The sequence below is a fragment of the Chelonia mydas genome, chromosome 18, assembly GCF_015237465.2.
Source record: "Chelonia mydas isolate rCheMyd1 chromosome 18, rCheMyd1.pri.v2, whole genome shotgun sequence".
NCBI lineage: Eukaryota > Metazoa > Chordata > Testudines > Cheloniidae > Chelonia > Chelonia mydas.
The window spans coordinates 14,818,125-14,933,835 of record NC_051258.2 but is presented as its reverse complement, the minus strand read 5'-3'; the positions used below and the strand labels follow the sequence as shown (position 1 = coordinate 14,933,835).

At 49.0% G+C, this 115,711-nt stretch overlaps 1 protein-coding gene across 4 annotated transcripts; it reads right to left on the bottom strand.

Moving 5' to 3' along the window:
* Nucleotides 1-28,589: 28,589 nt before the first annotated feature.
* Nucleotides 28,590-112,782, bottom strand: LOC102934807 (tyrosine-protein phosphatase non-receptor type 11). Of its 4 annotated transcripts, none has more exons than XM_027832388.3 (16): nucleotides 112,652-112,782; nucleotides 59,218-59,340; nucleotides 45,064-45,258; nucleotides 41,912-42,104; nucleotides 41,614-41,733; nucleotides 40,847-40,960; nucleotides 40,363-40,459; nucleotides 39,598-39,677; nucleotides 38,304-38,459; nucleotides 35,756-35,887; nucleotides 34,996-35,150; nucleotides 34,480-34,547; nucleotides 33,530-33,681; nucleotides 32,645-32,742; nucleotides 30,672-30,795; nucleotides 28,590-30,079 (listed from the first exon to the last, which is right to left on the bottom strand). In XM_027832388.3, the coding sequence occupies exons 1-15, from the start codon at nucleotides 112,663-112,665 to the stop codon at nucleotides 30,708-30,710; spliced, it is 1,785 nt and encodes a 594-aa protein (XP_027688189.1). In that variant the 5' UTR covers nucleotides 112,666-112,782; the 3' UTR covers nucleotides 28,590-30,079; nucleotides 30,672-30,707. The 4 variants fall into 4 exon arrangements, with proteins under 4 accessions (XP_027688189.1, XP_027688190.1, XP_037736990.1 ...); XM_027832389.3 differs by lacking the exon at nucleotides 112,652-112,782 and adding an exon at nucleotides 86,101-86,349 and having other exon boundaries at nucleotides 29,725-30,079; XM_037881062.2 differs by lacking the exon at nucleotides 112,652-112,782 and adding an exon at nucleotides 84,923-84,942 and having other exon boundaries at nucleotides 29,725-30,079.
* Between the last annotated feature and the right edge of the window lie 2,929 nt (nucleotides 112,783-115,711).

Below are 115,711 nucleotides of genomic sequence, written 5' to 3'. Positions count from 1 at the left end.
CTTGAAGGAAGGTCACGTGCTTGGCAGTAGTGTTTATTTCTTGGGGGCCGGTAAGAGCTTGTTTTGACACACTCTACTATCTCCTTTCCCCTTCCTTTTCTGATACACCATGTAGTTTCCGTAATTGTCTTATCTGGCTGAACAGTCATAATAAAGCGTTATGTGAAGTCAAGTTCAAAGTGTCTACTATATCATCCTGTATACTATTTCATTTTAAGGATACCAATAAAGAGCCGATTGATGTCAGAAATGCCAATAAACTTCGCTTTCACTGTATGGATTTCTTCCTTGTAACTGGTTTATAAGTGGGAGCAAACTGTTTTTATTATGTAAACAGACATCACCAGCACCCCTCCTCCCCACTTTACAGACCTGAAATCTGAGGTTATTTTATAACAAACACCAGAGAAGAAACACTAGCTGATATACACCAGGCACGTATGTACCAGAGCACAGGTGGAAGGGCTGTTTCAGTGTTTATGGTGAGCTATTGTAAGCAATATTTATGCTATACAGTCCTGATGACTTGAAAATAAGCTGCATTTGGCTCTTCTGCATATGGATGAACTGGCTGTATTTACATTTGATTTTGGTCTGGACACAAATCCATGTCCAGGAACGCACTTAAACGCTCTCCTGAATTGGGGCCTATAATGCTTTGGGCCAGATCCTCAGCCTAGCTCCGCTGTCTTCACAGAGAATTCTCTGTGATTCTACACGTTTACAGAGCCATCCATCCTGCTCTCAAGATCTCTTATGTGGCAGGCATCTCAGTGGAGCAAATTCCTCCTCCTTCTCCTCAGGCAGAAGCACACCACAGCTGCTGCTTTCAGAGCTATGGGGCAGGATTTGCCTTTGTCTCTGTGATGGAGATAAGAGTGTACAATTGCTTGTGAAAGCAATCCCCAAAGAGACTGAATTACTACTGTGGCTGTCTGACAAGTTCACTTTGAAGTGTGGTTACAGCTGTGATGCAGTTCTCTATTTATTCTCTCCCTGTGACTCCAGATCAAATTAACCTAGTTTACAAGTCAGAAGATGAGATTTCAACTTATTACCCCATACCCTGGCTCGGTCGGGCCACCCAACTATGGCTGAGGGCACCTGGGTAACGAAGACTCTGCAATTGCCTTTTAGCTGACAATTTGAACGCAGCAGCCCAGAATCACTGTCCCACCATGATACTGGCTCTGCTGAGCCTACAGAGCAGATAACAGCTTGGTTTTGTCAGCCAAATGAAATGACACAAATGCCCTGGAGCAGATTTGTTGAGCAAGAAGCTGTCATTTATCTCTAGCTGCCCATGGATGACGTTTGGTGGCTTTTTTTATTTTATTTTGTAAAGCTCTTTGTTAACCAGTCATGGAATGACTGAAGTTCAAGATGGGAGACATTTGGGGAACTGAAATCCCCTGTCCCCATACAACACTGTTCCCGACACAAAGGTGCTTTAGCCAGAATTACAAAGACACAGCTTCCCTTTGAAAGCAGACCACTCCTGTTTTACTGTAGCATCTGTTGACCCAAAGGAGCTCAGTGCCCAGTGGCAGCATTGCTGAACCAGCGTACCCAAGCGCAAGTGAGCTGCATTCTCATCTGGCTGGCAGGTTGAGCCTGTGGTATCCAAATTCAGTTAGTTCTAATCAACCAAACCCCTCATCGCCAGCAATGGAGAGAAGTTTTCTTGCGGGTAGGAAGCAGAAGGTAGCATGATTCAGGGAGAACGGGTACAGCCTGCAATTGTGGCAGTGAGAATGGCTGACAAAATTGCAAGAAAGTTAAATATTACTGAACCTCATGCGCATCAGATGATACTGCTTATTGCCTACGCCTTATCTAAAGAACCAGCCAGAGCAGGAGAGCTACGGGATTCTATCACAGCTATCTAGCACGACTGTTATTGCTCGCGCCATAAAGGCAAACAGCTTCCTTGGTATAAGGGTGTGACACTGGATAGTAGGTAAGAGATTAATCTTTATATCCTGTCCCCAGTCATATGACCCCTGTCACATGGCAGTGGTCATTGTCCATTGGCCAATGTCATCCAGTATTTTGTTTTCTCGCTCATACTGCTCAATACATTTTGGGACATCATCCACATTCAGATGCCTTTTCAGCTTGGTATGAGTTGTAGTTGAAGCTTCTGAGGTTTTTGATGTCATGGGTCTGTCTTTCCCCTCCAGATCAGCGCTTTGGAAAAACCAGGAATGCAGCTATATTTTATACTGAGCTTGTGCGTGCTTAGCTAGGACTTGAAGAGTTTACTGTGGCTACCCGGGTTGTGTAGAGATGATCACTCAGGCTCTGGTTATTCACTCTAAGGCTGGGATTGTCAAAAGAGCCTAAAGGAATTAGGAACCCAAGTTATTTGATTTAGGGAGCTTCCAGCACCTTGGCAGATAGAAGGGCTTCGGGCTCCACCCACAGCTTAGTTCTCAAGGTTTGATAGGGTCCTCCTAGTCAGAGCTGGGCTCCGCTTCCCAGAACCACAACTCTTAGTGAGTGGATGGGGGATGATTGACAGCTCAGTTCAGGAGAGGTCCAGGACTGGACAAGCAAGGCTGAGGAAGACGTAGTGGCAGCTCTGCGAATAGAAAATGTACAAAGCACTAATTTCGGTCTCACACAAATGGTTGCTAGGCCATTATCTCACATGGACATGGGCTCTGTCAACCATGAAGAATCTCACTCGGGGCCAGTGTTGCAAAAGCACAGAAAGAACAGTGGAAATATTTGTTGGCCAAAACCAGGGGACAGAAGGATTTCAACAGATAGAGAAATAAGGTTTAGAATGACTTTTCCTTAGTTCTCTATGATAATCCTTAGCTCTTCTATGGCACTTTTCACCTTTAGATCTCCAAGTGCTTTATGAAGAACGTTACAAGCCCTGAGTGACAGTCAGTATCGTTACCATGTCTGTGCACAATCAATCTGAAATGTATTCACGCACTGGCCGGTCTACCACCACATAATCTCCTGCAGCACCCAGACGATAAGATGCCTAATGCCAAACCCTGTAGGCTAGAGTCAGGCAAAACACCCCATGAGCCATACCTGCAGCCTCAACTCAGTCTCGTCACTATCGCAGCAGGTGAGCCTGTCCATGCGCAGACAGCTAGCGACCGGTGTGCTAAGACGACATGATGCAGAAACCCAGTGTGCTGAATATGGCATAGACTTGCCTAAACCCATGAAGTCGCAGTACTCTATACCTCTGTCAGTCTGTAGCCTGCCACATAGCAAATCCCACATTGTGGGGCTCTGGTCAGTGCTTCTGAAAACAAACAGCGTGCTGTTGTGACCTGGATACCTACACCCATGGGCGTGCTGGCTAAGGTTCCTCCCCACCCCATATCTACACCCCATTTTAAGAAGGGGCATTCAAATAAAGGGTCTGGCTCTAGTATGAGTCCATGTGACCCCCCCATACGGATAGAAAATATTTGGTGTAACCTGTGCAGCCAAAGAGCCTGATCCAAAGCCCATCGAAGTCAATGGAGCATCAACTTCTGATTGGGTTTTTGGATCAGCCCCTAAGAGAAATGATATTTGCTCAATATCCCTATAAGTGGCCCTGAGATCCTGAAGGCCTCTTGGTGGACTGGCCTCCTTCTCATGGAACATTAACCTGTAGTATTTTTGCTTTTTTATTTTAATGAGTCACGTTTCTTTTCTCCTAGTTGTTTTTCTCTTGTAATAAGATTGCTGGAGGGGGGGAGCTTGTCCGTATTGTCTGTATCTGTGTCCCGCTGCCCTCTGCTGCATGAAACTGGAACTGTTCAGCTGCGTGTCATAGGCCATGTTCTGCAGGACAGCTTCTCCAGTGGTTTGGGCTTTTGGAACAGAAGGGCAATCATACAGTATCACGTAGCCACAGTGTGCAGTGTAGGGAAAAGGGTAAAGCTCTAGGTGGCAGACTGCGGTTTTGTTGCACTGTCTGTGCGGTGCTCTGGTGTCTAGATGTGTTTTTAACCACCTGATCTAAAGCCTGTTGACATCAAGGGAGGCGTTTCCATTGTCTTCAGAGGACTGTGGATCCAACCCTAAGCTTGTCTGTGTAGGCACTTATGTTGAATGTGCAAATTGATGTCCCGTTGGTAGCAAAGCACTTGCTGAAAAAAGAAAAGGTGGGGCGGGGGGAGTAAATAAAAGGATATCCCCTGAGGGTTTGAAACACAGTTTTTTGCAACTGCGCTTCCAGCCTGTGGTGCATGCAGGTGGGGTTGCAAATGTCAGACTGCTCTGAGGTAGTGTTGGGGACAGTCTCACGACAGGATCATGCTTCCTCCAAATAATGCAGCTCATCTCCCTAGTAGGGCATTTTGGCTGAATTAGTTCTTGGCTTTAAAGCTGTTGCCAATTGCCATTATAGGTGAGAGCCTGGAGTCAAGTGTGATTTGCACAAAGGCTCCAGGCTCATTTCTAATCCCAGGCAGGCACATGCTGCTGTTTTGAAAACCCATCCAAACCCTGTTTACCTAGAATAACTACATTGATGGGCACCACCAACACAGCCACATCCAGCATCTGATGAAGTGGGTTCCAGCCCGTGAAAGCTTATGCCCAAACAAATTTGTTAGTCTCTAAGGTGCCACAAGGACTCTTCGTTGTTTTCACATTGACTCTGGAAGGGTTTCCAGGCTGTCTCCACCGTTCCTCTATTGCCTTAAAGATGTAGGCTTGGGAAGATGGTCTCATTCTAGTGAAAACTTTGGATCCAGGTCTAGTGTCTGGATTTCCGCTTTGGGGCTCATCTCCTTAAGAAAACTGTGGGCTATAGCGAATAATGATTTTGCGGCTGGTGTGAGTGTAGGTTTGACCCATTAAAACTGACAACAAACCTCTGTGCTTAGATGACTATATTCAGCGGCGGAGCTGACAGGACTGGAGCATGGACAAAGGAATTGAGAGGGAAGTACTTTCCCTTGCAAAATATACAACTATATAGTTTAGATAAGCCATTTTCCTCCACGCTGCATTGAAATGGGGGTGAGCAGAGAAGGAATATACCTCATTCTAGCCAGGTGGGAGCCTGTCTAATTAAGCACCTCACTTTCATCTAAGGGACTGACTGATGGCAGCGGTGAGGCTAGGATATTAAAGACAAAGATAAAAGCGCTCCGTAATTAAAAAGCCCTTGGCTGCTTTGTGTGGGCGTCCTGGATTTGGCCTCTAGCCAATTTCGATGCAGGTGGCAGGCTCTGGGTTACTCTGGTGTTCCTCCAACAGGCCCGGGATCTACGTCATGGCCTCCTGCACCTGGAGAATTCAGGCGCAGCGCTGCACTGGGGGTTCTGCCGGTCTCGGAACCAGGCCTTTATGCACTAGAGAAATCTACAGCCTGCATCTACCCACTGTTGCGACTCGAGGGCTGGGAAGGGGTTAGTGGTGTCTTTTAGCTCTAGGTCACCAGTTCAAATCTGACCTAGACAGCGCTGCTCATGCTGTCTCTACGCTGTAGCTAGTGAGACTGTAAGTCTCCATGGCCTGCCAATCATTCCGGCACCGTTCAGCAGTGCTAACTGAATAGCTGTAGTTAATTATTATTCATCAATTTCCGAGGCGAACAGCACGCATGGTAACTAAGTGATTGTGTGACAGATTAAGGCAAGCGCTGAACTGTTCTCAGTATTTGACAACCTCCTACAGCAGTGGAAAATTAGCCTTTTGTTTCCTCCTCCTTTTTTATTACACAAAATCAAACAAGGAAATTAAATACCTCACCACCACTGTTGGAATAGTATTTGCAACTACAAGCCACGGAAATCAAAGTCCAGGTTGATGCTCCAGCCTTACAAATGCACTCTTGGGGCTTTAAGGCAAGAGAGAGATTGCAAAGGGGTTTTTCCTTTGATATTATCTGGAAGATGAGCGAAAACTCTGTTGTCATTATAACCTTCCTGGATCATTTATTAATCAGCATTGGTGGGGGCAGGGGCAAGCTCGGGGGAGAGGGGCAATATTCCCTCTAATTTTTGACAGGCCCTGTGTGCAAAAAATTTCTTCTGTGCAAATTTTTGACAGGCTGTGTGCTCAAATTTCAGAGTAACAGCCGTGTTAGTCTGTATTCACAAAAAGAAAAGGAGGACTTGTGGCACCTTAGAGACTAACCAGTTTATTTGAGCATGAGCTTTCGTGAGCTACAGCTAGTGAGCTGTAGCTCACGAAAGCTCATGCTCAAATAAACTGGTTAGTCTCTAAGGTGCCACAAGTCCTCCTTTTCTTTGTGTGCTCAAAAACTTTCTTCCGTGCACATTGTTGTCCTTCTGTGCAAATTTTTGACAGGCTGTGTGTGCAAAAACTTTCTTCCGTGAACATTGTTGTCCTTCTGTGCAAATTTTTGAGGGCACCGTGTTTCGCCATGTGCGCGGGGCTTCGGATCTGTGGGTTCACACGCACAGCCTAGCGGGACCAGTGGCTGGGGCAACAGTTATGAGGAAATGTCAAGAAAAATGACACTTGGTTTCTGAGTAGCAGCCGGGTTAGTCTGTATCCTCAAAAAGAACAGGAGGACTTGTGGCACCTTAGAGACTAACACATTTATTTGAGCATAAGCTTTTGTGAGCTAAAATCCACTTCATTGGAGGCATTTATTCTTAGTGGAAAACAATGGCTGAGTGATGTTACCCTCCAAGCCATGTATGCAACTGAGGGGCCTGATAAAGACTGAATTGTATCTTGGTATGAACATCCTGAATGTATCACTGAGGCCTAGTTGGTGCCATACCCCCATCCCAGCTCAGGGCTGCGTCTAAGTGCACCCCGCCCCCCACTCCGAGAGAAAGCAAGTGCATGGCCTTCAGTCCTGTGTGCATAGACCAGCAGTCCCCAAACTTTTGATGGTCGACTCCCCCCGCATCTGCAGGCTCCATTGTGGGGGTGGGGGAGGGAATGCTGGATGGGGTAAGGAGGCTGCGGCTGGGGCTGTAGCTGTGAGTGGGTCTGGGTCTGGGAGCAGGGCTGTGGCCTGGGGCTAGGGATGCCAACTTTCTAATTGCAGAAAACCAAACGCTCTTGCCCCACCCCCCTCATGCCATGTCGCTCCCCCACGCATGCACTCACTCATTTTCACTGGGCTGGGGCAGGGAGTTGAGGGGGGGCGGTGAAGGCTCCAGTTGGGGGTGTGGGCTATGAGATGAGGGGCTTGGGTGGGCAGGAGGGGGCTCCAAGCTCGGGGGGGGGCAGGCGGGTTTGGAGTGTGGGTGGGAGCTCCGGGGAGGGGTTGGGGAGGGGAAACAGGCACTGGGGTGGAGCCAGAACTGTGGGGTTCAGGCTGTGGGAGGGGGCTCTGGGCTGGGGCAGGGGTGCAGGAGGAGGTGCAGGGTGTGGGTTCTGGGCAGCATTGACCTCAGGTGGCCCTGGCATTTCCTGGAATGGAGGAGGCAGCAGCATGTCTCTCCAGCTCCTAGGTGGAGGGGCAGCCAGGGGGCTCCTCATGCTGCCCCCCACCAGCAGGCATCGCCCCTGCATCTCCCATTGGCCATGGTTCCCGGCCAATGGGCGCTGCAGAGCTGGAGGGACATGGCAGTCACATCCCAGGAGCTGGGCATGCTGCAGCCAACTGGACTTTAGCAGCCCGGTCAGCTGTGTTGACCGGAGCCTCCAGGGTCCCTTTTTGACAGGGCATTCTGGTTGAAGACCAAATGCCTGGCATCCTTCCCTGGGGCCACAGCTGGGAGTGGGACTGGAGCAGAGATGGGAGGGGGTGGGTGGCTGGCCCTGGCCCCACTGCGCCTCCCCTGGACAGTCCTCCACACCCCTCGCAGGGGGAAGGTCCCCACACTTTGGGGACCTCTGGCATAGCCCTAAGGTGCAGTAGAAGGACAGTTTAGTGGTTAGGGTGCTAACGTGGGCTGCTCAGCCACAGGCTTCTGCCGGGACCTTGGGTAACCAATTTAACCTCCTTGAGCCTCTGTCCCTACAGTGGGGTTCATAGCACTGCCCCGGCGCACAGGGGTGGTGTGAGGAGGAATACATTCAAGATTGCGAGGTGCTCAGATATTACGGGGCTAGAGCCCTGCAGAGATACAAACTTCATAGCCGCGGCTGCAGCTATCTGCGGAGTTGCGGCACGGCTCTAGCGAGCATGAGTGAGACCACCAGGGCCAGGGACCAGGCCAGGAACCGCAGCGGCGAAAGCAGCAGCATGTCCGGCCTCTACCAGTAGGAGCCAATGCCCAGCCTCTGCATCTCCTCTGGGGTGGACATGCTGCTGCCCCACCCTGCCTACTGGAGCAGGCCCCAGGCTTGCAGCTGTCCCTGGTCACAGTAGCGAGTGGCTCACCTGCTTCCAGCCAGGAGCCGCACACCACGGGGTGGAAGTTTCCATGCCCATAATGCTGCTATTTAAATGCAAAGCACAAGATGAGCCATAAAGTACAAGCTGGTTCTCTATTGCGCTGCAGTGTATCAAACGCCTCAAAGCACCATGCTCTATTGTTGGTTCTTTACCCCTTTTCGATGTTTCTGCTGTTTAATTAATAACGATACCATCCACTTCAGTCTAGCAGCAAAGCCCAGACATGTCTCCCTTCAATTACACACCACAGAAACACTGATTAATTTACAATTTACTAAGGTCAGCCAGCAGGCCTGTGGGCAGACCCAGAAATACAAGCCAGGTCGTCTGAGGCCCAGTCCAGTGCTCTAGACGCTGCCTCCGCAACCATGTTGTCAGAGTTTTGGAAAGCACTAAATCCACCTGCTTCGGGCTATACGCCGACTGTAACGACCTGTGTTATACAAGCAGTCAGACTAGATGAGCTAATGGTCCCTCGGGCCTTAAAAAAAAAACCCTATGAAACTAATGGGGATTAGGCGGACCCATTTTCTCCGAGGGCAGGTTAACCCATAATCCACTGCAGGGTTTCTTGCACCTACCCTGAAGCAGCTGCTACCAGCCATTGTTGGCCACAGGCTAATGAGCCAGCTGGCCCTCAGGGCTGATCTAGCCTGACAGTTCCTGCATTCCAAAAAGAAGCGTCTCCATTTTGTCTTTTGTTAGACCTTACCCCTGAACTTTGTCTGTGCTGTGCTTGGCCCGTGCCCAGGTACGGGTGGGGGGAAGAGGGGTGGTGGGAAGTCACACGCAGCTATGTCAGGGGTTGTGGTCTATTTTTTTTCTAGTGGGACTAGCATCTTAGCAGGCCAATGACAGCGCCCCTCCCCTCCCGGTCACTCTGTGCAGACCTCCCGCTCCTGGGTGTATCAACGTCCTTCTGCCAAACACAGCCATCGCTCACCTAGGCACAGAACCCAACCAGCTTTAATGCCAGCACAGCTGCTTTTAATTGCAGCTCAACAGCTACCTTCGCCTTTCTACGGCAAGCGCGGCTCCAGCTTTGTATTTAGAACTGACCCTCGGCCACGAGCTAGCTGGGGCTAGACCAGGCCTGAATGTACTTAGCCACGGTGGTATGAGCGGTCTTTTTATCTCTGATGGCAGGTGCGCTGGGTTTCCCTGAGATAGGCGATGCGCTGGTGCACAGTAACTGTGCGCTCGATTTGCTGCTTGAGGAGAGTTATTGTCAGGAACCAGTGATAAAGGGGCCCCGTGCTTGGGTAAATATTGCCTTATGCTGATGTAGATAAAGACCAGGACTCAGTTTAGCACCTTAAGGGCAGGATTTTCTGAGCTGAGTATTTATGTCAGCGGTGGCTCATCTCTCACTGTGCACAGGGCCAAAGGTTCTGTGCTAATCCCTCGGATTCCTGCACAGTGAAAGCTCAAGGCACTACCCCCATGGCCCTTTTTGAAGGGGGGTGGGTGCAATAGGTGAGAGTGGAGATAAACATTCAACAACGTCAGTGCTTCCAAAATGCCAGCCGGGGTCAGTTTATGGGCCAGCGAATCGCCCCCAAATTCAGCCACATGCCAGGACCGAAAGAGAGGATAAAGCTGGTTACTGAATGGGTTTTAAGGAGGATGTTTAGAAAAGGCATCTTAGCTGTTGCTTGGGGCTTTATCTGAAGGGCAAAGGATGGTTAAAGCACCTTTTAATCCAGCTGTGCCCTGGAGCTAACCCTCTCATTTGAAAGCCCAGGGGCGAGTGACAGAATCTTGCTTGCTCCTGGGCCAGCTGCAGTCCAGGAGTTCTGCACACTCCATCCATACACACAGGTGGGGGAAGAAACACAGAATGGTGGCTTCATGCTTTTGCAGACCTGCTAGTCGTACCCTAACTGTGCCTCAGGGACTGCAGCGCTTTTGTGCTGGCTCCCTGCACCCCCCCATCCCCTCACCAGCCCCCATGCAGCAGTACACCACCCCTGCCAGCTGCAACTCCCATGCCTGCTGGCTTCTACAATCTGCCCCTTAGTAATGCCCGAGCCAGGGATTACAGAGTCCCCATTGTCTGTTTTTTCCCTCCATGAGCATTTGCTGCCTAGAACAAGTGGCTTATTGCTTCCGCACGAGGTGAACTTTCCCATATGACTAATCAGGGCCCACAAAGGCTGAGGCTTATGCTGGTTTGAGGGTTTTCCACTGTCTAGGGGCATGGCTTGCTGGCCTCTGACCTGGAATGTGAGACGCGGCACTCGTACGTGCTTGTGTGATGCAGTTCCCCCCCACATCGTTCAGGCCTGTGTGATTATTCTGGTGTTTACCAAAATCCCAGTAAAGACTGTTGGAAGAGACGGTATACCCTGATGCGCCATGTGCTGCATGCCCTGCAGCGAGCCAAGCCATTGATTTATGGTTCTGTGACACAAAGTGCAGGAAGCTGGCCTTCGGGTAGCACCCACTCTCCCCTTAGGAATTTCACCAGTAAATCACTGACCTTTCTGTCAATAATTCCTGCATTTTTAGTAAGTCAAAGAGTGGCACCCAGTTCTTGCTGCTTCACGCACTGTCCAGCAGCGGCATGAGGGGAGGAGGGGGAGAAGGAGGTATGAAATCCTCTGGGGCTGGCTGTTACTATTACCTCTAAAATGTCTAATAATACCCAGCTCTTAGCAGTAGATCTGAAAGCACTTTACCAAGGTGATCAGTAACATTGTTCCCATTTTACAGGTGGGGAAACAGAGACACAGGGCAGTGAAGTGACTTGCCTAAGGTCACACAGCAGGCCAGTGGCAGAGTTGTAAATAAAATGCAGGGCTCCTGAGTCCAACGCCAGTGCTCTACCTCTTAGGGCGCATTGCTTTTTATAGGACAGCCTTAAAGAACAAAATAGTGGAATCCTGCTCTGAGGCTACTTAAAGGGGCCTGATTTTCACACCATCCTAAGCACCTGCCCTCTGAAAAGGGGACTCGTTTTAAAACATTTCAAATCTGGCTCCCACAAACACTGGCTAATTTAAAAAACTCTGAGAGCAGGCATAAAATGGACCCTGCAGCCAACTCTCACAACACATTAAGTGTTACTTAAAGCCCCGGTTCCTCAAGATAAGTAATTACACGAGCATCTCGGCCTCCGTTTTGGAAAAAGGTAGGTTTCTCGCCCTTGCAGATGCAGATAAAAGGTTGGAAATGTGAACCAAGTGGCACCATAATAGCTCCAAAACCAGGAGGCAAAGGAAGAGAATGCCAAATTCATCATCAGCTTGCGATTTTTAAATTACAGGTTTCAGAGTAGCAGCCGTGTTAGTCTGTATCCGCAAAAAGAAAAGGAGGACGTGTGGCAATTTGTTAGTCTCTAAGGTGCCACACGTCCTCCTTTTCTTCTTGAGAGTCAAGTTACAGTGCTCTGAATTCCCAAGTGCCTAATCACTTGGGGCTCAGAGCAGAGGGCCACGAGCCTCAAAGCAGCTGTCGCTTATGCTCCACTTAAAGAAAAACGATCAGGTTTGAGGATCTAAATCAGTTTGCAAACAAGTTTACAGTGAACACCCAGGAATGAGCCTATCAGAGATACCCAGCGCTGGTTACATTTTAAAAAAAATTATATAAACTGCACCAGTTCCCAAGTCGATTTGCTTCAACAGCGAAGGTTTGAACTGATAAGAATGTTCTTTACAACCCTTGAGTTATACAGGTAAACACAAAGCCAGCCACTTCCAGCACAGAAACAAGAAAATCTGCCACGCTACAGCGAAATCCTGTTCTAGCTAGAACTGTGATTCTCCATCTATGAGGGCAACATACCTGGAAGGTAGGAAAGAGAGTGCACGTATATAGGTGCAAATCAGACCAAAGGGAGGGGGTAGCATGGAGGTCAGATCTTCAGTCTGCTCAGCTGCCCTATGACACTAACAACAGGCGTATAAGAATATAATTATTACTAGTAGGACACGGACATTTGAAATGATGTCATTCGCACGCTAAATTGTTAGTTATTGGGCTTGATTTAAAAATGAGGTGTTGCCAGGCTCTCAGAAACCATACCAAGGGAAAGGCATTGGACACGGCCCGAGGCAGTCCATATCCCAGCATCTCCGTGACTGTAGCTCAATGAAGTAGCGTTTCATCACATGTGCGATTGTCCCCTGTCAGTACTATCCCCTCTTGCTTACATACCCCCGCCGCCAGCAGCTGGAGGGTTGCAGCGAAAGGGAATTGGTTAAAGGGAGAATAAAAACTAAACCCTGTTTCAGAGCTGCAGAATCCAGACTGGCCTCTCAGCAGCAGGGCAGGAACCAGCTAAGCTCTCCTGGCAACTTGTGCCTTGCTATCCTTTCCAGGTATTTAGGGTGGAGTGCAAGCAACACATAGGGGTACCAGATAGCAACTGTGAAAAAACAGGACAGGCGCTTATATAAGAAAAACTCTCAAAAAATGGGACTGTCCCTTTAAAAATGGGACATCTGGACATCCTAGCAATACAGTGGATCACTCCCCACTTGCTGGCAAGCAGGGCAGGGCTAGCACGTGGTTGGGTGTTTTCATTTTGCTCTAGACCTCGCCCTCAGTGAGGTTTCACTCCTTTTCTGTAGAGGGGTGAGGGAGAGGGGGTGTCAATCTCTTCCAGGCTCTCCTGGTTAAAAATCCATCTTCGGACAAAGCCCTGTAGGTTGAGAGCAGGGGGAGTTTCTCCCCAGGGAATTCTACTTTGCGCAGTTATGTTTCTGTGTTACCCATTGCCACCCCAGCTGGAGCAATATGGCAGATGGATGAAAACAGCTTTTTTCTCACAAGATCTCTACTGTAGCTGCACAGACTTTAAGGGTGCATCTGCACTAGGAAAAAAGGGGCATTATTCACCTGTGTGTGCAAACACATGGAAACGAACATGGGGGCAGAACATACCTTACCTAGTGAAGACAATGAGGGTCTTGAGAGCTGAGCCAAGGTCTAAAACTTTAACTGCCTAGCAGTAGCGAGCCTCGGGAGCCCAACAGTGTCCTTGTAAGCGAAGGCCTCTTGTAATGGATGTATTTTTAAATGCAAAAGGCAGTGGAAGCACCGTATTCTGTAATATGGAAGGATGTGAGTGTGTGTGTTTAAAGAATGCAAAGGATGCTATGGGGTTTTTTTAAAAGCTTCTGATAATACTGTTGGCATTGGAATATATGTTACACCCAAAACACCACATTAAAAGAACGTTATTGAGGTTGCAAAGTTAAGCACTCAAACATTAGGCAATGCCAGAGTTAAGGTTGCCTGTGCAACCTTAATTCAGCCCTCTTGTCCGTACGCATTATGGCGCAGTCTTTAGTTACATGATCACATACTGTTATTTCTATCCACTGGCCTTTCCAGGGTTTTATAATAGAAAGTATAGGGCAACCTTCATTATAGCCAGTGCTGCCTCTAATCTACATTATAATTAGAACTCAGGGTTACTCAGTGGAATGCAGCTGGCAGGGCAGGTGGAAGGTGAAGGATTTAGGACTTTGTATGGCACCTTTCACCTTAGGATCTCAAAGCTTCCAAAGCTGGGTTATTATCCCCATTTGACAGAGAGGGAGACTTCACAGAGATGAAGGGACTTGTGCAGATGGGAATAGAGCCCAGCCCTTCTGACTGCCTGGTCCCAGTTCAGCAACGCACTCGGGCCCAGGCTGAAGTGCTTTGCGGAGCAGGAACATCCAGGTTCAATTCTGCAAAGCTCCGAGCACTTCTGGGAGGTGCTGAGTGCCCGCAATGCCCACGGGCTTCAGACCGAAGTGAGAGTGCTTAACTCCTCCCTAGAGTTAATGCCAGTGGAGTCTCCAGAGAAAAGATGGGGAGTGGCGCTTTATTCCACATGCAGAGCAGGGCTGCCCAACCCTCCCTCTCTTCTAGTGTCTAACAAGGCTGCTTTTCTAGTTCTGCAACTGGTGTCCACCCTGCGTCTGTGTTGGAGGCCTGCTGCAGTATTTACATGCGGGAAGAAAAGAGCCTGTTCCGTGGGACAAAGCATGCATTGTGGCGGCTGCACAAAGAGGCTTCTCAATGGCTCAAGGAACGTTGAATGCCCCAGAGCAGTTCCTCATGGCACTTCCATGGAAACCAGAGGCGCCAGGCCTAATGGGTGCCACTTACCCGACAATCCTCTGTTGCAGACAAAAACCTCCTTGGAATGTAAGGTTCTAATACCAGGATAACACCCCACCTTCGTATCGAATCCTTCTGACCACTGCCTTCAGGGAGTTCCCTGACACAAAGGGAGTCGAGTGAGATGTGCTTTCCCAATCCTGCATCAGCGCTGCATTGAGTCCAAAATGGAACCCTTCATCTGAAACGCCCCTCCTCTCCCACCTTGCAGGGGTTCAGATGAAATGGGTAGGGCTCTCGAGAGCCACTGGTAGAAATTCAGCCAGTTGATGTCATTTCCCGTATCCACAGAGAGCGCCCCCACTCCCTGGCTATGGCTCAAAATGTTTTGCCAGGGATACCCTGGGGGATCATATAACATCTGCAAGCTCTTATTTTTCCCATTTGGGATGGCGTTTTCCCAGGGAAGGATACACCGTCCTCTGAGTCCACCTGCCAGGTTGTCACCCATCTATCGCCGCACATTGTACACTCCCGACATACTCCAGTAACATGGTCAAGAGGCACAAAATACAGACTTCCCCAGTAAAAGGCATTTAGCAGGAGTTTGCTGCACAGTGTCACCTCCCTTCACATTTATTAATATTTGCATTACAGCAGTGGCTAGGGGCGACAAGAAGATACACATTTTTGGTTGAAATTACACACACACACACACACATAAAATTTCTTGCAAATTCCAAATTTGCTGTCAAAGTTTCATGGTAATTTTTACCCACTTTTGGATGAAATTTAGTTTTGGACTAAACACTCCTGTTGTGTTGAAGCAATGTGACTGACTTCAATGGAGCTGCAGGTGTGTTTCAAGAGAATGTGGCCAGTTTGCATGGCAGGCTGCTCCTTACATAAGCAATTGTAACTGGAGCTACATGGAGCATCACCAAAAATCCTTACTCCTCAGCCCTGGCACCACATTCCATTTCCCAAGCTCAGACTGTGACCACATGGGTCAGGGGCGTGAGTAACACTGAAGGAAGCTGGTCTCTCAAAGAACAGCCACGAGGGCAATTGAAAATAGCACTGTGGTAATTGATTGGTATTGTTCTAAGTCTTGCTTTCATTGTCAGCACCACACCTTGCCCTATTAGTCCTGCTGTTAACCTCTGCTCATGAAAGGGATTATGACTGTAGCTGCTGCAGGGTTTATTCTATTGCTGTCACTAATGACAGCCGTCTTGCTCGTTCATGACTGAGAACATTCTGATCATTCCTTGGTAATTATTTTGGTTCCCATGTGCCGAACAGGTGTTATGTCCCATGTTCAGTTGGAATCACTTATGAATGGTAAATCACAACTAAAGTAACACCAACCAAAGCAGAAGTTAGTCTCTTTGCGCTTCGTAATCGCCAGAGCCCCAGTCCAGCTCTTCGTTTGGAGCTGGATCAGGCCCAGGATGTCTCCAGCATCGGCAGAAGCTTCGTCCTTAGCTCCTGGCACGGTTTGTTTCACAGTCTGGGACTGGCCCCTTGAGAAGGCTCTGTCTCCTGAATAGACGAGGAGAAAGAACCATTGTGCCAGAGGAGCAGAGCTGTTGACCACAGTACTCATCCTGGAGCTTTAGGTGATCTTTCAGATAGCCTGAGTGTCTTGAAGAAAAAGACCATGATCTTGAACTTGACTTGATATTCTATGGGAAGCCAGTTTAGAGAGCAAACGATAGGGCTGATGTGCTCTGTTGATCCTGGGGGCTGACCCATTAGGGCCTTTGTGAACATTTAAAAGCTAAGCAATGTACCTAGTACTACTAGCAGGAACAATTTCAGGTTTGCCTGTATCAAAGGTGTTGGGGGCAAGTGCCGGTCCCAGAATCGGTGTTCTTCATGGCAGACATTCCAGCGAACTGCGCACCCACACAATCCCCCATCTTTCCGGGATCTTGGTGGCATTGCTGAACTTTAGTAATACTTGATCATGAAGGCCCCTTCTTACCTTAAAGTCTGTAAGTCCATAAAGCCAAGCAGTGTCAGCAACTGAACAATATAAAGGTGGACTGAAGAAGTCCAAAGCAGTAGAAATGTGGCTTGAAGCCATTTTAAGGACTGAAATCTACCAGGTTTCAGAGTAGCAGCCGTGTTAGTCTGTCTCCGCAAAAAGAAAAGGAGGACTTGTGGCACCTTAGAGACTAACCAATTTATTTGAGCATAAGCTTTCGTGAGCTACAGCTCACTTCGTCAGATGCATGCAGTGGAAAATACAGTGGGGAGATTGAAGTGAGCTGTAGCCCATGAAAGCTTATGCTCAAACAAATTGGTAAGTCTCTAAGGTGCCACAAGTCCTCCTTTTCTTTTTGCGAAATCTACCAGTACATCAAGGGCCTAAATGTTCACCATAGCTGGAAGAGGCTTGCAGGAATGACAGAAGCTCTAGGACATTGCCTCCTGACCAGTAATTGGCTGGGAAAAAGGCTTGACATTAACTCCAGGAGAATGGTTGCTATTCCTACTATTTGTGAATGACACCATGACCGGCTGATGAGTCATGTAGCCATTGAACTGTAGCAGAGTAATAATCACATGGGTATGACGCCGGATCCTCACCGCCTAGCACTTCATTATTGTTATATAATCGCCGGCCTTCCTCATTTCCTGTAGTGAGGCGTAATAGTGCAGAGTAGGCACAATAGCTAGGGGCACTGTTTGATTGTGCTAAACGCCGTAGCTGGGGGGTTCCACAGCTTTGATTTGGCCTGCAATAACTCAGAGGAATTCTGAGCTGGAGTGTCAAGGGGTGGCACATTGGGTCTAGATCCAGCACTGTAAAGAGTAAAAGGTTCTCTCTAATTTCTGTCAAACTACACTACTGGGCATGTTAGTTCTTTGGGATACCCCTTAAAATACTTGGTTAAACTTGGATTATTGCTGTGCACATTGTAAGATGAGCTGTTGCCAGCAGGAGAATGAGTTTGTGTGCGTGGTTTTTGGAAGGGGTGTGTGGGGGGGGGGGGGTGAGAAAACCTGGATTAGTGCTGGAGGTGACCTACCTTGATTATCATGCGCATTATAAAGAGGGGTTTCAAAGGGGGATGGGCTGTTGCCAGCAGGAGAGTGAGTTTGTGTGTGTGGGGGGGGGGGGGGGGAAGGGTGAGAAAACCTGGATTTGTGCTGGAAATGGCTCTACTTGATGATCACTTTAGATAAGCTGTTGCCAGCGGGGGAGTGGGGTGGGAGGAAGTTTTGTTTCATGGTCTCTGTGTGTATATAATGTCTTCTGCAGTTTCCACGATATGCTATGCATCCGATGAAGTGAGCTGTAGCTCACGAAAGCTCATGCTCAAATAAACTGGTTAGTCTCTAAGGTGCCGCAAGTACTCCTTTTCCTTAAAATACTGTACGGGCCTGGGCCCCAGCCCTTAGCACAGTAGAGTAGCCTTCACTTTACAAAGTATTGGTTCAAAATGCCTAAACTATGGAAAAGAATAACAGCTGATTGAATCACCTCCTTGTCTCTGCCTTGTTTATTGCTGCCTTTTACCCCCATTTCTTCTCCCTGTTTCCCTGTGGCTTTTTTTTTTTTTTTTTCTTGTTCTCTTTCCCTCCACCATTGTCCTCCCATTGCTCGGCTGAGCATGCCATCACTGGGAAAAGCCTATAGGTGTGTCCTATCCCTGTACAGGTGATATTCACGAGAGCAATCTTCTGTGAGGCTGCCCAAGCTTTCTGCACTCCATGAAGTCTCCCCATCTGTAAAATGGGCTAACAACATCCCTGCTAAACAGGGCAGTTGGGAAACTTCATTCATTGCTGCTGGCAAAGTGTTTGGAGATCCTTTGACGGAAAGAGCTAGAAACGGACAAAGTGAGGTTATTCTAGAGAGGACCCCCATGAGTTCCTATCCAGTTTATCTGATGACTCATGGAACCTCTCTTTCCTGGCTGTAGATTAGATCTGAACATTTAAATTCCTCAGCAGACCTTGTCCTGGGTGCAAACTGCTGCAGCGATTATAAATCTTTAAACTGAGCACATGGCTGAGGCCAGGCTACATGAGTTAACACAGGAAAAACAATCCTTAGAACACCTGTTGTGTAAACAGGATCATTAAATCGCAGACAGCATAAGGCCTCGACGCTACAAAAGGCAGCCCAGCATCAAAGAGTGACTTTAGCCTAGGGCCGGGGGAGGATTTTTTGCCACAAAAACTCACTCTAGACTGTACCTCAGTCCAGGGAAGCCTAATTAACAGATGAGAGAGAGGCACAGAGAACTGGGCTGCTGACATGGGGTCTGTGCCAAAGCTCATTGAAGCCAGTGGTAGTATTTCCACTAACTTTGAATGGGCTCTGGGTCAGGAACTTGAACATCGGTGGAAAAATTATAATCTAGGCAATCTCTCTCCACTGCATGCAATTAACGCCCTTTGGACTTTCCGTTCTATTTTGAGCATGGGGGCAGCTTTGGCCGGGCTTGTTAAAAATCGGTTCAGCTGGCCGCAGCACTGAACGGATTATTCTTGGGCATGAAATAAGATGCCACATTAGGAAGCCAGCAAAGAGGTTTGTAGTAGGCAGGGATAACATCCAAATGGCATGGGGTGTTGCCCTTGGGGTGGGGGAAGTGTCTTGGCTGAAGTGGTTGGGGTTAATGCTTTGAATTTCGATAGCATCTCCTACCTGCGGATCTCAGAGCACTTTGCAAGCATTAATGCAGGTGGGAAAGCGTTCTAAAGACAGCCCAGCTTTGCTGTGACTCAGGACCCCTAGTTTTCCCATCACTTTGGGCTGCAACCCAACAAGCCATAGCACAAGCTACAAAAAAGATCCCCAAAACATAACCAAGAGAGAGGCGACCCTGTCGTGCAACCTAGCACTTGCTCCCCAGAAACCTGCTAGCATGGATGCAGGAGAGATCAAAATAAGCCCTTTGACCTGCTGCTTTATGTATTTATTTCCCATGCCACATTTTATTTCTTTGGCCTCCTCAGTTCAATTTGTGCACAGTGATGGGAAAAGTGAAAGAAGCAGTTTGCTGGCCCAGCCCTGGAAAGCAGTCTGTTACAGCAGTCGATCAACAGTTCTTTCAGTTTTATTATTATTTACTTTATTTTAGAGCAAAGGAGGTTGGCCGGTTTCACGTTAAGTCACTTTTCACGCTTCCCCAGGCAGTGTTTGCTGGGGAACGAGGCTGCCTGGCAGCTGTTAAGAATAATTTCTGCGGCTTCTGTCATCATTGGTTTTTCAGAGCTGTGGAGCCAGCGGTCACCTAAGAAGTTAGCACTTTCCCCACAGTGCTATCGGAGAGACCGCAGATAATTGAATAGGGAAAGGCCCATCGTGATGCTGGGCATTCCAGAGTAACTGGAAGAGCAAGGCCCCAAGGGGCTCGGCCCTTCACAAAACACATAGTAATAGGCAATCTCTGCCCCACGTGTCTTGTAAATAGATGAGATGGACAAAGCATAAGGGAGAAGGAAGGATAGTTCTCTCCCTCCCCTGTTTTTTAAACATATTGGGAATTGAGGCCCAGAAGATTAAGGGATTTGTCCAAGGTCACAAAGGGATCATGTGTGGCAAAGTCAGGGATTATTCCCAGATCTCCTGAGTGCCAGTCCAGTGTTGGAAGCACATGACCACACTTCCTCAACTGCATGGCAAAAGTAATCGGACAGCAAAGAGGTCTCGCTGGGTGTGCGTGCCCACAGTGGTTTCCCCTAAAAACTTGTTCATTGCTTTAGACCAGCGGTTCCCAAACTTGTTCCAATCGCTTGTGCGGGGAAAGCCCCTGGCGGGCCGGGCCGGTTTGTTTACCTGCCGCGTCCACAGGTTCGGCCGATCGCGGCTCCCGGTGGCCGCGGTTCGCTGCTCCAGGCCAATGGGAGCTGCTGGAAGCAGCGCGGGCCGAGGGACACGCTGGCCGCCACTTCCAGCAGCTCCCATTGGGCTGGAGCAGCGAACTGGAGCCACCGGGAGCCACGATGGGCCGAACCTGTGGACGCGGCAGGTAAACAAACCGGCCCGGCCCGCCAGGGGCTTTCGCTGCACAAGCGATTGGAACAAGTTTGGGAACCGCTGCTTTCGACAGCTCAAGTATTTGTAGTTGTGTCTATTCTGTACCTGAAGAACAAGGGAATAGCACAACTGTCTGTATTTAATTTAGATACAGCTGGCCAAGTTCTAAGGCACAACATCATAAAATACATCCTCCTGTAGCAGGTTTATAAAGATCTTCTGGGCTTTAAGCAAACAGCACCTGATCATGACGTTCTCATTGTATTTCCCCCGAGACAAAAATAACAGACAGACAACCTCCCGCTCACCTTTGGAAGCTGAAGTCCTGATGTCAAATGCCAGAACGGTGATCAGTCTGGGCGCATTCAGTGTATTGAGGATCTAGCGTGCCCTCGCTGGGGAGGTGTGCGTGGGCATGTGTGAGTCAGACACAATCCCCCCAGGCAAGCAGCCACTGGAGATGAGTCAATCTGTTCCACACGTGTCAGTCACCCTGGGGCTGGTGGGGAAACCAAGGTAAACAAAGCAACGCTTGAAAAAGCCAGCTGTGTACAACGGTTGGCAATGGCTGGGTTGGGTTAAAATCTTCCTGGCTTGTTTTCCTCTCAAAAGTCTTCATCAGATAAAGGCTTAGAATATTTGAAGGTTTACTTTCCTTCAAAGATGGCAAAAGGGCCAGAGCCTCACCTGGTGTAAGTTGATGTTGCTCTATTGTCTTCAGTAAAGAGATGCCAATTTACACCTGCCAATGATCTGGCCCTGAGCTAAGCAGCATCTGTTGCTTGGGTATTTCAGGGGATGCATCGTGGTGGGCACCGGCACTAAGCTATTCATTTTGTTCCCACTTCAGCAGAGCTCTTATACACGGGCTTAAGCCATTTGGAGTTTTTTTTAATTGACTAAAAATTACAATCGGACCTAAATACCTTTAATAAGCATCTCTGCTTTGTCTAAGATACACACTGGCTGCTCCCTGACATGGCTGATGTCTGAAAAGTACTATGGACACAAACATTATACACAAATCTCTGGCTGCTATTGTTCATGGCTCCTACTGCATAGTTCGGATGCCCCAAGGCAGGAGAGGAGTTGTATATCTGCTAAGTGGCTTATCTGTTCAGTCCTCCTTCCTCCATGTCAGGTCTCCTGCTTTTAGTGTCATCTGTACATTCGACATAAGCAAAATCTCAAGTTAAACCTTAAAAAAAAAAAATGATCGCAGGTTGACTTTAGGAGCTGTATATTAGGCCAGATAAAAAGCACCTACGGAAGAATGACGTAACTCCAGGTTTAACCCAAAAAACAATTAAACCCCACATTTCTTATTCCTAAAATCCACCCTTCTGGCCTTAGAGACGTATAGAATTTAACAAGGATGAGGGAAGGGGTTGATTTTCAAAGGCACAAATTGAGTTAGGTGCCCAATTCCTACTGAAAGTCACTGGGCGTTAGCCAGCTCATGTGCCCCCAAACTGAGAAGACACTATAGCACTCCACAGCAGTTAGTGCAAAACCCTATAATGCTTGATGGAGAATGAGATTCTTTCGAAAGGATTATTTTGAGCTATCCTATAGAATTATCTAGCAAGCATATGCATTTTATAGGACAGTTCAGTGAACCTACGGAGAGCTTATCACGCTCCGTTAACTTCTAGCAGGGCACGTCCATTAAAACAAAAGCACTTTTTCAACCAGGATCGAGGCGGGTGAATCCCATCTCTCACTGGAACTCTGGGGACAGCCCCTTTCTTTCTACAGATCCAACATGATTTCAAGTAATTTGTCCTGAATGAAGAATCAGGAGAAAAATAATTCCCCTTCCTAAAATTGCTGGACTTGCTAACACAGAGAATATTTGTTTCATAAGGTCTATTATCCTCTGTGGTGGAATTGTAAGCCAAGACATATTTAACATGAACGACTTAAAACTAGACTAGACCAGACTCGACAAAGCACTGGACAAACATACTAGAGAGGGGACAGGCTTGCACAGACACAGTGGAGAAGATAAGCAAATCGGTGTTTCCCATAGTCTGATTCTATAAACAGCAAACTACTACATACAGTAAATGAGCAGGTATTGCTGTAACCCTATTTCTCACCAATGACCTTCCAACCTGCTTTGTCTGTCAAAAGAGAAACCGCCCCCTAGTGGAAATGTACTTGCAGTCAATGGAATGATTCACTTATAATTGGGAAAGCCAGGTGATACAGGTAAGTCACCTCCAGACAGGAAGGTATAAAAGACACCTGAATAACAGAGGCAGGACACTCACACATACACTGGGAGCAGCTGGAGATCATTCACCCTACCAGATCAACCTCACCTGGAAGCTTATCCACAAACTAGCAGGAGACTTGGATATCAGAAGACAAGCAGAGACGACTTATGAATAAAAAGAGCTGAGACTAAACACATCCTCTGAGGAGGAGAGACATCAGGGATAGAAATCAAGAGACATAACATGCTTTTCACCTGCTAAACTGCACTCCGTACAGGTAATTATAGACTTTAATCTCAGTTATATAGCTCTTAACTCTGCATTCGGTTGCTTGGAGTTAAAGGTGGCGCTGGGGAATTGGATTACACAGCATTAGTGGCCACTGTGTTTTCTTTGTCTTAGTTTTATGGTCAAGAAGGAAATTTAAGAGCTTTGCTTGGAAGTAAAACTACTTAATGCTTTTTGCAACAGCCTGAAATAAGTGAGTGATTTTGAATTTGATGAGTTACTGTGTCTTCTTTCATGGTTCACTTATTTACTGAAGTGGAAAAGGCTTGTGGAAAACTTTGAATGATATTCTGGGGCAAATCGGCATTGCTTTGTTAAAGCATGTGGGGTGATGCCAGTTTAATTAACTACCAGGAGTGTCCAGGTTTTTACTGATTCTGCAATGACTTATGGAGCACTAGTAAAAATTCTTTACCAAACTTTTTAGGCTTCAGGCCGTATTAAGTCATGCAGAACTCAGCGATTTCATCGCTGAGGCTGGTGCAAACATCCTTCTTCATCGTCTGTCTATGTGGGTTCTCAATCCTTGTGCCCCAAACTCTGAAAGTGAAACTCAGGTGAAATGGCCGTGTTTTACTGGATGGAGTTTTGAGAAACCGCAAAGTGTGTGTGATTTTGATTAAAAGCTAGGAAATCTGCCCCAAGTTCTCTCCAAACTGGGCCCGGGTTTGTGAATGGTTTGAAAAGGGTTGTGATGGAACTAGAAACCAGGCCAGCTTCAAGTTCCGTTGTCCCCCCCGCAAAAAAAAAAATTAAAATGATGCTAGGATTTGCTGAAGAGCCTTGGCAGATGTTAACAAGAGCCACCAGGTGACCTGTCGAATCAAGGATTTACTAGGTAACCCTACAATTAAAAAGTGGTGGTGCACACAGGTGGGGGGGTGGGGTGGGAGAGAGAAAGGGTGCTGCCACTGATGAGCTAAATTATCCTCATTAAGTGACCAGGTTTTGTCTCCTAGATGTATAATCTGGATACCTAAAATTAAGTCTTGCAAGACTAGCTGTAACAGAGCAGTACTTTATTTCCGGCATGATGGGGAGAGGGAAACATGCACACGCTTACTTATGTACATGGAGGAACAAGGCAGGATTTTAATACCTTAAAAGTTAGCTCCTGAGTCACTCTAGGGGTAATTCACCAGCCTCGGGCAAGGATCTCCTCATCTTAAGCAATGCAAGAGGCTATCAGGGTTGTGCTATGAACACCCCTGGCACGTCATCCATATGCCACCTGGTTTTCAAAGCCAAGCAAACAGGCTCGCCCAGTTCAGCGCATAGTCAGAAACGAATGCTGCCCTGGCATTTACGCGGGAATCCTCCAATTAAATCCAGTCTACGCTCCAGGACAAACTTTTAAATGCCCCATAAGACAGGTTAGCTAGCTGCCACGTTGTCATGGAGACAATAGCCTCCAACAGGGAGGCCAGGTTTACACACACAAACTGGAGTGACTCCGGAGGAGGTTGGGAATTAACTCGCTGCCAGGGTGGCAACATTAGCGCTCTCTACCAGAGCTCCCACTCGCTCTCAGATGTCCCTGGGGACAGAAAGCCCTGTGGCACCACGTAGCTACAGGCAGGCTGGCACTTTCAGTCAGAGCGGATGAGAGCACAGAAGCAGCTTCCTTATGAGGTAGCAATAGGACAACAAGGAAATAGCTCGGGGGGGAAATTCTCCCCACGTGGGATCCTGAGGGAATTTCCTTAGGCAACTTTTTTGCCATGTCATGGTTACAAGGCAGGTAAGATTTCCTGCCCCCCCGTTGGGGTCGAGAGAGCAGAGGACAGACCTGATCTTGCAAAGTGCCTGGGTGCCCTCAACTCCCATGAGGGCATGCTGGAGAGGACACTCAGGCAAGCGTGAAGGCACCCGGTTGGTGGCGCTGACCATCAGCTGGAGGGGATGTTTTATCAGCCCACGGGGGCGATGTATCAGTGAATACAATTTATCTATTTATCTTAGGCTTTTGCACGGGTGCCCACCACCGTAATACCTGAGCGCCTCCCAGGCTAATAGATTGGCATAGCAAAGTCCCTAGTTGACTTCATGGAGTCTTCTGCTCTTCTCCTCCCTTCTCAGATTATGGGAAGCGGCACTTGGGGTATGTGTTTTGGTTTTTGTTGGCAAGGGGAGGTTTGTGGGGGAGACGGCAGTCGTAAACTCTCTCCCCGTGGCTGTGGTGAAAAAGTTTTGGCCTGATGCTGGCTTAGCCTGTTGTCTGCTGGTGGCTTGTCTCTGTTCCAACACACACTTTTTCTGGATGAGGACTGCGGGCTTGGGGGGAAGAGGTGTCTTATTTTCATATCTACCAACTGCAATTTCAGCTCTGCTAGAATTGCAGCTCTCAAGGGAGCCATGCCCACGCCTACATAGGACTAGTCTCTCTTTAAGGTCTTGGGGAAACGTAACAAAAATTAAAGTGTTCCACCCCCTTTATCTAGCTTCTGACACTACTTTGTCTGTCTCCTCAGGGTCGGTCATGTCGTGCTTCCCCCAAATGCGGCGCACCGAGACGCCAGATTCCCCCACCAGCCCCGTTCCTGCCTCTCTGGATGAAATCCCCATTCCTATTAGCCCCATCATAGTCACCTCCCCCACTGACAGCAGGAAGCTCAGCTCCCCGACGTCCAGCCTTGCCTCCCCCAAACCGACCTCCCCGATCGAGTGCTCCATCTGCTTCAACACCTACGACAACAGCTTCAAGACACCCAAGCTGCTCCAGTGCTCACACGTCTTCTGTCTGGAGTGCGTGGCCCGCTTGACCTCGGCCCTGCCCCAGCCCCGTGTCGAGGACCAGCTACCCTGCCCCCTCTGCAGGCAGCTCACGGAGATTCCCCTTGAGGGCCCTCCGGCTCTCCAGACCAGCCAGGAGCTCCTGTCCACCCTGCCCCCCGAGTACCAACGGGAGAAGGTGGTGTGGATGGAAGGCAGCAAGCTGTGCTGCAGGCAGTCATCCCAGGACCCAGAAGATCCCGACGCATGCATCTGCCTTGACGTGGCCATGAGCAAGCCCAATCCCCCCATGACGCCAACAGAGGGCATGGCTGGGAGGCTGTCCCGCTGTGCCATGTGCGACGACTGGAAACGCATCGTCCTCCTCTCGGCCCTGGTCATCATTCTGCTGTGCATCATTCTGTGGCCGGTGCAGTGTGCCCTGAAAACTGGGAACCTCCGCTGCTTCCCAAGGACGGTTACTTTCAGCAAGCCAAACCCTGTTTCGTTTACACATACAACCCCGCCAGTGCCTGGGACCAGCCCGCCCTCTCGCTAGCGCCTCCACCCCACTGAGCTAGGTCAAGCTGCTGCCTACTGGATTTCACCAACGTACCTCACTGCCAAGCTGTAGCAGCCCCTGTTCTCGGCCTACACACGGCTCCACCTCTGCACTGGGAATGTCACCTGAACCTACACGGTTAATCCAGCCCCTCGCTTTCACACAGCTCTGCCAATGCAAAGGCTGGGGGGGGGTGGGAGAGAGAGAGAAGAGATTCGTGCATAGCCGTATATTGAGCCACTGCTTCACCTAAATCTCTAGCCCTCCAAAACGCTGCACAGATAACGGAGCCTTGAAGACTTGCACAAGGGCACGTTTCTACAACTGCTGCTTCCCGGGAAAGGTGCACGTGCCTCAAACTGCGGGGCTGTTGCCGTCAGGACACAGCTGTGAATGGGCTCGGCCCTTTCAACTCACTGATGGAAAGGAAGGGCTAATGGAAGGGTTGTTTTCTTGGAAACCGACAACGCTGAAAACGGGTCTGGATGTGATTATTTCTCAGGGAGAGAAATCCATGTGCCCTTGGAAAGAAGCATGCTAAAGCTGTCTGTACCTATAAAGTGACAATATTTAATTTTATACAATGTGCTTTATTAAACATTTCAACTGTATATTGGTTAGTGTTAAACCTATTGCTGGGAGGTGTTATTTACCTGCCTCTGCTTGATATTTGGGTTAGTACTAGCTTTTTACTCTCCTCAGCAAAACAAGACTCAGCTCCGAGAAGACCCTGCTCTCCTGACTAGGCACTTGTGCTTTAAAGTTCTTAGTAATTTTTTTTGTGGAATTGCCCACAAATGAGGTTCTTAGAAAAACAGAAATTTCTGCATGTTTTTATTGCAAAGCCCTCTCTGCTTAATATTCAGCTGGACCACTTTTTTTTAATTCAAAACCAAACAGGGGACAGGAGGGAGTAGTTTATTTCTCTAACATGCAAAAACCCTAGCCCTCTCAGGGGTTACCATTTCAGAGGGAATTTTGCACAGCTCAATTTAAAATGTAGTAGCCGACGTACAAGAGAAAAATTAGATCATTCTCCCAGATGTCGCAAAAATGTCAGTCTAGCTCCATAACTTTAATACCGACACCTTTTAAAACCACTAGGGTATGACACAGGGCAGCTGCTCCAACTAGGTGTTTAATGGGATGACTTCTGCATTGCTCAGACGTGAGGGGCTCAGTGAACAATAAGCCATTGTTAGAGTAAAGGGACCTGATAATGCAGTTTAAGAGAACGATTTAACATAGCCAGCATTAGATGCAAGTGCTGTAATGGTGTTAGATGCTTTGTACATTTTACATAGGTGTCACTGGCTGCAGAAGTTAACCCCATGACTTTGCTCCTTCTTCTAGGTGCTCTTTAGGGGTGTTAAGCTTAAAATCCAGATCAGATGCAAATTGCATTTCCACAAATTCTGCATCAATACAGCACTCAGTGCCCAGCTGGATATAATAAGCCAAGATAGAGGCTCAGAAGTGCTCTAAAGTAATAAGTGTTTACACTGATCATCAACTTGCAACTACACTCCCCCACCCTCAGTGGCCCTGCTGCAGTCTCTCTCTGGTCATATTATTGCAGCCACCTGAATGGAGGGAGAAAGTTCATTTTGTGGGCTGGCCATCCTTTCCCTCTCTCCAGATGGAAAAAACAAAGCCAGATCCCCTGCTCATCTCTCCTCTTGCCATCAAAGCTGTAAAGCGGGATTGGAATAGGATACCATGCTGCAGCCAGGGGTGGCATGGGAGCTTTGCCAGGCAGGATTTCAGCAGGGTCCTGGCTGCTGCAACAGATTCAATATGTTGACAATTTATAGCAAGCTTTAAAAGACGGGTATTGTCCAGCCCAGTTCCCTTGCCACTGGACCCAGGGCTTTTAACGCAGTGTCAGTCAGAACCATTTGGGTTGCCAGGGACTCTTGGGTGATCTTGTCCATCCCCCCAGCAGACTACCACTGAAGTCTCAGCAGTAGAGGCCAGATGACAAATGCCTGCATAGCATCAGAGGAGAAGGAATGTGACGGGGGCCAGCCGTCCTTTGTCACTGTACAAACATCTGACTGCCATATGCTCCCCATACTTCCCTCTCCAAACAATGGCCCAGGTGGAGCCTGTCAACCTGCCAGAATCACATCCATTCCCACTGATTTACCTCATTGACTACAGTATCCACACATGTCCATCCCACGTGCAGCCCTTTAATACCCCTCACGTCCCCGCTTGCTGCCACATTTTACGCTGGAGGGTCGGGACTCTCACTCTGAAGCTGCTGGTTCAGAGCTAGCCCAAAACTGTTTGGGCCACTTGAGAGGGACTCTGATCGGGGTCTAAGAGGAGCAGGTTTTTTGGGTAAGAGGCCTGGCACCCACTGGCATCATACCCCCCTTCAAATGCCCATCGGTCACTTTCACAAGCATTTCAAACTTAAATAGAAAAAAAAAAACCTTTAGAATAGTCAACATTTATTAAAAGTGCAATAAAAATAAACTGTTTTCTTGTCCCTGTGACAAACGACTGAAGACGCCGGCCGGTAAACACAGCCCCGTTCCATCGGTGTTCTCTTTGTTCAACCCCTGCAGTGCTGGGAGAGCAGCTACTCCAGCACTGCAAGCTAAAGCCACTGCCCAGCACATCCCTTATCCCCCACAGCCAAGGAAGAACGTTTCTTTTTTCCATTATCAGCTGCCCAAGACAGGCTCTCCTGGTTTCAGCCCTGACATTCAGACCCTGGGCAATGTCACGTAGCAAGGAGTCCGGCAGAAAAGGAGATTCTTTGGCAGAGCGGTTTGCCGGCCCAGGGCTGCAAGAGCAGGAAGTGCTGTCAGTGAAAATTGAGGTGCGCGAACAGAGCCGGAATATTAACATTCCAAAGCGTGCTCTCTCTTTTCTTCTTCGCGGTGCTGTACAAATATTAATCATTGCCCACAGCTCCCCTATTTCGTATGCATAGCATTAGGCTCAGCAGACAAACATGGGGAAACTAACACAGGGCATCCAGCAAGACAGCAACAGAGTCAGGAAGAGAACTCAGCAGAGCTCTAAGCCCTAATGTGCTGATGGTACATGGGATGTTGCCCTCTGGTTGCCGAGTGCACAGATAAGTTACCTCCCTACTGCTTTTACCACCAGCTACAGGAGATCTATTTTAGCTCCCGCGGCAGAGGCCTGCGTTGGTAGAGATGAGGGTTCTCACGCTGGCTCCTCACTCACGTGCGTGTCAGAAACCGTGCAGCATGGGGATTTTGCTACCAGACAGACAAGTCCACTGCTCCACACTGCTTCTCTGCATGCTGCAATAGCAGGGGTTGCTCCAGGGCCAGGAGCTAGGCGCTTTGGCAGATTGCATAAGTGCCCAAGCCTAGCACAGCAGAAAGGAGGTGCATTTTCTAAAGGAATGAGGGCATTTACACAGCGGCTATTTGCACTATACCTAGGTCCAGTCCACATGCCCAGTCCATCTCTTCCATGGCAGTGGAGTTAACCCAAGACTCAGTTTAAACACCTCTAGCTGAGAAACGACCGACCTCATGAAGCCGTGAAGTGTAGCAACACCCCGGTGATTGTGCAGAGCAGACAAAGCTCCTAAACACGTTGTCATTTTATTTTAACTTTTTACAAAACCAATTTCTTTAAAAATTAAATTAATTTCTTTTAAACAAAAAAAAAAATAAAACTGAGCTTTTACGCCCTACAAACATCCGGAGGCACTTGCACATAAATATCGGCCTACGTGAAAAAGGGACCGGGAAAGGTCGCTCCTGTGAATAAGTTAGATTGAGGCGTGTTCCCGAGGCGAGGACTCTGCCCTGCTCAGATGCTTTCGGCATTTTGGTTCCTCGCTGGATCCAAGGTGCTTGAGGGGGTGCGGGGGCGCAAGGGTAGAGGGAGGCAGCGATGACAGAACTTGGCAAGTGTGGACGTAAACACTGTAAATCCTAAGATCCAAAAGGAGAGGAGAGAGGTGGTGTCAGCTATTATGTATAACGGAGTGAGACGCACACAGGAGAAAGACGATGCTCCCAGTACCCATGTGTATGTCTCTCTCACTGCGGGATGCAATCAGAGGGGTGACTGCAGCTCAAGCAGACATACCTGCATTAGCAGGACTAAAACCAGCAATATAGATGTGGTGGCACGGCTTTCAGCAACACAAGTAGGTACCCAGGGTTCTGGATGCCTGCGCTGAAGTCCATGTCTACTCACGCTGCAATCCCACCAGGCTGCAGTGTAGACAAGCCCTTAGAGTCTACACTAGGAAAACAACCTCAGCTCGTATTGTGGGTCTCATTCTAAGGCAGTTTTCAAAAAATATTTTTTTTTCAAGTCTTGCCCCATTTCTCCCCAGCCCATCACCAGCTGGGCACTGCCCAGGAGCTGCACAAACATTTTTAAGGTCTGTTAAACTGACTCAGAACATAGCTGGTTTTCCCTGGGTAGATGGGGCCATGCACTTCATGATGTCGAACAGGGACTAGAGCCAACAGAACCCTGGTGGGGTTTAGTGCCAACCTCAGAGAATGAACGTACCTGTGCAGCCTCCATCCAGCTCCCCTTCCGGCCCATTTATCTCCCTGCATTATTCATCCCTGAAACCTTTGAGCTTTTGATGTTCAGGTTCTCGTAGACTGTGGCTGAGTCATCATCATCAACCCTGGAAAGATGCACAAAGCCTTGCCATGAGTAACCTTCTTACTCTTGATTCCTTCCTCAGAGCAGGTTGCCTGGAGGTGCTTGAACAGAATTCCAAGCCTTCCCCCCCACAGCCTGGTAGACGGCAAGACCGGGAATTACCCCAATGCCCGTTTACACCCACACACTTCATGCCTGCCGTCCCTCAGACATTTAATGTACACACAAACTGGGCCCTGAACATTCATCCAAGATGCGAGCCTTTATATATGCATCCAACACTGGGACGTGATCGGAGTGAGAATATCACCCATACTTCCTATAGGTCTAAAGACAGGGCTGAGCGAAAACGATGGACTTTCTGGAGGGGGGAGGTGGATAGGAACCTGGATCCAGATCTGATTTTTGCAAACCAACCTTTTTTGGTTTGAATGGGTCCAACCAAAATCCCAGATCCAAGTAACCCCGAACTTCACTTGAAATCCAGCCCAGACTTTGTGAAACAATACACGATACGCAATATTCAGGAAGGAGGGAATAGTTTTCTTTGGCTTTGTCCCACCTGTGATCCCTCCCGACCTTCACCTTGAGATTCATTTAGAGTTTCAGATTCAAACGCAGCCAAGAGCTCCAAGTGAAACTGCCAAGATTTTGAATATTTAGACAGGTGCCCTCGGCCCAGCAGGGTCCATCTTGGATGAGTGAGTGGAGATACTCAAACCCTGCCCCTCCCATTCAGAAATTCCAAGACCAGAAGGAACCACTGTGACCCTCTCGTCTGACCTTCTGCATAGCACAGGTCAGAGAACTGCCCCAAAGTCATTCCTTTTAAACTAGAAAATCTCTTTACAAATGGTGGTTTTCAACCTGCAGTCCATGGACCCCTGGGAGTCCACAGACTATGTCTAAGATTTCCAAAGGGGTCGGCACCTGTGTTTGGAATTTTTTTTAGGCGTCCGCAAATGAAAAAAAAAAAAAAAAAAAAAAGATCGAAAAACCACGGCTTTAAAACAAAAAAAGTTACCAGTGGTGGCAAATCCATTGCTTATATGGGACACTCTCCCTGCTCATCACTCTCTTATCTAAAAGAAGAGAGATCAGTGTAGAACTTCTACTGTCCACAAAGGGCCTCAGCAGCACTGGATGAAGTGTATCCACCTAATGCTTTTTCACATGAAAAATGCAAACTCGGCAACCGCGAAAAATTTGGCAAATTCCCATTTGTTTCGCCAAATTGCTTTGGTGGAAAAAGACTAAATAAATAAATGAAAATTGAAATGTTTCATTTGGACATTTTCCAAACAAATAGCCTTGGTTTTTCAATTGGAACACCTGAGATTTTGTTTTTAAAATTCAACGTTAATAAAACGCTTGAAATCCAGTGTTTTGGGTGCCCCCAAATGAATTTTTATTTTATTGTTCAGAGTTCCCAGTGAACTGAAAAGTATATTATTCGCTCAGCCCTCTGCTTCTCCGGGCTCACACTCACCTCTCCCCGCAACTCATCCTGCCTACATGCCCGCTCTCTCTTTCTTGCGCTCTGTTCTATATTATTGCTACTCTTCTCCCCTCCTTCCTCTCTCCTGCGGCTCATGGGACATTTCCAAGAAAAAGAGCTTAAGTAATTGCCGACTGAACATCCCTACGGTAGCTGCAAAAATGGGATAGACCAGCAGGCCAGGGCATTGCTATGTTTGATAAATATTTACATGGCCAGTTATAGCCATTCTCCTCCCGCTAGTGCGCTTAGAAGTGGTCCCAGGTGGAAGGAAGCAGCTGCGTGAAAGATGGCGGCCACTGGGGGCTATGGTCATTCAGACCCATCTGCTCCCTGTCCAGTCAGTAATCTCCCTCCCTCCAAGCAAACTTACACAGAGACACGTGGTGGGGGCGGCTGCCCTTTGGCTCTGGCTTTATCCATAGGAGGGTGCCGGATATTCAGGTAGTCTCGCTCTTTCCTCTTATTCCTCTGAAAGAGAGAGAAAGCAAGGAGATGAAATTTCCACCAGAGGCAAGAATGGAGGCACTGTCTGCAGAGCAGATCTTCTGCCCTACAGGCAGGTAGCAAGAGGGGTGAGTTAGAGGTGTGGAAGAGGTTTTCCCACAGAGACATTTCCACAGCACTGGGGAAGAGCCCAGCTTCCCAAGTCTGAGATCCTGAAGAGAAGAGCGGAGGTGAACACAGCTGGAAGGAGGCATGATCCTGAGCCCCAGTCCCCTAGCCTCTCTTCGTAAGAGCATCACCTGGCATTTCCTCTTGCTACAGAGGAGGATGTGTTTGGAAACTACAGGGGCTACTCCAGGTGCACAGCAGACCCCAGACCTAACAGGGAGGGCTCGTGGTTCCATGGACGAGAGAACACTTGAGGCTCACGAAATCACTATGTCTTTATAGTAAGATTTCTCCCAATTTCACTATTAACCAGAGCTGGGCCCAAACCCATCCTCCCTGGTTCACACCTGGGAGCTGGATTTGGATCCAAGTTCATTGCTGGGAACTGTGTCAATCCACACACAAGTTCAGCAGCTTGGAGAAGGCTGGGCTCTGACCTGGATTTCTAGCGCTTGGGTTCAGCGTGTCCAGGTCCAGGATTTGGAGTCATCCCATGACAGAGAGAAGCGGCTCCATTCAGATCTGCTGTTCTGACCGGGGAGGATTGGTTCAGACCATATTCTGCCATTGAGCCAATTCCCACCGATAGGCCCAACATCACTGGGCATTCCAGCCATGCCTCTTGGGCAGGAACGGGACCCACCTGCTCTTCTTCTAGTCTCTTCTGCTCGGTCTCAATGTACTGCTGAACAGCCATGTAAACGAACTTGTACTGCGCCTCTGTCTGCACCATGCCAGATCGCTGCCTGCGCACCATCTGGATGGTTTTGGGGATGTCGATGTCACAGTCCAAACCTGCTCGAGAGGGAGAAGCAAAGAATCAGGAATTGAGTGAGATTTCGGGGAGGTGGGGGGAAGACAGTCCCTCCCTCTCCCCCGGATCACCAAACACAGACCCACCTCCTTGGAGCGGCTTGGATGCCATGAAATTAACCCTTCTGCAAGACTCCGGTAGGGTTTAACAGGGAAGGACGACCTATCTGCAGGTGTCTGGAACTCTCCTGTAGAGCACGATGGAGAAGTCTATCCTTGCTATATTGCTCTGGAGGATGACTCGCAGAGCTTCTGGAAAGGAGATTCTTCTCCATTACCTCCTAGAGGCTGGTGGAATGATTTCTGGTGAGGCTGGTGGGCGTGAGCCACACCTTTCCATAAGGAAAGAGGGCTTTAAGAAGGCACTCTTGGAGAACTGGCCCCTCTGAAGCCAATGGCAGAACTCCCAGTGAGGCCAGGAGCTCACCCTCCATTTCAACCAGAGCTTGCTGGGGCCGTTTGGGCCAACTTGCCTGTTTCGGGAGGCAGTGGATTTCTTCCCCATGAGGCAGAGCGCTATTGCCCCTTTGCCTGCCAGCCCAGAAGTGGAAACGTTACATTCCAGTGGGGTAAGAGGCCTTTCCCCAGCCCTTTTGGTATGGGCTTTGATCTGAAAGTATCTAGAGACGTACAGCCGAGCTGAGCCCATTGGCCAGAGATCTTCAAACTCATTGCACTTGTAGGGGGATTAGGTTAGACTATACTGCCATTCTGCAACCAAAGGGAACGCCCTGGGGACAAGGGGGAAGCTAATACCATGGGACAGATCAGTTGCCATACCTTGCCTGTGAATAGTATCCACCAGGATATCAATCACTATGATCGTGCCTGTGCGTCCTATTCCAGCGCTGGGGAGAGAAGACAAGGAGGGATCAGTGTGCGAAAAGCCACAATGCCTCCCCAGACCCTACATAACTAGCCAGTTCAGTGCATGCCCTTCATCGGCACATCAAGCCCATCGAAGCCGGTGTCTGGAATATTTGCTATAAAGACGTGCCAAAGCAGAGTCCTCAGAGAAGCATAGTCCAGTGGTCTGGGGAGAGAACTGGGAACTCAAACCTCCCCAGTTCTAATCCTGGCTGTGCCACAGACTGCCTCCATTTCTCCATCTGTAACAGCCCTAGAGAAGTGCTAAGTATCGGCACTACACTAGGGGACGAGGGAGGCTCATTTCAAGGCCTTGACGCAACAGATTTCACCTCTGGTCATTATTGGCTCACATGAGCAACAGCCCCCTCCATCCACACAGGGACATTTTCACCACTGGCCACCGACACAACCCCACCGGGTGCATACCTGCAGTGCACGACAATCGGCCCAGAGTCCGGAATGCTTCGCTGTGCTCGGTTGACTTGGTCCAGAAAGCTGAGAACCCCTCCTGGCTCGTTGGGGACCCCGTGGTCTGGCCAGCTGAAATACTGATAGTGCTTTACCTGTCTGGGGTGCTCCTCCTATAGGACAGATAGCCCGGTCGCTTGGTTAGAACACCCCATGTGCCACAGACACTACAGTGCACGCACACACGCCCCCCCAGAAGAAGATGGTCCCTGCCCCACGGCGCTTACAATCCAAGTGTAAAATGAGAGAAAACTGATCGGTACAACCTAGAGATGGGGCAGAGGGACTATTCGGCTAGGATAGAGCCCATCTGCGTAGCCACCCAAGTGAATAGGAGGGTGCTGACAAATGCAAGGGATGGATGCTTTTCCTGGGGAGGTCAGGGAAGTTCTGCCCCCATGCCGATTGCACCGATCCTTGTTTGGGAAACTCTCTCACAAAGCCAGCAGAACGCCAGTGCAAAGGCCCGGTAGGACAAGCAGCATTCCTGGCAATGCGTAGCTCCAGAAGCATGCACACAACCAGAACCCGACGGGTCTAAAGGGTAAATGAATACAAGAGCTGCAACCACTGGGGCGATACCAGGAGGAACCACATCGATAAGATAAATATTTCTACAACGGTGCAAAGCTACAGGCTGGCTGCCTCTCCCCCGCCACAGCTCTCTGGGAGAGTCCTGTCCCAGCAAAAGGAGCAGGAGAAATGAGAGGCCTCTCACCCGGTCTGTCCGCGTGATCTCCAGCTCCCGGAGGTAGTAGCCCTGCGCCTCGCGCTCGCTCACGATCCGCACGCAGATGTGGCCGTACTCCTTGGTGCAGTTCTTATCAGGCCAGTAGCGGAAACATTTATTCTGAAGGGACAGGGGAAAATGCCATTAAGGGGCTCTGCTCATCATTCAGGACCGGGGAGCTGGACGGGAACCCCCTTAGAGCTCAGCAAACTGAGCCTGCTGTACCGGGACCGCGAGAGCTTGTTGAACTCCATGCCGGTGGCTGGGTCAGCAGCAGCAGGGACATCCGGCTCTAAAAGCGTGAGCTGCTGCTGCTTGACCTCGAGGACCAAGTTCTCTGAGCCAAGGCTGCAGAATATTCCTCAACCTCAGCGTGTGACCCAGCCTCCGCTAGCAGGGGACAAAGCGCCACCCTGAGCAGGTGTGGGTTACACCAGCACTTCCATCGTACACAACTAACATTAAGGGGAACCCTCACCACAGATGAATAGCACCTTCCCCGCCCAGAAATCCCACTGACTGCAATGGGGTTCCTCGTGCAGTCACACACTGAGCAGGGCCAAGTACTATCCCCATTTTACAAACGTGAAGGCAGGGAGATCCACAGCACTGATGGGATAAGTGACTTGCCCAAGGTCACACCATGAGGCAGTGGCTGAGCCAGGAAGAGACCCCAGCAGCACTGACCCCCACTCCACAACCCCTCCTGCAAGAAATCGACTGATGGTTCCTGCAAGGAGGCAGCGGCTTGCAGGAGGTTAAAGAATCCAGAGTTTGATTGGGGTGGAGATCCCCACGCCCTAGCCACATTGCCCCCATGGACCCTCCAGGGGAAGGTTTCTTTGGCCTGCAGGACAAATTCCTAAAGAAGGCTAATCTCACAGAAGGTCCCTTTCCCCCTAGAGATCACATCTATTCTACCCCTGGCCGCTCGCAGTCCTGTGTGCGCACAGCTCTGCCAATCCATTTCAGTCCTGACCTGCAGCACCCCCTGCTGTCCCAGGTGCAGTTACATGGGTCACTCCATCACTCCAGAGCCATCCCAATGCACTATGCTGCTTGCCAACATCCCATTCTCTTCTAACCCATTAAAAACCCCTCCAATCTCCTATTTTTGTACTGTATTAAGGCCTTGCCTATACTAGAAAGGGTTTGCTGGTATAGCTGTTGACTAATATATGGTGGGCTAGCACATATCAGTCACAGTACCAATCTGTATTATCCGCACTGTACATAGATCAGCACACATTAAGCACATAGTAGTTATATAGCCTGAACTGACCTATGCTTCTTATACAACCCTGCTCACTTATGCTAAATATCCCATAACACCTTGCATTTGCTGAAGCAAGCATTTGGCACAAGCAGATAGGAAACTTGTCAAAAATCAAGACACATTCGTTCTAGGTGTTAGTACAAGCTAGGGAAGTACTTCCATGGACCAGCTTCTGAAATGCCAGGATCCAAAACAAAGGAAGGAAGGAAGGAACAGAACAACATAGGGAAGTGGGACAAATTGAGGGGTTGGAGTTTAGTGACAGTAAACTTGTGACTTGTTAAATCATCGTATAAATAATACCAGCTGAAATGTGTAACTTTGGGATCACTCCTGCGTAAGGTGAATGTAACAACGCTGCACGAGGCAGCTTCCCGGAGACTGGCCCCGTACAGAACCTCTTCCTGTGCTAGATTATTATTGGCTTGTAGCAACAAACATGCTTGGTCTCTTGAATATATTTCTAACACACCAACGTGCAGTCAAGCAATTGACTAAACAATTTATCAACCAGCTATAGTGGGAAAGTCTTCTAGTTCAGACACAGCTGATACCAGCACAAGAGTGCTTTCGTTGTAATAGTCTCTACCACTTTCCTTAATAAAATAAGCTATTTTGGGAAAAGCACTTTGCCAATATGACTGGATCGGCACTAGGGCTTTTACTGTATACATTTTAAAACAAAACAAGACACAAAACAAAACAAAAAACCCACCACCCTAAGTGGCATTGATATACCAGCAAAAGTTTCTAGTGCAGACATAGCCTTGGTAACCCCTCCTTAGCAGTGGAGCCAGTTCTGGTTAGCGGCCCTAGTGTCACGTTCTTCAGGCCTTCCCCACCTCTGAATGCAGACAGAGCATAGACAAGTTGTACAATTCTAACTCACCACAGGGACGTGCTGGCCGCCGCTTCCCGCAGCTCCCATTGGCTGGGAACAGAGAACCGCGGCCACTGGGCACTGCTGGGGGGGCGGTGCCTGCTGATGGTCAATGCCAGCAAAATGTCTCGCAGCCCACAATCAGATTACCCTGATCTGGTAATGGGCCGCAGGTTGCCCACCACTGCCGTAGCTGCACTAGACCTGCTTTTGACTATTGCCATTAGTTGGTTATCCTGAAGGCACCAGGTTGAGGCTCCACAAGTCAGAAGTTTTCCCCACCCAAAATTGTCTGGCCAACAGGAGGGATGAAATGCACCTGGAGGGCAAGAGGTTCCACAGACAATGCACGGCCAACAACCTGCAAACCAAGTACCCACCCTGCCCCTCTCCACTTCCTTGGTCGTCATGACTATGACATGGGTGTTTTCTTGGTACACCATGGCCCAGAAGTCGTTCACCGTCGTCTGCAGGCAGCCTTGGGTGGCAATGTAGACTTTGCAATGCTCCGAGCTCCTTCCATCTTCGGGTATGCTCTGGGTGTGGCAAGGAAATAGGAGTGAGGGACCAAGGACTGCCCCAGTGCAGCCCTGAGCTGGGAAGACAGGGGGAGTCCTACAAGACATGGCTGCCTGGCACTGCATGAGCTCTCCCGTGGAACATCTGCCACCTGATGCTAACAGGCTTTCCTCTAGGGATCAAGCTACAGCAGACCCCCGGACACAGAAATCGTTCTGCTTGCAGTTTCTAGATACCCCCTCAATGAGGCACCCTCTGCCAGCTGTGACCTCTGTAGGGCCTTATTACCATTTGCTCAGTGCTAGGTGCAGGTCACAAGACAGCTGCAGAAGTTCTGGTTGTATCAGACAGAAAAATAAGTGACCCCATCGCGTGGCGAAGGCTAGGGGCTTAAACACCTGAGCTGTTCCTGGCTAGAAATCTCGCTCCAAATTGGTTTCAGCTCCCAGCCGAAAATGAGTTTGACCCAGCAGACAACCTTGTGCAACACAGCCATGTTGGCAGCCCCCGCTCAGGGAAGGCCAGGGTTGGGCATTGAGACTGGAGTCGCTGTGCAGGGGCGGCCAGGACACGGCACCCACCAGCAATAAGGTCTGGAAGCACACACGCAGTTCACAATAAAGCCAAGCGACCCTCCTTCCCGCCCCCCGGATGCACTGGAGCACTCCTGCTCTCTGCACCAAAGCCCGGCTGCTATTTCTGGCCACCCAGAACGACAGCGGGCCTGGGCGCTAATTATGTGGCTCTTGGACCTCCCTTGAGGCAACCTGACAAAGAGACAGTTCCATAGCTCCAGAGAGGCCCACAGGGCATTAGGCTTCTGAAGAAAGGGCTACTAAAAGCAGCAGCTTCTCCTGCCAGATACAGACTGGAAGAGTCTCTCTGGCTGCCGAGAGCAGCCCATAGGCGCCTCTTACCCTGCCAAAGAGGCAGCTGGCTAAAGAACTGGTGGGGGAGTATCAGGAAACTGCTTAGGGTGCAGGAGGATTCTCAGCAGAGATGGCATCTGGCCTGTGATCAGCAAAATACAGGGATTCGCGCCGGGCTTCCCCTTGTGGCAGTATCATTCTTGGCGCCGCTGCACCCGCTCACGGGCAGCGAGAGGCAGCCTTGGGCCGCCCCACCCGCGAGAGCCACCTTTCCCTCCTGACGTACCTTGATGTAGTTGGCGTTGATGTAGTCTGACCCTGGCAAGCTCTCGTCAACGTCTCGGAGCGCAACCCGCGTGGTATCGACTGCGTGGGAAGAGAAGCCACATTCGAGCCACGCGCAGAAGCATCACTGCGCGGCACGCCGGGCCCCAACCGTTTACCCGCAGCAGCTCCCAGCAATCCATTAGATCATTCACACGTGACCAGCTGGTTATTTCAGGGCTGGGGCTAATTGGGTCCCACTCCAAAGTGGAGAGAGAAGTTCCCCTAGTGAGGCATCCAGGCAGCCCATTCTGCCTGGGGTACGCCACAAACCCATAACGAAGGCCAGACGCCGGGGAGGTGCTCCGATGCTACCTGATGGACACAATGGTACAACCCTCGAGCGGGTCTGATTTCCCCGGGGCTTAGCTCTGGCTTCATGCGATTTTTGGCCAACGCCAGCGAGGCTCAACTGAGCTCTGGGCTCATTTGATCTCTGGGTACAAAGTAACAAAGGTGAAGGAGGAAAAACCATTTGCCACAGTCCCTGGGATGCGGAAGTGCGGAGTTCAGGAAAGTGAGAGAAAGGGCGCTGAACTAACCAGACCCCAGCTTGGATTCGACAGGCAAAGCCCATGTTCCTTAGCCAACGGGCAACGATTCACTGGTATGTGACTATTAGGCCAGGACCTCTAAATGCCATGCAATCCCAGCCCTCAACAACACAGGTCAACTGTCCCCAGAGAAGCTCGGCGGCTAGAAGACATGACAGCCAGCGTCTCCTTACAGGGGAGGATGTTCTTGTAGCGATTCTTCGCTTTGTTCTCCACTCGCTGCCCTTCCTTCCTGGGGTAGAGGAGCTTACACTCCTGCTGCTGCAGCATCTGAGGAGAAGGGGACACGCGAGTGAACAGGGACACAGGAACAAGGGGCTCTCAGATACCAGAGAGGGATTGTGGGGTGGGGGGGGTTCCTCCAACATGGTATTGAAGAGCCAGGGAGCCAGGAGGGGGCTCCTCAAGAAACAAGGAATGGAGAAGTGGAGGGTAGGACGAGGAGAGGGATCCCACAAACACGGCATGGGTGGGAGGAGGTGCGGGGAACTCCCTCAGATAGGGCAGGGCAGCCAGTTTGGGGGGGGGGGGGTGGCGTGGCGCCTCCCCTCATGCTCACACACTGGGCAAGCCTGATATTTCAATGCTGAATTCACATCCTCTGCGGGGAGGGGGAGGGGAAGGGGAAGGGGAAGGGTAACAGCCGCACTCCTGTACCTCGAACTCTTCCCAGAACCCTTGCTTGGCCTTCTCGCTGTGATCCGCCATTTTGTTCAGCTCCTTCACTCGGTTTTCGATGTTGGCGGCGTTGATGCGCGTGGCGTTAAAGGGCTGAAAGGCAGGGCAGGGTCAGAACACAGAGAGAGACGCCCCGTGACACTGGGACTCCGCTCTTACAGGGGGCCCCTGCTCCCTCTGCCCCCCAACTCGCTAGAGGATGCGCTTCCAAGCCCCCCCGCCCCCCCCCCACACACACACATACTCCCGCCTCTTCTGCTTGATCCTGCAGTTGTAGTGCTGGGCTAATGGCAGAGTCACATGATGTGCTCGAGTAGGGCAGTGGGGGCTGGGGTGGAACCCGCTATCTGCTACCCCAGGCAGAAAACCAGGTGCTGCAGTTCAAAGACTGTAGCAGACAAAACTCCGCCTGTGGACTAGCCACGAGATGGTGACAAAAGCATGGTGTCACCAAGGGTCACTAATACAGCAAGGCTCAGGCCAGAGGCATGTCATGGCATAACGTAAGAGGTTCCAGGCTCAAACCCCCGAACTCTTGCACTTCCTAAAGCCTTTGCACTGTTTGAGTGGGAGAAGCCAGGCTGGGAAGCAGAGACGTCTTATGGGAAGCGGCTACATGGACACCAGAGGGAATGCAAACAATGATCCAGTGGTAAAAACAGGGGATTGGACGGAGCACCCCGTGACGTGTTCTTGGGAGGGTTAGTTAGTTCATGTGTACCAAGTCCACGCTTATTATTAGTCACCTGTTTCAGATGAACCACAGCTCCAGATTTCTCCACCATGGGGTTTTTCTTGTAGTGCTCCACCAGGTCCGTGAGAGTGTCGAACCTCTCGCCTCCTCCAACATCATACTTCCCATCTGGCTGCGGGAGGAAGTGGCGAGTTATTAGCGTGATCAGAGCATGCGCCGTGTGCCTGATCCAACGCTCACTGGTGTCAGTGGGACTTTTCCCACTGGACTCCGGGGGGAGCTGGACGGGGCCCGAGGAGAGCAAAGATAACCAAATTCCCCATCCTAACAGCCAGTTCAGGGTTTCCTACCTGGTAACGGATCATCACATGAGTCACCCGTGGCTTCCGGTCTCCAGTCTCCATCTTGTCTTCATTCGTCAGCACTGATAAGACAAAGTCCCCTGGTTTGCTTTGGCTCTCCCGCACCAGAAAGCTCCCTGGCTTGCCTTTCTCCGTCAAGAGCTTCTCTGCCTCTTTGCCAGTCAGGTGCCCATGGTACCACCTGGGAGAATGGAGAAGGCAATCAAGGTGGAGGCGAGACACACAGATATAGCAGCACTCGAAGAGAAAAGATTTGCCTCCCTAGAGACAGGTGGTGGTTCAGATGCCACGAAGACTGGGCCAAAAACTTTTATAATGCTACCTAGCTTCAGCTTTTATTGCAAACCCCAGGCTCGAACCAGAGAAGACAGAGCAAAGAGTTGGGAACCTCTCTACCTAAACCCAGAAAGAGTGCTCCCATGAGCTCCTGCAAAGCGGGCATGCTAAGTTTATACAACTATCCTTGCCACTCACGAGACACTGCTTTTACAGCTCTCATCCCCACTGCCTGCCGAACTGGGGAAAGTCCCCAGCTTGGAATAGTTTAGGAATAAAACCCCAGGGACATTGCTGCTATATGGTGCAATGGCACGTCAATACTTCACCCGGCTGAGAGGATGCAAACATCAGGACTTTTATTTGCCCCACAGGACAAATACAAAAACAGCAGTAGCTTAAGATAACACATTGGCTTAATATACTAATTTATCCCTCTGGGATCAGCTCCTCATTACTTTACAAGTGACATCCGTCTAGCAGATCTCATTAGGGAACATCTATATTTAAAGAGACACACAGCAGGACACTCATAACTAGCAGTCTTTGGTCAGCAAAAGACCCACAAGTGGAATAGCAGAGGTTGCTGCAGCTCAGGAGTGAGATGCATTGGTAGAGTGCACCCTGCGGGTCTGGGCATGATTTGCACAATAAGCCCACTAGCTCCAGTTAGCACCGTTCAGCCACTCACTTTCCTGAGCACCAAATTCACCTGGAGATTTAAGAAAACTGGAGACAAATCACTGATGAGCCTTCTGCTTTCTGCTGCGCTGAGAGTTTGGGAAAACAGCAGGATTTGATCCGCTCCAGGAAACGAAAACACCTCTCTCACCTTGCACAGAATTACCTTCCTCCGTGTCACCCTGCTTTTAAAATGCAAGCCCCTGATTGCTCCATACCTCCTCCACTAGATGGCAGCTCTAACATGCTCCGGGCAGAGGGACACAAGCGCTAGCTAAGTAAGAGCACCTGCTGAAATCGCACTTTGCATCTGAGAGCCCAGCACTTCACAGAAGTGGCCATTTCCCGCACAGCGGTTACGTTACTGCCACCTCGTGAGTCCGAAGTTAGGCTGGCCGAGCACAGAACACCATTCCTCCCAGCCCTACGCCTCGACTGGAACATGCTGCTTTCATTCCTGGACTCATTTGTTCACTCAGGTCCAGCAGCCTTGTTAGTTTAGCCTTGATCACGGCAGGATGGTCCAGTGGTTAGAGCACTAGCCTAGCACTTGGAGACCCACGGTGTGTTTCCTGATCTACCTCACACTTCCAGCGTGACTTCGGGCAAGTGTCCACATGCCAGTGCTCCCACCGTAACCCTCCTCCTTTTCTCCCAGTCTGTCTCATCTGCTTATATTTACTCTCTTCAGTGCGGATGCTGTCTTACTGCGTGCGTACAAAGCCCAGCACAATCCGGCCTCTCATCACTTCTCTGCCTCGGGGCATCTGGTGCCCAAGCTCAAAACAACAACTGGACAGTGTCTCCGGGCAGATGCCACTTGGTTCCCAGTTTGATGAGGTTGGCTCCTGGCCTGCAAGCCAGGCTGCCAGGAATTCAAAGTGGCCCAAAATATCTTCCAGGGACGATGCAACGGCATCACGTCATGTCTCGGCAACTTTGTCCCAGAGGACAACGGTTATGGAGTGGGAGCTAGCGAGGCCGATCCTTCGGAGCAGGCTGTGATGACAGCGATTTCAGCCACGGGCTGTGGGGCACCTGGAGAGCAAATCACTTCACACCGGTTTGAGACTGTATTAGGATTACACGTATGGGTGAATTTTATTGCTGCTGAAAGTGATAGAATGACAGGACTTTGCTAGAGCGAGCCAGGCACTGCGCACGCTTCCCACACGCTGCTCTGCAAATGTGCCTCAATCCCCGTTCCCAGCACCCTCTGCTATTCCAGAACCAGATCCCCATCCACATCTGCAGCCCCCGCCCCCCCCTTGTATTGCTGGACCTGGGACCCATTTTCCTTAACGCTGGAGACGCATAGTGCTGGCAAGGAGCGGACACCCTTTAAAAAAAAAAAAAAAAAAAAAAAACTTTCACCATGCCAGAGTTTCTTTGGAGGGAATCAATACGAGGGGGGTTTCCACTTCTCCAGGGCTTCTGCTAGCGTTTGCTGCTTCTCATGCTGCAGGATGGAATGAGCAACTAACCCATCTTAGCAACCAGGCAGCACAGGAACCGGAGGGACTTCCCAGCCCCTCAGCCGGGGCAGCTCACATGATAGCGCACGGGGAGTGGAGCTGCCATTTCAGGAAGTGAGACTGTCCCGCCGCCTGACTGGGGCTGCTAAAGTTAGAGTAATTAGGGGCCATAAGTGGCATCTCCGCCTGCCTGCCCATGCATTTCCCTTTCTGGTCCAGGCAGGCCAGCTCTTTGGGGGCATGTGACACTGGGGGAAACTCAGGAGCGGAAATCAGAGCGTGATGGTCATGGGGGCGGGGGCACTAATCTGGGACTCATGGGAAAGTCTGAGGTTACTGGAGACAAGTTTGCAATTCTACAGAAGTCAAAGGGATTCCCAGTGTTACAGGTTCTCGGTCTGGTTCTAGCAACTATCACAAGGGGCGGCGGGGGTTGGGGGGGGGGGGAGGGGGAGCCAACACCATTCTGTCCTTGCCGCACTGCTAAACAGGAGGGGGAAGGGATCACGAGGGTCTATGTGGGCAGCTTTCAGGCTATGAAACCCAAATGTACCCAGTTTGGGGCTCCATTCCAAACCCAGCCCGGGTGCATGGTTAGCCTCAGAGCAAACCTCCCCGAGCACCACAGTGAGTGATGCTTGGGGATTTGCCCGGCAGGTTCATTGAGAGGTGCCCCGGCCGGGTGGCAGGCAGAGAGCAGCAGCTCACCTCTCGGAGGTGGGGTCCTGGCAGTTCAGAGGGTATTTCAGCTCAATGACGTTGCTGTTTTTCTCCCGCAGCAGCCCCTGCTGCTCAGTATAGTACTGAACCAGCTCGGCCAGGGTGGCAAACTTCTCCCCTCCATAGAGGTCGTAGTAGTCTCCGGTGTTCTGGATCTTAATGTGGGTCACCTCATCATTTCTCCTGGTGGGGGAGAAGACAGGACATTGTATCAGTGCGAGAGGGACCACAGCACACACGGGCAGTGAGCTTTGGAGTCCAGGGGCCCCGGTAGAATTCAAACCTGAGGTAATCGTAACAAACCGCTCTTATCTAGCGCTCTTCATCAGCAGATCTCAAGAGGCTTTACAAAGGAGGCTGGTACCCCCATTATGCCCATTTTACAGACAGGCAAGCAACTCCCTCCCCGTGCCTCAGTTTCCCAAGTCAGTCAGCAGGCCAGTGACAGAGCTGGAAATGGAACCCAGGTCTCCCAAGTCCCAGGCCAGAGTCCTGCCCACTAAGCAACACTACCTCTGCTGATACACCCACATTAATAGGCATCCACATCACCAGGAGTCAAATCGCACAAACCTCACATCAGATAATCAGTATTCTTTTCCCCAGCAATGCTCCCATATAAAAGCACCTCGGGGCCTGATTTTCAGAGGAGCTGGGCATTTGCTTCTCCCATCAACTTGGGCCCTACAGATGCTGAAGAGCCCCAGAGGCTTCTGTACTTGGTTCAGATTACGTTTTCTCCTTTCTAACTCCAGTTCCAAGATCTACTGCTCCCTCCCCCAGTTAGTGCATCTTGGCGACCGCTGCTAAGGGACGCTGGTGCACGTGTGTGACCTACCAACCCCAGGTTCAGAATCTGGCACCTCGGGACAGAGCGAGGATGATTGCTTCCTAGCACCCGAAGGACATTTATTCAGGACACAAGACACAACTTGTGCACAAATTCTGCATGCTTGCTCCAGGACTGAATGAGCAGGGTGTTACTAGATGCAAGTGCAACCCACACACCTCCTGGGTGTGGTGTTCTGTCCCATCTAGTTGCACTGAGACCACTTCGAGTTAAACGAGTCTGCTCTACAGCCTTAGCTTTTAGCTCATGCAGTGGAGGCTCACACACTGAGCTCCCGGAGGTCCCAGGTTCAATCCTGCCTGCTGACGACCGGGCTCTGTCAGCGTTACACAAGCAGGACCGAAGTGCAACAGCATTGTTGCACAGGACCCAGGACTAGATGCAGGCCAGGATTCAGGTCCGCTGGCAGAGCTGCACAGGCTCCATCTTCACAGCCCACGGCGGCAAGCAGGCTCCGAGCCCAGATGGACAGGCTCGTGTGCCAATGCTAAAAATAGCCCTCCCCTCTGCCGAGGCTTCAGAGAGCAAGTTACAACTCCAAAGCACTGTTGACACAGCTGTTCTCAGGGTGGTAGCACAACCCGAGTTGGTCGACACAGGCTGGGAGGCTCGCCTCCATGGGCTGTGCCAGAGGCCCTCTCGCCCAGCGCAGGAGGAGAAAGAAGCGGATGCTGCAGAGCGTGGCTGGTGCCCATTGCTGGACGTGGGAGGGGAGCCTACGACAGGAAGAGCAGGATTCAGATCCCATGCACTGGCTGTGACTTGGGGAGAAAGCTTCCAGCCCAGGTGTGACCTGTCTTGGAAAGGAAAGCGACGACCCGGCCTTGGCTAGAGTCCAGGTCCCCACCACTCCTCAGCATTAAAAGTCTAATACAGGAGCTCCTCACTTAACGTTGTAGTTATGTTCCTGAAAAATGCAACTTTAAGCGAAACGATGTTAAGCGAATCCAATTTCCCCGTAAGACTTCTGGTACACAGTGATGATGATTCTGAAGCTTGGTTGAGGTGGAGGAGTCGGAGGGTGGGATATTTCCCAGGGAATGCCTTACTGCTGAATGATGAACTGGCAATTGGCTGAGCCCTCAAGGGTTAACTCTCCCACTCTACAAGGCAGCTGGAAAGGAGGGAAGGCAGACAGAGACACACACACCCTGTGTGTGTTTGAGAGATAGAGATGCGCATTTCCCCTTTTAAGTATGAAGAGTGGGGTCAGAAGTACACTGCCTTGTTAATTAGATCAGCAAGCTGAGACCAGACGCTGCTCCCTCAGTCTGTGTGTCCCCCCTGCTCTATGGAAGATGGGGTAAGCGGGGTGCAGGAGCAGGGGGTAGGAGGACACCCTGACATTAGTCCCCCTCTTCTTCCCCTCCCCGCAGGCAGCTTGGGGAGCAGCTCCAAGGCAGAGGGCAGGAGCAGCACATGGCAGTGGGGGAGGGACAGCTGAACTGCCAGCAATTGAGAGCCTGACCAGCTCCACCAGGACGCTCTTCCTGCAAGCCGTGGACAAACGACATTAGAAGGGACCATTGCACAATTTTAAACGAGCATGTTCCCTAATTGATCAGCAATGTAACAACAAAACAACGTTAACGGGATGACTTTAAGCAACGAGTTCCTGTAGATAAAAGCAAATAAGCAGCAGAACGTGGACAGAGCTAGATTTCATTCTCTCCTTCCCCGCCTCCCCCATCCCAACCTCCAAAGCCATCGAGCCAGTTGGCCACTCCCGACTTTGCCACTTGCTGTGCCCTGGTGTCTGAGCCCCAAGTGCAGGTGTTTACTGGCTTCTTCCAAGGGCCCCCTCAGCCCTTGTAAAACCCAGCCAGCTCCTGCCACAGCTCTTGCTGCCCTTTCCGAGAGGCAGGCTAATTGCATTTTAAATGCACTTAGCAGCAGCCCTGCTGAGCTCATCCCTGGTGGCTGGGAGCCTGTCGCTGAGAGAGAGAGAGAGAGAGAGAGAGAGAGGACAAGTGGCTCCTGGCCTCTATTTGTTGCCAAAGCAACTGCTCCAGCAAGAGGGAGGAGACCTGGGAGGTGCAAGGGGTGGGCTAGGTCATGCAGAAGAGAATCACCGGCTTCAGAGAACACAGAATTACAAGGGCACGACGTATTCGTATTCTGCGCGGGGTCGAACGGAACGAGGAGCCATATCCAAAGCCCACGGACCAAACGCGAGTCCTTCCCTTGGTGTCGAACAGTCCCTGGGCAAGACTGCTTTCAACAGGTCACCCCAGAAGGGGGCTGCGTGTCTAGGAGTGAAGTTGCAAGAGGAGTGGTTGCGGGTTGTGCACTGGAATAGCTATATAAACGCTGATACTGCACCAGGGCAAACTCCCAGGCTAGAGGCACCGCACTTCTGCGAGATGGGGCTGGTACCAGTGCGGCTTAGCCACGTAACTCACTCGGACAGCCGCATTAGTACAGGCCCAGTTCTGCACCAGGCCTACAACGAGACTTTGCAGCAGTGTCTTCCATCAATTTAGCTGCTTCCGTGCCAATTCCTCTAATCTAGACAAGCCCTTGCAGGCTGAGTTTTCTTCGAGGGGCTACTTCCAGTTCTTTTGAGTGAGGAAGAAAGCATCCATCACTGTGTAGACGGGCTGCGGGGGAGTCAGAGGATGCAGGGTACAGCAGGTTGATCTACACTACTGTGAGCCTGTGCAAGCGTGCACACGATGGCCTGCGGTGTCTCCAGCCAGCAATGGAATGGAATGAGCGCCAATGGAGTGAAGTCAGTTTGCATCACTGGATGATCTAGCCCCATTTTGCTGGCCGTTTTTTGGCCTAGACTTGGTCCTCGGATGGGCTTCCAGCCTAGAGTCACTCCATCCATGGACAGCACAATCATTTCTGCATCTAGGGACTGTGATATCAAAAGGGAGGCTTGGGACATGGCTGCGGCTGGAATCAGAGGCGGAAAGGAGGGCGAACTCGTTACACCAAATACATGTCATTTAATCATCATCATCAGCAACAGAGGAATGACGTGACTGTCAAAGCCAATGGATTTTGTGAAAGAGCATCTCTTATTCAGGTCCCACTCAGCGGGCAAGTCCCTTTTGAATGCACATAGCTGCATTCTTTTAGATCAATAAAGCTATTCAAGAAGTGCAGATGAGTTTTAAGTGCCATCAGCGTTGCTGAACCCTCGGTGACTGACTTCCAGAAACGCGGCAGTAGCCACATGTTCTCTAGCCGCTCCGCTTCCTCGAAGATTCGTCAGCTGCCCGCATTAGGCCAGATCCTCCACTGGCGTAAACCAGCGTAAGCTCCACCGGCAAATTCCACATTCATTGTGGAGCTGTGCCCATGAGCTGGGGAGCTCGGGCCGTTTAACTTCGATTTTGCCACAGGAGGAGACGTTTCTTAAGCTAGGAAGAATGCTGCCATGAGCGGACCAGTTGAAAAATCCACCCTACGCGCCTGTAGAATTTTTGGCCCAACAATACATAAAACCCACCTCTGGAGAGGCCGGCACTGGATGCCTACTCCCGATACATCACACACAGTGAACAGAGGCTCACAATGGCGAGTGGTGAATTTTAGTCTGACCTCCTATCATCTTTCACCCAGAAACCCCATATACCAAGCACAATAGCACTAGTTAGACCACAGCATTTCAGTCCTCAAGAAACTAAACGGCCGGGTGCCAAGGGCAGAGCAGGAGAGACCGTTTTGAAAGGCCTGGTGTTTTGATGGAGTTACTGGGACGTGCTTAACACCGGTCTGTAACTATGGCTTGAATCGGACCTGTTCGGAGTCTGTTCTAGTTGTTCTATAGACAGAGCCTTAAAAGTTTGGGAGCATTTGGATCTAGAGTTTAAGTTCAGTCCATTATAAGAAAAGAGAAGCCCGCTGTTAAACTCCGCTCCGCTCGGTGCAGATGACAAACCCCGCTCTCAGAAGAGCCGGGCTGTTCCGACGCTCAGGTAAATTGCTGCTGTGGACATGCTCGGGAAGGGTTTCCAAGGTGATTCAGGGCCAGCTTTTCAAGAGAGATGGAAAGTCTTTTCAAAGTCTGTCGCCAACTGTGGTTACTCAGCCCTTCAAAAACACCCTGACCATAATCAGAGATGGTAATCGTCACCACACGCGCTGGAAACATCTTTAGTGAGAGAGGCAGAGAGTGAGCGTGGGTTAAAATCAGACCTTATCAACCCTTATGCAAAGCGAGTTTGTGCGTATAAAGGCATCAAGGGGGGGGGGGGGGATCTCTAGGCTACGCTTCCCAATGTGACAGCATAGCCAGGCAAAAGTTTTGTTCTAAATTGGGCAGCATCATTACTGATCCAATCACAGCCGGCAGATGAAGCTCGCCAGCCGTTTCATGCCTGAGGCTGGACGTGAAGAGCCTTTGCTCAGCACAGAACACACCGGATGGAAGCCACATCTTTGCCATTTGGCCAGACGCTCTGAAGTTTCCTTCATTCCACTGCTCCCTCCCCACAACCCAAGCCCACTAAAAACCTACAAAGCCCCCGTTCACTGAAATCCTCCCCCCACCCCGGTCAAAAGGCTGCTCGCACTGCATGGATGCAAAGGGAAAATGGACAATTGGGGCCCTTTATCCAGGCAGCCCTCAAGGTCATGCTTAGCACAAAGGGCATTGAGGGATTTCATCCCCCTGCCCCTCCTTTTGCAACTTTAAAAGTCTCACTGAGCAGCTTCAAACTGGGCCACAGACCCCTGATCCCAGAACAACATCCTCACCAATGCAAAGACCTGGCCTGACGAGAGAGAGAGAGCAAAGCCGAGATACGCGGCTCACCCAGTGGCATCGCTACTGATGGACAAAGTGGACATTGTTCTAGCACTCGGACGCAGCACTGTTTGCTAGCAGAATCCAACTTCTCTGGAGATCTAAGAGTCAGCAAGTTCAAAACTCTGAGCCAAATGGTGCGTCCATGCCAAACTTCTCTCATGAGAAACCCTGATAATCTGTATTACAATGGCATATCTAGAGACCCTGTTAGAGATCAGGGCACCACCATGCTAGGCATCGCATAAACAGAGACTCTCAGTCCCTGCCCTGAAGGCTTTGCAATCTACTTAGACATAAAAGGAGAGAGATATTTTTGCATTTTTACTTCTATTCTACAGGTGAAGAACTGCAGCACAAGGAGATAAGGGGACTTGTGTAAGGTCACAAGAAATGGGTGCCCGAGCCAGGATTCAAAACAAGATCTCCTGAATCTGGCCACCCTTCCTTGCATAACCTTCACATCAGCAGCAGCTTCTCACATGTAGGACGAGCAGCAATGCCTGGAAGAGCCCTACCAGGGAAAATAATTCTGTCTTACGTGTTCTGCTAATGAAGTGGGGATGCAGCCACCCACCAGTATTCAGAACAACTGGGTGAAACTCACTGTGGGTGGTCAAAATGTTTTGCGTGAGCTAAGAGCTCACCCAAACCCTCCCCACGGTCCCAGAGTGACCCACAACCCCTTTTTTAAATGGCTGAAAATATTTGGGATTTTCTTTATAAATTAGATTTCCTCCTTGGGAGAAGTCGCTCTCCGTGCGGTTTCTTAATTGGGCCAACGGAGAACAGCCTCCAGGCTTCCAGAACAGCCTCATTAGGTGTCCAGGCAGATTTCTAGACCAAAGACGCTCAGATTGGCGGGCTCCTGAATCGGATAATTTTTGGCACCAAAGGCAGAAGAACTGGTCTACGAGTCAAAACATGAGCCACACTTGGCTGCTGTCCCCCCAAAGTATTTTTGGTCACGTGTTTCATCGGGCAGAGCCACAAAGGCAGCCTAAAACTTATCAGGCAACGTGTGACCCCACTTGCAAAAACACCAAAATGTTGCCTATGCAAAGCAGGAAGAGCCTCCCACGTATTTTAGAAACTTGGTTGAAAACTTGGCCCTGCTCAGACAGTAGTTTGGGTTCTCAGCAAAATGCTCAGTTCTCTACCATTGCATCATGCCGAAGAGAGCCGAACGTTATTCTCTTGCCTTTTGGGAGGCACGTCCAACTGGAGAGAGAGAAGTCAGAGAATTAAATGGCTCCGGAATGGACTTGAGCGTTGTCATCCAGGCGGTTAATGGTTCCAATCCAGGTCGGGTGCGTGAAGGCTAGAACTCACCACCCCCCAATGTCCCAGGGGCCGATGTGAAATCGGTTGATGTTCTCAGCCCTCCTTCCCCACTGGATAGGTGTCCACAGTACAGCAATTTAGCAGAGAGGCCAAGGATCAAAAGGGCGTGGAGAGTGGAGGAGTCTCTCCCCCGAGAATCGGTCTCTCCCGCTGAGGTTCAAAGCACACGTGAGCCTGCGCCGTGGCTGCACCTGCTTGTTTACTCAGAAAGACCCTCTGGCGTCTTTCACCAGCACTAGATTCGCTTGTGGGGGGCCGGAACCTTTGGTGATCCATGCTATAGAGAAATCCCAGCGTTGAAGCACTTCCCTTCTTTACAGGCCCATCCAGACCACAGGTGCCCCTCAGCCACACTGAATTAGCTCCCTCTCAGCCTCATCTGTTTCTCAGTTCACCAGGCCCCAAACCAATATCCACAGTCACGTGGACCTGATGCGATCTCCTCCTTCCCACCAGCTAGCATGAGGCAAGGTGGGATGGCTTCACGCAATAGCCTAACTTGGATGGGCACTTCTCCTGCAGTCACGACATGGGGTAATTATGGAATGGGTGCAGATGGTTCAATCAATGCAGGCTTCAATGGGGGCGGCAGGAGGGTAGCGGAGAGTTCTCCCATCCCGCTACCCACCATTCCCAAGATTTCTCTGCAATGGACAGAAGAGAGTATCCCAGGCAGAACAAATGTAAGGCAATTAGTGAGCTCATAAGTGGACAGTGGTTTCTCCATGGGGTTTGTGCTGCATAGATTCTAGGCTTTTGTTTTCTGCTCCCATCCAAGCTTTCCATACAGAACAAGCTCCCTGCCTCCAAAGTAACACTTCCCCCACTTTGCTGGTCAAGCCAGATTTGGGAAAACAAAATTCATGATTCAGAGGAGGCATTTCCAGGATGTACCAAGGTATCAGGCAAACCACAGCCCCAAGTCAAACTTGTAAAACAAGAAATAGTAGCAAAAAGAAAAAAAAAAAAAAAAAAGAAAAAGCATTTAGGCCAAACTCTCTGCTGGTGACACTCCACTGAGTTCCTTGCAGTTACATCCACAGAGAGTTTGGCCCTTTATAAGACAAAACAGGATTTTTATCTACTTTTCATCAGGTGAGAAACCCAGCCCTCGAGAAAGATAGTCTTGCAATTAAGGCACTTGACTGAGACTCGGAACAGCTGGTTTCTAATCCCAGCTCTGACACAGACCTCGTTTGTGACCTTGGGCGAGTCTCTCCGTTCCCTATCTGTAAAATGAAAACAACACTCTTTGTCTGGCCTATTCAGACTGTAAACTCTCTGAAGCTGGGACTGGGTCTTACCAAGCATACATATATTGTGTTCTCGGATGGGACCTTTAGGTGCTAACATACTAAGCTGCCATGACAATTGCTTTTTTAGATGTTTTCTCAAGATTTCTTGAATTCCTCTTTCAGCCCCTTCTTTCCTCCTCATTCTATCTATACTCTTGCAAACAAACAGTATCTCCTCCGTGACAGAGCTTGATTTGAACCCTGCAGTGTGTATATGTAATTCATATGACAGAATCCTAAATTCTGTCTCTTTGGTGATAGATTTAATCAGTCAAATACCAGGTGGAGAGTACTTTTACAGCTTTTTGCAGGGAGGAAGGGGAAACAACCTATAAAATCCAGTGTCTAGCTAACAATAACAGTGTCCTACAGAAGTGTTAATAGGGACATCACTATGGGAGAGAGATGCACTCTAGCAAGATTTTATTACCCAGAAGCATTTTCTATTGCATGCAGCAAACCTAGATAAGATCTGTTCCCATAAAATGTGACCTATTTACCAAGTTAATAGGGTCTCTATTAGGTGCTTTTAACAGATGTGTGTTACCGCTGTGGCCCAAGGCCAGCTGCATCTCAGGAAACTTTCAAAATACTGTTTCCCCTTGTTTAAAGTTATTTACAGAGAGCTGACTGATTCTGTAAATGGATCCTTGCTTTTCTCAGAAGTGATTCTAAATATTTGGATGCTTCAAAAGGCCAGAGACACGGCTCTAAGCACGCACCACAGTTCCCACATGAGAACAGAGGAGGCCTAGCACAGCCCGGGGTCTCTCCGACTTGCCAAGTAGCTTCCATCACATCACGCCTGATATAAGAGGCTAGTTCTGTTAAGAGCCATTATTGAGCTTTAGAAGATTGGGTAGCAAAACCCTAATTAGCATCCAGTCCTTCCTTTGAACCAATAAGACAGAGTTGTGATTAAGCGTGAGGTGAAAACAGGGCTAGCTTTTATGGTATTTTTAGAACATCTTTTAATCGGGACTGCAATATGCAAATATCCTCTATGCAAATCAACACTAAGATGACTGGCTGAGCAACTTCTGATGTCACCATTCCACACCTCCCACCCTAACATTTTCTATAACTGTCCTTCAACTCAAATTAAGTTTTACAAACCTGTGAAAGTTTAATAAACAAAATCTTTCCCAAAGTGCCCCATTGTTCCCCAAGACGCTGGTCTCTACTGGCTTTCTGTGCAACTGTCATAAAATAGGAACGCTTGGCTTGTTGCCAGGTCCCTGTGAAAAGGCTCCACTTCCCATAACCCACACGAGCCAGTCCCTGAAAGGGTAATTCAGCACTAAGTAACCCACGGATGTGTGCACAGTCACCTTGTCATCTGTATTCCCCTAGCACCTAGATACCCTAACAGAGATCAGGATCACACTGGGCAAAACACCATACAGACCCAGAATAAGATAACTCATGAGAAACTTGTATATTATCTCCTCCTTAATCCGAGTATGAGGGTCACTGCTCCATTTCTTCAGCTAAAGTTGCAAGACCCTTTCCGTTCTATGCTGAATCAAATATTTATGTATAGCTATTATTAAATGTATTCTGTTAGCACTGCTGAAGTACACAGAGCTTGAGACAGCCTCAGTTAATAAAAGGTTCAGTACTAACAGATCCATGTCAAAAATAAAGACTGCTCAAGAAAACAAACTTCTCCTGATACTGGAAGAAGAGGGGCTTGCAATATCCCAAGTGTGGCAACATGTTATACTGACTAGCTGAAAACGATCCTAAGAGAGGGGCGGAAGGAAAAGAACCGAGATGGGGCCATGGAAGATTCTTTTTGTATTTGTCTCCATTCAGATTTTTCACTGATTTGGAAAGAACTAACCTGACTCACTCAGAAGTTACCGGATTTCCCAAATAAGTACAAAGAAGATAAAGAGGGTATCACTCCATTTCCAGCCCGACACAGAGTAATTGCTGCAGGGACAGAAGCAAATAATCCAGGCTGCATAGAGTGAGAGGAAAACGTGGGAAGAGACATTCAAGGGATGGGGACAGAGGCTGCTGCATCTTTTGTGGGAGGGCTTCTGAGGAAGAGACTTACCTGGAGATCCATGAACATGTGGATCACTCAGTCTGGGGGCTGGTCAGCCAGAGCTACAGCTAACCTCTCTCCTCGGCCCACGTCCCCTCTCTCACGAAGGGAGCTTCCTTTTCCCATATTCTTGGAGAAGCTGAAGGTGGAAGGCTAGCTTGCTGTTTGAAGAGGTACTTTCTGCTCCTGACCTTTCAGACACGTTTGGTTCTTTGAAGAACAAGGTGGGCAACATGACTGGTTGGAATTCAGATAACCTAATGCTACTCATTCTGTCCACTGATCTATGCTTTATAGTTCCAATTCCGGAAAACACAGACTTGCATGGCGTCAGTTTCAATGGGACACGAGCACGTCCAGAACTGCTTTCCTGACTCATGAAATGTGTGCAAGAGATGATACCATACATCGTGCTCATGGCCCCATGTGTGTGACAAAGGCAGCATTTGAACGCAGTCACTAGAAATGAGAAGGGGGCTCAGGCGGGAAGATTTTAGATGATAGTACATTGTCAAAGGTAAGATAATCAGGGAGAAAGATTTTTTTCCATCGCTTAAGCATCTGAAGCTTCAGATAGGACACCTGGCTTGCAAAAATCAAATGCACAAACTTAGAGGCACTTTCTTGGAAACATTTAAGCGTCACAGGCTTTGCTGATTGCATACTTTGTGTGCGAGGTTGGTTCAGAATTTCCACTGAATCAAAATGTGTCAGTGGGTTGTGGCCACACAATTGATAAATATTAAGACTTCAAGGCAAACTTCGTGTTCTGTGCTTGACACACATCTCGCCGACTGTGGGCGAGGGACATTGGACTTGGATTGAGCTACCCACAATTTGTTTTTTTAATTCAATATTTATCTTGTGGTCACACCTACCGACCACCCAGCTCAAGACTCCATTGGGCTACAAATAGTAACCAACCATCCCAGTTCCCAAAAAGTAGTGGGAAAGCACCTGTACCCTTAGCACATACAGTAACTGCCTCCCCAATGTCAAGTCATCATGGATCAGGCTAAATGGCAACACAAGGGTCTTCTTCCTTTAGAAAAATGTTCCAGGTACTCCCCTGAAATCCCAAATCACCCCTCCCCTGAAATCCCAGATCACCTCCCTTTGCTGCCTCCCTCCCCACACACCTGCAAGAACAAGGGACATATAGACTTCCTTATACAGGAGATCTGGGAAGCTTTGGCTAGCAGTGGCTATTTTGGAGGAGGTCACTGGCGTTTTAACCATTCCATCATAGCATGTGCCAGGAGCAGAACAGAAGGGGTTGCAGATTTAAGGGCAGTTTGCATCATCATCAGTGGTCGTGTTGCTCAGGGTAGTGCCGAATGGCCAGCTAAGAATGGAGCCCCGGCGAGGCACTGGAATGGCAGACGTGTGTGGGCAGAGTGCTGGAAAGGAAAGCTTGTGCAGGCAGATGCTGCTTCTCACACACTATACCTGACTCTACCGAGATGCCGTCAGCGGCTCACTTTGAAAACGGACAAAAACATTGACTCAAAAAAATAAATTAAAAGAAAAAAGGCATTAACACCACACAGACAAACCCAGTCTTATGCTTCTTCTCTCCCAGTGATCAGCTTGTTCAAGGCAGCTCTGTGTGACTAACTCTATTTTCCATTCTAATTAGAAAGACTTCCTGTCTCTTATTAACCCAACAGCTTCTGATTGCAAAGATTACCTGCAGCATAAGCAATTAAAGTCTGATGCTGAAACTGTCTACCCTGCTGAAAAGTTAACCACATTCCTTCCCATGACCCCCCACATTACTGCCCAGCTTGTTGTAGATCAGCATGAATGGGGATATTTTGGGTTCTAGCATCAGAGAGAGGAATCGGGGGGGGGGGGGGGGGGGGGGGGGGAAGGGGGGAGGGAGGAAGGGCGCTGGAGCGAGATTATATTTTTGGGAAACAAGAAGTGTGAAAACTCACTTGAAATATTCAAAACACTATTAAAACCTGCAAGTGGCTACCAAGAGTCAGGGCATTGGGGGAGGGGATACAGTACCTCCAACAAACAAGTTACGCTCACATCCTGTAACACAGCAATACCTTGCCAGATGGGGAAAAAAATATCTAACCAATATATTGCAGCATAAGGTTACTTTAAACCAAGTATATGGTAATGACTTGTAAACCTAAATTAACAGCCACTGAAAAAACTACAAACGACTAAAATAACCTCAGAGAAGATGCCTGCCTGGGGGCAGGGACACTGTTTTATTCTCGGTAAGGCTCCAGGTAGGTATGGCACAGGAGGGGTTAAAGCTACCCCTGGAACACACAAACTGCCCCTTTTAACCTCATGGACTCAGGGGGTCAACTTTATTCTTTGCATTAACGGATAGCTAATAAGACAGAAAATATCACAATGCCACTATGTGAATCCATAGTACGGTCACACCTTGAATACTGCATGCATTTCTGGTCACCTCGCAGAGAAGGGCAACAAAAATTATTAAAGGTATGGAACAGCTTCCATGTGAGCAGAGATTAAAAACCAGAGACTATTCAGCTTGGAAAAGAGATGACTAAGGGGGGGGGGGAATATTATAGAAGTCTATAAAATCATGCATGGTGTGGAGAAAGCGAAGAAGAAGAAGTGTTATTTCACATAACACAAGAAACAGGGGGTCACCGAATGATTATTAATAGGCAGCAGGTTTAAAACAAAAAGGAAGTACTTCACAGAATGCAGTCAACCTGTGGAATGTCGTGAAGGTCAAAACTATAACTGGATTAAAAAAAGAATTCGATAAATTCATGCAGGACTGGTCCACCGATGGCTATTAGCCAAGATGGTAAGAGACGGAATCCCGTGCTCTCAGTGTCTCTAGGCCTCTGACTGCCAGATGCTGGGACTGCATCACTTGATGATTGCCCTCTGCTGGTCATTCCCTTTGAAGCATTTGGCACTGGCCACTGTCAGAAGACACGAGACTGGGCTAGATGGACCTCTGGTGTGACCCAGTAGGGCCGTTCTTATGTTTATCTTCATTGTAACTTTTACATCAGTGGAGTCCCACCAGGCACAAATGGAACGTGATCCACTGTTTCCTGGAAGGCCACATTCCAAAGCCAAATCACCATACTCATACGCTTCGTTTCTGTAATGGCTTTGGGCCCAAAGGTCCCCAAAGCACTTAAGGTTATGTACACATGATTGTGCAGAAACACAGCCAACACTAGGGTTGAGGGGGTCTGCACGTCAGACAATGAGAGACACTGACCCAGTTTTCAAGGGCAAAGCCCTATTTTTAATGGAAGTTGCCTTGGGATCTTGTCCATGCAGAGCAGACAGCACCTGGGCTTTCGCAGGTCTCATTCAAAAGGCCTACACAACATGAATGTTACTCAAGTTTATCCTGGAACAATGAAGGGATCAATCAGTCCTGCCAGGATTGAATGCGGTGCTGCTCGGGTGCTGAGGGATTCAAAGCGGACACTCAGAGGACTAGCTTGTCTCTTGCACTTCAAGCCCTCAATGATCAGCATTTCCACCTGAACACAGAACCCTGCCGGTGCTCTATTAAGTATGCTCAACAGCGATCAACAAGTTGGGGGTTGTGCGCACACAGGGCCTATGATCCAAAGCTTGTGGAAGTCGGTGGAAAGACTCCCATTGGCTTGAACAAGATTGGGATCAGGCCCACGTACAGATACCTGTATGCAGCAGACAGCTGCCCCTCCCCCTCTCCCTCGCCCATTTGCATAAGCATTCATCAGGGATTTGCCCACTTAATCAAGTGTTTGCAAGAGTGCATGCCTCAAAATTAGGCCAATGCCTATAGTTGCCCAGGTGCAACCATCGCCTGCCCCCATTTTCATACCTGACGGAGAGAGTGAAGTCTCCTGGATTGCTTTTACTAGGCCGGGCCAGAAAACTCCCATGGACACCTCTCGTCAGGAGCAACTTCTCTGCTTCTATTCCATTGATGTTGGGGTGAAACCACCTACAACAAAAACGTGGGGTGTGAAAACAAATATACATTAGGTACCATCCAGTCATCAACATCTCCTCCACTGGGGTGTTCATATTGGCTTCTGTTCACTGACTCGGCCAGGTGGGAGAACTTGGGACCCACTTGAAAGTGGTGGGTCTTTCCATCCCACTCGGTTACAATTCTCACATATACAAGCTTCCCCGCCACCATCCTAGGGCCCAAGAACAGTCCTTTGCAGACATTTGCATTTCAGCAGCTCTGCCCGAACTCTTCTCCCCTCAATTAGTTTGGGTGGGATCTCAGCACGGCAGTTCCCATCCCTCTCCTCTCCCTGGAAATATATGGGTTAGTGGGGGGACGGACGGTGTTATTTGGAAGTTAGAAAGACCTAAAAAAGCATCTCTACCGTCAATAACCAGCAGGAAGCTGAAGGAAATGAACCCAAGTGCTTAGAAGAGGATAGTAGGGTTCTGAAGATTGCCCCCCTCCCCCCCCAGCCACACACACACGCTCTACCCCAGGGTGGGCCAAGCTGGGGCTCCAGAGCCCCATGCGGCTCTTCAGAAGTTAATATGCGGCTCCTTGTACAGGCACCGACTCCGGGGCTGGAGCTACAGGCTCCAACTTTCCAATGTGCCGGGGGGTGCTCACTGCTCAACCCCCGGCTCTGCCACAGGCCCTGCCCCCACTCCACCCCCGCCCCTGAGCCTGCCGTGCCCTCGCTCCTTCCCCCTCCCCTCTCCCCCCCCCCCCCAGAGCCTCCTGCATGCCATGAAACAGCTGATCGGGAGGGAGGGGGAAGGCGCTGAATGGCAGGGCTGCCGGTGGGCGGGAGGTGCTGGGAGGCTGCTGACATATTCCAGTGGCTCTTTGGCAATGTACATTGGTAAATTCTGGCTCCTTCTCAAGCGCAGGTTGGCCACCCCTTCTCTATACACTTATACCAATAGCAAGTGAAAAATTAAAACCACACTCCTATGCCACTCCCCCAGCAACAAGAGGGATTTTTCTCTTTTCCATCAGCACAAGCTGCTGTAAACGGTTCTAGGTTTAGTCCTAACTCACGGGGGCCCTATGAAAGCAATTAACAAGCAGGCCAAAAAGACTATTGCCTTCAGTCAGTTTGGCCCAACGTATGACACAGGCCCGTTTGTGGTATTTATTTAAGGGTTTGTGTGGGTGTCTTTTAAGACGGAAAAAAAAAAAAAAAAGGCAAAAAAAAAACCCCAAACCAAAATAGCACAAAGAGACCAAAAGCTCTAATGCTACCTCATAGCCATGGGTCTTAAGTCTGAAGCCCAGGATTGCACCTTCAGAGTTTTCTACTCTGATTCTGCTGCCCAAGTGGTAGCGCTTTGAGAGAGGGTAGGACCCTCCCCATCTGGGTCTGCTGCCTGATCAGGGCAGGAGGAGAGGGGGACTCTCCTGTGATTTACTAAGGCTGCACAGAGCCCTCATGAAAGAAGGGGATTTTTAAAGGAAAAAAGGCTAGTGCTAACTAGGCCAACGAGTAGGGTTGCCCCCATTGATCCCTGTTTTGAGAGAGCTGTCCCAGATGAAATGGCTGAGCGGTCCCAGCTGTTTGCACCCCAGATTCAGCAACCCTACCCGTGAGCCTAGTCTAGGCCCTGGCCAGTGAGGCGCTGTGTTTATGAACAGCATTAACCACGTGGTGGGTGGACACAAGTCACATTTAGGCCTGGGTTGGACACAAGTTTTGTCAGAGCTGCAGCGGGGACAGTGAACCCAATTTTCCAGGCCACAATAACAGTCTGATACTCTCTAGGTACAGGTGTAACTCAAGAGGCACAATTCGTGTTACAGCTGCTGTCAGGGACTGAACAGGCCAAGGAGACAGAGCTACTGTTACACCACGAGGTGGTTCCTCCAGGCCAGGGTTGAGACACATTGGCAGGACATTATGGGTGAAGCTTGTCCTGCCATCGCCTGTGCTAGGGAGCCACCGAGGGCCTAATTTTAAACACCCCTTTTAAAAAAAGTGTGAGTGTAACCCATTGGCAAGTGTGTCCCCCGCGAGGCACAACCCCCAGAGGATACTGGTTTGTTAAAGCAGCCACTTGGGAGTCTTGATTTTTAGCTCAAGCTATAGCTACTCATAATTTCAGCTCTGGAGTTCCCTGGTTCAACCCCGGGGGTATTGGCCAAGATGACAGCCATCCCACGAGCATTGCCAAGATGACAGCCATCCCACGAGCATTGCTTTAAAAAAACAAAAACAAAAACAAAAACTTAAAAAGCATGGAGAAACTAGCCGAATCCTCAGCATCAGATTATAAAGAAAGCCGAGAACACAGCAAGATCAGGGAAGCTGCTTTGATTGCTATTCTGTAATACCACCGCTGTTAGTGTATGTAGATCATAGGGAGTACCAGTGAAGAAGGGTTGGTAAAAAGGAGACTACTTACGCATAGGGGACAATGTTTCGTCATCATTTAGATTAATTTTAATTTCATCTCAGGATCAGAGTGTCAAGTCATCTACTGACCTCAATTCATGGTATCAGTCAGTACCAAAATCCCTTGATGGAGCTACAAGACACTGGTGCTTCCCCCAGCCCAGCACAAGTTAAAGCCTTGTCTATGCTAGGGCAAAGATTTTTCCGGAAGTGACCGTTTTTGGGTGCTCGGTTTGACACTCCTTAAGTGGGGCTTGATTTTCTGAACGCACCGAACCTGCTTTCTGAAAAATGAGGCCCCTTTAAAAGCATCTGAAACACATCTAAAAACTGAAGCACCCAAAATCATTGGTCGCTTTTTAATAGCTTGACCTAGAGTATTAGTACGTTAGTTAAAAGGTCTTCGTTAGCAAGCGCTAATACACCTTTAAGCAGGCAATCTGCTATAATATTCCTTGCATTCATCTTAAATAACAGCTAACTGCATAGTAATGTGAAGTGGTATTCTTTAAGGGCTTGCTGTCGCAATAGACAACAAGAGCAAATACAGAGTTAGGAACTGACCAGTCAATCACACACCTCATTTGGAACCAGAAGTACACAATCAGGCAGCAGAGACAAAAAAGCAAATACTATACACAGCACAGTACTGTGTTAAACGTAAACTAGCAAAAAAATAAAGGAAAAGTTAAAAAAAAGATTTGACAAGTTAAGGAAACGGTTTCTGTGCTTGTTTTGTTTAAATTAAGATGGTTAAAAGCAGCATTTTTCTTCTGCATAGTAACGTTTCACAGCTGTATTAAGTCAATGTTCAGTTGTAAACTTTTCAAAGAACCAGAAGGGTTTGTTCAGAGTTAAAAACGTTCCAGAGTTACAAACAATCTCCGTTCCCAAGGTGTTTATAACTCTAAAATTCTACTGCACGGCACTCAGACTCCCCTTCCAAGGACTGTGGACAATCTTGGAAGAGACCTCACTTGGGCGGAGAGATTTGCACTACTACTCTGAACAAAGTGACTCCAAAAGGCAAGACCTCATTCTCAAAATCAACCATTTAAAGTGAAATTGGGGTCTTCACAAGAGGAGCAAACCTGGGGACATTTAATAAGTTAGCGCCCTACATATAAATGAAGCCAGATAAACCTCACAAACCTCCTGTCTGGCAAGAAATCATCATCATCATCTCCACTTCACAGATGGGAAAAGTGAAGGACAGAGAAATGTCTTGCCCCATGTTTGTGTGCAAGAGACTCTCATACACAAACAAGAGAAAATTAAAATAAATGTAGCATTTGCTCTACGATTAGGGCTATTCCCCCCCCGGACTGAAACGCTCTTTTGGAAGGGGGGGGGGGAGTTATATCGTAACTGGTCCAAAAACGCAATTTGAGAACAGGACGTGGAGGGCAGAATCTGAACAGTTTTAGAACCTCGTACTTCTGCGACCGCAAGCAGCGACTCCCCTTGTGCAGAAACCAAATACTTAGTATTCTAAAAAGCTGCTACAGCCGGAACAACAAATGGCTCTAATGGAGTTTAATGGAGCTCGGGGACAAGGCAAAGTTGCGAAATGTCATGGATAATGTTTTAGCTGAGTGCTTAATGACAAAGATGGGCTGTGAGCGTTGGGCGTGAGTTTTCTTCTGTCTAGCTAAATGCATCACAGGCTACACGTCTTTACATGCATTAAACAATCCCTACCAGGGCAGACACCCATGCACCTCAATGTGTTCTGAGACCATCCTGGTATCCAGGAGATCAGCACTTCAGGGAATGCGGAGGTCAGCATTGGGATACGCGTGTGATGTGTGGTCACACTGCCAGCTTCTCATGTTTCATGAGCACACACATGCCTACAAAGGTCTCCATCCCACGATTAATATTGAAATGCTAGCAGACTCTTGGCTACAGCCATATTTTTGGCGTCACAAACCAGGGCAGCTGCATTAAGGTGGCCACTGATGGCAGGAGGAACAGTGGTGCTGCACTTGGGAATGTTCACGTGCTGGGAGTGGAGGGGGAGCTGGGAAGGGGTCTCATTGTTATGGGGGAATGACAGGATGGTGGCTCAGGGGCAGAGAGATGCCCAGTCTCCTCTAGTTTTCCAGTCTCTTCCTCCACCCCGTATCTCCTTAGCTTCCCTGGGCCCAATGCAATGCTCATTAGCATCTGTTTCTTTGGCTACTGATTCTCACTGCACTATGGCAAAGAAATGTGGGCCTTCCCATGCAGCACCCTGACCCTTGCTCACCCAAAATTTGAACAAGGCAGTCAGGAACAGCGGACGAGGCGGCACCTCAGGGGGTCAGGTTTTGGGCTTCTCAACTTGGGTGACATCTCTCAAAAGTTAAGCAGAGCCTAAAAGCCAAAATGCTTCCCTAGTCACTCCTACTGCTTGGAAAGAAGTCAATACAAACATCCATGCACACACCCTGCTGTGTTTAGTGAGCACGAAGCATGAAAACCTAGGTGGTCCTCATAAATAGAGGCAGGAAAGGCCAACTTCCGAGTTCAGTAGTGGAAGAATCTCTTCCAAACATTACTAGGTTTACAGACCCTCACTGGGTGCTAAGAGAAAAAACAAAGCCTCCCCCGCAGGTCTCTCCTTCTGAAGGCTACATGCAGAAGGGAACGACTTGCCAAGAACTGCCTTGGGATAGGTCTCTGGCCCAGAAACGCGGCAACTGGAGACTCACAGCACGAAAGCGACTGTTTCAAGTACAGATGGTTACCACAAGGGTATCCCCACTCGGTAGTTCCCTTTCCTGAATGCAAAATCTTTGTGAAGGACTCTCTGAGCATGTATGAATAGCTGTGCAAAAACTGAGGGCTCACTGGTTCAGTTCAAATGCACATTCCAAACCAAACCTTTGACAGGGCTGAAACAAATGCAGGTGACTTAATTCCCAGCTATCCACTTTTTTTTTTTTTTTGGCGGGGGGGGGGGGGGGGGCGCTTGTTTTTAATTTTCGGGTTCAAGGTTGGCCCAAGAAGAATTTGAAAGAAGTCTTGAAAGAAAGATGCTTCTAGGGAGATCCCCAGCTTAATCTGACAACACGAGAAGTTATTTTTGGGAAAAGAAACACACGCACACACACACAGATTTGCGATCCTTTGGGAAGCAATGCACAAGATAGAAGTATGACTTGCATAACATTCTTCAAGTAGGTCCATTTCTTTAATGAACACGAATTGCATAAGTGTCCCACTGTAAAATAAAACATGCGATGTAATAAATTGTTTTCACTTTTCTGGAATAGCCTTAAAAGAGACTTACTTTAAATGAAGACAGAGAGATCTAACTAACTAATCATCATTTTCGTATTTGGAGCTGAAATCTACTCCAGGCAAGCCTGCTTTTCTACAAAGAAATGGAAGATTTCCTCCATGGTTCACTGAAACCAAAAATATAAATTAAAATAAAAATAAAAATTAAGAAAAAAAACCCAAGCACTTTTCAGGAACCCAAAGATCAACAATAGAAACTGCCCCAGGAAATTTGTAAAACAAGACAGGAAATGAGACAAGTTAAACACAGCACAAGAGCCAGACTCACAGAAGGAAGTTACTCAGGCCCCTCTGGAGGGAAGAGGGCTATGAAAGCCTGATTCAGTTTGGACAGGAATTGACAGCAAGGCAGAGCTAATGCAGCGAAAGATGCTCTCTGTTTAAATGTAAAGCCAGGCTGACTAATGCTCCAGCCCTCAGTCAAAAGGAGAAAGAGGTTTGACAACCACAAAAATGCCAGAAAGCCCTCTGTGAAAACCTGGAATGACTAACCACCTGGTGAAGATGAGACAACCCAGACAACCCACATGACATATGCAACACTTTCCCTTGAGGCAACACAGCTGAGTCTCAACTGCTCTTGTGACGTCAGGATCTTACTAGCTCTTCCTCCTCCCTCGGCTGCGTCTACACTAGCCTTTTTCCTGAGGCCTTCTTCGCACTTGGGACTAGCCCCAATTCAGCTAGCCGTGGACGGCAACCTATGTAGCTGCACACGGTCTGAGCCTGAGTCTAGACAAGGGCAAACTGGAGCTTGCAAAACTGAACTAGTTGGGGCTCACCCCAGTTACAGGTAGGAGCAAGCCTTAAATTGGTACAACCCTCAGGATTTACCCTCCTCATAAATGAGGATAAACCCCAGTTAGTTCTATTGCTTCAAACCGGGGCTTAGCCTCACCGACACTAGAAATGCTACAGTGGCACCAATTGAAGACCCTGAGGCCAGGTCTATACTACAAAGTTAGATTGACATAAGCCGCCTTGTGTTCATCTATTTGGTGCACGTGTTTACACTTAAAATGTGACTCCCACTGACACAAGTTCTCCATTATGCCAACATAGTAAGCCCACCTGCCTGAGCGGCGTCCAGCCTGGTCAATGCACTGAGGTTGACCCGGCATAAATGCAGACACTGCGTTCTCTCTCTCGACCCTATCAGTCCTCCAGCAGCTGCCCCATAATGCCCAACGCTGACTGCTGTGGTCACAATTGTGAACTCCACTGCTCCGCGGTCACAGAAACCCCCAGGTGTTGCAAAGAATAGTTTTCCCCCTTTCCAAGACACCTAGTGCAGAACATTTCTTGCACCCCTAGCGATGGAAAGCAGAAGTGCTAAGACCAAGGCTGCCAGGAACAAAAAAAAAAAAAAAAAAAAAAAAACACCAAAACAACAACAACAACAAAAATGAAATTTACGTCTTGCTCAGAAGGGAAATCTGCCAGCTATATATGCTGGTTCAGCCATGCATGCACATAGCCCTCCCTTGCACACACAATCCTCCCTCAATGCACCAATCATAACATCTACCCCCATGACAGCTAGGATCACAAGCAGAAAGCTGGTAGTCATTGATAAGGGGTTGAGGAAAAAGCATCACGTTTTTTACTTCATGCTCATGAGATTCACCACAATGCATAGGAACCGGCATCACGGTTTGTGCCCCACTTAAGCCCCCGGGGTTAAAGCCTGTAGATAGGCTGCTGCTTGGCTGAATTTGAATTACACAGTTTCAGGAAGTTATGGAGGGGCCAGACAAAAGGGGGGAGGAGGGGGAGAAGAGGTCAGAAATCAGACCGTTAATTCCTAACAGCAGATGTTGAAATTCGAGACATCAATGCTCTATAACCGTTAAAACACAAGTTGTCTATTTTGACATGTGATGTTGACAAAATGGATATCCTTAAATCAAACTAAGTTCGCAAACAGCATTTTTATATTTTATTTTTTACTTCGCCTAACTGTAAATTTCAATTATAGATGGAAATATTTTGTCAGCTTGTATGTGGTGAAATCCACATTTACCAGTAAAAATCTACTCCTTCCAAGCCTACCTACAGGGAAATTTGGGGTTGAACGTAAGCTGCTAACAAGTTAAAAGCAGAGTTGCCATGTTTTCACAGGTTAGCTGACTCAAGTTAAAATAACTAAGTTAAAAACATACATTATGTCTTTGCTGAAAAAAAATACGAATTCTGGCGCTAACAAAAGACCGAAAAACTTATATATTATTGCCACAACACAGCTCAATAAAAGTAAGTTTTAAGTCAGCAAGCGCTCATCTGGAGGGAGGAGAAAAAACCGGTCAACCCTTGTTTCAAAAAGTTTAAAAGACTACACCGGCCATAAAAACACCTCCCAGACCATTTTCAAATTTCCTGAAACTAAATCATCAAAAACCACATCATCCACAAACAGACTGAGGCTCAAGAATTAGTTTTCATCTCTATATTATAAACTGAGTGAATCTGGACATTGGACCTGGAACTTTGTGGGATGAGCCAAAGACAAACTTCACCCGAAAATAATTGAGGGGTGGGTGTTTGGATTGGACCCTGCTTTAAAAACAAAAAAAACAAACTGACAAAGCTTTTTATTTATTTATTTATTTTAAAATAGCCCTGTTAATGTCTGGAGACCATGGTGGAATAGCTGGATATTCTAAACGGTTTCCAAGAACCAATGTTATTTAAAAATCTATTTTGCAAAAAAAGTGAACTTGGAAAACAGTATGTATCCAGGTTGAAGTCTCCAAAGCTGCTCAAGGGGGTTTAGATGCCCATTTCCCATTAAAACGGAATTTAAAATCCCACTCTTCTATTTGAACTTGCCTACAAATGGTGGTGTTTGCAGTTTTGTTGCAGCTGTTTGGGTCCCAGGCCATGACAGAAACAAGGTGAGTGAGGGAACATTTTATTCGATCAACTTATTCTGGTGCAAGCAACAAGCTTTTGAGCTTCGAAGAGCAGTTCCTCAGGTCCGGAGAAGGTCACCAAAGTGTCCAAGCTAAACACAAGGTGGGACAGATTATTAAGCATAAGGGATTCACACGTGCTGTAGGAGACCACTTAAAATGAAGCGTGGATTAAGGGTTAGCAGGCAGGAGGGTGTGTTACAAATTGTAATGAGCCATAAAAACAGCATCTGCCCACTTCATTTCACATGGTTTTACCTCACACGGCCTTGTCTCTCACACAAGGCCTACACATGGCTTACACTCAGAACAGAGTTTAAGAGGGACAAACTTTGTGTGCACCCTTCCAGACGTGATTTGCACTAAGATAAGAAGTTCCCTCTGGGTCTCCCAGTGTAAGTGCTGTCTTGTCGGGCCTGTTCCTTTGAGGAACTAAGCGCATCCTGTAAAGGGCTGAGCACCCTCAGTTTCTGTTGACCTCAACTGGGCAATGAAGGCACTCTTTTGCAGGGCTTGTCTACATCTGAAAGTGAATGTGGATTATGGTAGAGTGTGAATTTAAAGCTCGATAGCTGTTCCTAATAACTCCACATGTGGACACTTATTCCAGAAGAAAAATGCCTTGGCCCCACTGGGTTAAGCTTACTGGGAACAAAGCACTCGTTAGGCAATTCTACATATAGAAAAGCCTTTAGGCCTTGTCTAGGCAGAGAAGTTGAACCATTAGAGTCTCGTTTACACGCAAGTTAGGTCAGAGCTATGTTAAAAAAACAAAAACAAAAAACAAAAAAAAAAAATCACACCCCAACCAAGGTAGCTATGCTGGCCTAACCCACAGTACAGATGCAGCTATATTGACAGAAGAATGCTTCTGTCAACCTAGCTACCATTGCTCAGGGAGGTGAAGTTCCCACACCAACAGAAAAACCCCTTCCCTCGGCGGAGGCTGCATCTACATTTCAGGGTTATGCCAGCATAGCTATACAACACTGCTAAGATGGCAGAGTCTCTGGAGCGCACACGTACTCTACAACCTTCCTTAAGTCAGTGGGAATTCTATTATGCCCACATGCGTGCATACACATGTCTTTCCCATCAAATTTCCACCAGGTCAGTATAGTGCCCAAAATCGCTGGTACTTTCCAAATGAGAAAATAAAATTAATATCCCACAGACCTCAAGTTACCAGCAACTGCCCATCTCCGAAAAGCCACCAAGTTGGAAAGGGAAGAACAGAGTTTCAAGAAATCATTCAGGAACCAGCTAAAAGCCAAAGGCAGGAGTGGAAGCATTGAGAACTCCAGTATTGTCAGCCCCAAGTATTCAAAGATTTGTGAGTTGGGCCCCAATAATCAATCATGGGGGTTTTTAAACAATAAATGCTGGGTTCTTTTTATTTCCTCCCTGTGTTTTGAGTCTTTAGGTCACATTTTCTATCTTTTTTCCACAACTACAAGGGCTTGAAACTTCCCCGCTCCACACACACAATGAAAGCAGAGATTCTCAAGTAATCGACTCCAGCAGCTGGGGCTTTAATATCAAATATTGCAAGACAAGGGATTAAAAAAAAATCCCCATCACGTCAGGTGGCAACACTAATCAGTGTGGGAGAGCAAATAAGCAAGATGTTCGGGAAACAGAAGTCATCGTGAGTCCACAACGCAGAGCCGCATGGAGGTCGTGTGTCATAGTTTGGTGTTTAAGACCTCTTGCAAAAAGATTTGTTGATACGGAGATGGAAATAAGCAAACAGTTTAATTCAGTATCATTTAGGAAGGCGTGTGATGTGTGGGTGTCACACTGTTTTAGTATATTAAAGCTTAGTGTTTTAACAAAGCTGGGCATTGACTGTACAGTAAATGCTGCGTTTGCTTTGAGATGTTTCCGTATATGTAGATTAGTTGTTTCTCTTAATAGTACGGTAATAGCGGTTCTACATAAAAGCATGCATGAATATAAAACATTTCCTAAACCTGATAAGACAACCTGCCTCCTTTGCTCTTTCTAGTCTGGTTCAATTCAAATCCCTGTCAGGAGAATAATTATACCAACCCTTAAAGGGAATGTGTGAAATAAAAGCATCCAGCAAATAGAGTCAGTTTTACATACAGGTAAATATTTTCATTTTCCCAAAGCAATCAGCATCCAGACAGCTAACCATTCCACTGCACATCACTTAAAGCATCCTTTAGGGAACAAGTCTTACAGAACTTAAGGGAAACTTAGAACATTTGGATTGAATTTTTAAACCGGCATCTACAGTTCTATAGCAGGGATAATGCTGCTTTATATTCCACAGGATTTGAAAGTCATTTCTATAGAACCCTGTTTGTTCTAGACTTATCAATTCTATAGGGCTTTTCCATAAGGGATACCATATACATGTATGTAGAATAATGTATTAGTTTAGGCTGGCAAGTTAGGTACTCATTTAATTTCAACAAAGTCATAGGTATGCTTGGAAGGATTCGACTTTTATTGATAAACGTTGGTAAACATTGATTTCACCGCACACACACAAACCAAGGTTCCATCAACACTCTGCCTATCTGTAAATTTTGAGTAAGCAAAATGTTGTTTGAGAACTTCTGAGAATATAATTTAAGGCTATTTACTTCGTACATTTAGACACGTGATGCTGCTGCTGTGTTTTAATGGTTATAAACCATTAATTGTTAGAATCTCAACTTCTGTCATTAAGCCATTATGGTCTGACCCCCACCTCTCTGCAGTCTGAAACATGTGCGCGCGCACACACACACGCTTCCTGCAACTGTGGAAGTTTAAATAGTGAAAAGTCAGAAAAAATGCTTAAAAACATCAATATTTTCCATCAAAGTTATTTAAAAAGATTGAATTCTGCCAACCCTAGTCCTAGACATCAAGGCGCAAAGGGCCCACCAGAGCAGACCGTCCAACCTTCTGCGTATCACAGGCCACCGACACGCCCCCAGCACCCACACACTAACTCCAAAAACCAGAATATTACAGCCCCCCGGAGACTAGACTATTATGTGCCACAGGCAGAGAATAGGCAGGAGTGAGGTGCACCAAGGCTCGAGGACGCCAGAAGCAGCTGACTATTGTTGACAAAACCGTGTACTGTAGACATGGCCTTAGTCAACCCACAAGAAAAAACTTTTTACAAGATGATTTTGAAAGAGCAAGGTGTGGCTTGCAGCCTCCCCATAATCTCCCTGCCCTCTGGTTACTAGTATAGAGGGGCACTCGAGTTTTTAAACTGTCTCACCTTCCTACCTTTGGCTCAGAGCTGGTCTTGATGACAAACAAGGAAGAACTCCCGTGGTAAGTCCACGCTAGTGCTCCCATTGGTACTAGATCAACGGTGGGAGAATTCGCAGCACTGATTATAGTTCTGTGCGACATCACTACCAAGGTCCTCTGAATCTTGCTCCAGCAGACAGCAGCGAGGGGCTGATAAATGCAGAGTTAAATATGCGCACACCACAACCACCACCACAACCCATGGTCAATTGTTTTAGACACCTTTGGGACAGTCACTAACTCCCAAGAAAGCAGGAAAGGGCAAAAACTATTTTTTTAAAAATTTTTTTACAATTCACAGTCTCAACCCAACCTTAACACTTTGTTGTTCTACAGATCTTCCCTCCCAGATATCAAAGCGCTCTACAATCTAATCAATTTCATCTCGCAGTCCACCTGCGAGGCAGGAAAGCATTATTCCTCCCCTACCCACCAGTTTTGAAGATAGGTGGGCAGAGGCACAGAAAAGCAAAGTGACTAGCTGAAGATCAAACAACAAGCCTGTGGCAAAGCCAGGGACAGAACCCAGATCTCCTCATGCTGTGGTTTTACCCCAAGACCATCTTTTAGTCAATTTCCCTTTCCAGCCTACTTTGTTAGCAGGGTTAAAGGCACATATGCCACAGCAGACAACTAGGACATTTCCTAGAGGCGAAGACTCTTATAATGACTAGCACCCTGCACTGGGCCTTTTATTTATACACAGCTAAACCTCTATAACTGCACTCATGTTAATAATCCGCCAAAATCTTTCAGACAACACACAGTCACCCTGTGGAACTCATTGCCACAAGAGGTAACAGAGGCCAAGAGCTTAGCAGGATGCAAAAAAAGGGTTGGATTAAAAAAAGGAGTATTTAAAAACACATCAGTAAGAATAAAAAAGAAAAGCAAAAAGGGAGTTTTAGAAGGGATATAAACGCTCATGCTTCAGGGCAGAAGTCACTCTCTCATGAACTGGGTCAGGATGGAAATTTCCCTGGGGACAAGTTATCCTAAAACTGCTTACTACAGGGTTCCTTCCACCTTCCTCTGACGCTGAAAGGACTAGCCATGGCTGGAGATGGGATACTGGTCTAACCTAGACCACAGGTCTAATCAGATATCTGCAGAAGCCAGTCTACTCTGGTGCATTAGGGGGCTGCTTCAGATGCCCAGGTGCGCACATGTTTCCAACTGCTAGCTGCACCCCGTAACCAGCGGCAGACTTTCCATCAGCCCGGTGACAAGAACTGTACAGATATTTTCCATGTAGTTTTGAAGTAGCTGGTTAGAGTGTACACTCAAAGGGACTTCCCCAGAGAAGCACTGCTCAGTTACATGATGAGTCACTCCCGGGCAAAATGCTTCACGCTGAACCTTCTCCTCCCTCCCCATCTATATATGGTCAAGAAAAGGGCTGCGTTAAACCCTTCCCGCTGCCAGTCCACAATGCGTGGCTTAGCAATGGTGGTGTCCAACAGAATGGGATAAAGGAGGTTAAAACATGAGTAATGTGATTTAGTCATAACGAGCATCAAATAGCATTGAAAAAGCAGGAGTCCTATTTGCCTTTTGGTCCTTTAACAGCAGCGATTGCGTTCACACCAACACTAGACATTTAAATAAAGAAATACCCGGCTTTTCTATAGCGCTTTTCATCAGTACATCTCAACATGCCTCTTAAAAGGTGGTCAGTATCTTTCTTGATCCTCATTAGAGCCCTGCAAACCAACCTCAACTCGACTCCAGGTGTCGCGTCCAGGCTGGGCTGGCTTTCCTCCTCAGGCCAGCGGGCATGGCTGCGTGTCCCACTCCTGCGAGCTACCACCATCTTGCTGCATGCGGTCCTGAATGAACATATCTGCCGAGGGATGGCAGCCTCTCTCACCCCGCAGAACACTGCATGGGGCGGGGACGCAGGAGCGGAGCACACAGCCACACCAACCCTGGGTGGGTAGAGAGACGACAGCGACTCAGGGTCAGCGGGGAGGGGTCAGGCTCAAAAAACAATATAACTCTCTCAGGCTTGGGTCCGGGTCAGGACTTTCAAAAAAAATTAAAAAAAAAAAAAATCAAGCCTGAGCAGACCACTTGTAAAATGAGGATTAATGGGGAAACTGAGGCACAGAGGGGTGAAGCAACTTGCCCAAGGTCACCCAACAGGCCAGTGGCAGAGCTGGGAATAGTACCCAGGTCTCCTAAGACCCAGTAGTCCAGTGCCTCTATCCATCAGGCAATACTCCCTCCCCCTTTTTTCTAGAAGTGAATTGCATCCTTCTCTTAGTGAAAAGATGAGCTCACCCATCAATTGGTTCTCTGCTTCTAATGCACTCGTCACCCTGATAGCTCAGTATCACGTTCCACAAACCTAGCTGCCAGCCTTAGATTAGTCCCTTGGTGGGTTCTTCCCTCTTTTTTTCTTTTTTTTAAATCAGATGCTCTAATGTTTCCTATTGATCATTTCATGTATTTTACATGTGCCTGATCAGAGTCTAGTAGGGTGCCTAACTCCCTTAGGCCCCTTATTTTTGAAGGGGTGAACCGGGGAGTGGAGAAGCGTAGGGCGTGCTCCTCAAACCCCTAGTTTGGCTCAGCATGGGGTGGGAAGCGGGAGGGTTTGGCTGTGAAAACTGCCAGAGCCTTTCAAAAAGGCTCTCAAAACAAGCTGCACATCAGCTGAAAAAAATAAATAAATAAAATAAACCACCACCCTCCTCCTTCCCAGAGATACAGCCAAAAGTACATAAAACAGGAAAAACTGAAGTGAGGGCAACATGCTGTATTAAGAGCCCAACCCACTCATTTAGGGAAGCCGAGACGAGACAGCAAACAACTGAAAGGGGAGGTTGATCCCCAAGCCAGTGGAGTTCCTCTGGATTGACCAATCACAACTGGAGCCTTGTCTGTTTGGTGGGGAGGTTTTTCCACCATGGAACTGCACTGCTGCAGCTTATCCCAGTTTGAATCCAGGATAAGCCACTCCAGGTGCCCCCTTTAAAAAAAAAAAACAAAACCCCAAAAAACCTCCCAAAACCCACAGTAGTGCAACACATCTACACTAGGGCTTTGCACGGGTGCAGTTATACTAGTGCAAACATCACCAGGGTGGAGAAGTCTTGAGAATCAAATTTGGTTCATAGTAAACAGCTTGCATAGATTTGGGCAGATTTTTCACACACCTCCTACTTAATTGGAGCATAGAAGTGTTATGGAAAGCTAATACAACTTGCTTTCTTAAGTCACTCGGGCACGTTTGAAAAACACCGCCCTTTGCATTACATGGCAGTTACGGAACTCAGCTCCCTACCTCTAGGGATACTTCTCATTTCTCTAGCCCCTTCCACAGAGGGCCTCAAAGTGCTTTACAAACCATAGCAGAGTCAAGCTCACAACTTCACTTTACAGTGGGGAAACTGAGGCACGGGTGGTTAAAGGGTTGCATTTCAAAGGTTCTGAACTCTCACAGCCTCATTGGCTTCAAAATTAAGTTGCACGTGCCCAGCACTTCTGAAAATAATCGGGTGCTTAGGTCTTATCTACACAGAAAACTTGCACCGAGTTCAATTAAAATTGATTATGTTGCTTTAGTTACATCAGGGCAAACCTCTGCATGGACACTGAAATCAGTTTACCCCACACCAACTTTAGTGACAAAGTAAGAGGCTTACTCAGTCACGCAGCAAGTCAGGAGGAGAGCTAGAAAAGCAGAACCCAGGAGTCCTGGCTCCTAATCTCATGTTATCCACTATATAATCATTCTTGGCTTTCTGATTCTCTTGGAAGGTCACCACCAGTTTTTACAAGAAACATTCACATGCCGCCATCGTGGCTTGACACAGTAATGGAGAGCAAGTTTATTTCACTATCAGTTGGGCTTCAGGGGGAAGCAGGCAGTAGGGGAGACCCGGCAGTTCCGTGCTGAGCAATTGCTAACATTGGAGTGGGTGAAGTCACGCGGTTATTGTTCTCTGGCCTCGTAACACCCTCAGGCTTGCGATACAGAAATCAATCACCTATTGCAGTCCCTGGGTTACTTAAGCCGCAAGCCATTAGTAAGTGTACACAGGGCATCCCAAACGCGAAGGAATCCACGAGCTTCTGCTTTCTTGAGTCAGATAATGCTAGACCATCTTTACCATTGTGGTTCCGGCTAGACACATGGCAGCAACAATCAGTAGCATCCTACAGACTCTCTTCTTCTGTATGTACGAACGTGCATTTCCACCGCCCTTAAAGGGAGGCTACAAAAATGTCCAAGTCTGAATGGTCTTAAAAGCAAGAATTTTCCACCCATCAATGTGCTTTGCTGAATTCAGTCTTGGAAACTTGCCCACCGAACTCAACCCTTCTACTCTTCTAGCTCCAGCCTCTGGCCGAGCCTCCTGCTGCTGGAGCCTTCTCCACTCTAGACCTTGCCATCTGAAACTGGCTCCACCGAGCTCTGGATCAAGCCCTTAGGGCAAAGCCCAGTGAAGGTCTTGCCACCGTCCTTCAATGGGCTTTAGATTAGGCCATAGCTCTCCAGGTCATCTGACATGACCATGGGTCCCATTCTGCTTAACCCTGCGTCTTGCCCAGCATGGGTATGAAATGCTACCTTCTACGCCCTCTTTGCAGCCATCCACATGACCACACAAGGTGCGGGACAATGAGGAATCAGGTCCCTCTGACTCTTACTATCCATCTCTGCTTATTATGTAATTCTGCAAATTGCTAGGGATCTAGCTTGAATGGAAAAGACAGTATGGAAGACAAAATAAAAGCTGCATTGCACTGCACAGTGGTGGACAGGCTACGATACAGTTAAACACAACAGAGAGGCTGTTTCTCCGGAGGTATGTTCATAAAGGACCCGTTTCAAAAGCCATTGTTCACCACCCACATGTTCCTGGCTGGTGAAGCCAGAATACTGTGGCAGGCAATGGTTTCAGAGACAGATTTTCAGAAACCGATATGTCCATAAACGTCACTCGTAAGATATGACAAGGCGGAGTGGTTTCATTTGACATCTGCTTTTCCCTTGAGATTAAGGAGGACTAATAGCTTAAGTCTTAGGTCTTCATGGGCTCCTACCACTAAATCCCAAACTTCAGTCCTCTCCCTACATCATTTGCTCAGTAGAGCCAAGCCGTCTGGACCCCAGCTAAACGCCACATGCATAAAGCGGATGCCCTAAAAGTCAAAAAGGGAATGGGTTGCATCGGCCCTTCTGGAGGGCTGCATTTCTCAATTAGGTGAAGCAGGAATAGAAAGGTATTTATACAAAAAGAGCTAAAGAGCGCTTCTTCACAGACCCTGTACAAGAACAAGTACGGCCATTCCCCTTAGGCAGTGGGCATAAATATGTAGCTTACACTAACTGGGCCAGATGCACAGCTGGTGTAAATTGCCGATTTACAATAGCTCAAGATCTGGCCCAGTGTTATGTCTGCTGAGATTCCCACTCACACCTTCAACGTTCTGCACCTCTTCCCTCCTGCTCTCCTCCTCATTCCCTTTGCTTTGATCACATCTGTCCTTTGTCCCTTTCCCCTCCCACCTGCATGCCTTCTTCCATGTTGCTTCTTCCACATGGAACAGCATCCCTCTGGTTATGCACCAAACCTTTTCCTTCAAATCTCTCCCCCGAAAAGCACGCTTCTGCATTTTCCGTGCAATGCCCACCTTCTGTCAAGTTAAACTGGAGTCTCATGCATTATTTGTGTCTGCCCTACTTCGTGTCTGAATGAGATGAGAGAAGCACATCAGGACAGGACCATGTCACCACAGGGCTGTACAACACCAAATGCATCGATGGGACCCATAATTAGCAACTTATTAGGGTTTCACATTAGTACATGGGTTATGCATGCACGCATGCAAAATTTCACGTCATTCTGGGCCCCAGAATTTCCTCACCAAATAACGCAATCTTTTGCGTGAAAACTGATTTTTGTCAGAACTGAATTCTGAGAGCTGAAATCTCTGCTTCAAAAAGAGGACCTTTCATGTACTAAAGTGGAACCTATTTAAACACCAAAAATGTTCCTATTTGAAAGTGGCAAAAAGCAGCAGAATTTCAGAGTTATTTTACCTGGAAATTGGAGCAATACAGCTAATCTGAACCAAAATACTTTTTTGTTGTTCTTTTTAAATTAAGTTGTGAATATTTCACTCAGCCCTGCAGTGGAAATAGGAAATTATACTGGAACTAAAGCTGCTGAGATGTAATGACAATCTATACACACAGCATTACACAAATATTATCTCACAATTGTACCAATAATGCTCCCTTTTAGGAAAAAAGTAACACTAATACATAATTACTGCTGTATCCCACCCAAATTAAACCCGTATTTGACAGAGTGTCATGTAATGACATCTGTGTGGGCAAACCCACAGCTTCAATAAAGTCCATCTGTGGAGATGTCATTGCAAAAGTAGGCCTAGGTGTATTGCAGTAATTTCCAGAAGCCCCAGCAGGGAGCAGGGCCCCACTCTGCGAGGCACTGTGGAGACACAGCCCAAGAGCCCCTGTTGCAAAGAATTTACCCTTTAAGTAGACAGAGAGGCACAAAGCAGTGAAGTGACATGTTCAAGGAGACACAGCAGAGCCAGGATTGGAACATCTCCCAACTCCCAGTTCAGCATCGTATCCAGCAGGTCACACTGCCTCTCTAAATCAGGCCTGGTTTCTGCTAAAACCTGCCCCCAGATGGTCCAGGCTGAACGGAAGAGCATGTAGGTTTAAGCGTAGGGTCCCGACTGAGTCTTGGAGGCCCAGCATGCTTGTGGAAAGGAGTCCTACTGACCACCCTCAGCCAACTTTGGGTCCACACACACCCATGCTCAGTAGGAAAGCCACTCTGCGGGAGACAGCTGTGTGCAGAGTTCACTTCTCTAAAGAAGGCTCTGATCTAAGAAGTGAAAAGTCAGAATCCCATCACATGGCCACCCTTTACCTCCCTGGGGAAACCCGAGATTAACAACCAGGTCATCAGCTCAAAACTAGCAAATGGCAGAGAATAAGCTAAGGAGTGGGGAGAACCCGCAAGAACAGGCTTTCCCTTTTCAGAGAGTATTTGGACTTAAAGTTTACTAATCAGAATGGCTGCCATTCACACTCCTGGCAAGTCTGGAGGGAATTGTCAAACAAACAAAGGCCACATGCTTATGCTTTCTAAGAGGATTGCTAGTTGTACACATGGTTGTGTGACATGGGCAAATAGGAATGGGGATGAGAGTGAGCTCTCTCTCATTTGTGACCTGAGCAAGGACTTATTTCAACTCACATCAAGAGATGGAAAGCGAGTGGACTGAACCACCTGGAGCATCTTTGCACTGACCAGACAGCCACACACTAGAGGGGTGGAAAGAGGAAAAAAAAAAGGGGGGTGGGGTGGAGATTATGATCTCAAGGTTAAGGCACCGGAATGGGATACAGGGAGGGAACTCACATTCCCAGGTCTGCCACAGACTCCTTTTGCCCGGTGACGATCCAGCGCAAGGAGGCCTTGATGCTTGCAGACACTAGCAGCTACTCTGAGAAATGTACCACCACCACTTGAAAATTCTCATTCACACTGAACAGCTGGGCGCTGCTGTGTGCTCAGCCCTTTAAAAAAAGCGGGTCACTTATTTAGGAGCCTAAACATAGGCACCTGCTTTGGGAAACCCTGGCTCTACCCACGCCCCTCCCCCTCGCTCCACTTTATTAATCCTTGCTATTGTAACTCTGGAGCCAGCCGTTCAAAATACGTAAGGCAGCATCCCACAGTTGGGGTGAATCAGCCCTAAAAGCAGCAGTCTTTAAATATCACACATCTACAAGCATTGTAACACAGCTGGCCTGAGCAGGGCTATGCGCAGACACCTGCAATCTAAAAGTCGTCAGTTACATTGCTAGAAATGCAGCAATTTACACGTTTTCCCCTCCCCTCCCATGTTTAATTCCTGCAGCTGGTGGGAAAGCAAAGGAAGCTTTGCCCAGCCCCACCTAGGCCCCAGTTCAGCAAAGTACTTCAGCATGCTTGTAGCCCCACTGACGTCATTAAAGTTGGGCATGAACTTAAATACTTTCCTGAATCGGAGCTCTTTTCACAGGTACTGAGAGCCTACCGCTCCCATTTACTTCCACTGGAACAGGTGAGGCTGAGCCCCCCTGGAAAAAAGAAATCAGACCCAAGTTCTTTTCTACCCCAAGTGTTAAGAGTCCTCGTGGCTACACTGATTTCCCGAGTCCCCATAATGGGAATCGTTTCAAAAAGTAGAGATTAGACTAGGTCCTAGGCAAAGCGAAGCCCAAAGCTCTCTGGAAAGCAGGTGGAATTTGCTTTCCTGCTAGACTCTGCCCTGCGCTCATATGCTGCACGCTCTGGTTCAGGGTATCACAGGGACTTCCTCCCAGCCCATCACACGCCAAGCCACAGCGCTGATGTGGACAGCCTCTTTCCAACAGTTTTCTTCCCTCCCCCAGATAAAAGCCATGAAGTGACAAGGAAGGGAAGCAGCTAAAAAAAGATGTCCTCTGCGGAGGAGGAGGACGACGACCGGCTCCAGGAACGCCGCGAACTGCATGGCACGGAGAGATATGCTGATGCACTGGGGCTTGCAAGAGCTGCTTTGCCTCCACATGCACAAAACAACAACAACTGAGAGGATGTGCACACAAACAGGTGCACGGAGGATGTGAAAATAATGAGATTTCCCATGCTTGGGAATCAGCACAGACCTGCGCCTCGCTCTCTCCCTGCCATGGGCCAGGAAGTAGCTGTGATGCACCCCGTGACCACTGCTACAGTGCCCCCTAGCTGTACGGCCTCACAGGTGTACACACGGCTGGACTCAACATGCCCCTCCCAAACGACTGGCGCCAATGTATAAGGCTTCCTGCAATGTGATGGAAGGGTGTCCATCACCCTAGTATCAAGGCAGTGTTCAGAGAGAGTTTTAGCTCAAGGAATGACCAGTCCCCATCCGGTTTTAAACCCGAATGTCTAGCAGGCGCCCATGCTCTGAGCAGTAGCTCCAGGGTAAGATTCTAATGGAGCATTACACGCAAGCATTTGCACATGGGTATCTCAGACAGGCAGCCCAATGTCTGGCTCATTGTGCCTGCGACACCAAGCTGGAAGCCTTCCAAGCAGCGGCTACGGCTTCCAGCAATGTAGCGAGAACAGCCTGTCCAACAGGACGGCAGAGCGTTTATTTCCAGGCCCCCACGAAAGCTGGAAATGGAAAGGCTGCCCCAAAAACGGCAGCTGACGTGGCAGGGGAGGGACAGTGAAAACCTTCCCTTGAGAGCCATTCTAGAAACGGGCAGAGGTTTAGTGGCACAGGCGTGAAACGGTGCACGTGTGCGCCAACCCTTGTGGTTACGTGTACGTACGCACATGCCTGCTCAACTGTCACGTTAAACTGAGCCACGATGGCCAACACAACAAGACTCGGGACGGCGCTGCTCACCATCACGGCTACCACCTGCAAGAGGTGATTCAGGGAGGGCCCTAAGCTGCGGCGTAAGGGGTCCCAGCTGGTCTCTGGCCAGAAAGGGAGGATGGCTAAGGATGGGGCAGGCGGCGGAGGAGAGTGGTCAGATTCCCAGTATCCCACAAGAGAAGCTTTCCCCTACTGCATGCAGAACACACACAGATATAAAATGTTATGGCCACTCCTGCATCCAGATACGCAAAAGGCCCCACAAGCTAGTGCCTAGAGAAATATAGCAAAGCCAATTCCATTCCCCCGCCCCCTTCACGTTCGCATGCATTTCCAACAGTCACTGCTTCCCCAGATGTTGATTATGTCGGGGTAAACATGGTAGAAGTCTGGTTATTACTAACTCGTGATGCGGTGAAGGAAACTATCCACACAGTGCTGTCAAAGCACACAGCAAATAGCCTTCTTGCTAACTTCTCCTGGTTCCAATGATCTCCGGTGTTATCTGTAACTAGGGGAGGTGCAGCTTCTCTTCAAGCTGTCTCTTTAATTTCCTGGGGATACGGTGAAGTGTCCTCGGGGTGGGCTTTGACGGCACAGCTTTGAGTCACACAACGCACGTTATCAGTTAACAGGAAACTGGCTCTGAACATACCGTGATGTGTTCGATTCGCCCACTCCCTTTCAGGTGTCACCTGCTTCCACGAGGGATGTTTTGGGGATTGAGGCTGGGGTATAGGATCTGGCAGCAACTGGCAAGGACTTTTGCTCTGCATTTGATGAACACAATCTCTCCAACTGTACCCGCTGTTACTGATCAGATCATACCATGACAAGTCTCACTTGGGAGTTCGGCTTACACATCGGCTGCCGGCTTGCAGCGTCAAGTGGGGAAGAAATTGTAAATGGTTTCCCATGCCCCTGGACTCATATGGGGAGAGAGGAAAAGCTCTGCAATGGCACGTCTCATTTTCCCCCTTCCAAGTCACTCGAGCAGTGCCTCAGGGCATTCAGCTGCAACAAGGCGCTATAGCACTGGGGTTCGTGGTGGTGTTCTCCCTGGTGCATCTCACAGACCAGTGCACTTATTTGTGACATCTGCCTGGAGGAAGAAGTTTCAGTGTCCTGGGCCACACAAGACCTGGTTGTTAACAGCCACTGCATGTAAATCCGTCAGCGACATTTCCCATCTCAAGCTCTAAAATTAGAATCTGTGTTTCCACCCATTCACCACATTTGATTAACCCGAAACCCGGGTCAGCCACTTAGCGAGTCACTTGTGTGAACATCACAGCATCTCCTTCACATCACAGGCTTGCACTCAGACTTGAGCTGTCGTTTGGCGCCTCACTAGATCACAGCAGCTGGATCTTTGCCCTCAGCAGTGGTGTAAAGACATGGATACGTCCACCTCAAATTCGGTGGAGTCTTAGGACTCTGACATTAGAGGGATTAAAGGTCAGGGAGTGCCACTCAGCCAGATGGGTTGTTTGGCTGAGGGGTCCCATCTCTGCCTTCACCTACAGTGCAAACCCCTAACTCATTAGATGAAATCTTGCAGTCTGGTTCTTAGCTGGTGCTAGTCAGCATCGCTCCACTGGAGTCCTCTACACCAGCCAACAATCTAGCCTGCAGCAGATACGTCTAGTGAGTGCAGTCATGCTATGAAAGGTTTGAGAAATGTGTAGAGGGGGAAGTGGGCAGGCGCACCAAGCATTCACACTGAGCAAACAGTTTATTGGGGGGGCGGGGGGGGGGGGGGAGAGGAGGGAAGGAGAGAGAAAGAACAGCTCCCTATGGGCAAGCATCCACATTGTTGAAACCACTAAAGGCACTAATTGGCAACCCTATTGTCAGTCTCTGCAGAGAAGATCCAATGGGCCGTGGAGACAGAGCTCATTCTTGTCCCCTAGAGGTGGCCCGTCTAGGTCAGGGTTGAGATGCATCAATGGGGCAGCCTATGCTGTCCCTGTGCTCAAGGTGAGAGGAGGACTTTAGTCCCTATGACCATCCAGCTGGTACTTTTCACATCAGGAACTCACACAGAACAGGCCACAGTGGGACAACAGCACGGAGTAAGCAATGAGCGCAACTGGACCTTTCACTGGTACTGGAGCAAGTTTTCTCTGCTTCTGGTGAGAGGCTATTCAGACCCCCAGTCTGCATGTACATAAAGCAACGTCCATGTGCGCAAGCCATCAGGTAGCCAGGGCAGGGTTTTCAGGAGAAGGACCAGCTTCCATCTCAGATAGCCAACTGTCACTGCAACACTTCCCATGGGACTAGGGCAGAATGCTCCAGAAACGTGGGTGAGGATTATACTGCTGCAGAAGCAGCTCTCCCTCTCTCTCTAAAAGACACTGCTTTAAGAACATGCATCTTATTACTCCCCCGCCAGACACAACATAGCCCACTCCCTCCATTTAGCTGGTTAGCATACAAAGCAGATCTTCTTAGCGTGAACCCAGGTTCTTATCCATTCCCGTGTTCCCAAGCACTGTAGGGCTACATGCAAAGTTTGGATGGAAAGTGACCTAGGAGAGGAAGGATAGGTCCATTGGTATGGTGATAGCTTGGAGGCATGGTAGACCCGGCTTTGTTTCCCTGCTCTGACAAGCTCCTTGCTGCGACTTCAGACAGACTATAAGTGATTTGCCCCAGTTAATAACAGCAATTCCCTACCTCAGAGGGCTGAGAGAAAAACAATGGTTGTGAGGTGCTCAGTTCAAGTGTAGCGTAAATACCCAAGATAAATAGATCGAGAGGCATATAAGTGGATGGTGAGCCAGGGGTCTATTTGTAGACCACTTTTGCAAGTGGAAAAAGGTGTCAAAGATTCATACTGGGATTTTAATACCCTGCTTCCTTCCTCTCCTCACCAAACACACAGAAAGCCTGGACCTGTATCAGCAATATGTAAACTATGGGGACTACAGGCTTCCTGCAGCCCTATAGGAGATCACATTAAATGTGTTTTAAGGATGGATTTCAGAGCTGAGATGCTAATATGACTGGCACACTGCATACCACCAAGAGACTGCTTGCTAGACTCCAGTACAGACTTCGTATGTCGACTGGACAATGGATAGACCGTGACCGACAGGAGCAAAAAAAAAAAAAAAAAAAAAAAGAGCTCAACCCAAGGGAGTTTTGGAGATCTCACAGGAAAAGGCCATGGCTTTGCTTGACTCTAGACTGGCTCCCTGATGAAGGGGAGAATCTGGTCTAATGTAGCCCAGCCCGAATGTATAAAAAACACGGTATGTCAGTAGAACAGCGTATCATCATCATCCGCCACTGTATTAGTAGGAAAAGAATTACAGCTGAGATTTTCAAAGCAGCCTAGAGGATTTAGACCCATCATACTTTAAAATTAATGGAGGGGCAACTAAATCCTCTAAGCCACTTTAAACATATCAACTACCCACAAAAAAGCTGAAGGAATAATTTAGCTGATAAATGTTTACCTTTTCCTGTTTGCAAATTGTCCACAAGTATTTTGTAATTTAAAATTTGATATTCAGAATTACTGACCAAATAAAACCGGTCAACTCTCCAATCTGCAAGTTTCTGTATTATATTATACACCAAGTAAACTTCATATCCCCAATAGGACTTCATTTTAACCTCAAGTTAAGGTGGAACTACACAGCTAAGAGACTAAAACAAGCATCTCATTTAATTATTGGGATATTTACCAGCCTGTATGTTACAGATGCTCTTGTTCCCATTGAAATGAAGTTGTGTACACACCTAGCAGAAAGTTGGGGCACTAAAAACCTATAAAACGGCTTGGTTGCCACCTGAGTGACACGTCCCATCATGGAACAGAAAGTTAGTTATTTGTTTAGCTGCTTTGCCATGACCCGATGAAGCAGAATGCAGCAAGGTAGGAGCCGAGACTCTGGGAGGCAGGTGACGAGAGGGAACGAAGTGGCTTTCGCAAGGCACTAAATAGATTTTAGGATGAGCTAATGAGAGCTAAGCTGGTGAGAGCCCTGGGTTGCTCTTATGGCGGCATGTTAACTTACTGAAAAGTAACCACAGTCCAGACCTCTAAAGAGGGTTACAAACCATCCACACCCAGATCAAATCACTAATTTTGGAGTAAAATCTAAGCATGCTCAGTGTCATGTTCTGAGGTGAGGGTCTATGCCTGCAGAGCCCAATTTCACAACGATCTGGCTGCATTTAGCAGATTCAAAATGTGGCTTCAGGAACACTCAATTTCTTATCCCAGCCCACCTCTCCCCCAAGTGAATTTAGTACATGACTTGATACACACACTTACTTCATCCACCTACTCCGATGGAGAAAGAGTTTCCCCCCTTTCCGGTCAATTTCGCTCACATGCAGCTGCTTTCACAGTTTAAAGTTGCTTTGGGTCTAGACTGCTTTTCTAAACTGCATTTGCAAGGACTCTTGAGTTTCTTCTGATGCATTTTATGAGTATTTGAAAAATTCAGCCATACGCATTCAGCCCTTTGAAGCGGCAAAGCCCATATGCAGGCACTGTGGCTCATCATTAAGGAAAATGAAACCTGACTACAGTGCATGGCTAAGTGTTCTAAACAAAGTAACAATGAACGCAATATTGCTACAAAGTAATAATACATGCCATTATATGTATGTTAGATCACACACACAGTAAGCGCCTCAGGGCAGGGACCACCTCTCCCATATGGTGTACACCAGCGGATCTCAACCAGGAGTACGTGTACCGGTGGGGCTACACAGAGGGCTTCTGGCGGAGGACACCATCCACTCATACCTAGATATTTGCCTAGTTTTACAACAGGCTACATAAAAAGCACCAGCGAAGTCAGTACGACCTAAAATTTCATACAGACAATGACTTGTTTATCCGGCTCTATCTACCTTACACTGAAGTGTAAGTACAATATTAATAGTCCAATTGATTCATTTTATAATTATATCGTAAAAAGGAGAAAGGGGGCAATTCTGCAGTACTAGTGTGGCTGTGACACTTTTGTATTTTTAGGTCTGATTTTGTAAGCAAGTAGTTTTTAAGTGAGGTGAAACGTGGGGGTACACAAGACAGATCAGACTGCTGAAAAGGGTACAGTTATCTGGAAAGGTTGAGAGCCCGTGGCGTATAGCACCGCGCACCCAGTCTGTGCTAATCGTACAAATAAAGTTGCTCACACCCACTTTCCTAACACTAGTAAAAAAACCCACAAGGAAAGCCAAGCATCTGACACCCCATTTCCACTGTAGAAATCTTATACCTCCAAGGAAACTGGAACCTACTCATGGACAATATTAATTATTCTCATTGCAATAGTACATACACCATGCTAAGCGCTGGTCCATTTGCACAAGTGGAAGAGGTTATAGGACCTGAACTACATATAATTTATACAATCTTCTCCCTTTTGCTTTGCTCTGACTCAAGAGCATCTTCTTTGTTGAAACACAGAAGCTAGACATGTAGAGCCATTCTCCTACCTCACCATAGCGGTCAAAGCTCGCCAGCCCCAGGAGCGTACAGAGAGTCCTTAGTCCACAAACCACAGGGAAGCTCAGAAAGGAGGCCGGGTTGTAAGGCACAAGAGGTGGGACTGTTCAATAGAGTTTGCTGTTCAACAGAGCTCCAGCCTCAGAGGTTTGGCCAAGGTGACGGAACTGGAGAAGTTTCGAATGAAGAGGTGACAGCTGAAGTTATTTACTAAAAACCAACCACCACCCAGCTTATTCTGGACAGGAGAGGGGGTGGAGAGAAGAAAAGGAAGTCATCTCATTCTTTTATCAGTGCAGAGCTGGCAGCTGTGAATGTAATGTTTAGAAGGGGCGGGAGGGTGTGAACACCATAAACAACACTTATCTGTCTAGTTCAAGGGCAATTGATGAGCGGCCTCCCGGCCAAATGTGGAGTGTGGCACTCCTGCATCAGGATGGACTTTCCTAGTGCACCCTCCTCACCTCTCCTTTAGAGAGCCAGGGCTACAGAATTCAACAGTGATTCCGCTCCTGCTAGGGGATCCCACAGGGTGGTTCCAAAAGAACCAGCAAAACCCATACAGGACAGGCAATGGAGAGGAAAGATGGGCTTGTGGTTCAAGCACTTGTGCCAGGACTTAGGAAACCTGGATTTACTTCCTGCCTGTGCCAGAAACTCCCTGCAGGAGATCAGGACAGTCTCTCCCACTGCCACCCTGTTCCCCCATCTGTAAAACAAAGATAATAATTCTTCCTTTGTCTGCCTTGTCCTCTTACACTGCAGCTGTTTGGAGCAGGGAGTGTCTCGTACTGCGTGTTTAGACACAAAAGGGGGCTTCACTTGGGCTCCTAAAATCCAGAGCCATTTCTACACAACCCGGCTGTGTCCGTCTCTCCTGAACTATATAGGACTCTTGCTAATGGGCTGACACCACAAAGCTCCCTTCTTAAGTGCTACAACCACCACCAGGCCAGGTGGAGAGCTGGTGCGAAAAGAGGCTGGATGCTGAGAGATTCTCCAAGCAAGAATTTTCGTCCCTTTAAAATTCTTGCAGCAGGACTGAACTGCAGTCAAGACAGGCATGACAACTCTGGCTGGCTCCAACCGGGCCTGGGCATTGGCTTCTAATCAGAGTAACTGATGAGCTGCGTAGGCACCAGGGTAATTCCCATTTTGACCAAGTAGCGAGCAGGGCACGATCCTGCCAAAGAAGCGAAAAACCCAGACCTACCCACGCAGGGCACCTGGCCACCGGCTGCCAGTCCCAGCAACGCATCAATGGATTCAGAGCCATGGAGAGTGACGTGATGGGAGAACTAAATCACCTACGAGCGAGACAGCTGGCAAAGGACAAAACCCTGCCCATTGTTCATCTCCTCCACCCCAAGCGTTCGCACAGTGAAGGAAAACAAGCCTCCCTGGAACCCGCAGGGCTGGAGGATGGCTAAATATACATCAATCAGGGGATTAAATATCGAGGCATGTGGCAGCCTCTGCATGTGCGAGTGTTTAGTCCATTACCCGACAGGCACTTAGCGCAATTATGGTCGCTCTGTGGCAATCCTTTAACGTGCCAACAGAGCAGTTGAGGCACAGAAGGGATTAGAGGGCAGCAATATCCCAACCACAGAACAGCTCTCAGGCATGGAGCGAGGGCTTCCAAGAAGAAGGGTGTGGGTGAGCTGGGAAATGCTCTGGAGCACGGGGCGGAGGTGGGGTTACATGCGATCAGCTCAGATGGGGAGTAATCCGAAGTGGATTCGAGTCAGGTTCCTGCACAGTGGATCTGGCCAGCAGCGCTTGGCATGGAAACCTCCCCTTGCAGCCTGAGGAGCAACCTTAATTCAAACAGCCTGTGTCATCAGAAAGGAGGGGAAAAGTGATGGACAGAATCAAACTTTGCTCGCGTGTGGCATTAGACTCGGGGATGACTTTTGGGCGGGATGATTGGAATGAGATCCCAAGCCCCACAGACTTAAGCCCAGGCCCCACTTCTGTCCACACACATCTGTTGGTGGGGGTGGGTCCCACTGGGACTTGGGTCCAAGCCATGTCATTTTGTGGTGTGGACACAGCTTGTGCCGCAGATCTGCGTCAGAAAGTCTGAGCAGCGCGGTATGGATGTGAGAGACGCAGGGCCAGCCATTGTAAACCCAGTTTTTACAATGCAGTGCGGACGCTAAAGTGTGGGCTTGGAACGCCAAGTCCATAAACCCAGGTCCTATAGGTCTGGGCTTAGTATGCCATGCAGACATGACATACCCTACCCTTCGAGGCCATTTTCATCAGAGGATCTCAAAGCACTTCACAAAAGAAGGTTGCTTTCTCATTTTACATTTTGGGAAACCGAGGCACAAAAGGGGGGACATGCCTCCCAGGGAGTCAGTATGACAGGGCTGGGAATAGGTTCCAGGACTCCCTACCCTCATCACTACAGCTGGTCAGACATGTTGAGAAAAGTGGGGGAGGGGGGAGGGTTCCTGTGTGAGAGAGAGCGAGAGAGAGAGAGAAATGCCGATTCGCTGAAACTGGGACTTACAGTGAAAACGTAACATTATTGCTAAAGCTTTGATTGGGAACTTTTCTCAGGTCCAGGATGGAACTTCAGATCAAAAGGAGAGAGCAGGAGACCCACCCCTGAATAGCCAATGGTTAGACCACTCAACCGGGATGTGGGAAATCCAGGTTTAAGTACCTGGTCTGACCTGGGTAGAGCAGGGACTTGGAGCAGGCTCCAATATCCCAGATGAATGCTCTAAGAGCTGGGCTGTTGGCTACTGCGGCGTGGGTGAGCATCTGTCTCAAGCTTTCACAAACCGCCCCCACAGAAAAGTTTTGGTTTCATTCTGCACTGGAATGGAAACGTGTCGAAACCTCAGAACTCTTCGTGAAATGGAATTCTGGTCTGTCACCAGCCCGGCTAGTCACGCTGTCGACTCATTTCATCTCAGTCTCTCAGCTGGAATCAAAGCAGAGGAGCCAGCACCCAGGGATTTGCCAGAGACCACCATCCCCCAGGCTAGGAACTCTGCTATAGCTGATTGCATGGGCTACTCCTGACAGCAGATCAGCCTTCACGTTTCCTCCCTCACCTGTGCCCCAAACACTGTAACCCCGGCCTTCCCTACACGCCAGAGAGCGTGGTTGTGCCAAACGCCTAACCGTACTATCCAGCAGCCACCCACCTGTACCACGCCTGGGCCAGAAAAAACGGCAGGTTTGTGCCATCATCAGACCTGGCAGGGACTTTTGCTGAGGTTTCATCCTTCAGAAACAAGGAGCATACACACAATTCTTTTTTTCCCCCCTCCTGTCAGAGAATCTTCCAAATGGACTAAGCACCTTCGGCATCTGATTCAGGCAAGATATTCAGAGTCTACAAAGCGTCCAAACCTGGTAAATTCAGGGTTACCCCTGAATGGCCAGCAATTACACAAATAACTGGTCATTACACCGCAAAAGGCCAGACAGTTATTTTTCAGCAAAGGGAATTTGTGCTGCCAGACGCACAGAAAGAATGGCAGAAACATGAGCTAACCCCACGGGAGCCGGTAAGGCTAACCGGTAGGGGAGCATTAACTGCACCCTGTAGTTCTCTGCCCATGCTTCGGCTGGTTGAGCTATCCCTTCATGAACAAGGGGCTGAGTCCGCCTCTGACTTACCCTGGTACAAAACTCGCGCATCTCTAGTAGCGTCCAAGGCTTTACCCCTGATTCACACCCACGTAAGGGAGACCAGAACGAGGCCCAATATTCATTATGATTTTAGCCCTTTTTCCTGGTCACAAGCTGTCTGTGCATCTAGCCCGATTTTCGTTCCGTGTCTTTGTTCCTTTTGCCAAGGAGCATCTTTAGACCCTGGTCTGTGCAGAAAGGGCAAAACACCCCTCTGCAGACAATATCTGTGCACCACTTAGGTCTCCTAATCCCCACTAAAGCCACTGGGCATTAAATGGCATATACACTTTGGATGGGACCTCTACACCGGGGTGAATTTCACCCCAACTGCTGGCATCAACTAGTCATTGTTTGCATCCACGTGACTGGTCACCTCTGCCACATAAAATGGGTTTTGCTCCCTGCCTGGATGACTGACATATTTCAAAAAGACAAACCTTTCTGTGTCTCACGACGGACTCTGGAGGAGCCATCAGGGTTCACGGGCCTTTCCACAAGTACCTTTGCAGAAGGCCCAGGAGCAGCACTGCTAAGCCCAAGCATTTAAAAAAAAAAAAAAAAAAAAAGTCAAGAGTAAGGTCCCCGAAACGAAATCACAATTAAAACTGGAGTTTTTTGTTTGCCTCTGTTTGAGCCGGGGGGCGCATGCACATCACATTTTCCAGATTTTCTCCACAACCATAAAGGCTAGAAATGTTAATATTCTCACATAACGTCAGGATTCTAGGAGTTGTCTGGGGTTTATGTTAAATCCCCAAACATCGTGGAACTCAACAAAACCCCCGAGAGTTGGCAACGCTGCAACAGAAACATAGGATCTGCCCTATGGGATCAGATCCATGGTCCATCTTGACCAGCTCGCCTGACGGACCGTGGCCAGCACCTCATGCTTCATAGGCCAGGGCTTTGCTCACAAATAGAGGAGAATAGGACCACGCAAACACCTGCATGTTACTTAAGGATCCATGAGGTTTCAATCCTGTTCTTCCCCAGGCATTTGTGTCCCCCCACGCAGTTTATTATACAGTCAGTGCCACATGGGGGAGAGGGGGAGCTCTCCCTAGGAAAGGGGTCCAGCTCCAGAGACCTAGCTTCTCCCTCACTGCAGGATGGTGCTTGAGGCTGGCATGTTATCTTCTCCTATACCTTAAGATACACATACAAGACGGAGGTATTCCACTGAGATCAGCCCGGCCGCCTGCAACCCAACAGCACACAAGTCATTAAATACAGTTTATGAAGCGGGGGGAGGCTTGGGAGAAGCCACCCTCCCTCCCCACAATCATTCCAAGACTGAATACAGCAACCAAACGAGCTCTGCTGTGCCAAGGGAGACTCTGAACCCTGCCTCTCCAGCAATTAACTGCATCAGCAACTTTACAGCCAGAACATGACTTTCCTTTGTTTACTACCAACGCTTCCGTGCAAACCTGTGCTTTAAAATAGAGACCGATTTCCTATTTGACACTCAAGCACTTTTCCTCTCGGCTCAATGCCGTGTATGGGCAGATAGCGCTGCCAGTTAATGGCCAGAGGTAGTAGCTGTGAGAGATAGTAGCTGCGATGACACTGGAAAGGAAAAAGCAGGTTACATCCTGGACTGAAATAGGACTCCACTGGACCTGTATTTTCCTTCTTGCTATGACTGAGACACGCTAATAGGTGTTTACACACACACACACACACTTGGGGTATAGGTTTTAATACACCCACGAGGTGTATCACAGGGAAAACACCACCACTGTAAAGCCATGAAGTTCAGAGTTAGAGGTTAACTTACAAGGAACCTAAACATTTTAAATTATGAAACTCAGTCAAGGAACCCCAAAGCACCTTAACTCTGCCCCTTTTGTCGGAGATCTAACCCCTATCTGTTTTTAGGCAGAAATCCTTTGTTTGTGGATTTTAAGAGGGTGGATCAAGAATGGTTTAAAAAAGTCCTACAATAGAAACCTGCTTCCAAACGTAGCTATAGAGTGGTTACCAGTATTCTATTAGAGAGCTAGCTAGCTCGCTCTCTCCCACTCCCTCAAAGTTAGCTGCCCAAATCCCATTGAAAGCCAAGGAGAGTTGGATGCTTAACTCTGTTACATTACACTTCAAAAATCCCAGTCTGTATTTTATGGAAAAGAAATGCCAGCCAAAAAAACCAAACAAAAAAAAATACCACCAGGGTTGGGGGGGTGGGGGAGGAAGAGCTTAAGGATAAATTATGTTCAGATTGGTATAGAAAATGTTTTTCCTTAGGCACTTGCCAGAAATCTTCCCACATGAGCCTCAGAACTTTGCAACAACTGCAGCGAGAACTTTCTCCTGTAGTAAATATTTGTTTAAGCTCAACAGGAGGTGGAGGAAAGGAAATTGCTATGTGCTTCCACGCTAGATAAGCGCACTACCCAAACCAAACTTCAATGCTGGTAGCCCGAATGACAAAGAGAAAGGACGGCATGGCTGATCCCGCAGAGACAGATGCATAAACTGAATGTTGATGGGACTGCTCACTTGTATAACACGAAGCGTGTGTGTAAGGGCTTCTCTGCATGCAAACTTGCTTCGAAATAACGAAATCAGTTTTGATTCACTCCTTTTATTTCAGTGCAAATGTCCACAATCAGATCTGCAACAAAGCAACCGAAGTGACTCATCTGATTTAGCTATTTTGGTGCACGTTTGCGTGTAGACCAGTTGGAACTCTTTGCAGGACTGGGGACTGAGTGATCACAAGGAACAGGCAGCAACAGGATTAGGAAATTTCCTGTTCTTTTCCCAGATACCCTCCGTTTTCATACCAGAGCTTATGCAACCACAGCTGCCCAGCATTATTAAGTAGCACAAGTCCCTGCTCTTTTAGAAGACCAGTAAAACAACCACAAAGTGCCAGCAATTGCCCCACCCAGCCACATTCCCTACCCCCAAATCATGAGTTCTGTGAGCATCTCCTGGTCTATTTCACACTAGGGTGAGGCCGGACGGATAAAGAAGGCGCCGACAGCTGCCGGTCTGCACATTGCACGCAGCGCACACAAGGGGAAAAAAAACGCACCATGTTTGCCCCCACTTTGCCCTTTCCCCTCTCAAAATGAGATCCTGCCAAAAGTCTGGACGCTGGAATTATAACACACACAAAGCAGAGATTGCAGCCAAGAGACAGAGCTTCATTCTCAAGGATTAATTTTTGCAGGGGGGGGGGGGGGGGAGGCGGGAGGGGGGAGGGGAGTTAACTTTATGCAGATGCAAGAACCAGTCCTTTTGATTAAGTTAAAATAACTGGAGAGGCCTAGACCAGTACACGGCCCCCGCATCCTCCCCACTCGGAGGCGTTTCGAATCCAGATCCAGATGTTGCAAACAACTCCAACGGGCAAAACCAAAAAGCCAGCTCTACACAGCAGTACTTGTGGGGAAAGAACAAAATCCAGCTCCTCATTATGCGTCTGGCGTCCAAGCCTCTCAAGCGCCAACCTGAAACTTCAAAGTTTGAAAAAATTCGTTGAACTCCTGCTTTCGTTATTTTAGTCTCTGCACTTCCTGGCTCTGGACAGGACCACAAGTACTAGAAGACCGTGAGAAAGGGCCCTATTCTTGCCAGATTTCCAGCCGAGTTCTGCCGACGCAAGAGATTAAGAGACGCACATGAATGGGGAACATTCTGAAGTTCTCGTAGGTTGTGTTTCCACTTCCCAAAACCGAATAGTTACTGAATTCAGCATGTCGGGGCTAGGAGCGATGCTGCTTTTAGCTGCAGTAGCAACAAGCACGACCCTCTGGGTTAGTGAGAGCCTGGCTTAGGGGCAGACATGAAATTAGCTTTGTTGGCTCAGCGTAGGTAACAAGTGGCTCTCTCTAAGCACTGCAAGATCACCCCACACCATTCAGAACAAATGGCAAGAGAAATTCCACGAGGCTGGGGCTGGAACAGCGAATGTCCTATCGAAGGCTGGGATTTGAGGGACGCTCCCAAAGCACATACCGACAGCTCACCAAACTGCAGCCAGTCTTCAGCTCCCACAGGACTCTCTCTCCGAGCAACCAGTTCAGACAGACAGGACAATTTAAGAGCACTGGATCGCAGGGAATGAGGAACAGGGAAAAAGTCTTGCAGGAACACTGGGTTAGCTGCCTGGCTAAAACACCTACTCCATGGCTTAGAGTTGGCATCCTTTGGAGGTCCTTAGCCACGCCGCCGGTGAGGGGTTGTGTGGTTTGTTTTTTTTTTTCGTTTTTTTTTTTTAAGTTCCTTTGCTCCATCTGGTGGTTAGAAAGTTTTAAACTTTGCTGAACGGCTCACAAGCAGCTTCTTCCTAGGAGTGAAACGTTAACTAATCAGCTTTAAAACCACCAACATTCTGACCACTCACATGCTAGAAAAACTACAGAGAGGCTCTTCGAATAGCGCACCCCGAAGACCCGCTTGTGTCCACGACTCCTGCGAGGTAGACAAGAGAGGTGAACGCACACTTTGAAAGGTGAGAATACGAGGGGGGAGCAAAGGATGTCAGGACACCATTGAGCATCCTTATTAAGTGTGGGACAAGGGAGCGACAAAGGCCTAGAAGGCCACAAGATGGAATTTCTATTCATGTGTTTGCCCAGCCCCTAGCACAGCGGGGTCCGTGACAGGCTCTTAAGCGTTAGTGCGATACTAGGACAATAGAATCCCATATGAAAGAGCCATGGGCTGCTCTGAGCAGGTTGGTGAGACAAGGCGGCTCTGTAAGACTAGACAGCGGCTGCAAAACAAATCAGTCACGGAGTCACGAATCCAGCAGTTCCCACCACTCAGTCCCTCTGTCTTCCCCCACTGTGTCTCTCAATGCACCCCAACCAACCCTTCGGCTTCCTCTGGGCTTCCTGCCCACTCAGGCATGGCTGAGCAGGGGTGGCCAGCAAACATGGCTGTCTGAACGGCAGCTGACAAACCTTTAAGAGATACGGACACCTGCCCAAAGGGGCGTCGGACACCTCAGAGGATCCCACAGTCCTCTGTGTGCTGCTCCAGAGGCACAGAGCATCACTAAATGGGCAACGGAGGCTTCCACCTTAGCAGAGAGGCCAAGGGCTGGATGGACCCTGGAGGCCAACGTACCTTCTCACTCCACGACGGCAGCCCCCCCAGGCCAGGTGCCAAGCAGGTTGGTGGGTCAGTGACACGATCCGTGCTTTGCCAGTTCAGTGGTGTAGACAAAAGCTCTCTCTTCAGGGCTATCAATCCAGCACCTTTCCCTCAGTAACAAATTCACACAAACCAGCTTGAGCAAGAACAGCTATTGCTATCAGCAAGAGAGGATCCCAAACCTTTGCTAGGCCTTTACCCAGAAAGAGACACTTCTTTATCAAAACACACAGCACTGCCTGGACACAGCCCACAGATCACATTGCTTTAGACAGAGCAGGGACAGGGAGCCGTCAGCATAGTTACTGTGCTAAAGGACACCTCCTGCTTCAGAGGAGTTTTCTAGTTGCAAATGCCGCACTCTGAGGGGAGACAGCGGTACATCCACATGGAAGCAACACAAACACCCGCCCTTAAAGGACAGGGAACCGCTGGCATTTAGGAGACAATTTAAGCCTGAGAGAGCAGCGTCTGTAGGATCGGAGTGACTGTAAAGAACAGACCGCTACAGCTTGACGCAGAGGGGCTGAATGATCTGGTCTGCTCCTTGCTCAGTTCGGGGAGCAAGAGGCGATTTCTGCAACACCAGCACTGTGAACTCACCTGGCCTACACTATGCAGGCAGCTTACACCAAGCTAATTATGTCAGTGTACACGCTACAGCCTTGTCCTGCCAATGTAAGTGCCCTAACTCCACCTCCATGATCGGCGTAGAGCTTATGTCAGTGTAGCTAAGGAGACGCAGGGTCTGTGTAGACACTGCATTACTGACATGGATGGTCTTGCCAATTTCAGGCTCCGCTGACTCCCCGCACTGCCCCCTTCAGACAGAGGAGGAGGAAGACGCACCCCACCGACAGGAGGAGGGTAGCCGGGACATGCACCACTGCAGTTATTAACACAGGTCGACTTACAACTGTAGCGTGGTCATGTCTCTCAGCCTGTACTCGGACCCAAAAAAATGAAGCCGCACCGTGTTCTGACTCATAACCCCTTCTCCCCCGCCCGCCCACCCATGGAGTAACGGGAAATCTCACGGCCAGGAGTTAACCATCTGTTTGGCAACTGAAAAAGGAATTCAACCCACTCCCCTGTAGCACTCCCCAGCTAGACGGGGTTACCCCAAGGGGCAGACCTATCCGGCAAGGAGGTGCCGTTCTGAAAGAGGCCCTTCTCTCGGTTAAAGCCACACATCCGAAGCCCAGCTAACAAGGTTTAAAAAACCAGGGCGGGAACAGAGACGGGAAGTTGAAGGCAGCCTGACACAGCCCCTACCTTCACCCAGGGACCAGGCAAGGCGGTACTAAGCAATGGCACATTAGCCTCAGCCCAAGCTCCCTCCACCTCGGCACTAGAGTGCACAGAAGGAGAGGGGATTCCTGCCACATCCCGCCCCGGGACACTTTCCCCTGTCGCTGTTTGCCAGAGACCACGCAATCACGTGTCTTTCTGCCAGGCCCAAGCTCGCCTTTCAGGATTATACAACACGACGAGCTAATTAAATGATGGGTTTATTTTGGACCTGGGCAGGGTGACAAGGCAAAATATAGCCCGTAACAGGCCCGTGTCGCCTTTGAAGAGCTGCCAGGGTTATTTTTTACCTAGATGCATCATGAAGAATCGGAGAGGATAAAAATAAATAAATAACACGGCTATATTTACAATTTAATCAGTGGCAGGGCTGGTTACACTTTAGGGAGGAGACTAATATTTAGGGAAGGGGGCAAGGAGAACAGCAGATCTGGCAACTGCCATACATGGAATGGACACTGCTTGGATCGGTTGGGAGTCTCGTTATTACTCTCTCCCCTGCCCCCCCCCCCCGATCTCTTTCACACCCTCTGAAACCATAACAGCCTGTTGGCACTCCCCCGCCTTTTCTTTGCTTGGATCCTCTTCCCCCTGCTCCATTGACTCTTCCCAGTAGGGGGCGCTGCACTGATTTTGCACAGCCGCATATGCCAATCACGGTGCATTCTGGTCATCAAGACAATGACTGCTGAAGGAGGGGATACGTCCTCCATTATAGCTCCCTCAAGAATATGCAACACACAGGCTCCCCATCAGAACTACCTTGAAACTAGAGAGCTTTCAGTTTATTAAAGACCCACCCATGGTTAGCCCAGCTCAAAAGGTACCGACAACTCCATGCCTGCTCCATCGTCCCACATCCTCCCACCTGCCCAACCCACAGAGGGCAGGCAGACGTTCCAGCCCAGGCTAGGCAGATCTGGCTCTTGAGCCCAAGCTGAAGCAGCTCGTTCCTTTTCTCCGGTGGCTCCCAGTGTGATTCCCCCCCATATGGGTGGCCAGCTCACATGTACTCAGCAATCACGAAACAGGCCCCCGCCAGAATCATGAATGAATTCGTTCAGGGGTTGTTTGTTTTTTGTCTGTCTCCTGGTTTCTGAGCCCCCATATCACAGGGATTCTACTAGACTTAGTTCACTGGATCCAAGTGCCTCGGGGGCGGGGGGGGGGTAAGAGAGGAGAGACGTAGCAGCACCGGGCTTGACACAGGAAACAAAACACAAGCCAACAGTCAGACTGTGCTCCTGTAGTAACTCAGAAGTCTGACCATCGATTGCAATGGGAGAAGGCCCAGGGCCATGAATTTGGAACTGGTATCCAGGCTGCAGCTCCTACCCCTGAGGAGGGAGGTTGACTACCTCCCAAATCAGGGAATACACAGAATCCCATTGGAATAGGCACTTCCTGGGAAATGTTTAATGTGAAGGGAACAGGTTTTTCTGGGAGGGGATTCCGCCTTATCTGAACCCCTCATTGCTCAGTTTCCAGCCACCTCTCACCACACCCTTGCCTCTGGCTTCTAAGCAGCCAGGCTCCATCCGCACTGTCCCCCCTGCCTTTCACTCTAGCAGGAGGCAGATTTCTTGTTTAGCATCTGTTTGTCAAGGCTGCTAGGAGGGAGGGGGGCACCTTTTTAGATCTAGCTGCTCTGGTGCTGGCTATAGCCAGCCTGAATTTATTTAAGCGCAGACTCTTATGTAAAGCAGAGGAGATTAGTATGCAGCTAGCTACAGAGCGACACAATCCCCATTTAATAGCCAGAGAATTTCGACAGGTCGGAGATGGGGATGATTTCCATACCTTGTTATTATCATGCAGCCGTAGCCGGCTCCGATTCAGCTGGGGGAAGGAAGAGGATGGATTTAAGAGGGACTTCATGCAATTGCTATAATGGAACTCCCCCGTCTCCTCCCCCAGCTCTTGTAAAGCCACAAAAAGGGAGGGGGATCATGCTGCTCTGGGCCCGTCTGGGCTGTTCTTTGCTAGACGATGGAGAGACTGCCTTCTGTCCTGATACCGAGACATCAGAGCCAAACTCTCTGCTGCTCGCAGCAAGGATCCTGGAGCAGACTAGCCCACAATGTTGAAAGGGTTTAAGGCCCGCCACAAGGGGGTGTGCAACAATCCCAAAGCGTAGCCCTTAGCACAGTGGGGTCCTGGTCTCTGACTAGGACTCCACGGCGCTACGGTAACACAAATTATAGCAGCCAACGTGGCAGCTCCACTTCAATTGGCCTGGCATAAGGTTCTACGTGCCGTAAGGCCACATCCCTAGATGAGTGGTCGGAACTGGGGATTGAACCCAGGCCTTCGGGATTTAAAAGCATGATCCTGTAAGCCAGCCATTGGAGGGGAACAGAGCTACATTGTGGTTACAGGCAGAAAGCTGAGGCCATTCCCCCCCCACCCCTTTTCCTGAGAAGGGAAACATCACCGACATGCTGCCCCCCCTGTGCCCAGGCTGGCAAGTTTTCCCCATGGCCTTTTGGGAAAGCTGGTCTCAACCACCAGCAACTGCATGTAAAGAGAGGGCTATTGTGTGGGGGGAAAACGGGGGGGAAAAACCAGAACTGCAAGGTGCGTGAGAGCGAGACACCCGGTACTTCTGGAGCAGGAGGAAGAGAATTCCAAGGGAAGTTCCGACTGGGTGGGGGGATGCATCATCATGACCGCAGGGAAGCACTAGGTAGCTACAGGCTTGCTGCAATTAAAGGGCTATGCTGCCATTTCCAAAGGGGCTGTGCACCGACAGCCACCCCCTCCCAGCCACCCAGGGTGCCGGCTGAGGGTTACACTCACATCCTTCCCTAAAAGCTGTGAGCAGATGTGCCCACCCTTCCTCCCAAAGTCAGCAGGTAGTCACAGGTGCACTCATTCGTTTTTCCCGGGGGGGGGGTTGGGGGGCAGGGGCACACATGAAGTGCAGGCTGGGAACCGCACCCTGACCATCTCTTCCTGCACAGGAAGCTTCGGAGCAGATGCTTGCTACGAGATGGGCCCTTACCTGATGGGTCAGGTCAGTTACTGCCACCAGCAGCTGGTCTAGAGAACTCTGCTGGTGCTTCCCACCCCTACGGCTGCTTTCAACCCGAAAAACCTGCAACAAGACAGATTAAGTTCATCGCTCCTGGCTGCAGCAAGCTCGCCAGCACCAGCCGCCCCGCGGGGGGCTGCCTCGGGGAGCGCTGCCGTGATTCACCCGGGCGCACACGTCTGGCAGGAGTTCCAAACTAGCATCTCAGCCAAGGCCAGGAACGGCAGCCGCACCAGGTGACCTTGCAATCCATTTTCCAGGGTGTCTGCTGTTCCCAGCATGAAGCTGTAAGGGAGATGGGGGCCAGGGAAGTTAATCTGTATCCCAAGCACGCAGGCAAATGAATACAAAACATCTCAAAAGAAACGGAGACGGTTCTGCTGACCTTTGCTTTGCATTACACACCTGGGGCCAAATGGTGGAGGGCCGCATGGAACAGATGGACTTGAGTTTAGATCCTCACCTCTAAAGGGATCAGCGGTCCAATCGCAGAATAACCGTCTGTTAAAGGAAATCCAGATTCCTGACTCCCCCTCCCCCAACGATTTCAATGTTTAAGAGACCAGACAGCAAACAAATGGAAAACATTTGGAAATCGTTCTAATGCTGCATGTCAAGAATCAGGAGAGTAAAAAGAAGGTGGAGGGGGAGAGGGAGCTGCATATTTCATCAGTCCACACATTTACGGACAGTAATCGAAGTACCCGTCCCAGCAATCAGCAGAGCAAAACTCCAGAATCCAGCTGTTCTTGGTCATCCCCTAAATTCTGAAAGGGAAGTTTGGATTAGCCATAGATGAAACCATTGGAGGGGCTGGGGGGGGCATCCCACTGCTAGGCAGCATAGGATTAGTGCATCATCATTCTTACTGACCCCCCCTTTTTAAATGGGATCACACCTTTTCGTTGCCCTGGATAGGAAAGAAGAGACCAGCTCCTGCAGAGGAGGGAGAGCGAAAGGGGTACAATCTTCGGGAGATTTTCACCCCAGAATATCTAGGGCAAGGCTGGAATTGACGAGACTTGTGCACAATTTCCAGCGTACTTCTGGATTTTTAAACGGCAGAAGAAACTGACAATTTTCTGCCACTCCCGCCCCCAAACAACAAGAAGGGAATTTTCATAGCACAGCCAAGAAGCGAGCAGCAGCCGCTAGCGAGGGTTCTCCTACGCAACGGGCCCAATCCTTGCTTCCAGCAAAGCCAGTGAGTTTTGCCAGCAATTTTAATAGAAGCAGGATTATAGCCACAGCCTTCCCCCAAAGCCCTCTTCATTTTAACATCAGGCTTGCTGAAGCTTTCTATGGTTTCCCCCTTCCACTACAGGGGTCCTTGGATGGAGCAGGGACTAAGCTAGTTTACAGCAAGCTCCCAAGAGCCAGGAGCACTACGACATAGCTTTGCTATTCCAGCAGATTTCTCGGCTTTTCCACCCCATAGGAAGTGGGGCGACCGAAAGCAGGAGGAGACATTAAATCTCTCTTTTCCAAATATGTCCCTCAGTCACTGTGGTCAGACAAAGCGCAGGTCTTTGGAGAGCACCGTAGATATCAGCAGCAGTTTGAGCTGTTTGCAAAAAAAAACAAAAACGCATCTATACAGGAAGAGCCCAGTTCCTGATTTCCAGTTTGGTTTAATAAGAAGAATTTCCTTCTTCCCTTCAGACTCATGCAGGAAACCTGCAAACAGACCAGCTCCATAATCTGATTAGCTTCCATCCCACGCACGTTTCCTGAAACAAACGATTTGCGGGAGTTACTTTCCATTCCGACCCCTGCCCACAAAAGGTAGGGAGTGCAATTCCAGCCAGGGGATCAGTCTTGGGTTCAAGAGAGCAACGAGCAACTGAAAGGAGGATGCAGTTATCTGATTCATGCCTAGGAAGATTGCACCCTACTGGCACTTCCCCCTCACACCCCTGGTAGGACAGGGACTGATTTTTGGACAGTAAGTACCGACTCAGACTGCCAGCCCCTCAGGGCAGGGATGGTGTCTGAGAAGGACCAAGCGCAGTGCTTAATGATGTGCAGTGAGCCATGTAGAGAGGTTAAGACAAGCAAAGGCAGGGCATGTGCTTAGACACAAGCTGCATTTCAAGGGTAGCGGTGCAGCCTGGGTGGTAAGGTAAGAAAAGAAGAGCCACAGAGAATTTTGCAGGTAGTTCTAGGACGTTCATCACTCCAGCACCCACACGACTCACAACGCCCACGTGAGGCAGGGAAGTGCTATCTCCATCTTGCAGATGGAGCGATTGAGACACAGAGAGGGGAAGTGACTTGCCCAAGTCACACAGTGAGTCAGCAGCAGAGCCGGAACCAGGTCTCCCAGCTCTCAGGCCGTGCCCTCCTTACCAGGCCGCCCTGAACCAAAAGCAAGGAAGTTCCTGGTTCACAAAGGAGCTGGCTGGCACTGGCCAGGCCATGGCTCAGCGGGTGGAAAGAAGAGAGCTTGAGAGTCAGTGAGAGTCGAGGCCTTCATTGGGGATGGAAGAGCACCAGATGGGTACAGAAAGCCAGCAGGATCCAGGCTCACCACTTGCAGTGCATTAGAGGCTTCAAGCTGAGGCCAATACATAGCGGTCACCATTGAAGACACCGCTGCTTAAAACGAGGGGAGAGCTCAGCCCCCACCCCTCCCCCTGCTCGGGAGAGGAATCAACTGGGGAGATACCCACTGGGTGGGAACAGATGCTAGACGCCAGCTTTTTAATAGTGATCACTGTGCAGGAGAGGGCTTATCTCTGTCCTCCCCCGTCCCCCTCCCAACCACACCCACACCTCTGTAATCAACCCCGACTGGGAGGGCAGCTGCTCAGCCTTTGCCCAGCAAGCCCCCTCCCCACCTGGGTCTAGCTGCTGCCATATTCTGTGTTTGCGGCGGGGGGAGATTGAAAGCTTCTGTCCTCTGTTCGCTCCTTTGTCGCTTTATTAGAACACAAAGGGACAAGCTGCTCGGTTTTGCTAGGTTAGAATAATCGTACTGGAAGGTGGTGGTTCAATTATGCACGGACTGCCAAAAGAACTGGCGGGGGAGAGCAAGCGAGGGGGGCTAAGCTCCTCTTCAGTGCACCAGCAGCTCTTCCAGTTAAACCGCTGCTGCAGACGGTGAGGAATTCTCGTTGGCAACTTGCAGGACAGGTACAGCTGCATGGGGGGGAAACCACGGTCTGGGCCGAGCACATGGTTTCTCTTGCTTTCGGCCTATGGCTGAAAATGCCCTCATTGAGGCACACGCTGGGCTGGGAATCAGCTGTAGAGAAGACACCAGGTCAGCAGCCAAGAAGAGAGGCAACGCGGCTGCTTCGCTGTGATGTTCTCTAGCTGCTACAATACCAGAGACCAGACAAGCCAGGGGCAACAGGGAGATACAGTGACCCGACCATAGCAAGAGACTCCTTGGTATTGGGACTGACCCCAGATCTAGACCTAGGCAAGCACTGGTCAGGGAAATGCCCGTGTGCGGAAAACAGGAAAACAAGGGTTATTCAGAGGACATCCTAATCAGGCTCTTTCCCCATTGCACCAAACTAAAGCTCCGGTCCTTGACTAGGAGCCTAGAGACACTGCTGCCCCGGGACACACACAGCTGCCAAGCAAAAGGGATACACCATGACATTTTGATTTCTTCCCGAGTTCTGTCTGTAATATTGTTAATGAGTCTCTGAGGAGGCAAACACATTACAGGTTTTAAACGTCCCTTTCAGCCAGCCCAGAAGTCCCGTCCCCCCCTCCTGCCAAAGCAAGCAGCTACTGCAAATACTTATGGCTAATATTTACATTCAGATTCAGTTCAGGAAATACGTGTGTTCCCTTTGGTGAAGGAGGGGGGCAGGAGGGCAGGTTTTTGGCATTATGTTTCCTATTGCAACAACAGGTCAGGGTTAAAAACCAAACAGGGAGATTGGCAATTCAAGGCATTTGCAGAGCCATTTTATAGCTACAACAGCTCAGGTCCCTGGTAACGCCAGATCTTCGGCACATTGTGTAACGCCAGATCTTCGGCACATTGTGCAACGTAACCGATCGCCTCGTGGAAGGCATATCAGTGCGGAAAACACACTCAGAAATGGGTCCAACGCTGATTTCTTGGCTGAACGACAATAGCTCCTGCTTCACACTAGAGCACTTGAAGCACTGATGACTTACCCACCAGTTACAGGTGAGCAGGGCCCTTAAAACAGACCCTCGGCTGCAGGCTGCAAAATGAAAATGGACAAAGCTTTGGATAAACAAGGAAGCAGCCCTGACTTTCACCCACAGCTCAAACTGAACCTTTTGGCTAAACAGAGGCACAAGTTGGAGAGTCCAGGACAGGTTTGGATTCTGAACCCCCCAAGCTCAGGATTGTTTGGATTGAGGGTTTTGGGTTCAGCCCATTATCAATTTGGAAGCATTCCACAAACTTCAGATCCATATTTTGAACTTTGTTCAAACTCCTGCCTTTTATTGGAGTCCCTCCTCCCGCCCCGCCAAGTTCTGATAATTTTCTCCCTTCATATTTCATTGTTGGATGTGCCACGTTGGAAGATTTTCTGCCAAGATTTCCAGTACGTTTCTTTTTAAGTCCAAGAGATGTGACAAAGCTGAAAGTATTACAAACATTGAAACTTTGCCTTTGGCCCTTCGCTAGTTGGGAAGCATGAAGCAAGGCCGCCTGGAGAGTGGGGCCATCCAGTCTCACACGGTTAACGTGGGGTACCTATATGCGTATTCCAGGGTTAAGCCTTCTACACAGCACAAGACCTGTTCTCAACACACTTTGCAGCAAATCAACCACGGCGGGTTGTTTGGAAGACTATATATTTTATATTACAGCAAAAATATATTTGCTGGAACGCTGGATGGCAACAAACGTGTAAGGAGAGAGGAACTGGGGGAGAGATTTTTCCAGAGACCTTCGGGGACTTAACGTATGCTCCCAATTCCCACAGTCTTTGAAAATCCCAGCACAAGTCGTCTTATTTAAAAATACCCACCCAGCTTGAAGGTCCCTGTAACGGTTCAGACTACAGAGGTGCACTGCATACCAGCACTGATTTCTTCCAGGGGAAGTTGGGTCATTAATTCCTTAACTGCTGGCAGTTCTGCAGATACAACGGCTATTAAGAGACTCCACAGCTTAATGTTTATTCTACATTTTCATGTACTAAGGCCAGTTTCGGGGTCAAACCCTGGCCCTACTGAAGTAAATGGCAAAGTTCCCATTGACTTCAGTAGGGCCAGAATTTCAGCCTTAAATTCGCTGTAAACTCACTTCTAGATGCTTGCCAAGCTGCAAATTTAACTCACTCGCTCCTTGGAATAAAATGACTACAAACCCGGCTTTCTGGCACTGGGGCCTGCCTGGCAGAAGGGAGCCCAAAACCTAAAAGCCAGAAGTGAAGAAGCATCTGTACAGGCCGCTTCAGCAAGGTTTCTCAAATGCGGCCACTCTGGTCGCACGCAGCCACCAGGGGCTTTGCTTGTGGCCATAGCATCCTGGGCTGTGATAGGTGAGAGGGGGAAGTAGTGGTCCCTCCCTGTTGCTCCTGGATGCACCACCTTGCGGTTGGTTGCTGGAGCTGCCAGCAGGGGTTGGACCCTGCCCGCCTGGGGCACAACGCTGGAGGAGCAGACAGATAGTGAGTTCCCCACCTTCCCAGGAGCAGTGGGGCTCAGGCTTTGGGCTTCAGCCCTGGGGTGGCGGGGCAGCAGGCTCTGGGTGGGCCAGAGCTCAAGTCCCGCTGTGACTTGGGTTCACGCCCTGTCATTCTGGAAGCAGCTCAAGGCACAGACTTGAGTCAGAAGGTCTGTGTAGGGCACGACAGACATGCTAGCACAGCAGAGAGACCCAGGCCCAGCAACTGTAAACCCAGGTGTCCAAGGCCGAGTGCACACTCCAGTGCAGGTGTGCAAACACGAAGTCTACAAGCCCGGATCTCACAGACGCAAGTTTACAATGCACTACAGACTTACCCTTAGAGCAGTGGTTCTTAGCCTGGAGTGACCATGCAGGAGAGGTCCATCAACAGCTATTAGCCAAGATGGCCAGGGACGCAACTTCATGCTCTAGGTGTCCCTGAACCTCTGACTGCCAGAGGCTGGGACCATATAATGGGAGGGACCATCAAAATAGCCCAGTTCTGTTCATTCCCGCCAGAGGATCTGACACGGACCACTGTTAGAAGACAGGGTACTAGGCTAGATGGACCATTGGTCTGACTCAGTAAGGCCATTCTTATGTTCTCTTTCCACACTATTCATGAGACCCTTCATTTTCGGTTTAAACTGATTTTTACCGAAAAATTCCCAGGTTTTACAAAAAGTATTCCTCAGTATTTTCTGATTTTCACCCTACTTTTGTATCAGATATAAAGAAAACCTTGTTTTATTAGGAAAATACAAAACATTGCGTGAGATATATGTACTATGATAATACATTAGTCTGTGTGTATATGCAAAGCTGCCTGTTGAAGTAAGGCTCTGTATTAGTCTAGAAGATACACACAACAAACAAATGGGCACGCATGCAAGCTCTGATGTGCGTGCGCATCTGAACATACTGAGGAATCTCACACCCGCCATGTACACATTTCAAGCTGTAGCAGAGAACAATTTAAAGATTTGATACACTGAAATGGGAAGAAAATGAAAATCTGTATCAGAACACGTTTCAGAACACAAGGAAGTATTCACAAGTTTACAAAAAAACAAAAACAGGAGAAAAGGACAAAGTTGAGCGTACGCGCTGTAAATATTTATAGGCTAATAGTTCTAAGTCTACAACAGTAAACTGTTTATTCAAATCAAAAGTTTTATTTGGGGATTAGAGATGTATTCTTTTCTTAGGTTTCAGAGTAACAGCCGTGTTAGTCTGTATTCGCAAAAAGAAAAGGAGGACTTGTGGCACCTTAGAGACTAACCAATTTATTTGAGCATAAGCTTTCGTGAGCTACAGCTCACTTCATCCGATGAAGTGAGCTGTAGCTCACGAAAGCTTATGCTCAAATAAATTGGTTAGTCTCTAAGGTGCCACAAGTACTCCTTTTCTTTTCTTAAACTCAGAGGTGGTGTTGTGTTTTGAGTTCTGTTTTAGTTCTACGGCAAGCCAAACTGATGAACAGAATTCAAAGCATTAATCTATTGAATACATCCCCCCCATCTTTCCGTCCACCAAAATAAACCCTGATATTTACCCAGAAAAATTACTAGTTTTTTGCACTGATTTTCACCTGTTTTTGTTGTGGTGGTAACAAACACTGATAAATTTCTGGGAAAAATTAAATAAAAACTGAAAACGAAGGGCCCTAACTATTCATGAGATGTCACGATGGTGAAAAGGTACAACTTGGTTCAAAACAGAACGAGTTAAGTTCATGGAGAACAGATCAATCAACCGCTATTAGCCAAGATGGTCAGGTATGCAACCAGATGTTCAGGGTGACCCTAAGCCTGATTGCCAGAAGTCAGGAAAGGAAGACGGGGGTGGATCACAAAAAAAAAGGGCAAAATTGAAATGAAATGTTTTGTTTGACACAAACTGGAAAAAGACACCTTTCTTGTTCTGGAAAATTTTTGAGATTGACTTTGTCCAGATTTGGTACAAAACATTTTTTTGTTCATGCAAAAAGTCTCGGGGGGGGAGGGGGGAAGGGAAAGAGGGAGAGAGACCATTTCCCACCCAGCTCTGCTTGTTTCCTCCACCCCTTCTTTCTTCCTAAACCCAAGTCCCTAAGTCCCAGGGAACTGATGGAAGTTAAAGCCTTGCCCTGCACAGATCTGGGTCCTGGAGGAGCAACAGTACGTGTGCTGTGCGTCTCGTTTCTAGGAACAGGATGCAAGGCACATAGGAGCTTGTAGCAGCCGTCTGGGCTGGGAGGCAAGATTTATCCATTCAGATCTCTGCATCCCAGCAAAAAGACCTCTAATCTCACCGGAGTGGACTTAAGCACGAGGCTGGGGGAGCTATTCTTAGACGTCTGACTTCTCGACAAGCCAGCTGGGGTGTTTCAGCAGAACCCTGCTGCTTGCTCTCTCTAACCTTGCAGATTTGGGTGTTTTTCGGATAGTCAAAGCCTTGAGGCCTGAACGGGAGCAGATGCTATTAAAGGGTGAATAAAGGGGTGGAAGGAAGAAGTGACCATTCTTTCATCAGGCTGCCTTTGAGAACCAATACAACAAAGCTTTGGCAGAAGACTAAAGTTAGGAGCCAGGGACAGCTTTGTGTTACAGTTTTAAGTCAACAAACCCATTTCCCCTCTAGCGCAGAGCTGTGCACACTTCTGACTTTACACACACACACTCCCTTATACAGCCCCCACTGCTTCTAGTATCCAAGTGCCTTCAAGAAGTGTAATGAGGCAGTGAGATTAGCATCTGTCACCTGCAGTTCGGGGGGGAGAGGGAGTAGGGTAGGAGGGAAGCAGGAAGGGGAGTATTTAATTTTAATGTGATTTGATTAAATAAGTATATGTGCAATAAGAGAAAGAACTTATTTCCCTACCCCGAAGCTATGCCTTCCTTTAAAGGAAGAGCAGTTTTAGCACGTAGCGTTATCCTCCCAAAACAGATACAAACAAGCAGGTGTGTCAAATGCCGACTACCAGCATGGCTAGTCCCAATGCTGAATTCAGCTCTGCCCCCCCTACGCCATTGCTCCTTCCCCCGCCACACACTCCATGGCAGATCATTTGTTCTGGTTTTGTGTATGGGGGCAGAGAATCGCACAAATAAAGGGCTTAATTGTCCAGCTCACATCATCATAGTCCCATTCTGTGCCTAGGGAAAGCAAGATTCAGCCATTTAAAAAAAAAAAAAAAAAAAAGTGTCAATTCTTTGTAACAAAGCTGTCCAAAGATGCTTTCCTTTCCCCTCCTTTTTAAAAATAAATTTGGACAGATAATACCACTGTTCATTTTAAAGCATTCTTCAATCAATTTAATTTTCACACTTGCGCAGAATTCTGGGTTTTAAGGATTTTCTTTTAATTTTCGTAAATTTAAATATCCACAGTTGTACAAAATTATGGGGTGGGGGGGCTTGGATCGGACCATTATGTAATACCAGTAGAAGCACCGAGATTCAAGAAAGAATGAAAGCTTTAACCGTTAAACCACAAAATGACACTGTCACACGTCAATATACACCACACAAACATCCTTCCATCAAAACCTCTAATAAGTTCTCAAGCAGCATTTTTCTTACTTTGCCGAGCTGTTAATTTCCAACATTAGTGGAAATATTCTTTCCTCAGTTTGCGAAATCGATGTGACCTGACAAATCTCCTCCTTCCAAGCCCAGTTATGTATCGAAAGCTGTAAGCTCATCGGGGCAGAGAACTTGCTCTCTAGTTTGTAGACCAGGTGCCCTTGGATATCCCTGTCTAATGGCCAATCAGATACGATTTCCATCAGCTCATTTGAGGATGGTCCACATGCTGAAGCCCTCTCCTAAGCAGCAGCAATCTGATCTTTGAAGGAAAGGTCCGGGTCAATTCACAGCTTGCACCCTCTTCCCATCACCTGAAGCCCCATCCCCAACACACGAGACTACTGACCCAGAGTTTGAAGTGGAAAGGGCCAAAAACAGACGCCATATTACTGAGCACAGACCCTTCTTATTTCAGCAACACCACAAGCCGCAGGCAACGGAGCCCAACAGCAAATGCATCCGCAGCAGCCTCAGTTCGCGTAAAGGGGTCACCGCCTCCCAGCTTTCAGGCTAGGGGCAAGGTAACAACGCAGCACGCAACCGGTTCGTGACATCAGGCAGAGCCTACTTTGAAGCATTAAATATGCACACAGTGAAGCGAATATCAGGGGATCTGGTCTTGCCTTCCACTAGGACAGGAGACCACCCCCCGAGGGTTTAAAGCCAAGTCTGTCTCTCACACACACACCCCCTGTGCCTGGAGTGATGACCCACAGTTACACTCCTGTTCACACTTACCTCCAGCATTGTAAGCTGGCAATCACCTCATCGCAATGCAGAGGCTAGATATAGACACAGAGGTGCCACTCGAAGCAGCAGACCAGCACACCTCGGCCTGGAGTATCACTTGATGGAGGAGAACCCCCCTCCCCTCGCAGTAGCCTCTTACAGTCAGCTAGGAAGACGCAAGTGAGTGCAGGGCTCAGATGTAAGCACTCCGCATTGCCATCTGTTGAGAATGCAACCAGGAAGCCTGTTCATTCCAGAGCACCTCTGAGCGCCACGGGCTGCCGTGCAAGTCTGAAATAGGCGCGAACAAGAAAGCAGGTGCACGGTGTGAGAAAACACTTTGCACAGCTATTGCCCTTTGCACCTACGCATCCCACTGTGTTTCTGTAGATGTTCACGATACCGCTTGCACTCTTGCTAAGCAGGTGTGACAGCCACTGTCTTGGAAGACACACTGGGGATTGAACTAGGGATGTCCAAAGCTAAACATGCAAGTCTTTACAGCCTGAACCAAAGAGCCAGGCTCTGCAGCTGCGGCCTGAAACAGAACCACATCATCTCTGGATTGGGCACGGAGGGAGATGCAGGAATGGGCACGAATGGTGTCCCTAGCCCCTGTTTGCCAGAAGCTGGGAATAAGCGACAGGGGATGGATCACCTGATGATTCCCTGTTCTGTTCATTCCCTCTAGGGTACCTGGCACTGGCCACTGTCGGAAGACCGGATACTGGGCTAGATGGACCCTTGGTCTGACCCAATAGGGCCGTTCTTATGTTCATAATACATACCAAGCCGGTGGGTTACACTGGCACTAGGACAAATTCTTATCTGGTGTAAACCTTCACAGCTCCATTGACTTCACTGAAGTTCCTCATCTGCTATGAGTCACATCACTACACTGAAGTCAACAAGGCTGGGAGAATTTACACCAGACGAGGATCTGGCCCATTATCTCTATTTTACAGACAGAGAAGCTGAGGCAGAGAGCGCTTACGGCAACAGGCTCAAGCTCACAGAGTGCTGGGGCCAGAGCTGAAAATAGAACCCAAGTGTCTAGACGCCCACTCCTCTGCTCTAACTCCGTTGCCCGTCAGCAGACGTGCGCTTCGTAGCCGACCAAGCCACCCACCAGTTTAGTGCCGTACCTCTATTTTTTTTTTTTTTTACTTCCCCCATTATACTTTGGGTCAAACATTCATGTGACTCTCCCTGCAGGAAAGCGTCTAAGGCAAACTTCAAACGTTTTGCTTTAAGAAAAAGAAGTATGAAGATCCCAAATCATGAACAAACACTTACTACCCAGAAATATTTGGAGTGAAGTGAAAACAGATTCCTTCGATTACCACCCAAGTCCAGAGACATTAGTTATATCACCGTAGTGTCTAGGAGCACCATTTACTGACCAGAATTCCACTTGTGCCAGGTGCTGTACAAACATAGAACAAAAAGACCATCCCTGTCCTATAGCTAGCCACACCACACAGTTTAAAATGTCAGTCATTTGTGGCGTTGCTTTCCACCGCCATCTCAACCCTCCCAGCAGAAAGAGACACCCTCCACCCCATTTTTAATATGAACAAAAGCTTTGAAAGTGATTCTTCCTGACAGACTCCACGGGCGAAGCCACTTGGGGGTATATAGGACTATGCAGGTGTTTTGGTTTCATAGGATCACAAGCCAAAGCAGCTGGCATGCCCAAGAGAAATCCTTTGCAACGTCCGTTTGCCCGTTTTAGACCCACTGCTCAGGAAGCCAGTTACTAGTAACTTTTAAAGGTAGGTAACATCTTTCACCTCCCCTCCTTAACAAAACCCCTGCATAAATAAAGAGTGAACCAAGGGCTGCTCTAAGTCCCTGATGATGCTGCTGCTATCAGAAGCCTGTGCTCATGAAGAGCCCCAGTAAAGGAAATGGGGTTCCTCTACAGAACTACTGCAGGACAGAGGCTTAAGTCAGGAACAGTTTTGCAACTGACTGATTATGACAGAGGCAGATTTAGGCCTTGAGTATTTAGGGAAGACATTCAGAGTCAGCCACCATCTCTCTCCCTCCCCTTTCGGGAAAAAGGAAAGCTTTGCAGAGTTTGAGTTAAGACACTTTGTCAAGAAAGCCTGAAGCCAAACTACTCATGTGTTAGAGTGAGCACAGTTAATCCCGCCTTCACTGAAAAGCTCAGTGCAGCTTTAACTATGGAGCAGCTATGCACATTAAAAGCATTAATATGAAACAACCTCACACGTTATATCTGCAAAGCAGAACTCAGTTTTAACCACATCTGGGTGCTACCCGTGGCCAGTATAATAGGTTTAAATCAAGCCCGATTGGTAAAGGACAGCAGACTTTGGAGAAAACTCACTTTTTGAATGAAAGAAGGACCCAGGGGCAGGAGGAGTTGAGAGGTATGTGACAGATGGACGATAATGCCCCATTTGTTTTGTTTTCAAAGGCTACCTTTTTAATTGCCTTTACCTTGCCAACTAGCAAAAGAGAGGGATAGCTCAGTGGTTTGAACATTGGCCTGCTAAACCCAGGGTTGTCAGTTCAATCCTTGAGGGGGCCATTTGGGGATTGGTCCTGCTTTGAGCAGGGGGTTGGACTAGATGACCTCCTGAGGTCCCTTCCAACCCTGATATTCTATGAACTGCAGCAGAAATCCGCTACTGAGGTCCTCCTTTTCCCTGGCCAAAACAGCAACATCAACTTTCCCCCCCCGGCCTCAAATCCCTGGCTTTAGCAATGCACAGAGGAAAGTACTTTTCTGAGTTCCTTTCTGGGTACAAGCTTTGGCCAATATCAGCTTAAATGCTACTCTGCACCTTCCGCTTCCTTTAACACAATACGGCCCAAGAGGCTGGCTAGATTATTAAACGTCACGACACAATGCAATAGGCACCAGAGTCCGCTCTGAAAACAAAAACACAAAACACACATACACACACACACAAAAAAAACCCACAAGGCCAAAACTTTCCAAGCCTTCAGGAGCCGCTCTCATGATTTCCTCTAGGTTAATTTATTTGCTGCCTCGCTGCGGAAAGGCTCTTTCTACCCACTCAGCAACTTCTTTGGAAAAAAAAGAGAAAAGAAAAAAAAAAAAAAAAAGGAAATCGGGGCCCAGGCGACGGTACAAACAAAACAAAACGCGGGTCCTCACAAGCCAGCAGCGCCCTGTCCCCCCCGCATGTGGCGGACCCACGCGAACAAAGCACAAGCCCTGCCCTCACGCCCAGGGCTGCCTGCTAGCCCATGCCCCGCCAGGGACTGGGCTCAGGGGGGTGCTTCGCCCAGGGCAGGTTTCAAGCAGCCGCAGCCCGGCCAGGAGGGCGCACCCCCCCCCGCCTGGGGACCAGAAAGCCGGGTGCGAAGGGATCGCAGCCCCGGGAGAGCTCAGCGGAGGGAGCCGGGTCCGGGGAAGGGGCGAGGCAGGGCAGCCCGGAGCCGGAGGGAGGGAGGGAGGCCAGGGCCCGGCAGGAGCGATCCGAGGCGGCCGCCCCCCGGGCAGCCCTTACCTGCGGGAAGTCATGGCCGGGGCCGGGAGCGCGGCGGGCGCCGGCGATGCACGGGGCTGCGCCGCTCAGTGCAGGCTGCCGGCCGGCGAGGCGCAGCGGCCCAGGTCAGAGAAAGGGGCGGGGCTCGGGGTCCCGAGCCACGCCCACTCTCGGGCCACATATGGACTGGGCACGCCCCCTGCCCGCATCCCCCTGGCCCCATTGGTCAAGGCTGCCAGGCTAGCCCCGCCTCCTCCAGCTGGAAGGTTAAACCACGTGTCAGCAGGGGGAAAGCCCTCCCTGTGACGAGAGGGAACCCCGCCCTCTGTTCCTCCGCCCCCTCCCCCCCGCTTGGCAACTGGCACCACCCATCAACAGAGGCAGGGCGGCCGCTGCGGCTCTTAAAGGGGCAGCGCACGCCCTGGGGGGGGGAGGCTGAGGCCAGTGGGTTTCAAACCCTTTTTTCTGGGGACCCAGTTGAAGAAAATTGTTGATGCCCAAGACCCAACGGAGCTGGGGATGAGGGGTTTGGGGTGTGGGAGGGGCTCAGGGCTGCGGCAGGGGTTTGGGGTGCGGGAGGAGGGTCAGGGCTCTGGGCTGGGGGTGCAGGCTCTGGGGTGGGGCCAGGGAGGAGGGGTTTGAGGTGCAGGAAGGTGTTCTGGATTTGGGGGAGCTCAGGGCTGGGGCAGGGGATTGGGGGCAGCAGGGGGGCGGGGCTCTGGGCTGGGGATGGGGATGAGGGGTTTGGGGTGCAGGAGGGGCTCCAGGTTTGTGGGGGCTCAGGGCTGGGGCAGAGGTGTGGGAGGGGGTCAGGGCTCTGGGCTGGGGCTGGGGATGAGGGGTTTGGGGTGCAGGAGGGGCTCCAGGGCACGGACTTGCCTCTGGCGGCTCAGTGGCGCAGCCAGGGTGCACCCCGGACTGCGCTGCACCCCGGAAGCGGCCAGCAGCGGGTCTGGCTCCTAGGTGGCAGGGCGCAAGTGGCTCTGCATGACTCTCACCCACAGGCACCGCCTTCCCCAGCTCCCATTGGCCAGGACACAATGCTTGGGGAGTGCGGAGCCAGTGTTCGGGGTGGGGGCAGTGCACAGAGCCCCGTAGCCCCCCTGCCTAGAAGCTGGACTGCTGCTGGCTGCTTCCAGGGCACAGCGCGGTGTCGGAAAAGTTAGGCACGAGCCTGCCTTAGCCAGGTAGCGCTGCCGCCGGGACTTTTAACATCCCGGTTGGCGGTGCTGACCAGAGCAAGGCGACCCGGCACCTTACATGCTGCCACCCAGTAGCGGGTTGTGACCCACGGATTGAAAGACACGGGCTTAGGCAGCTGGGCGTCAGGTTGGAAAGGCCGAGCCTGGTTGAAGAGGCAGGGCAGGAGCCCAGTGCTGAAGGGTGCACGCCCCACCAAGGGGATCACAGCCTGTGGTCCCCCTACGGCCGGGGCTGGGTCAGGGTGAGGTACGCCCAGGGGGATGGGGATGGAGGGTAGCTCTGTGGTTGTTCCCTAGAGTCCATGGACAGGCCTGCTGGAGCCTGCTCATTTTCCTTAGTCCCCCTGCCACAGAATGGTGTGAGCCCTAGTCCGCCCTAGTCCACTGCTGCATAAATAAAATTCCTGGGGCAGGGTGCGTGGCGTTTGTTCAAGCAACATCCTGGATTTGGTGCCTGGCCCTCTGGCTCAGTCATTCGAGGCCGTGCTTTGTCCTGTGGCTCCAGCCGCACAAGGCAGAAGATCAGAGATCACACGTTGAGATGCCAGTGTGTGGTCTTGTGATAGGCCTTCCTTTAATATAAGCTTTATCCTGTAATTTTCATACAACTGTCCTTTGTTTTCTTGACACGTTTAGGCAGGCGCTCGGAGCACAAGTTGACCTGCTGCTCAGGAGGAGAAAGGGACAGACCTGTCCTCTCTGGTCTGCTGCCCACTACAGGTACAAGGGCACTTCTTGTTCCCCTGTTGCCCCAGAACACAGTTTTCCACTTCCCTCCTCTACACCAGACTGCTGCTTTCCCAGAGGTGTCTGCATACTTTTCCCTACAGCCACTCTTGCAAGCAGCCCCCCTGAAGTGGGACTACTCACACCACTGAGGTAAGTAGGACGTGGTCCATATTTAGAAAAGGCTTTGAGATCCTTTTGGCTGAACTAATATGTTTAAGACATTAAAAAAAAATGCCTCTATTGAAAAACCAAGGAAATCTTCCTCCTCCTGCAACCTTGTCTACATTACCATGCCCCTGCTTTCTAAACTTTTATAATACATGTGTAATTGGCATTTACGACCTCTTTTCACAGGTTCTCAAAGTGCTTCCTACACATTAATTATGGCTCAATAATTTCCCAGCCAGGGAAAGCATTCCCACTGCTCTCCATAGCTTTCTGTGGCTTGCATGATCAATTGCTTAATGTATTCTGATGTGCTGTTTACCTTTCTCCACAGTTCAATACCTTTGTAGATTTTCTTCCCTCCACCATTGGATGAAGCTAACCTCATCTGCTCCCTAAAACTTAATTAAGAGGTGAGGACCGCCACCTCACCTTTCCTTGCTATGTTGTCATCTGATCTGCTTTAATTGCCCAGCATGAAAGTTAACATAAGGTTGCCACCTTTCAAAATAAATAAATAAAATAAAATGCAGCACACATAATTACTACATGGAACAGCAAACGTAGCTGGACTTCCCCCGATTGCCAGGAGTTTTCAAAGATAATGGCCAATGGCTCTGCAATCACATCCGCCAACTCCTTTAGCACTCTCGGGCGCAGCGCATCCGGCCCCATGGACTTGTGCTCGTCCAGCTTTTCTAAATAGTCCCGAACCACTTCTTTCTGCACAGAGGGCTGATCACCTCCTCCCCGTGCTGTGCTGCCCAGTGCAGTAGTCTGGGAGCTGACCTTGTTCGTGAAGACAGAGGCCAAAAAAGCACTGAGTACATTAGCTTTTTCCACATTCTCTTTCCTTTAATGAACTTAGGGTAAAGCAGCCCACCGTGCCTGTACAATACCAGGTAGGAAGAAAAAACCTGCCAGCTACACTAGTACAAAACCAAATAGATTGCATAAAGCTACCAGACATGTCAATATAATGCCA

Coding starts and splice junctions, on each gene's coding strand:
- LOC102934807 (XM_037881061.2), bottom strand. CDS start 66,156: ATGCCGGGTCAACCTCAGTGCATTGACCAGGCTGGACGCCGCTCAGGC. Junction 59,341..66,106: donor GCTGGACGCCGCTCAGGCAG/GTGGGCTTACTA, acceptor TTTTTGTTGTAG/GTGGTTTCACCCCAACATCA. Junction 35,888..38,303: donor AGGAAGTGGAGAGGGGCAGG/GTGGGTACTTGG, acceptor CTGTCCCTTCAG/AATAAATGTTTCCGCTACTG.